A 130125-nucleotide genomic window follows, 5' to 3' on the forward strand; every position below is an offset into this window, starting at 1 on the left:
GTGTTCCAATGCTTATGAAAAAGAACAACATTTTTAAAGAAAAAAATTAAATACAGGACTTAAGAGCAGGTCCATTATCACTTCAAACTCTCTCCTCAACCCTTTATGCAAAGACAAAAAAATATATTTAAAAAGCTGCAGAATGAAGTGTGTAGGGGCACTAGTTCAAGACCCCTAGATACATTTTTAATACTCTAGCAGGGATATAGTTGTACTTTTTAATTCAGTGTCTCTGCTGTCCAATTATCTGAATGCAATTTAATCTTGAGTAGATTATAAGAAGTTCTGCTTGAATGCAGCCAAGATAAAATCATCGTTGTTTGGTAGAAGGCCAACAGTTAAGGAGTGGCAGCTTGCTGAAGTAGAATTCTCAGGGTCATTCTGGATTCTAAGCTTCCTACAGTATGTCCAATCTAAGCATGTAATCTAAGCTTTTACCACTCTAAGAATACTGCCAGGATATAGCAGTCACTGTAGGAATTCTTACCTGCTTGCTTATTTTGAAGTACATCTAAGGCCACAAAAGATGCACAGATGAGAAACTGTTGGTACACCTGCTGCATAGGACCTATAGCTATTCCACATTCACTAGTTCGCCAGTGATCAGAGAATCTTCCAGGCTAGATATGATGGTCTTGTCCCACCAGCTTTCTTGATTTTGTTGTAAATCGTAAAGTGAAGTGCACACAAGTAAGCACAAGTTCTGCTGCCCCCCCCCCCTTTTTTTTTTTTAAACTTTGCCATGTGGAAGATCCTGCCGTAGGCTTTCAGAGCAGGACTCTATTTTAGTGCTTTTTAAACAGCAATGCTAAACGCTACAATTTAACCAGAATGACACACTCTTTATTGTGTGCCTTGGAATATGCGCCTAAGGAGGTGTGAGTTAAATGGGTAGGAACTCACTTTTTACAGGGTATTATACCACGAACTTCTATGTAATTTTCACATATGACTTCCTGTAATACCATCAAGTCTCTATTGTCTTCTCCGGAACAAAGTCTGCTACTTTCCTCATTTTTAAAATATACTTGACATTTAAAATACCATCAAAAGCTTTGAGGTTTTCTGGCAGAAGCTCTAAAAGCCTTGCTTCCTGTTACTTGTACTCTATAGGCAGACACACAACACACACACAGAAATTCACAACATTGCCTCATACTCTCCAGCTAGCCTGGATTTTTAGTGCAAAAAAAGTGACTCTCTTCACTTTCTCTCTCCAAAAATTGCATCAGTTCCCACCCTCTTTTTTAAAAATAATAAGTCTTAAAGACATCCTTATTTTCCCTGTCCAGAGGCCCCTATTGCTAGCTGTCAAATGTTGACATGGTTTATGAACCAAATTCTTTGGTCCACTAAATCTACTCAGACCTATCACACATTCTATTTTGGTCAGTTGTCTCCCATTTTTAGCCACTTTCTAAAGTTCTCCTGCCTAGGAGTCTCCTGAGTTGGAGAGCTGAGGAAAGATGCTAAACTGCACATAGATAGATGCGGCGGGGGGGAGGGGGGTCTCCATTGTTAAAGTCATCATGAGAGTACAGCAAGGAGTTCCCTTGTTCGTGGTTTGCTCTCTCTTGAAATTTCTGAACTGCTTCTCTTCACGAGGCACTAAACAGGGCTGTTATGGTACTAAGTTCATGCATGGGATTGATAACCACTTTCAACGGCTACATCCTCAATGAAGCCCAGGCTTCAAGCCCCCAATTTACAAAGCAACCTGTTGCAGGTGGGAGGATGTTCTAGGCCTTAGTCCTGGCTTCTGTTCTCACAAACATCAAACTTCTCTTGTAGAGTGCCCCAGTAGTTTACAACACAATACTGGGCAGTGAATATTCCATTCACAGGCTCCTAAACTCTTCTGAATGACCCATTATGCCAGAGGCTGATAGTGAAATAACTCCTGGACTACAACCCAGTTTACTGAAGTGCCTCTCCCCAGAGCTCAGAGTATGTTGATCCTGTGAATAATGGAAGAATCTTGGCAATAGCTTCCACCGGATAATATCCATTTCCTCCCCCACAAGAACTCCACTTCCAGCATGAAATATCCTTAGAAGGATATTTTCATGTAAGTAGCTATTCTGCCTTCACAATCAGACCGTCAGATAGGTCCTTAGCCTTCCTCCTTTGTCTCTGAAAGTACTGTGTCCTGGTTCACTCTAATCATGAAGACATTCAAGTGGTCATCCAATATTCATAACAGCATTAACCCCCTTTGCAAAGGCTTTGACTGTAAGACAGCCTATCAACTGCATTAATTCACTAATACTGATCAGCCCCTCTGCCCTGACTGTCTGGCCTATGGCAATGGTTGTGCCTAGCTGAAACGGATCACTGAAATTTTAGATGCCATCTTCCTTACTTCTCTAAACATCTAGCAACATGTTCTGGTCTGCCTCATTTCTTACAACAGACAGCAGCACACTTCAAAACCTTTGCCCTGCCCGGTGCCTCTCATGGCTAGTCTCAGATAAGTGGGCTTGATCTGTGCAATGTCCACCTGCTGCAGGGAGCTAATGGTACTTTACTCCTTCCTCTTCAGAGTTCACAGTCTAAGTCCCAGGGCTGTCAAAAGCAAACATTCTCAACAAATTTTAGTTCCATAAGTTAATGAGTTTATGAGTTTAAAAAAAAGCCACGTAAATGTTAAGTTTTTGCCAAACTTATTTAACCTCATAGCCATCCAGGTGAACAACATTTTGTCAACATTCGAGTTCCAGTTCTCAGAGGAGTAGGGTCCTTTCCAGTGGATTTGCGGGTCAAGCGTTTATGGCTAAAGGCTACATTTTCTACATTCGAAGAGGCAATTCTGTGAGATACGGGAAGTGACACAGATTTAGACTAAGATGTTCTAACAGATTCACAAATGCTTACATTTACAGGAACCATAGTCTGCCATATACAGAGTAGCTACAGTCAGAACATTATTGCTTTTCACAGTTAATAAGGCTGGATCCCCCACATTCTCTTTTCCCCTTTAACTGTGCCTTCATGTATGACCTTCACTAATTCTGAAAAGATAGTTCTTAGAGATATTAAAAACAGAACTGCCTCAATACACTTGGCCAGGTTTTTGGTAATGTATCTTTAATTCTGCACATACTGATAATACATTTATTTATACTGGACATTGTGGATCTTTGTGCATTTGCTATTATACAGAGAAGGCAATGCCTTATAGGGTAGAAACAGAAGTAAAGCAACCTTTCAAATTCTTCCTTGCATCTGCTGGGTCTTGAGCAGCAATGTGAGAATGCCCCAACCTGGTACATTGGAAACAAGCTCTTGGCTTGCTTGAGAAGCTAGCAGCGCTCACTTCAGCCTAACAATATTCCAGCAATAGACCTGCAACTGCAAATACTTTTGAGTTTCTTGACTTACAGTTAAAGACGAAGGGATAGGTTTTATTTACACTAGGGCAATGTTTCTCAAACTGGTGTCCGCGGACCCCTGGGAGTCTGTGAGGGTACTCCAGGGTGTCTGTGGGCCCCGCTGATCAACTCCTCCCGCTCCTTTCCAGCACCTCCTGCACACAAGGGAACAGCTGTTCAGCGGTGTGCAGGAGGCGCTGGGAGGGAGGGGGAAGAGCAGGGACATGGTGCGCTCGGGGGAGGGGGTGGAAAGAGGCAGGGAAGAGGAGGGGCAGGGGTGGAACAGGGGCAGGAAGAGGCGGGGATGGGGCCTTAGGGGAAGGGGTGGAGTGGGGGCGGGGGCTGAGCAGGGAGCTTGGGGGTCCACGAAAAAATTTAAATCAAAATGGGGGTCCTCGGGTTGCTAAAATTTGAGAACCGCTGGACTAGGGAATTTACAGTTTATTTACACTGTCTTACCTGTGAAATGACAACACTCTGCCTCACAATGGAGTTTTATGAGCTGCACAGGCCGATTCCAAGAAGTACCTTTGGGAAGCTATTCAAAAAGCTTCAGAAGCATTGATGTTTTACACTCACTAGCAAGAAACAGCACAACCAGACGGGGATAAGATCTTACCAGTGGTTCTGAGAAGTTTGCCCGTGCTCCTGGTAAAACTGAGATTTTTAAAGAGGACACCTACCAGGAATGGGTTTTTTCTCTATACAAACAACATTCACTCAGGTTACTTACTTCTCAGCTCTCAAGATTCCATCTCAGTAAGAACCTGAAGGAGAACGAGAAAGAGAAGTTAGATAGGCTATTTTACTTGTCTTATTGTGACTCTATGGAAGGAAACACTCACTCTCACTATTGTAAAATAGGGAGAACAATCTGATTGTTTCATCTGGGTTGAAATGCCACAGAGTTGCACCTCAGCATTCTAAAACTAGTCTTAAGGCTATGAAAGTTCCATGGCTGACTAAAGACAAATGTAAGTTTAACCTGTCTCCAAAACACTTTGGGAATAGGATAGTGAAGCAGTAAGAGTCCCAAGGAATGAAGATGTAGTTTTAAAAGTATGAAAAAACAGAAGTACCCTAAAGAGATGACATGATTATTTTCAAACTACCACATGAAATATATATGTGCAATATACCACATAACTCAAAGAACTTGTTTCACCATTAGATAATATAAGAGCAGCTGCCAGCCAAGAATCCAATCCACTAACAAGTGGTTGAGCTGCCACATAAAAGCCACCACAGGCATAGGACACTGTTACTAAGATAAGTTGCTAGGAACAGAAGACTTCTGGCTGCTTTCTGTACCTCCTGGTGACAGAAAATTGTAGCTTGTGATCAGCTGAGCTAAGTCATTACATGATATTTTCAACCAGTTTTTTTCTCTTTCACTGCTCACAGGCATAGGGCAGGCTGAACCCAAAATTCCTGAGTGGCAAACACGCATTACCTTTGTCAATTTAACTTCTGAAAAAAAAAATCTCATCAGTTGGCTGATTGGCTCCTTCAGTTCTCCTGTCTGAAAAACTTGTACCAAACAGACCTACTCTCCATTGTCTTCACAGAGATGAGAGAAAACACATTGGCATTTTAAATAAGAGGGCCTTTGTAATAATAATTTGCACATACATTGTGCCTTTCGTCCAAAAATCTCAAAGCTGCTTACAAATGTCTAACAAACAAATTAATTAAGCTTCCAAACCCTTCTGTGAAGTAGGTATTATAGCCACAGTCTCTGTAGGAAAACACTGCGGATTCTTTAAAAACATATTTCTGTTGGAAATGAATTGGCTAGAAACTAAATAAATGCTAAATTTGATACCTTAAAACTGGAGCGTTAATGGATTTAGCAGCTTGAATTTTTCCAACAAATGCAGTATTATAGCTTAAACTCTCCAAGGCTGTAGCTCCCAGACCCAAGATATCAGGCTTAACCTAAGTACAAAGGTCCCCTCGGCATCTGACATACTTCTCACAGGTGCTGAGTTTTATTGCTCTAACCAGCCAGTTCAAACTGAGGACAGTTTAATAAAACAGAGAAAAATATCCCAACAGTGATCTATTCCAAGTATCACGTGTTGCAGGCACGATCACGTCTTACCACAAAACTATGTTTGAACTGGTCATTAGACGAGAAGCTATAACTTGCTGCACCTGGCCACATACCACTTGACTGTTATGCTGAAGGCTGGTATTCTCTGAAAATGAGACCTACTGCACAGCAGGCATAGTCCGAGTGACAACACTGTTAGAGGTTCGTTAGGGACTAGGGGTGTCAAAGGAAATTAAGATGGGCTAAAAAAAATCAAAAACTCTCACTCTCCTGGAACCCGAGTTTTTAATCAGGAAAAGAGAGAAGTGCCAGAGACTCCAAAAAGTCCAGCAGGGACTCTGTTATTGCTACTGAATTATGTAAGTGTAACGCTGACAGACCTTGCTTGTCACAGGCAGGACCAAATCTGGGATCTCTGGAGCTAAATGCATGTGCCTCTACTGCATGGCTGTTGGCTGACTCTGTAGAGCAGTCTCATTAATCTCTCTCTCTGAGTGGTCTCGGTGGCACTAGATGGGACAGAGCAGGAGGTGTGTGGGTTACATAAGCATGATATGAATTTTCTGAGGGGCTAGTTAGATGTAAAAGCTGAAATCTACCAAATACGATTTGCCAGTTGGATAAGCGTTATCGCCAGTATCTGACTGGAATTTCATTAGGAAATCTCTTTGTATTGAATCCAGGGAGCATTACCTTACTGATTTTACCAGTAGGTTCTTTCCAGGCCCACTTTATCTTGGAGAGTATTTTTCAAGAGGCCGCTTAGTTATTCTTAACCAATCTCCAAATGCATTTATTCACCAAGGATCACATAGGTATATAGTTCATAGTTTTATTGAGCAAGTGTAGATACACCAAACACTCTAGGCATGTACTGAACACAAAAGGCACATGCAGTTTTGTAAGATATTAAATAGATTAGTGTTGGGGCCCAGCAGCTCTACCCAGGAACAATATAAATAACCAAGAACTCTCACTTATAATCATCAGTTCTTTAGTACTTCTAATACAGTTATCACACTTCACATAATTCTCCAAAATTTCTAATGCGCTCTCTCTCTTCACCTCACACAGATAGGGGTTATATTTGTTCTGATCCATTTTTCAAAATACTTCTCTATGTATCACTGGGTCAAACTGCCAACATAACAATTACTCCTCATTAATCTAATAGCCAGAACACTGCCCAAATTCTGCTGCATTTTCGAAACATCCGCTTGTTGAAGTCTGTGACTAAAGCAATTTTTTTTTAAATCTGCATCTTGTCCTACCGTCGTTGGGCATGGATAACAATTGATCCTCTTTATAACAGCCCTTCTCATGTTTGAAAATTATCAGTTCCCCCTCAGTCTTTTTTCCTCAAAACTAAACATGTCCAGTTGTTTTAACCTTTCCTTATAGGTCAGGTTTTCCTTATATCATTTTTATTGCTCTCCTCTGGACTCTTTTCAGTTTGTCCATATCTTTAAAAGGAGGCACTCAAAACCAGACACAATATTCCATCTGACACCTCACCAATGCAGAGTAGAGCTGGACAATTTCCTGCTGTGTCTTACAGACGACATTCTTGTTAATACAGCCCAAACTGATATTAGCCTTTTTTGCAACTGCATCACAGTGTTGGCTCACATTCAATTTGTGGCCCACTATAATCTCCAGATCCTTTTCTGCAGTACTACTGCCTAGCCAGTTATTTCCCATTTTGTATTTGTGCATTTGATTTTTCTTTCCTATGTGTAGTACTTTGCACTTGTCTTCACTGAATGTCATCTTATTGATTTCAGACCAATTTTCCAATTTATCAAGGTCATTTGAATTCTGATCCTGTCCTCCAAAAGGCTTGCAACCTCACCCAGCTTGGTGTCATCTGTGAATTTTATAAGCATACTCTCCACTCCATTATCGAAGGCTTTAGTGAAAATATTGAACAGTACTGGACCCAGGACTGACCACTGCGGGATCCCCCTGGACATGTCCTCTCAGTTTGACAGTGAAACAGTGCTAACTACTCTTTGAGTATGGTTTTACAACCAGTTTTGCACCCACCTTCTCGTAATTTCATCTTTACCACATTTCCCTAATTAGCTTATGAGCATATTATATGGGACACTGTCTACAGACTTACTAAAAATCAAGATATATCACGTCTACTGCTTCCCCCCTCCCCCACTCCAAGTAACCCAATCAAAGAAGGAAATTAGGTTGGCTTGGTATGATTTGTTCTTGACAAATCCATGTTGGCTATTCCTTACCACCCTATTTTCCTTTAGGTGCTTACAAATTGGTTGTTTAATAATGTGTCCTAGCATCTTTCCAGGAATTGAAGTTAAATTGACTGGTCTGTTATTATCCAGGTCTCCTTTGTTCTCCCTTTTTAAAGATAAATCCTATATTTCCCTTTCTGCCGTTTTTTGGGGCTTCGCTCTTCCTGCGTGAGCTCTCAAAGATAATCGCTAAGGGTTCTAAGATTGCTTCAGCTACTTCTTTGAGTAACCAAGGGTGAAATTTGTCTTGAATGCATCTAACATATGACAGTATCCGTTAATCTGTTCTTGCCTGTGTTCCTTCCGCTTTGCAGTTAATACCAATCGTATTAAGCATCCATCCACCGTTAACTTTTTAAGTGAAGACTGAGGTAAAGTAGCCATTAAGCACTTCTGCTTTCTTGGTGTTGTCTATTATTAGCTCTCCTTCCCCCCAAATGGTGAATTTATACTTTCCTTTGTCTTTCTGTTGCCCTTCATATATTTTGATAAAGTATCTGTTGCTTTAATATATTCCTATTCTTATTGCCTTTTATACTCTTGCTAGGTGCAACTAATTTTGTGCCTTCGCCTTTCTGATTTTGTCCTTTCATGCTTGGGTCATTCTTTTGAACTTATCCTTAACAGTTTGTCCACATTTCCACTTTTTGTAAGCTTCCTTTTTGATTTGCAGCTCATTAAAGAGTTCCTGATGCAGCCACATCAAACAGCCAGAAGCAAAAACCTTACTTCATTTCTCATTTTAGCTCAGTTACTGTAGAGATACTGGCATGAATTCTAACCGGAGCATTAACTAAGCATTTTGACACATGATATATAAACCTTGATCCTCAAGCCATGCTTCTGAGAACCTCAAACACCATTTCTACAAAAATTAGGTTTCTCTTAAGGAAGCTGGCTGCCATTTCACTAGTTTTATAAAAAGGAAGCCTGCCCCCAGTAAAGATGGCTGCCATCTCCCACTGGTTCAAATGGCATTAATGCCACCAATTACCCTCAAGGAAGATGACCACTGTTTCTTTAAGGGCTAGATTCACAAAGAGAACTTAGGTGTTGCAACACCCAATGCCTGGATGCCCTGCCACCCAGTGGAATTCACAGTCCTGAGTTAGGCATCCTGGCTTCCCATGCATTGGATGGGGAGAGTTAGACACCTAAGAAAAGGATTCTTAGAAGTCAGCATGCCGAATGGGGAGCCACTTAAGTGAGCCAAGACAGAAATGCAGAGGAACGAGGTGAGACTCAGGGCCCAGATCCACAAAGGTAGTTAGTAGGGCTGTTGATTAATCGCAGTTTTAATTGCACTGTTAAATAATAGAATACCAATTGAAATTTATTAAATATTTTGGATGTTTTTCTACAATTTCATATATATTGTATTCTGTGTTGTAATTGATATCAAGGTGTATATTATTTTTATTACAAATATTTGCACTGTAAAAACGATAAACAAAAGGAATAGTATTTTTCAATTCACCTCATACAAGTATTGTAGTGCAATCTTTGTCATGAAAGTGCAACTTACAAACGTAGATTTTTTTTGTTACACGACTGCACTCAAAAACAAACCAATGTAAAATTTCAGAGCCTACAAGTCCACTCAGTCCTACTTCTTGTTCAGCCAATCGCGAAGTCAAACAAGTTTGTTTACATTTAAGGGAGATAATGCTGCACTCTTCTTATTCACAGTGTCACCAGAATGTGAGAACAGGCATTTGCATGTCACTTTAGTAGCCGGCATTGCAAGGTATTTACGTGCCAGATATACTAAACATCCATATGCCTCTTCATGCTTCCGCCACCCACTCCAGAGGACATGCTTCGAGGCTGATGACGCTCATTAAAAAAATAAGCATTAATTAAATTTCTGACTGAACTTCTTGAGGCAGAATTGTATGTCCCTTGGTCTGTTTTACCTGCGCATTCTGCCATATATTTCCTGTTGTAGCAGTCTCAGATGATGACATGTTGTTCATTTTAAGAATACTTTTACTGCAGATTTGACAAAATGCAAAGACGGTACCAATGTGAGATTTCTAAAGATAGCTACAGCATTCAACTCAAGGTTTAAGAATCTGAAGTGCCTTCCAAAATCTGAGAGGGACAAAGTGTGGAGCTTGCTTTCAGAAGTCTTAAAAGAGCAACACACTGATGGGTAAACTACAGAACCCGAACCACCAAAAAAGAAAATCAACCTTCTGCTGGTGGCATCTGACTCAGATAATGAAAATGAACATGGATCGGTCCGCACTGCTTTGGATTGTTATCATAGAATCATAGACTTTAAGGTCAGAAGGGACCATTATGATCATCTAGTCTGACCTCCTGCACAATGCAGGCCACAGAATCTCACCCACCCACTCCTGTAACAAACCGCAGAATGATGTCTGAGCTCCTGAAGTCCTCAAATCATGTTTTAAAGACTTCAAGGTGCAGAGAATCCTCCAGCAAGTGACCTGTGCCCCATGCTGCAGAGGAAGGCGAAAACCCCCCAGGGCCTTTGCCAATCTGCCCTGGAGGAAAATTCCTTCCCGACCCCAGATATGGTGATCAGCTAAACTCTGAGCACGTGGGCCAGAGCAGAACCTGTCATCAGCATAGACGCATGTCTTCTGGGATGGTGGTTGAAGCATGAAGGGACATGTGAATCTTTAGTGCACCTGGCACATAAATATCTTACGATGCCGGCTACAACAGTGCCACAAGAACGCCTGTTCTCACTTTCAGGTGACATAAACAAGAAGCGGGCAGATTTATCTCCTGCAAATGTAAACAAACTTGTTTGTCTGAGTGATTGGCTGAACAAGTAGTAGGACTGAGTGGACTTTCAGGCTCTAAAATTTTACATTGTTTTATTTTTGAATGCAGGCATAATTCTGCATTTGTAAGTTCAATTTTCATGATAAAGAGATTGCATTACAGTACTTGTATTAGGTGAATTTAAAAATACTATTTATTTTATTTTTTACAGTGCAAATACTTGTAATCAAAACAAATATAAAGTGAGCACTGTGCACTTTGCATTCTGTGTTGTAATTGAAATCAGTATATTTGAAAATGTAGAAAACATCCAAAAATATTTAAATAAATGGTATTCTATTATTGTTTAACAGTGAGATTAATCGCGATTAATTTTTTTAATCATTTGACAGCCCTAGTAGTTAGGTGTCGAATTCCAAGTGATCTCCACTCATGATTCTCAGCCATGAACCTTCTCTTAGAGTTAGTCAGGTTGTCCCTCTCTCATCAAAAACCACAGAAAGAGTTGCTGCCTCATTGCTCTACCTACTTGGCTTTTTGGTATAATCACCTGGGATGTGGAAAACCTGTTTTTTTTTATATATATATAATCTCCTTAGACCAAAGAAAGAGTGATGCTATAGCCCGTCGGCTAGGATACTCCCCAGGAATATGGGACAGCTGAGTTCAAATCCCTGTTCCAAATCAGGAAGACGAGGATTTGAACCGGAGTCTTCAACCTCTTGGATGAGCAGCCTAACTACTAGACTGTGACTCATACATTCCCAATCTGGATCTACTCACCCCAGTCACATTTTGACCATACCTACGGGAGCAGGTACCACAGGTGAGATGGGGGCGGGGGGAGACACAGAGTTTGAGAATCCCGCTGGGGCTTAAGCATGAAGGAGGGCTCAGAGCAGCTTAACAACAGTGAGGTAGCATCAAGATTTGATCAGTTTTCCCCACATCTTCCAGCAGAAACGTAGGCACCTTGGGGGATTTAGGAGCCTACAGGATTAGGCAGCAGCTGAACAGTGGTTTTTGGAATGTCAGTGGCATCTAAATGTTGGACATAGGCACCTAAGAGGCAATTAGATGTCTAAATCCTTTTGTGAATCTAGCCATTCCCATCATATCTCTCAACCTTCAAGCCTGCTTATGAGTAACAACCAGTCACAATGTGTGATGTGACTGAAATGTAAACCGTCTATTTTGTTGTGTGTCACTCATAACTGACCGATTATAATGTTTTAAAACTGTAACACTTGTTTTAAAGGGTATTTTCCCTCTGGGAAAGTCAAATAAATAATTATTTTATAAAGAAAACTGGACAAAATCAGAAATTCCGTCACATGCAACCACACACATGCAACATCAGGAGGTCTGACCACAGACTGCTACCAATTGAACAGAAGGAGGCTGTTAACTATTAGCCTCTTTTTTGTGCAGCCTTTAGAGGTCGATGTGGCACGCACTTTGCTAGTGGGTTATATCATTATTTGTTAGACCAGAGTAACTGTTGCCCCTTACTGTGGGTGGGAGTTATGTTCTTGTGGTTACAGTTAGCAGTGCCAAGCCTGTCAATATGGTACATTCATTCTGAAAGGCCATGTGATGGGCCATGAGAGCCTGTGGTTCTATTCCCATCTCTGCCAGCGATGACTTTGTACAGCCTCTCAGTTAACTTACCTGTAAAAGGTTGAAGAGGGTTGATACTCAACTGCTGCTAAAGTGAGGGTATAGGAGGTTTTGCTCAATAAGAACTAGGAAACGCACAGAAATAGAAATAGCAGCAAATGAAAGATGTTGCATATCCGCTCCTGATTTCCAGCTCAGCATTTGCCTAGACTAAAAGTATATTCAGATGCCTGATGTATCTGAAAGGTGGTACACATGCAAGCTCTGTAAAACTGGGAGGAAACAGATATACCATACCCCCAAACATCAAAAGGGATACACAAACATTGTAGACTGTAAACCCTTTTAGGAAAATATTTTCTATTATGTTTGGAAGTGCCTAGCACAATGAAGACACTCCTAGAAACTAATAATAATAAATAAAATATTTGAGGTTCTAAAACTTGCACACCATCTTTCCAGCTGCCAAAACTCTAACTTTCCACCTACGGCAGTAAAGAAAGATCCATCTAAGGAAAGTACCTTTCACAAGCATATTGCTGTCGGCCTGATAGAGCATGGACTGATGAAATTTAAAAATATATGAAAATCCTTTCTGCATTTTTAACCAAGAGCCAGCACTGATCAGATATCACATCTCAGAGCAGTCGAAATGCCTCACAGAGGAAGCAGCACTGGACAGAGCTCTGAGCAAAGAAAGCCAAGTTTGCAATGTATGTGGGAGTTCATTAGCACCGTATTTTCACCCCAAGTGAGGTTTTGTGGTTTCCTGTGCATAGGCCCGGTGAGCGACCGTGCAGGTTTAGCCCCAGCAGCATTGATAACCGTTCGAGTCCAAGAAGCAGGTCTGATCTTTCTTCAGTAGTTCCTCACACTTTAAATTTCATGACGGGCTAAGGACTGGATAGTGCTCGGGGAGCTGCCACCACAGACATACAATTAACTCCAGAACTTCTCTCACCAGCTACCTGGGCAGTAGCTTGGATCACCTTCTCTCCAAGGCCCCAGTACGTCTGAGACAGGGACTTTAACATCCTGCAAGGTGTCGGAGCCCGTATGCTCTTCACCAGGTTTTTCGATATGTAAAATGTGGAACTCTATCGCCTCACTATACCCATTGTATCCTTGGGTCCAGCTAGTTGATAAAACAAATACTTCCTTTCTCCTACCCTTTGTTTGTCTTGGCTGTTTAGATGTAAGTTTTCGGGGGCAGGAACTGGCTTTTCCTGGGTGTTTTTTCAAAGTGCCTTCTACCACAATGGGATTCTGATCTCAAGTGGTACCTCTAGCAGCAAGTGAAATACAAGAAGAAAGGAGTTCATCACCACAGCCTGTAAATTGGAGAGAAGACTTGAGGCTCTATCATCTTGTCTCAAATGATTTGTGGCAAACGGCTCTGGCTGTGCCCATTCCCCACCCTATAACAAATGAACTAAAGTCGTGCTGCCAATTTGACCAGCTGTATCCACACTCTAGTATCACTAAAAGAAAGACAGGCAGATACTTGAGGATTCGAAAGATGATAGAGCTGTAGCTCTTACTGTGTCCACCCTGGAAACAATTAATCCACATTGGATGCATTTTTACCATCACTGCATAATGGAGGGAGATGTCTGCATTAAACAAACACCTTCTTAATACATTAGTGTGAAAGTTCCTTCAATGCAAGACTGCAAGATTAATAGGGGTGATTTTTTTTTGAGAGAGAGAGAGGGATAGGGAAAGGAGTGTTTGAGAGAGGTCTAATGCCTTCAGTTACTAAACCAGCTGTCTGACTGTGGAACCCTGGGTGGGGTGTTCTGTCCCCTCTAGTGGTACAGAGACCGCTTAGCGATTAATGAGTCTGCTATAGCTTAACTAAGAGGCATGTGGCTTTTAGCTCATGCAGTAGAAACTCATGCATTTAGCTCCAGAGGTTCCCAGGTTTAATCCTGCACGCTGATGACCAGGATCTGTCAGTGTTACACCTGGCTTTAGCATGAGTTGTTGGGTTGTAAGCATGTTTTTGCATAGGTTCTCAAATGAGGACTACTTGATAGCAACCCATACGGAAAGGATCATGGATCAATAGCCCTTCCCACCTCAAAGAGATTCACTTGGAATCAGCATTGGAATGGAATGACTGAGGGATTTCAGGCTTACACCTCTAATGAATTAGAAGCTCACTCAACGGAGAAAATAACCTTTGATTTTGACAGTCCCATTTAAGGTCTTAAAAGAACCTGGCATGCTTTCAACCAGCTGCTGTTGCAGCTCTGTCTAGATTCTTCTTTTCCCAGATCGGACTTTCATTATTAGGAAGCAGAATCCTGTGTATAAATGTAATTAAGGAGGCATGTAGCTGCTCCAAATATTTATCTTTTGTCCAAAGCCCCTCCAATGTGTCACCTTGCTCTACAAAAATGGCAATTTTCCTGCCATCTTATCTGCTCAGCATCTGGGCTTCCTTCTTCATGTCTGTTTTCCCGTGTTCCACAAGAAGTTAGGTGGGTTATCAATTCCTACCCTTAAAAGGGCACAGAAGGCAACCTGACAGGCCATTTCGTGATTCAACTTACCAAGTACAGTAACTTGCCCAACGAGGCCATCTCTGAAAAGGCATCTGAAGCACTCTGTCTGGAACAGGGCAGCAGGAGGTGGTAATTTATTTAGGCACTTAAGCTGAGAATTCAACTCCTGCAGGGTCTAGTACCTCCTCCTGGTAACCATCTTCTGCTGGCAGGCCACCAAAACAATGAACAGCCCCTGTACAGCTTAGGACATTATGCCATAGCAGAAGGCAACTGCCACATGCAACTTTAAAATCTAACAGAAGGGAAGTTCTGCTCCAGCTCAGTTCCGTCTCCCCCAGAAGAGCTAAAGCCCTTTTTGACCCTCAGGCTGTTGCTTGCCTTGATTTCCCAGCCAGCCACAGACCTCCCACAGCATGTTTAGTCCTAAAATGGTGATAACCTTGTTACTGTGCAAAGACATCATTTTGTAATATATTTTCATTTTGCTGTACCCTCCTAAGCTTTCAATACAACTGAAGCTTGTGGAATGATTTCATAAGCAATGTATACATTGCCATGCTACACCTTAGTGGCATCAGAGTTCAGTGAAACTCATCCAGATGCTTTGGGTAGACAGTGCATGCCCTGTCACATAACTCGTTTACTCTTCAGCACAGTAGACATGACTGTTTGGAGGGGACACCTTGTTCTTGGGCTGAAGAGGGTATTATAGATCAGTGTTTGTCAACCTTTTTGATGCCAGGGACCGGCTTGCTGCTTTCCTAAACTGTGTCCGGGAGATCTCGGGGACCGGCACCAGTCCACAGACCGGTTGTTGAGAAACACTGCATAGATGACCATAGAGAAAGGAACTTCAAAAGTTCACAGCCGATTTATGAATGAGCTCTTTGTAAGAACTGAGGTCAGGAGTTGGGGCTGGAACCACACTAGATATTTCTTCACAAAGGAAGGAAAACTAATTTCTTCCTCACGCAGATGGAATTCCTCAGGCAGACAGAGGTTGGAGAGTGTCCAGGCCGCTCTGGAAACAGAGCTAGAATCTCCTTGACCGCTCAGTAGGGAAAGACACAGGAATAAGCCTAAAAGGGACGTGAGGTGCGATCGAAGAAGCAGAGAGATACTGAACCCCCCACTCAGGGAAACAAAGAACCACACAGAGAGACAGAGAGAGAGAGAGAGAGTGTAAAAGACCCAGAGAACCCATCAATGCCAACTGGCAGAGGGCACACCATCTCATAATTCCCATCAGCCCTGACACATTCACAGCCCCAACTCACTGATGTCATCATCTGTACCTAAAAGGTGTCGTGTCAGGTGTCATATGCAAACTGGTAACACACTGGTCATTAACATTATTGTGTGGTGCACATATGGGAGGTGTACAAAGAATTATCGATGTGTGCCTAAGCCCAGTCTGTCCTACACAAAGCAACACTGGTTTGCAGGCTTGACTGTCTCCAGTGTAAATTAGACAAGGTGAGATCAAAGCCAAGGAAAAGTACATTTACATGGAAGGTAAACAAAGCCAGCAGGCAAGCAACTGGGGGATGGCGGCGAGTTAACAATTTTGACCAGTGCTGGAGACTGCACCCCCCAGGAAGCCTTTCTGCCTCTTCAAACAGGGTCAGTGAACTTTAGGAAGATACAAACAGAAGCAAAAAGCCATTTTATTATCCATCCCTAAGGGGACAATAGGGCATAGCACACTGCAAGCCTTATGAAAGTTGGGTCCTCAGGTCTGGAGGATTAAGGATGCTGATAACTTGGTGTCAGTAAGGAAACTGCTTTGGCAAAGATTGTAACTTGCTAGAATTAAGTTTGAGGCACTAGAAAAAGTGTTTTGTTCATAACCATTCTTGTCTCTAACTCACTGCCAAAGTCACTGACAAGCACTCAAACCAAAACTAGTAACAAGAAATTTAACTTTAAAACATGAAAGGACCCCAGGGTCCAAAAATAGGTAAAACAACTGTAATGAAGGGGAAAGGAGGTTCCTCTGGGCCTACTTTTTTTAGGTGTCACTTTGGCACATGGGTCTGAGAGCATGACCCCAGATAAGGTAACACTGTTTTTAATGGTCAGGGAGTGACACATGACTCGAAAAGGAGGGATGCATAAAGGCAATTTTCACTGCAAATTAATTTTCCTTCAGGAGTTATTTCAAAACATGGATTATTTCACCACCAGCTGTAAATGAATTTGCCTTTATTTGTACTTGCAATTAGAATATTTTAATCTAAGGATCTAGCTGGCATTTCTGCAAAATGTATCGTACTGAAATAAAACTGCCTTAGGGTATGTCTACACTACGAAATTAGGTCAATTTTATAGAAGTTGATTTTTAGAAACCGATTTTATACATTCAATTGCATATGTCCACACTAAGCGCATTAAGTCGGCAGAGTGCGTCCTCACTACCGTGGCTAGCATCGACTTACAGAGCGGTGCACTGTGGGTAGATATCCCACAGTTCCCACAGCCTCCGCTGCCCATTGCGATTCTGAGTTAAGCTCCCAATGCCTGATGGGGCAAAAACATTGTCGCGGGTGGTTTTGGGTACATGTCGTCAGGCCCCCCTCCCTCCGTGAAAGCAACAGCAATCGTTTTGCGCCTTTTTTCCTGGGTTACCCGTGCAGACGCCATACCACGGCAAGCGTGGAGCCCGCTCAGCTCACCGTCACCATACGCCTCCTGGGTGCTGCTGGCAGATGCGGTACTGCATTACTACACAGCAGCAGCTCCTTGCCTTCACAGCAGACGGTGCAGAAGGACTGATAGCCATTGTACGTCTCCTGGGTGCTCCTGGCAGACCTTGGTGAGGTCAATCGGGGCGCCTGGACAGACTTGGCTATTCTCCTCTTAGAACACCGAATGGGAGCCAGAGACTCCGGGTCATTCTCTTCTTTAAGTTTCGTCTCAGGGAGATTCAGTCCTGCCTAGAATATCATGCAAGCTGGAGGCTTCTGCCTCAGGCTGCTCTCCCAGCCAGCAGCACCACGTGGTCGCACCTACCCCAGCCTGCCCCTTGCTCCCATGGCTCATGAAGCCTGGACACAGTAGCAAGGAGCAGTTCAACTATAGGCTGAGCAAGTGCAGAATGGTGGTAGAATGTGCCTTTGGATGTTTAAAAGCTCGCTGGTGCTGTCTGCTGACTAGGTCAGACCTCAGTGCAACCAACATTCCCATTGCTATTGCTGCTTGCTGTGTGCTCCACAATATCTGTGAGAGTAAGGGGGAAGACGTTTATGGTGGGGTGGGAGGTTGAGGCAAATCGCCTGGTGTCCGATTTTGAGCAGCCAGACACCAGGGCGATTAGAAGAGCACAGCAAGGCGCGCTGCGCATCAGAGAGGCTTTAAAAACCAGTTTCATGACTGGCCAGGTTTTGGTGTGACAGTTGTGTGGGTTTCTCCTTGATGCAAACCCACCCCCTTTGTTGATTTTAATTCCCTGTAAGCCAACCACCACCCCCCTTTTGAAATAAACTATTATTTTGAAACCATGCATTCATTCTTTATTTAAAAAAAACAACAGACAAGGTAGCCCAGGTGGGGTGGGGGAGGAAGGAAGGACAAGGCCACATTGCTTACTGTAGCCACACTAAAAATCAAACAGTTTGAATGACCATCTTCTATTGCTTGGGCCATCCTCTGGAGTGGAGTGGCTAGGTGCCCGGAGCCTCCCCCCGCCCCTCCGCATTCTTGGGTGTCTGGGTGAGGTGGCTATGGAACATGGGGAGGAGGGTAGATGGTTATACAGTGGATGCAGCTGGGGTCTGTGCTCTTGTTGGCTTTCCTGCAGCTGCAACAGATGCTTCATCATGTCCGTTTGCTCCCCCAACAGATGCTTCTAGATGTCCGTTTGCTTCCGCATTAGCCTCAGCATCGTGTCCTGCCTCCACTCTTCGCACTCAATTCTTTCCTGGCCTCTGCCACTGAATGCCTCCATGCATTAAGCTGTGCCCTATCAGTGCGGGAGGACTGCATGAGCTTGGAAAACATGTCATCGCAAGTGCATTTTTTTCGCCTTCTAATCTGCAATAACCTCAGGGATGGAGATGATAGGAAGAGCGTAGAAACATTCTACACTCTACGATTCTGGGGGGACTGCATGGTCACCTGTGCTGCTGAATACGCCACGCTGACCAAACAGGAAATGAAATTCAAAAGTTCCTAGGGCTTTTCCTGTGTAACTGGCTAGTGCATTGGAGTTCAAAGTGCTGTCCAGAGCAGTCACAATGGAGCACTCTGGGATAGCTCCTGGAGGCCAATACCATCAATTTGTGTCAGCACTACCCCAAATTCGACCCAGCAAGGTCGATTTTAGTGCTACTTCCCTCATCAGGAGGAGTACAGAAGTCGATTTTAAGAGCCCTTTAGGTCAATGGAATGGGGTTGGTTGTGTGGATGCAGTCATTTTTAAATTGACCTAATGCAGCTAAATTCAACCTAACCCTGTAGTGTAGACTAGGCCTTAGACAGTTAGAGTACAGGGATGCTATACAGTAGTTTTCCTTCTCTGGTCAGTCTAGTCCCTGTATTCTGATTGGCCTTGCTGTCACATCTGCATAAGCACTGTGGAGTTATTTCTCAGTGACATAGTTTGTAACTACCTGTCCTCTGCAACTGGCTGACACCCATTACTAGTCAAGAATTCGCATAAACTTCACAGTTCTTTCCAGCACTATTATGAATATGCAAAGCACTTGACTCATTGGTTACTATAATCCTTCTGCTCCAGAACTCAGCATTTCCAAACTGTTAAAATGAGATACTTAAACATCTTTTTTATGTAGCTAAAACTTGGGGGGGACCCCCCCATTTACTTGAAAAGTGCAGGAGGGACACAGGGAAGGCCCAGAAATATGGGACTGCAAAATGTAGGAAAGCGAAAACTAGTCTCTCTCTTCTTCAGGTACAGTCCTGCTCGCTTTAAGGTCAATGGGTATTTTTGCCAGTGACTTGAATGGAAGCTGGATTTAGCCTTCTGTAATCCCTTTCTCTCCCCCTCCCTTTGCAGGGCTCTGAGAAACTTGTTACTTGGTTTGTAGGGGGAAAGAGGCAGTTATTAATTATCTAATAAAACTGGGAGTTAGCCCCTCTCAGTTTTGTTTGGAAACATAACCTAAACAAGAATTAGGGTCAAATCTGGCTCTCTATTCATGGGAGTTGCCCCCTATTGATTATAACAAGACTATTTGCGTAATAAGTCAACCATACAATCTGGCCTATGAATTGCAGCTGTTATGGGAGAAAAAGCATTGCTGTCCTGGGGGGGTGGGGAGAAATGAAAAGATGGAAATGAAGAGGAAGAGGAAGAGGAGGGAGAGAAAAGAGTAGGGAAAAACAGGGTCAATAGATTTTTAAATTCTTCAGCATGGAAATTTGAATAATTAAACATTGAAGCATAGCAGAGACTTGAAGCTGTTTACCTGGAACTATCATGTCCCGGGCTAATAAACTTGAGATCTTTGGCTTCAGAAAATTGCTACAAACACCTCCTCTTCCATTTCAGAATTTATTCAACCACCCGGGTTATTTCTGGATTAAGCACCCTCAGATTATAATAATGTGCTCCATCGTTTTTTAAAAAAGGTTCTGCTGACACCCCACTCGCACCCCCTCCAAAACCTTCCCACATCTAATGATTTTAGGATCTAATCTGTAACGTGTGCTAATTTAAGAGCAATTCCTTCCTGTGGTTTTATTTAAGTTTTTGTTTCACATTTTCTAAATGTATTATATAAAGTTCTAATACATTAATCACCATCTCATGTCATAGCAATTTTATTAAAAGCTTATACTTACAAATATGCATTCTGAAGGGATTTCAGGAATTTTTGCAATTTTCTCTGAACCAGGCTTGTTGAACCAATGGCAACAATGCTTGAGCTGTGTAGAGCAGCTTCCAGCAACAAAGTATATCTACACAATATATCTTGTCAACTCAGGCATGGATTCTTCTTGTGTTTAGTCCCAAAGAGTTATAAACAAGTTAGTTTTATCACAATATGTTGTGATAAAATACTTAACACAGCCCTATTAAGTTACTGTACCTGATACCATTCCAATTCCAGAAGAAATTCCAAGAGATAATTCCCCTTACATGAAGTACTGGAAAATCTGTTAGCTATTTTGCAGTTAGTGTTTGCTTATTAATATGGTATCATCTTGCTGAAATCCAAGACTTGGTACCATGAGGTATTTTTCCACATAAAATTGCTAATGCCAACAAGATTGTCCAAATGGGATCATCATTATTAAAAATATTAGGCAGTAAGGAATGTAATTACTACAGTGTTTGAATATGACAACTGCTAATCACAAGTAGAATCCTGGTATAAATCTCATTTCCAGTATACAAGAAAGGACACAAAACCTTTTTAACATAATTTATATACATTTATGGCTTTATACAACAGTAAAGGATTGTTCTTGTGTCTGTAGGTACATCAGGCACTTCTCTGAAAATATCCAAATATGAACTTTAATTCTGCGATGTTGCTGAATAAGAGCAGTGGAACACAGAAGTGTTGTTACACCACCCACGAGTAAAATTAGCCATATTTACAAGCCATTCTCTGGTGATATTGCTGGTTTGTGGAACAACCCTCAAAAAGGAGGCAAGTTTTAATGCCAAGGTTTTTTGTTTGTTTGCATAAACCACGCTGCATTTTTACGTAATGATTACAAAAAACATAACATCTTATCTAAAATCAGTTATAAATTAAGAATCCTAGCAATTTCATAATGAAAATATGAACTTCAAATCAGTAAAAAAATAAAAAAGTACTAACATACATCCAGTGGTTTAACAAGTGCAAATTTTATACTATTTTATAATTGGTCCAATTTTAAGTTCTCTCCTCTTCTTAGGGATGCTCTGTTGACTTAAGCCAATAATAAGCAGTACAACTTTTGCTTATACATGTAGGCAATTTGTCAGTTTATCAAAGCAGAGCTTTCCAATTAATGCATCTACTATCTAAACATATATCATATAGCTATATTATGGAAACAATACATCTTTATATTTAAAATATCTGAACAGCTCTATAATACAATATACTTTTAATAACAGTACAAACCAGAGAAAAGTCAAAACCAAAGCTGCATAGGTAAGATCATCTGCACAATTCACAAAGCAATCATTTACAATAATTCTGACAAACTAATTTACTCCAACAGTTCGGTACTTTTACTGAAAAGAATTTATTACTAGAGGTCACATAATGTTTGCTTTCATGACAGACAACCTACCCTTCATTAGATTTCACAGTATCCCACAGTTACAAGCAAAAATATTAGAACTTTGACACACAAAACGAAATAAAAAGAAAATGCAGAACCAAAATTCCCACCATCTATAAGTATCTATTCTGATAATGATCAAACAGGACTTCCTGCAGCCTATTTTAATTAAGGAACTGTTGCATTCAAGCTCATCATAGCTATAAAAGAAAGAATATATTTGTAAGTTATACAGTAGCAATAAAATTATAAAGAGGTAAACTGTTAAATGTAGAATTTTCAGCTCCTGCACCAGAGGGTCAAATTTCAAAGGGTCTCTCTTTTGGCACATAGAGGTCAAATAATTATATGACTCAGTACTTCACTTACTCTAGTCAATTGACATTGGAGAGCAAAAATTTTGCACATTCACCAAAAAGGAGGCTCTTTGGAAACTGGTCCCAGAGTCTTCTGCTTGTGCCATGGCCAAGAGCTGTGATCACATTTCAGATATCATTAATTTAATAGGGAAGTTATTAGACAAATTAGGCTGTTTTAGTGATCTGCCAGCACCGAGCACACACTGTAATTAATATCATGGACTTTTTTATGTTGTGTTTGTTAATCTTCACTCTCCTGGCACATCCCACAAATGATCTGGAGAATGACGATGGAGAAGATGGGCGCTAAACTGGGATTATAATCACTTTCCAGTTATGGATCACTTGAAAATAGTACAGCAGAAAAATTCATTTCCATCCCTGGGCCTATTGTAAAAATTGCAAATATTGTAAGTGCAGAATAAAAATCCTCAGTTTTTTAGTTGGTTTTTGTTTTTTTAATAAACAATGTGCAGTAATCAGCGGCAGGCAGGCAGGTTTACCTCCCCATTCATCCCTCAAAACACAATTTAACTATGTAAATACAGCAAATATTTACCAAGTCAAGTCCCAATCCTGTAAACCCTGCAATGGGCCCAATCGCCTAAAAGTAAAGGTTTGCAGGACCAAAGCCTTAGTAACTAAAGCTATCCCTTCTCCCTAAAACTCTTGTGTTTATGTAACTTTGCTATTTCACTAATCTTCCCCACCCCCAGAAATCGAGAACAAATATGTCCTTGCCCTGAAATGGTATATAATGCAAGTTTTATCCCCCATGTAGTTTTATAGTAGCACTTTCAAACCCCCTAAAATAGGGTGTGATAATAAAAATGCTGACAGACCCTAAAACTAATGCTAAATACAAATGGAAATTCTGTCATTAACTTTATTGAAATATGAACATTCTTAAAACAAAGATCCTGCTTTTGAGTCCACAAACATTATGAGACCTCCATGAAATAAATACAAACATGAAGCATTGTACAAGCATCTAACAATGAATACTTAACACTTTGTGGTAGTCAGAGTTAAAATGGTAATAGAAGCTGATGAAGTTTCTAAAAATGCATATATAAAACCGATTAAATATTTCCTAAACATGAAACGGAAAGTGTCTGTCTATACACATCACTCTTCTGCCAAAAAAATATGGGACAGAAATGTTTTGAATGCAAGGTACTCATTAAGCTTTTTTCTTTTTTTAGTAGCACTCTAACGTGCTAAGCAAATATATAAAAATGTTCACTTCATCCAGTTAAAATACTGTATAAATGAAGGTTATGAATGCTGCCAGATTTTAGATTCTGTAAATTTTTTAGGTAGGCTATATAACAAAGTAAACTTTAATTATAAGAACAAAATAGCTTTATAACTATTCCAAATATTCTCTCAAGTCCAACAATACCACTCATTAATCTGGAAATCAGACCCACAAATATTTTTGCGTAAATTTACATAATAAAAAGATTGGTAACATACCAATTGGTATATAATCTATTGTTTGTTTTGAACATTGACTATTCAATGACCTTATCTGGATCTTATTTACCAGGCCTCTGTTTTCTCATATGAAATGTGTATCAATTTTAACAAATACAAGGCAGTTCATACAGCTGCAAAACAATGTCCATAGTTATCTCAATTCATCAGTTCAACAGAACATGGGTAACTTCAATAAAAGTTAAACTTACTCAGGGCATGAGACCACCACAGTATTACAAGAAGTTTATAGGTTTTTTTTGGACCAAACAGATATTTTTTTAAAAAATAATTCTCCATCTACAGCTCATACTGTACAAAAACTGAAAGCACAACATGATGCAAAAGTATTTTCTGTGATTATATGGTGTAGTGAATTTGGCACTTCAGAGTAATGAAATTTCCAATGGCACAGTTCTTATCTACAGCAGCACATAACCTGCAAACACTGGGCAAACATCCTGTACAGGAAAAGTCTGTTTGCTGCCAATTTTGACAAAAGGAAAAAATGAGAACAGTTTTATCAAGAAAACTAAAAGAGGGGCGAAGGACATCTTTGGACTACTTTTCTCGGTTCCTGTTGTCAGACATGTCTGAAGAGCTTTAAACTGTAGCCTAGGGGAAAAAAAACAGAAAAAACACAATGAAACAAAATACAAAATTAATGTTCACAAAGAAGCAAAAGAGATAGAATACGTGCTCCAAATTGCTCTAAGTCAGACAAGAATGAAAACTTCCACTTTGTTATTTTTATATATATATATTTTAATACTACTGGCTAGATGTCCAAAACTACTACTCTACCTGTCCAAATAAATGCTAGAAGTCTGTATTAGGTATCCTCATTGCATATGCGTAAGTGTAAAGTGATTTACAACCCATTAAAAAAGCTAGCAAGTTAGACAACAAAGTGATGATAGATGCAGGCACATGACACTGCAAACCATTAAAGCTTTAAGCAATTCCAAATCTGTTAAAGCCTGTACTTTTCCTTTAAACTCATTTTCAGATTTTTTTTTTTAAATAGTATGAGAATTTACCTTGCACTAACTCCTAGCCCGACACCCAGCTATGTGTGGTGGTCTTCACACTGTGTGGAAAACTTTGGTTAGGCAACACACTGTCAAAGTTAAAATCTAATGTTTCTCCATCCATAAGGTCATTACGAATAATTGACTCCATGTCACAGTCCAACCGTTCAATTAACATGTCATCTAAGTCACTGGGAAGCTTCTCCTGATGGAGAGAAACAATTCCCACTCTTCCATAGCCATTGCAACTGTTAACAGCAGCATAAGGGTTCATTGTATTCATATGCATTGGGTGACTCATAGGCACTTGTAATGAAGTTTTCACCGTGGACAAACGATTTAAACCTGAAGTATGTGACATGGCATTCACTGTGTGTGACAAGGCACGACCATTAACTGCAACTGTTGGCTGATTACGTCCTTGGTGTGGGTGGGCATTGGGAGTCATCATCTTGTTGTGGGATGGTTGATTACCATATGTTGACATCACTGAATCTGAGACCATCAGCACATTTTGGCCCAATACTCTACCACTAGGTTGAGAAACGCCAGTATCTACTGATGCCAAGATATCATTGTGCGGAGGAGAATCAGAAGTTAGTAACTCCTTCAGGAGTCCTGCAGGACAGTTATATTGGCTGATCGTTCCATAGCTTGATTTACTGTCTTGAAGAGTTTGCATAGGCATCTGGGGCAAAGAGTTCATGCCAGCTTGAGCATATGTAAATTTTCGGTAGTCTGGATTTGGTGAACCTATACTTGTGGTTGGTGATGCAAATGAATAACCTGGTGTTTGCTGCATCATTGTCCCTGATGAAGACTGGGTCGATACGGTCAGTGATGTACTAGGTGACAACAGGTTGAGATTATCCAAAAGATTCTCCATATTTTCAGAATTGCTCATCTCTGAAAGGCTGGGTAGAGTAGAAGCCATTTTGGTTGCTGATGAAGGATATACCATAGAGTGCACATCCCCATCTCCAAGGTCATCTTGTTCTGGCAAGATTGGAGAAAGTCTTCCACTAATTGTACTAGCATTAGAGCTAGTTCTAGGTCTAAAGGTACTCCAGTTATCAAAGTCATCATTACTGTGAGAGTTGGGGCTTGCAGGCCACTTTGAAAACTGTGATCCTGGGCTGTCTCCATTTCCTTCTTGGCCTGACTGAAGGGCTGCCTTTTTCTTGGCAGCTCTTCCTCTGCTTTTCGCAAACTTGCTGTTGTTGTCCATGGATGCTGCTCTTCTCCTAGGTGACTTTCCACTCTTTCCTCCTTCAGGGTTGAGCATCCACCAAGAACTTTTTCCTGTTCCCTCATTCTGCACCCTGATAAACTTGCTGTGCAGCGACAGGTTATGACGAATTGAATTCTGAAAGATAAAATATGGGATAAGAAAAGGGCCAGTTCTCTTTATCTCAACATGTAACATTTAAATGAGCAAGCCGTTCTGATGCTACTTGTGTGAAAGATGCTATAAAAATAACGATGACTGAATTACTGTACAAAACACCAAAAACTTAACTGCTGTACCCAGTATCTTTTGTGGAAAAGGAATATTTTGCTTAATACCATTAATGTAACCTATATGTCAAAAAACATTTTGTGCATCAAATCTCCTTATAAACACAACCAGGGGCACTACTAGCAGGTTCTGCTAGACATCCTTATTTACATGATTTTAACTCCTTTGCTGGAGAGACGAAAAAGCCCTTCAATTTTTCATTTGGTTTGAAAACTTAAGTGTAACGGTAAAGCTTGGAAGGGTGCTAATTGAGAAAGATATGTATTAGTTCAAAACTGGCTTGAACAAGTTAGCCGTGCTTTGTCATATAATTTATCATATGGTTTAATTGCATTTGACATGATAAAAAGAAGAAATTGGCATGTGCCAGAGGCATCAATTTGAAACATGATAAGAGGACACCAAAACCAGAAAAATTCACTGAAGAACTGGTTCTCAACTTGATTGTATGAGTCCCTGCTAAAGTGTAGCCTGCATTTAGGCAATTTTATTAAACAAATGGATTTTTTAACCCAGTACATGAGCAACTGTTCCACTTCTATCTCTCTCTCTCTCATCACACATACTACCCTGCAGTAATATCACAGCTTCAGGAGGGTTACTTCTAAACAAAGAAGATTTGAATAATTATACTTTTGTGACAAAATATTTATTAACACAACAAACAGTTTATTCACCGGTTCAAATATTTACCCTTTATAAAAACTCCTAAATGCAGGCCTCATACGAGACTGGATTCATTACAATCAAGTTGTAAAAAACCTATTTTTCTGTAATATTTCTTTTTTATTTTAAATAAAACTCAAAAATTATGCTAAAACATGGGATTGCTGTAAGACAGCAACTACAAGAAAATCCAGAGTTTATTAATATTAATGTTGTTGATAGCACTTTAAAGCTAAAGCATGACCCAGCCTCAAAATACAATCACGTAAGCCCCAACCTGCAAACACACACAAGTAGTCCCCGTTGAACTCTCTGAGCCTATTCACATGCATAAGTAATTTCAGGATCAGGTCCCAAGTTAAACAGATAAAAATTGCAATTGCTAAACAATGAGGAAAGAGCAAAGACAAACAGCAGAGAGGAAACATGACTCATGGAGAGTTAAACTTCATCCTTAAAACCATCTTTTTCTCCTTGAACACTTTAGTATGTGAAATTAACCATTCTAATACCCAAAGGCACAAGAGTTAAAGGATGACTGTACCTCTGCAAAGAGAGGACACCGCTCATATCTTCACCAGAGCCACTGGAGCTTCTAGCCACCTTCTGAGACATGAATGGCTTCAGAAAAGCCACTGACCCCAGGAGATCCAGCCAGCCAGCCAGAGAACACTCTGAAATCTCATGCCATTGATAAGCAATTTTGCACAGCCTAGCCTAAGGCCCCCATTCCTGCTGAAGGCAAGAAAGGGGCAGCATGTCTGCCTAAATGTTCCTGGTGGTATTCCTCAAGTACATGAGCCAAGATCAAAGGGGACCGAACCATCAGGCAGGAACCCAATAACTGAGGATCCCACATGAGGAATAGGGGACAGCATCCCCAAAAGACCATCCTCATGCTAAGGCCATCTGACAGCTGGACACTGGTCGGTGGAGGACAGACAAGTCTCCAGATGCACTTTCTCCAGTCCTGACCAACCCAGGGAGCTTTTTCCCCCTCCATATGCTGCTGCAGGGCCACAGCCCTGTTGTTACAATTGTGGTCTACCCCCAGGTGTGAGTTCAATGGTCAGAAACTGGGTGAAAGCTCAAAATGTTATACTACCTACAATAGTGAGTACTGACAGAAAGGGTATGAAGAGATGCAGAAAGACTGGATTAGTGCAAATTAGAGGGCCTATCAATCAGACCCAAGAACAGTCATGACTTTTAAACAGGAGAATGGAACTGGAAAATGATGGATCAAAATTGGAGTGCTGGAAATTAGGCCTAATTGGTGGGCAAAATAAGATCTGAGAAGATGGCTTATTCCACCCATCACCCCCTTTTGAGGTACTTAAAGAGAGACTTTAGGGATTAAAATGGCAAAATGGACTCCTTGTGGATTCCTCAGGAAAGGCTGGCAGGCCTCTGCTTCACTCCAGAGACTACCCGTCTCTGGTGAGCCGCAAGGGTCATTTTGACACTCAGACCTCAGGACACCAGTTGGAACACCTGACCACTACTGCTGGACCAGCGAGAACTATGGATTGATATATATATATATATAAGATTCTGCTCTGTCCTTCCTTCCCTTGTGTGTTCCTTTCTGTCCTCCTATCCTCTCTCTCCCTCAGCTTTTCAACTGCACCAGCATAATGGAATAAGATGGCCCATCCAGCCCTTCCCAGCCTGAGGAGGACTGGTGAAAGAGGAACCTGACCGGGGCAGCCAGCAGGGAAGCAAGCAAGCAAGCCAGGGTCTAGAGCAAGAGTGGTCATGAGTGGCCTGACAGCTCAAAGCATCTACCCGTGACTGACCAGCCACCTCAAGTCATAAGAACATCAACAAAAAGCCAGTCCTCCACCATTACTATCTCTTCTTTCCCCCTTGTTTCTGGTTTGTCAAACGCAGGAAAAGTAACCACCAGTCACAGGGTCAACTCAACATTTTACAGCAGAACTAATCCTTTCTTCCCCACAAAGGATTATTTCACAAAATAAGAGACTAACCAATATCTTCTCTCTGAAAAAGGAACTTTTAATCACAATGAATCACACTGAGTTATGCCAAACAACTTCATTTCCAAAATGCTTTATGTTTCATTTTTGATTCTCTCTCTGTCTCTCTCATGTATTCTAATCAATATAGTTCTAAATCCTGGTGTGACATTTCTAATGTGTTTGCCACAGGACTAACCAGGCTGAGGTCTCTGCACTCAAAACCCTGAGACATTTAAAAGTGCTTAGTGTTATACACTGACAGGGTCATGTTAACACCTTCGCCTCTTTGGGCCCACTTGTTCGTCTGAAATTAATACAACCACCCTTTCCTCAAAGCTACCATCATTCAACTAATGAGTACATCTCACTGCCTGTACCAACACCCAGATGGAAGAGGTCAGCTTGCTAACTTGGTTGAGACCAGAGAAGGCAACTAGAGTATTGTCTCTCAACCATCTGAAGTCTCTAGCTGCTATGGGACCTGTCAGAGGATTCTCTTTGTGAGGAGGGGCTCTGCCACATGTGGAGATGAGCAAATATTGATGTCCCAGTTCTGCGACACCAATCTCTTTTTAGTCCAGCTCCTGGGGCCACAGAAAACAGTTTAAGGAGGGTGGCCTGTTCTTCTGTTCTGTCTGAAGGAGAAAGACAGAAGTGAGCAAGGGTAGCAATACCTTCCTGACAATGGCTCTAGCAACTTGGGGCATCTCAAGAGGCACACTGTCCCTCTTTTTCCATGCAATGGTGGCAGAGGCAGATCTATACCCAGGTGGAGGTACAAAATGCTGCCAGCAAGTCAGCAGTGGCAGGCTCCTCTCCCACGCTAGTTACTGAAGATGCTTTCAGGGTCAGGTACGCTGAAGATCTTCAAGACTTCAAAAGCAAAGCTAAGAGTATCTGCCAAAGGCTCTGCTGCAAATGTGAGCTGCCTCACTGCTGCAGGGAATCTAGAAGAATTTTAGAAACAAAAAAAGTTTAAAATTGTCTTTTTAAAAGGTAAAAAGTAATACAATTAAAAAAATACATATCAATACTAAGGCCAGAGTTTCCACCCTCCATTGTGAAGGGGATGTTTTTGTTTGTTTGAAACAGGCTCTCTAATATGAAATAGTTAGAATGGGGATATGCCCTTCTTTGGCATACTACATCTTTCATCTCTGATCCGAGGATATGTACTCTAGTTAGAACAGTGGGGATCACCATTTTTTATTCTCATATAAAGGCCTGACCCTGTTAGGTGATAATACTGCCTGTTGATGCTGTGTACCTCTTAACCACCATCATCTTTGCTGGGAGTTTAGGGCTCTCAGTACCTTGCTGTACCCAGATTGAATGCCCTTCTTTTCACCACACCTGGCATCTTAGGTACTGGCTATAAGCCAATGAGGGCCAAAACACAACTCCTGTGGAGGACCAAATGTCACTCTTCGGTCAACCATAAAGTTCACTGTTGCCCCTTCTACAGGCTGAACTCACTCCATCTGAAGCACTCTTGAGTGGCAACAACTCAATGTTAAAAGAAAATTATTCTGCAAGGCTGTTGATTAAAAGCCTCCTGCACTAGTTCATTTTTATTGTATTTTGTAAACATACTCCACCTTGGCACAGATTTAGTGTTTACTATAAAGAAAAGTATCAAACACACAAAACATTAGGCCATACAAATGCAGCAACATTTAACTCCTCCTTCCCTTAAAAAAAAAAAGTGTTAAATATTTAAGAAATTACTGCAATTCCTTAGTCATCAAAAATGTTATAAACGGGTATTAGTGTACTGAGGACATTTGAGGTCACTCTTTGAGTAACAGAGCTGTCTCCTAACTTCGCCAACAATAAAAAAAAATTTTCCTAACAGGAAAAAGTTTGCAGCACAGAGCTTGTTACATAAATTCCTGTTTTTCACACAGCCAGCAGGACATTAAAGAAGCTATGATTTACTAACTTGGAAAAAGTGTAGAAGAGGTAAATCTTGTGAAAATATGCATGGCTGTTAAAGTGATGTTGTGTCTACAGACCTTTGCCAGACACAAACATGACTGATAAAAAGTGTAGTTTCAGCAATGGAACTTGGCAGCAAGATGAGCAAGTGTGGTTGCAAGATTCAGAGGCATTCGTTTCCGAACCACCAGCCAAGCGCCAACGTGTAGCTTTTTTTGCTGCGGATCACTTAAAAACTGTTCTTTAAAATTTAATTTGAAGTCAACCCTTTAAACTGGATTTGAAAGCCATGAAATGCAAATTGTATTTAAACTGATTTTAATGCGCACAAGCAAAGCATGCCAGTTAAATTTCAAAGCATGCAAGCTGGAATTTTATCAAAAGCTAACTATGAATATGGTAGGACTGCTGCCACCTGTGGGGTGGTCCTTGGGATTGATTCTATATCTTTGATCCTAAAAGAAAGTTAATGAAGTCTCCAGTTCTATTTGACCTTTGAAAAAAAAAAACTGGCTCTGCTGTATTTCAGTATAGACTATGGTTTATGACTGCTTGCTATTATTTACTTATCTGAGAGTCAGAATGTACCACTGTAATTAACAAATACAGTACTGACTTTGTAATTAGCAAATATATAATCAAATTTAGGAGGACCCGTGGAAGCTATTTGTTTCTGTCAATGCACAAATTTTTTAGCTATAAATTTTCTTCAACTAATTTTAAAATGAGGTAAAAATCTCTCAATCCCCCCCACCCCTTTTCCCTGTGACACAGTGACTTCAGCTGCTAATATACTGAATTTAAGGCAAGGATATAAATGTATTAAAAAAAACAAGCAATCCAAAATTAATTGGCAGATGCCTGAAAACTATAGCTTTCTTCATTTTCCAGACTTCTCTAAAGGGAGAATACAGTTTTTTTTTTGTTTTTTTTTTTTTTTTGGGGGGGGGGTAGATTTCACATTGTTCACAAAGTAAATTGTTCTCTGAAGTCATATTTTTGGTTAACTGTGTGGAGCAAGGGACATTTGAGAAAACATCTCCACTGCAGTATATCCAGATTAATAAATATGGACAAGAGAAATATGTACAAATAGGTTGGTTTTATTTTCTTCATACCAAAAGATGATACAAACATGGGACTGAAGTAGGAAAGATAGGTAACTTACCCTACAATAACTATGGTTCTTCAAGATGTTGTCAATGTGCACCCCACTATAGCCACGCATGCACCTCGTGCATCAGATCGAAGTCTTTTGAATAGCACTGCCCGTTAGAGCTGTGCATGCACCCTCTGCCTCCTCGTGATACCTTACAAGTCCATAACTGGTAGGGTAGCCACAATCCTTCCTCAGTTCCCTCACAACTGTAAGTGGCCTGGCCTGGCCAGGAATGTCGCTGGGGAGAGTGTTCTCTTCCTGTTCCTAGAGTGTACTGGAGATCGGCTGCTAGAAGAATGTGAAGGGCAAACCCCAGTACATCCTGTAGGGCCCCAGCAACATGCCATAAGGATGTGGCAGACTTGTTAGATATTAGATAGTCAATGCCATTCCTGATGGGGCAGCAGCAGGCCCCTGAGGGAGAGCCCGCTGGCCTTTCAGTGGTGTCACCTATGGATCTCAGATGAGAGGGTTCTTTGCTCAAAAGGATGTGAGTACATATACCCTGGTGATGGAGGGAAAGAGTAGATTTCCTCTTGAGGTGGCACTAAGGTATATGGTGCTCTCAGTACCAGGATCTTCATTGGTACCAGTAAGTGCCTCTGTATCAAAACACAATCCTGGTTCTTGTAGGGGCACATCAAGTAGCTGTGGTTCTGGTATAAGTGTGGATGCTGCGTCCTTGGATCACTGGTGCTAGGGTTGGTGTTGGAGGCATTTTTCCTGTCCTGCAGACCACTATGTATCAGCAGCTCTCCATGCCACCTGGGGCTTAGTGGTTCTCTCTCGTGAGGCCTTAAGAAGATTGACCATGCGTGAAGGCACTGAGCGACACCTGGATTCTTTGCCTCTGTGTTCACAGGTCTTCTTTGCTGGTGGGCTCTGCTTTGGTGCTGGTATCAGTGCTAATGCTGGTCTTCGGTGTCATGTTTGCCAGGCTGGAAGCTGGACAAAGCTGATTTGTCCAGTACCAGGCCTCTGGTGACTCTCTCTTCTCCATGTGAAGAAACCTCACAAATTGTTCCAGGAGATGAAGTTTTTGGTGGCATTGGAACAATTTTTATAGCGATTGTGCTGAGAGCCATTGAACCAAATTGTAAACCCTGCATATGATGGAAACCACTTCAAGTCAGGGGGTGCTGCCGCCATCACCCCTAGTTCCAGCAACCTTGTATCAACCTCACATCTTGCGACTTACACGTTCTCACTGTGAACACCAGGCATACTGAGCATCTACTCATTATATGGGACTCTCCTAGACAAAAAAGGCATCTGCTGAGCTCATTTTGCAGTGGGATTAATCTGTCAAAGGAAGGCAGGGCTTGGAGCCCACATGCTTACGATTTGCCATGTTGAGGTGTCTTACACAGAAAGTCTTATGGAAGAGTGGGGGAGCCTGACAACCTAATTTTTAGTCCAGACAGATCAAATTCATTCGCAGCAATTCTTCACAGATGAAACGGAAGAGTTTTGAAGGAGTTTGGGAAGATGTAGTTGAGGCTACAGACTAGCAAGCTGCACACTCGCTGGCCTCTGTGTCGCTGCCGTGGTTAGTACGAAGGAACTGAGGGTCACAGCTGCCCTGCCCATTAGGCCCTCCTACAGAAGCAAAAGGAGGCAGAGAGCGCATGAACACCCCCAATAGGCATTGCTCTTCAAAAGACTGATCTCGCACGCACATACACCTACAGCGGGATCCACATCGACACTCTACGAAGAGCTTCAGATGTCTAATTCCACATCTGCCACTAACTCACTGGGGGGCATTGGGCAGGTAACATAGAAACCTCTTTATCTCCATTTTCCAATTTGTAAAACTGGGTTGATAACATTTTCCTGTTTGCCTCACAGGGGGTGAGGAAAGGATCAAAGCAAACACTCTAGAACTGTAAAACGTTATATAAGCGTTAAGTATAACAGTAATGATATAGAATGTACACACATGCAAATACAGAGAAAGGAACAGTAATGCACCCATTCCAAACTCATGCTGATATAACCCTGCTATCACGTCACACTTACGTATTTCTATTTCTAATAGGGACAAAGCCACTCGCAATGTATGTAGATCATCTAAATGAGTGCAAATTAAACCTTTATAACTACTCTTTGTATAAAAAGGATTCCCAGCTTCATGCTTGAGTGTAATATGAATATATTGTGCACTATGTACATGAATACTTGCTAATATATCATTTTACTTTTAATGGGAATAAGTTTGTGCTGGAGGAAATGTAACATAGGACAATCAGAATTATTTGCGGTGAAAAGCACAGTAATGATCGCCAGAGACATTTGTGAGATATAGAAAGGCAGTCCCTCAATTAAAAAATTCAGCCTACATTAAGATTTAAAATTAAATTTTGTGCAGCTACCATCAACACAACTACGTGGGGAAAATACCAACAAATACTACAGTGTGGTAACTGTTGAAGATTCAGTTAAAGAAAACTAATCTTTGATTGGATGCAGTATCTGAACTGGATACTTTATATAAACAATAGACTTTGCTTAGAATTGAGAGTCAAAATACTGAACTAGGATATAAATAAAAACAGACTACAAAAGATTCTGAGATTTGCAGACTAGCTGTGAAGGATGACACTATATATTAATAAAGTAACAGAATAATGATCCAGTGCCAGAATCCCTAGAAATCATTTAAAAATATTATTCCACAACTATAATGGGTGTGGCTTTTTTGTTTTGTTTTTCCAGACAGCAGAAATGATTACAATCACTCAGACAAAAATGTTAATCACTAATTTCCTGTTTAACAGACAGCCTATTTCACCTTTGCCACACTCTCCAGTTACACCCAAGTCATCACAAATAGAGAGTGTGGCACTGTTTACAGAAAACTTTTTTTTTTTTTTAAAGGTAGCTTAACTGAAGTGTTTTAGCTCTAATTAACATGCAGAAGTTCTCATGTGAACTAAATATATCAATTCTATTTGACAACAGAGGACTCTTAAAATACTATAAACACCCTCCCACCCAGAAGATGCAAGAGAGTGGGAGTCTAGTCTTAATGTATGCCCATAAAATGAGAAATATATTGACATTTGAAAATAAAATGTAATTACCTTGTCTTTATTATGTTAGGCTAAGTTAACACTGGGAGGGCTTTCAGGGAAGGAAAATCATAGGGATTAAAAAACAGTTCATCACATTAGGGCTTTGGGAATAAACTGCTAGAAAAATACAAGTCTTTGTTTGGGCACCCATATTAGGTGAAAGGTAACTACCCAGGATAAAGATTGATGTAGTAGCTTGTCATCTCTCTCTCTGTAGAGATAAAGCCTGTCCCCAGTTGGAGGTCTTCCTTAGGCTGCTTTGGCTGGAAGTCAAACATTTTGTTTTGAGGTCAATGAAGACTGACCTGAAAATTCTCCTTTATTGGAGAATCTGGCACTCCTGGGCCTTGTACCATCTGCCTCTGTGGAACTCGTTATCCCTTCTGCTGTACTTTGTGGAGAAAGAGCTATGAAAAGACTCTTCAATCTTATAAAGCAGCTGGTGCTCCCTCTTGTGCTGCCTAGAGGGTTGGAGTGTCTTTTTATTCTTGTTGGAGGACTCAATCATTATCTTGTCCATTGACTCACCAAGCAACTTTCTTGTTTTCCTGCATGTGTATTTACCTGCATGTCATAGTTCCATTTATGGAGCCATATACACCTACAAGACACCATGTGGTACCCTACCACTCTAGACAAAAAGCAAGGAGTCTCTATGGATGCATCTGATGTATGAGACACCAAATAATTGCCTGAGTGGGTCTCAGTCGGTGGGTGGTCTTAGCTTGTAGAAACAATCCATCCAGTAGCACCAATCTCTGCCAAGCATGTGGATGCCGATGATGCTCTTGGGGACGCTAACGTGGACTCAGTTTCCTCTTAGGGATAAGTCCCCCCTATCCTGCCCGTGGAGTCCTTCGGAAGGAAATCTCCTTCATTAGGAATTGTTGTTTCCTTTACTAAGGATAAGGTTCCTTAGGTAGGGTGACCAAATGTGAATTACACTGGTGAACACTGCAGATCCTTTTGTAGCATGTCTACTGCAGCATTCAGGTTACTGGTTCCCACTGTGATCAGATGACATCCTCCAGAGCCAAGTGGACAGGACAATAAAAGTCCTAGTTTGATAAAGCATTTCCTCATTTTGTGCCTGCCTTCTCTCCAGAGCCAGGTCTCCAAGTGACCTGGGGTAGAAGAGAACCAGAGGCACAAGAGAAGATGTGCAGGATAAACCGAGTCAGACAGTTAGCCCTCTTCCCACACAGTCTTTCAGTTAAGAGGTTTTGGGGGGGAGGGTGTTATATGTGGGGACTTCAGTGCTTGGAATTGGTGGAATTTGCACATTAGGAAGATGGATTCATTGGGTTTTTTTCTATTTAGCCCAGATTGGGGTGGCCTACAAATCTTCTTTGGAGGCTTATGCGTTTTTCCCCATAGAACATGGCACTTTACTTTCATAGGATCATAGACTCTCTAGGCTGGAAGGGACCTCAGGAGGTCATCTAGTCCAAACCACTGCTCAAAGCAGGACAAATCCCCAATTTTTGCCCCAGATCCCTAAATGGCCCCCTCAAGGATTGAACTCACAACCCTGGGTTTAGCAGGCCAATGCTCAAACCACTGAGCTATCCCTCCCCCACACTTTGGGCCCACTGTGGACCTGTTAAAGAGGAGAAGGGAACAGATCTAAGATGCACCCAATGATCTGTGAGGGGATCCCTCCATGTCTCAGACTTGGCCATTTCTTCCTTTCTGGGGCTTCTTTCAGCACAGTCTCTCTGGACAGTACCTGGTCCTGGGAGAGAATGGGCCGTCTCCCCTGTGGTCAGACATATGGAAGCAGCAGTCCCTGAAAGGATTAGACTCCATATTTAGAAAACTGCCTGATTGGTGGGAAAGCTGAAGTCTGAAAGATAAACGTCCAGGGGAAAAAAACCACAGATGGGCCAAACCAGGGTACGTGTGTTGGGTGCCTCCTGGTCTCATCACAGCTTTGTTAGGGTGGGACTGATGCTAGGATCTGGCAGACCTGCAGTCTACAGCAGTGGCTGGCTGACCATGCCATCTCTGTTGGCTTCACAAGGTCCTTCAATCCTTTGTCCATCTTCAGAGCACTGTCTTCCCTACACCAAGTCAGCCACATTCCGCTGTTGCCTGTGAACTCCCTTGTTGAAAGGGCCTATGTTCACTGTGCCTTGGCCAGAATTGCAGAAGCACAAATATCCACTGTATTACTGGCGAAGTGCAATAAGAGCTAGATTTTTTCCCTGGAGGAAGTTAGCTAAGCATACATACAGGTGAGAAGCCAGATTACACTACCAGTATTCTGGGCAACAGTAAGGTATGCTGATGCAATTGTAGTTTGGATTGTCAGAGTCGTATACTTGTCTTAAGTGGACACAGAACTGATGGTTGATAGCTATGCATCTTAATATTGCTGCCATCATCTTTGAAACTGCCTTTGAGATGTGTTTAGCTTGCAGTTCTCCTGTGTGAGAAACATTAATATCCGTCACTGCTTGTTTTTATGACATCTGTTTGTATAACATTGTGATGCTCTGTAAGGCTTGTGGAAAAAAGTGTTTATATCACTGACTCTAAACAATGTTACTCTAAAGCATGTTTATAAGGGTTCAATGGACCTTATTCACAGGAGGCAGAATATTATTTGTCAAAGCTAGCCTTGGCAAGCAAGCAGAGGGCAGAAAAACTAGAAGATAATGTTTCTTCTCCCTATCCCAATTTTGGAGAAGGTGGAATCTCATGACTCCATTAATGTAGGTTATACAGCACACAGTAAATGGGAAACAAATTTACTGGTTTAATTCAAATTCCACATTAACACATAAGTGCCTCTGCAAGCAGAGATCACTTAACTTTAGTTTTTGCTTTTACTTTCCCTCCTTCCCCTACAACCCTTCACAAAACAAAACAAAAACAAAAACCCCACCTTTTAGTTTAAAAAATTATTACTGTCAGAATTTAAACACAAAATGTCAGGACGCTCAAGGATCTCACAAAGTTAATTAAAATGCAACTTAACTGATAAAAGTATTAATAATTGCAAACGGTAACATAAAATACTATGTGCGCTCAAGCTGGACAAAGCTAATGTGGCCTGGGTTCCTTTCCTTGTGCACTTCTTGAATGTGTGCACACAAGTACAGGAGAACAGTGTACATGCCACACACACAGATGCCATGCCACACACACAGATATCACTTCATCCACCTCCGGAATGAAATGCAACTACAGCAGCTGTTGAACAGCCGATAGCAACACTAGGCCTACCAAAAAAATCTTGACAATGGCGTGCTGTGACCACTGCTTTTCATGCTGACCAGTATTGTCTCGTTATTTCTTTGTGCTCCCCTTGTCCAGTTATTCTATCCATCTATTGTCTTTTATCTTGTACTTAGACTGTCATCTCCTCAGTGCAGGCACTGTGTTTATGTTGCATTTGTACAGTGCCTAGCACAGTGGGGCCCTGGTCTAAGACTGGGTATCCTAGGCACTATTGACCACCACACCACCTCTTCGCTCTAAGTCAGGAAGAGAACACTACTTCATGCAACTGAATCTGCAAGAGGAAACAGACTGAACAGAAACAGGTATATAACCAGGACACGGGCCAACACCCTATTCTTGCAGAAACCACCATAGCATGTTTAATATCCGGAGGTAGTCAGGATATCAGTCTTCAGCTTCATCTAAAAGAAAGCATATCCAACACTGCAGAATCCAACACCCAACTGGAGCAGCGATTCAAAGCAAAGACAACCACCTTACCCAAAACACTGCAACCTGCAGCTTTGTGTATTTCTCCTGAAGGTCTCCCATAAAGTTACTCACTGGGCCTAATCTCAAGGCGGTATGGATACAAACCATGGACAATCTTTAAGACCAAAGTACCCAGCTGTTAAATCTATGCCTTTTTCTGTTTACTTATTTAAAACTTATACATGACAACAGTCTAACTTTTAAAACAAATTGTAAACTTTGCTGTAAGATTCATATTCCAACTGCCATGTTTGAGCCTTGAGCAAAATATTTTTCCCCTTACCATTTAAGCCAGCAAATTATACATTTCTGAAACAGTTTCAATGAAAATACTGACAAACAGTTAAAAGGCATCTGAACAACCCAAAAGACTAGTTGTTTTTTGTTTTGTTTTTTAAATATAAAGGCACACGTGTCAAGACCTTACAACTATTCATCCCCTTCTGGTAGCTATTTCTTTTAAGGATTCCAATTTTGTTTTTCTCTTTTGTATATTTAAACTAGATATTTAATACACAGTTTAAAAGATAGCCAAATGGTGACACAAGATCTCTTCAAAGAGACAATTCATACATTGACTTGTTTGGAATGCCGATACACTCGTTTTTAAAATTTAGAACTTTAGATTATCAGAATGTTATCTATAAGAACTGCCATTTGCAACAGCTTCCAAGATACTGGAGGATATTTTAAGGCCTACTTGAATCTCTTAAAAATAAACTTGAAAGAAAAAAAGGAATGCAAGTTTTCTGTAGCTTTAGTTTTTAATATTACTTATACAATCACATCTAAAGGTAAACTACAGTTTAGAGAGTTACTGTAGCAATTTTCCACTACTGTATCATTAGTTTACCCATGCACAATGTTTACGAACAAGTTCATAACCAAGCATTCATTGAACAGCTGGAAGAAAAAGGGCCATAGATTAAGGTCCATGATTTGCTTATTTTATTATTTTTAATTTAAAAGATTTGGGGAACGTTTCCAAATTTGTCTGGCTTTAAAAATAAAAAATAAGTTCCCCCCAGGAATGCAGAGTGTTTTCAAACATTTTGTTGGTTGATCATTCATACATTCATAAATTATTTGCAGTATTTGGCAGGCCATACCTCTTCTGTTTTAAAATGTTTATTTTTGTTCCTTTAGGTTATTGTTTAGGCCTGGTCATAACATCTCTCAGGTTGTTTTGAACAGCAAAAAAGGAAATAAGCGGTATCTGAATGTTTTTACAGTGGGATATAACCTAGTGGCTAAGCAGCAATACAATGCCTATTCAACAGGAACAAGGGTGAAGATAGTAATATTAACTAGAAAGTGTCAGTTTGTAACACTAAGAAAGCAGAGTTCTAAGAAATATTTGAATACATAGTACACACAGAGAATATATGTATGCATGCACCTACACGTACTGCACATGTACCTTTAACAACGTTCAAGCTGGTGAAATCATTGTCTTAATGCAATGCTGCTTTGCAGACACGTCTCCACTACACTTCCCACTACCTTCTTTTGCAACAACTAAACACCGTTTAAAGCCATTTATTTTTCATTACTTGGCTCCCAAAGATGGTATTATAACAACAGGCACTTTTTATTAACACTGGAGAACAAAATAATTATGTACTCTAGATCTATTTTTAAAAAAATCAAAGTATAAAAAAACAACTGGATATAGCTGAGTAAAGTAAACTGTGCTTTGGTATCACTGGAAATAAATGTCTTCTTATTGGTCAAGTTGGAATTGATAGGTATGCCTACCGGTATACTATCCCTAAAGTTATGGTGTTCACACCCAGTGCTGCTAAATTCTTGTTCATACCACAGAAAATCTGTAGGTCAGTTTTAGGGAAAAAATATCAATTGCATATGGGTTTCATGTGGATTTGCGGAGTAAAGAGCTTTCCCAATTTAGTTACTATTTTCAAGGATAAACACTCAAATCGGGTCGTTTAAAGGAAGGAGACAGAGTTTTCCAGCTTTTTCTGTCGTTTGATTATGAAACAAGAGGAACAAAGATTGGCAAATCACCTATAAAGAGAGGGATAACCTTCTAGTCATCAGAATACAAAATAATGGGAAAGACCCCTCCAACTTCATTAAATGCTTTGCTTTAGTCAGTTTTGAGGGAAGCAAGATTTCTCCAAAACTCTCAGGAATCAGTTCCAAAATAATAATAAAAAATACGTATCACTTAAGAGGCCACACAGCAAGAAGGCAAGACACTAGTTTCATCTAAGGTACACAAACCTGCTTTTGTTGGTTAAGAGAACAGGAGGTGAAGATCCTGATTTAAAAACAAAACAAAAAATACAAACAAACAAACCTTATGTTTGGATCATCTCATTTGAGCCTCAAAAAACACATTTGCTGGGAAGAAACAGATTTTTCTGCTATTTCATTTGACAACCATTTGACTCCCCAAATTGAAGGACTCTATAGACTGCCAAAATGAACTTTTTCTGGAAATCTACTGATTAAATCACAGCAGAGTATGGATATCCAAAAATACCCTTCTTTTGGAACTGGAACACATTCAACTAGCTTGCTCAATTCATCTGCCTAATACTTTTGGCACAGCAGACAGCATAAAAGCTTGTTATAAAGCATGCAAGAAGTTAGCTAGATAAAACAATGGAAAACCTTTGTGAGGGAGCAAGCCCTTGCATGCAGATTAATAAGACGATATAATAAATCTTTTCCATCTCTAAATTTTATGATGTTATATAACCTCTAATAACTAGTGATCAGAGATTTGACTGGGTCAAATTATTAGCAACAGGGGAATAAGTTTTCCTATGGATATTGTCACCTGCATCTATTCGTGAGGGTTTTTGGGGCTATATAGGGTAGTTCTAACATCCATCTTTGCCTCCGCTCCGCCCCAATTTTCTAGGCATATTAAACTGGAGAGAGCAACATTAGAAGAATCTTTGGAATATAGCAATTAACACGCCAGATCATACCAATGTCCAACTACATCAAGTATCCTGTGTCTGACACAGCCAGTACCAGATGCTTTAAAAGGGTACTAAAAACACCACGGTGGATACTCTATGGAGTCATCTTTTGTCCACAGAAGAAGTATTATTCCTAATTTTCATTAGTTAGTGGTTGTCTTATGCTCCGAAGCATGAAACTTTATATCCTTTTTAAAAAAAATACTTAAATCAAGGAAAAACTATGAGAACAACAATCTTGTGAGATGGGTCCTGTAGACGAGCTATTTTTAAAGATTCAGTCTTTTTCAAAAGGCTGTGGGAAGGCTGATTTAAATGAGAATGACGTGGAATCTGCTAGCCAAAGCCTTAGCCATTCTGTACTACAAGTTACCACAAAAGAAGCCATGCTGCCTTTTAATAATGTAAAAATGCCAAAGGATAATGTAACCCACACACCTCCTGGGTGTGGTGTTCTGTCCCATCTAGTGGCACAGAAACCACATAGAGAGATTAATGAGTTTGCTCTACAGCCTTAGCTATCAGCCAGCTGGCTTTTACCTCATGCGGTAGAGGCTCATGCACTAAGCTCCAGAGGTCCTAGGTTCGATCCTGCCCACCGATGACTTGGATCTTTCAGCATTACATACAACACTTGAGTGTTGTGCCAAAGGATACAGCAGCATTCAAATCTAACTCTAAGTTTATTGTTGCACTTGGCTTACATTGCTTCTTGTGTTTGGCTTACATTTTTACACAGTAGATTCACTGTGCACAGATACCTTCAGGGTAGGGGAGACTAAATTTACACCTCTGTCTTGCCTTCTTCTTTGCCAGCCTCCCCATCCTCTGCCTCAAATGAGGCACTTAGAATGCAGGAGCTTAGCTCCCCAGCACGCTTCTCTCCAATTATTGCTCCTGTACCATCAAATCCAGAATCCCACGTATCCATATTGCCAACCCCAAGCATTCAAAAATCATATTTTAAAAAACAGAATGGGGGGGGTACTTGCATTCTGTTTTTTGAGCTTTTATGAATTGTTTACACAAACTTTTCTCTGCAACCACCAGGTCTAGAAATTTACTTTATTACAATGGAAGCAAGATTCTCATGTAGTCAAATGATTTCAGGAGCTGGGGCTTTAGGAAAAACACCTAACAAAACATTGTTAGGCTCACACTAACATCATTGAAGCTGGCAACATTGCTTAGGGCTTCCCCAGGAATGCAGACGACAGTGAGAGGAGGGCATGAAGGGCCCCTGTATAGCTGGTTTGAGGGAGGGGAAAGGCAGCATTAAACTTAATGCCAGTACATCATATAAGGAGGTCTTGAGATATCAGGGTCAAAGTTTCTTAAAAACCTTGTTCCAGAAGGACAGCTGAATGATTTTCTAAGAAGAATTTTAGCATCCCTACATTTACTCTGCTGACTAAGACTACAGAAGGCTGATCTATCAGTAGCAATCCCTAGGGCTTATTTTGAAAAGACATAAGGTAATCTCTTTTATTGGACCAGCTTCCAATGGTGAGCTTCACTCAGGTGTCTTCTTCAGGTCTGTGAAACTCAAAAGCATGTCTCTTTCACTAGGAGCAGCTGGTCCAATAAGAGATTACTTCACCCACTTTGTCTCTCTCATATCCTGGGACACACATGGCTACAACAACGCTGCAAACAGTGGAAGATATCTTATTTCAAAAACATATTTTAAATTAAAAGCTAGAAACATCAGCATCTCACCCATTTTAGTCACTTTTGCTAACTTCTTTGAATTGGAGAATCCTTCAAGGAGCATTTAAAAGAAAGCACATGATTAAAAAAAACTTTTAAGGCTACACATTCAGTCTTTGGGAGAGTTTTGGAGAAACGTTTAATCTCAGTTTCAATATTGTTCCAGTTAAATCAATTTCTGTATGGTTTGGCTGACTAATGTGGACAATGCGAAGCCATGTTTAAACCACATTTAGATTCCTTTCACCTTATAAACAAACTTCTCAGAGACCCAGTTACAATATGCCCATCTCCCAGCATGATTAAAGGTATAATTCAACCTCGTAATGCAGCTGAATTTTGAGACCTAATTTTTAAATGGCCCCTCAACCTGTGTTACTGCCTAGGTTTATCCAACTTTGAGACAATTTGGGGATATCATTAGGTACTATGAAAAAAGGATTTTAAACATGCACGTGAACTATCACGTTTTAATTAGGCCCCCGACAATGGTTTTTAAATCAGTACAGACATCCCTTTAGCATCTCTCTAGCTTACAGGCTACAGAAAAATGGTTAAAACCATTTGACTTCATCCACATTTTTTCTTCTTTACACTAGAAGCCAGTACAGTAAGAACCATGTTTACACTATGTTTGAACACTGTTCCCAAACTTTGCTAAAGGGTCAGTGTGGGAAAACAAGCTTAAACCAGATTTATTTCAGTGAGCATTGCTGCGTTAAGACGTCAATGTAGTGGTGAGTCACCTATCAATAGATACTTGAAAACTGTTACGGAGTATGTCAAAAAATAAAGCAAAAAAGTTAAGAGTCTAGCACTACAGAAGGTGCACCAGAAGCATGCAAATGTGCATTTGAGAACTGTGCTTTTGAGGACTTTTGACTTTCAGTAAAAGCTGTACGTTTGTCATGAGTTTCACAAAAAAATGTGAAAGGGACCGTTTGCAATGAAAAACAGAATAGTTTTACTAAAAATTTGAACACAAACTTTCCAGCTTCTGAATTTTTGTCTGTTTACTGCACACGCACAGAGGAAAGTGTGGGAGATGCAGTGACTGAGCTTGCTGAGGAATGGACGAGAGTTCTGGAGATAGGTGGGAAATGGAGCACTGGCTGCGACCCGCAGACTTGGCTTAAGAGAAAAGGAACCCAACTCTCCTCATATAAAAACATTATTTTCTTAGATCGGAAGAAAGCAAAAACCTGTTCCCTTTCTCCCAAATTCTTGTAGTTTCTTGTTCCTCTCTTCCTAGTGCTGTTCTCTGTGATCTAGTCTGCAGGACAGGGTCCTTGTTACAGCTGCCTCAAAAGGATGAAACCATTCAAAAAGTGAGAAGTAAACATTTAAATTTAGAAAGGGACAGCTTAGAGAACATAGTAACAACTAGCAAACAATACTGCTTTTGCAGGGTCAAGGCACATAAAGGGCACAGACCCATTCTCCTAAACGCCTCTCCCTCTTCTCACTTCTGATAGGCTTCATTCCCACTCAGGGCAGGCAAATCTATGACTAGAGCTGTTTCTGTAGAGACGCTTGATAGACTTTAAAGTCTGAGATACTGTAAAGCAGTGGTTTCAGAGTAGCAGCTGTGTTAGTCTGTATTCGCAAAAAGAAAAGGAGTACTTGTGGCACCTTAGAGACTAACAAATGCATCTGATGAAGTGAGCTGTAGCTCACGAAAGCTTATGCTCAAATAAATTTGTTAGTCTCTAAGGTGCCACAAGTACTCCTTTTCTTTTTGTAAAGCAGTGGTCACCTCCCAGTCAATCGCGATCTCCGGAGGCGTAGCGTGGCTGCCACTAAGAGAGGCTCCCTGCCTGCCCTGACCCCACGCTGCTCCCAGAAGCAGCCAGCACAGCCCCAGGGTATGGGGGGTAGGGGTCTCCCTCCGCACACTAATCTTACCTGCAAATACCACCACTGCAGCTCCCATTGGCCAGGAACGGGGAGCTGTGGCCAATGGGAGCTGCCGGGGTGGTACTTACAGAGAGGGGCAGCACGCAGAGCCACATGCCACCTGCCCCCCCAGGGGTGCATTGGCCCCTTCCAGGAGAGGCGTGGAGCCGGCGTAGGCACGGAGCCTGCCTTAGCGGCAGCCATGCTGCACCACCAACCGGGAGCCGTCGGAGGTAAGTGCTGCCTCATGGGAGGCCACACCCCAACACCCAGCCCTGAGCCCCTTCCTGGAGCCAGCACTCCAAAACCCCTCCTGCATCCCAACCTCCAACCCCAGCCCTGACCCCCTCCTACACCCCAACACTCTGCCCCAGGCTCAGCCCAGAGCCCCCTCCCACACTGCGAACCCCTCAGCCCCAGCCCAGAGCCCGCACCCCCTCCCGAACCCCAACCCTCTGCCCCAGCCAGTGAAAATGAGTGAGGGTCGGGGACAACAAGCAATAGAGGGAGGGGGGAATGGAGTGAGTGGAGCAGGGCTTTTGGGAAGGGACAGGGTAGATCCTGGGTTGCCCTTAAATTGAAAAAGGGATCTTGAGCATAGAAAAGGTTGGAGACCGCTGCTGTAAAGTGTCACAGCAGACAAAGGAAGATTCTAAATTAGGAAGTATTCCTGACAAATTTTAATGTCTCACACTACCAAACATTCCAATTATTTATTAGGGAAAGATGCATGTGATAGCCATTCCGATGCCTCGCTCCCTCGTAGAGAGGAAAAGCTCATTTCCGCTACAACCTGCTCCATTGAAAAGACAGGCAACTGTGAAGGAGGTGCTTGATATAAAAGCAATGTAACAAAGCAACAAGAAGAAGGCCTTTTAATTTGTATTAACATCTGAGAACATGCCACTCAGTGCTACAGTGTGTATAAACGACTTCAGTATTCCTCCTTTGAAGCAATCTTAAAATTCACTTTCGCTACAGCCGTAGTTTTAAATAATTTTTGACTATTGATATATGTTGAATTTTTGACCATGTATAAGTAGTTATCTTTTGAGTCCAGGAATTTTTCAACATAAAGCCCAGCAACTTAACAAATGTGGGTAAATATATTTTTCAGCTCCGTACTGAAATATTTCTAGCATCTTATAAATCATTGTTTGGTTCACATATGCATTAACATTGATATTTATGAAATTTAATGTTGCCCCATTAAATACGTCAATATGCCCTATGAAAAAAAGGCACTTTTATCCAAGGGAAAAAAAAATATAGCTTTAATTACATGTCCAATTGTCAATACCTTTGACTTTGCTCCTGAACATATATAGGTATTTTCAAATACAAGGCCTTCACTGTCAAAGACTAGATTGTCCAAAGGTAAATTTGACCTTTTAACATGCTGGCAAACTTAGCGTAAGTAATTCCAGTCAGAACAGTCTAAAGTATATAATCCTATAATATTTATATCTAACTAAAATTCAAAATGTATTCTAACAGCACTATACACTAAAGAACCTTTCATACGCTAACAGTTTAAAATTATTCAGATAATGCAGGCAGTAATGCAACTAGAGTATGCTGCACGATACTCAATACAGTGTTACAGAAGTGGTATTATGGCTTCAGTCACACAATGCTTTCGTATTTGTGTGGTGTTTTTAATAAAAAAGGTATTACCAATAAAATATAGAAAAACAGTGATAAATTTAAAAAGAAGTAAAAATGAGGAATGGAAAAACATGCTGAACAAATCCTTTCAACCACAGATAGCATTAACTCAAAACTATTCAAAACATATATCAACAACTTACGGTATACTGTAGTTTGAAAGACGCTATTGAATAAAAGTACTTTCCAACCATTAAAAATGCATCATCACAAGATTTAACTGCACAAAGCAGTGCTTAACAATTTAGGACAGGAAGCGAAGATTAGCGTATCCAATTAAATCTACAGAGAGTGTTCCAGGTAGGCTGAATTATAATAACCCACCTTCAAATTTGGCCAAGACCAGAATTAACACTTCTATTCTTTCAAGTAGTCTCACAGAATTGGAACAGATGTGTTCTAGATCAGTGTTTCTCAACGACCAGTCCATGGACCGGCGCTGGTCCCGGATATCAAAAAGGTTGAGAAACACTGTTCTAGACTGTTTTAAATCGTATCAGAAGCACATTGCACACTTATGCCTTACTGTGGCATTAGTTCCATAATGACGGAAGAGAAAGAGTGCTGTCTTCTCAATCAAATACCACTTCCTAGGACATATGGAGCTTTTCCTTGACTTACCATTCAGTTACTGACCGGGCAATAATGCTGCTTAACTTGTGAGGCACTAAGAAGCCAGACCATTGTTCTTAAAACAAACAAACTTGTTCTACAAAAGAGCAGTAAACTAGGAATTTACACCCACTTTAGTGACTTTGACACTGAAGGGCAATTTCTTCTTGACAAAAGACGTTTGGGTTTCTCTCTATTAGGAACTTCACTGATTTGGAAATTAAGATTGGAATATTTTTAGTTATTAATTATGTTTACTGCAGTAGAGTCTAAGGGCCACCAAAGTATTGGGCTAGGCACTGTACGAACATTGAGTAGCAGAGAGTCTCTGGCCAGAAGATCTTACAATCTAAACTGAAAAGACAGGCACGGGGTTGGGGAAGGGATATAACACAAGCAGAGTAAACAATGTTCTATGATTTTTTTTTTTTTTTTGGAGGGGTGGATTTTGGTAGGAGGAGATAAGTTAAATGGAAAGAAAAGAGAAGGGAAAGAGGGTGAAGTGACAAGGCAGGGGAGAAGAGGGTAAAGGGAGCAGATATGGAATTACAGGTGAAAAGACTGAAGGGACAAAGTTGGAGCAAATAGTCAATCAGTACAGGGCACAGAAATTCAAGTTTTTGCCCATATTATCATCTCTCTGTAGGAAAACATACTTTCCCTACACCTGCAGTTGCAACTAACCAATTAAGTTTTCTAGCTCATTCCCCTTTTATAATGTCTCAAACCAATGTCTGATGAAATGTTATCCCAATTTACATATTTGCCAAGTTTACTTAAATGTTACTGTAATGACTGTCAATTCTACATCAACACTGAAAAGCAAACACTTTCCAGGGTAAGTAGCAGCATAAATGAAAGCTCACACAGACTGCTTGGCTAGTGACAGCAGATGACAAAATAATTCTTATATAATTTTATTCTAGATTCTGGGCAAAATATTGGTCACATTGAAGTCCATGGGAGTTTTATCATTTACTTGCTTATCTACGAGGTCTCAATGCACGTATGAGACAATGATGTAGGGAGGAGGGATTTAGGTTTATTATGAACTGGGGAACCTTTTGGGAAAGGAGCAGCCAATAAAGGAAGGATTGGCTCCACCTAAACCAAAACAGAACCAGGTTGCTAGCACGTAAAATTAAAAAGGTTGTAGAGGAGTTTTTAAACTAGAGGCTGGGGGAAAGCTGACAGGTGCAGAGGAGCACATGGTTCAGACAGACATACCCTATGGGGGGATTTATTAAAGGGGTTCCTCTTTCATAGGATATAGAGTAGAAGATAGACAATAAGTACAGGTAGGAACTGAAGAGGCTAACTAAAAAGAAGGAGGCTAACTAAATTGAAATTAAAAAACAGTCACAAGAATGAAATACCTGCTGCATGGAAACATTTAAAAAATACCATAATACTACCATTGCTCAAACTATATGTATACCTGAATTAAAAAGGAACAGTCAGAGGACCCCACAAAAAATGCTACCATGTCTAAACAAAGAGTAAAAGAGGTGGTTAGAGACAAAGACATCCTTTAAAAATTGGAAGTCAAATCCTACTGAGGAAAACTGAAAAGGAACATAAAGACTCTGACAAGTCAAGGGCACAAGTATAATTAGGAAAGCCAAAAAAATTTGAAGAGCAACTAGTAAAAGACACAAACTAACAGAAAAAAAGTTAAATACATCAGAAGCAGGAAGCCCATGAAACAAACAAACAGTCTGTGGGTCCACTAGACCAGTTGTGCTCAAAGCCGGTCCGCTGCTTGTTCAGGGAAAGCCCCTGACGTGCCGGACCGGTTTGTTTACCTGCCGCGTCCGCAGGTTCGGCCAATAGCCGCTCCCACTGGCCATGGTTCGCCGCTCCAGGCCAATGGGGGCTGCGGGAAGCGGCGTGGGCCAAGGGACGTGCTGGCCGCCCTTCCCGCAGCCCCCATTGGCCTGGAGCGGCGAACCGCAGCCAGTGGGAGCGGCGATCGGCCGAACCTGCGGACGCGGCAGGTAAACAAACCGGTCTGGCCCGCCAGGGGCTTTCCCTGAACAAGCAGTGGACCGGCTTTGAGAACCGCTGCACTAGACAATCAAGATGCTAAAGCAGTGGTCACGAACTGGTCGATCACAATCAACTGGTCGATCCCAGAGGATCTTCCAGTCGATCGCTATCTCCATTGGCACAGCAGGGCTGCTGCTAAGACAGGCTCCCTGCCTGCTCCGGTCCCACACTGCTCCCAGAATCAGCCAGTGTGGTCCTGGGGGTGGGGGGAGAGGGGTCTCCCTCTGCACGCTGCTGCTCCTGCCTGCAAGCACCACCCTCGCAGCTCCCGTTGGCCAGGAAGGAGCTGTGCCCAATGGGAGCTGCAGGGGCGGTGCTTGCAGAGAGGGGCAGCGCGCACAGCCGCGTGCCGCCCATTACCCCCAGGGGCCGCAGTGGCACGTTGGCCCCTTCCAGGAGAGGTGTGGGGGCTGGGGTAGGCAGGAAGCCTGCCTTAGTGGCAGCCATGCTGCACAGCGAACCAGGAGCCACTGGAGGTAAGTGCTGCCCAGTGGGAGACTGCACCCCAACCGCCAGCCCTGAGCCCCCTCTCAGAGCCAGCACCCTGAACCCCCTCCTGCACTCCAAGCCCTGAGCCCCCTCCCAACCCAGCTTTTGTAAGAAGCAGTCATGCCTGACCATTCTATTAGAATTCTTTGATGGTGTCAACAAATATGTGAATAAGGGTGATCCAATCAATAGAGTGTACTTGGACTTTCAGAAAGCCTCTGACAAGGTCCCTCACCAAAGGCTCTTAAGCAAAATATGCAGTCATGGGGATAAGAGGGAAGGTCCTCTCATGGATTGGTAACTGGTTAAAAGATAGGAAACAAAAGTTAGGAATAAATGGTTGGTTTTCCACAACGGAAAGAGAGGTAAATAAAACCCAGGGTTGTGAGTTCAATCCTTGAGGGGGCCATTGAGGGATCTTGGGCAAAAACTGGGGATTGGTCCTGCTTTGAGCAGGGGGTTGGACTAGATGACCTCCTGAGGTCCCTTCCAACCCTGATATTCTATGATTCTATTATTCTAAATAGCAGGGTCCCCCAAGGATCTGTACTGAGAGCAGTGCTGTTCTGTATATTCATAAATTATCAGGAAAAGAGGATAAACAGTGAGGTGGCAGTTTACAGAAGATAATAAATTACTCAATATAATTAAATCCAAACCTGACTGCAAAGAGGTTACAAAGAGATCTCACTAAACTGGCTGGCTGGGCAACATAATGGCAGACGATATTCAGGGTTGATAAATGCAATGTAATGCACATTGGAAAACAAAGCCAACTATACATACAAAAATCAGGAGGTCTTAATTAGCAGTTACTACTCAAGAAAGATCTTGGTGTCATCATGGATAGTTCTCCGAAAACATCTGTTCAAGGTGCAGCACTAGTAAAAAAACCTAAAATGTTAGGATCCACTAGGAAAGGGATAGATAAACAGAAAAATCTCATAATGCGATTATATAAATTCAAACCTGGAACACTGCATGCAGTTTTGGTCAACCCGTTTCAAAAAAGGTATATTTGAACTGGGAAAAGTTCTGAGAAGGGCAACAAAAATGATTAGAAGTATGGAATAGTTTCCATGTGAGTAGAGATTAAAAAGACTGGGACCGTTCAGCATAGAAAGACGACGAAGGGGGAATATGACAGATGTCGATAAAAGCATGAATGGTTTGGAGAAAGTGAAGAAGGAAGTGTTACTTACCACTTCATATAACACAAGAACCAGGGGTCACCCAATGAAATTAATAGACAGCAGGTTTAAAACAAACGTAAGGAAGTACTTCACACAACACACAGTCAACCTGTGGAACTGGTTGGCCAGGGGATGTTATCAAGGCCAAAAGTATACATGGGTTAAAAAAAGAATTAGGCAAGTTGCTGGAGGATCGATGGTTATCAGCCAAGATGGTCAGGAACAGAACGCCACGTTCTGGGTATCCCTAAACTTCTGACTGCTAGAAGCTGGGAGTGAACAACAGGGGATGGATCACTTGGTAAATGCTCAGTTCTGTTCATTCCATCTGAAGCATTTGGTGCCGGTTACTGTTGGCAGAAAGCATACTGAGCTAGATGGACCACTGGTCTGATACAGTATCGCCATTCTTATGTTCTCTATGTTTAGGACACAGGATTAACACTAACAAACATATTATATGTACATGGTAAGGGCTAAGGCATTGAGTGACTATTTTTCTTTGCCAGTACCTCAATAAAACAAGCTAATAAGCTAGCATTTCTCATTTAAGAAGAATTCATTTTTATGTTAACTGTACTATGAGCATTCCTGGTGATAGAAAGGAGTACAAAACCATGCTTACATACACTCAGGTTAGAGAGCAAGAAAATACCTGGTGACCATGAAGTCAATTATGATTAAGGCTGTGAGTCTGTCACGGAGGTCACGGATTCTGTGACTTACTGGGACCTCCATGACTTCTGCAGCAGCTGGTGCAGCTGACCCGGGAGCCGCCTGAGGAGCTCGGGCAGCCCCTGGGCCAGGCACACTGGCTGCTGCTGGGGAAGTCTCAAGCCACCGCTCCCCTCAACCCCCCCAGCAGCAACAGGCATTTGGGTGCATGTGGGAGGGGGGCTTAGGGCTGTGATGCGGGAGGCGGTGAGGGCTGTGGGCGGTGCTTACCTTGGGAGGCTCCCCGGAAGAGGCGACCTGTCCCTCCCTCTCAGCTCCTACCTCCACACCCTGCCTCCGCCCACAGGCACTGCCCCCACAACTCCCACTGGACGCAGTTCCCGGCCAATGGGAGCTGCGGAGCCAGCGCTTGGGGTGGGGGCAGTGCACAGAGCTAGGAACTGAGAGAGTGGGACATGCCGCTGCTTCTGGGGAGCCGAGAGGAGCCAGGTAGGGAGTCTGCCAGCCCCGCCAACTCCACTCCCACCCCCTGAGCACCCACGGGCCGCCCCTCCCAAGATTTAGCCATACAGGTCATGGACAGGTCACAGGTCGTGAATTTTTGTTTACTGCCTGTGACCTGTCCGTGACTTTTACTAAAAATACCTGTGAATAAAACTTAGCCTTAATTATGATGCATCATGCATAGAGGAGAGTGGACACTTAGCTGGCAAGTTAGGCAAATTCTGCATAGCGACGAAAGAATCAGAGAAATGGAGCTTGCATCTCACTGCTAGAAGCATCTCTCCCATATCACTGCATTAAGAAATGTTGGAGGGTAGCACAGAGAAGCTTGATCTCATCTACCGCTCATTGCTAAGCACTGCTGTCTGAACTGTACCTGCTCTGTGACGTAGGGAGAAAGAGGAATAGTCTGGCATCTTTGTCAAACACTAAAAATGCACCTTATTCAATTATCGGGGGATGGGGGGGTTGTTTCAGGATTTGCAAGCAACTTCCTCCAGCTTTAAGAAAACAATGAAATGTAGGGAGCTCTGCCCTTATAGAAAATGCACAAAAATAGGTTTAAATTAGGAAAGCAGCTGTTTCAAGCTCAGTCACCCTTTCATCAGCAACAGGACTTTAATTAGTACCCATCTGCTTCCTGTTTTATACTACAAATCTAACTTTCTCCTGTTCAGCAAAACATAAACAGCCCCCCTTACACTTTGTAAAAATAAGATTAAATTGATTAATTGTAAGACATTACGTTCTAGACACTGGACTTCCATGTTCTTAAGTATTAAATACTGTACAGTTTTTTAAACTAAAAGGGACAAAACCAAAATTATGGAGCTTTAATTTTTACTAACAGGCATTAATATATGTTTATAGTTATTATACCACATGATTAGTAAGTATTAATGAAGCAGCACCTGCGGACCTCAAACAAGGATTAGCGCACTATTTTAGCAGGCACTACACTAAGACAGACAGACCCTGCCCAAGAATGCTCACAATCTAGGCATATAAAGTGTATTTGTTACTAACAGAAACGTATACCAAATGCAAGCAAAGGATATGTGAATAAAACAATAGTAAGTCTAATAGCTATGGGGATCAAACTCACCCCACTGTTTGAAGAGAAGAAACAACACACAAAAATATTAGCTGAGGAGGAAGTAGCTTCATTTTTTAATCTCCTAGCATTTTTCCTCCCTGCTTTTCCCCTTCAACGTGTCAATTTTAAAAAAAATACAGATCAGTGAAAGTTAAGACTAGCAAAACTATGCACTGTAAATCCTTCAGAACTCTCCTGGCATTGGAGTTAAACAGGGCTTGACAATTTGCCAGACATGATATCCAGAGACCAAAACCAAGAGACTGACTGGAGGGGCACCGGTTAGGACCCTAGGCAATACCTGGTGAGAAGCTCAGCTGCCGGAAGAGAGGAGGGGAGGGGGTTCCTATAGAGGTTCTCTCAATGGAACTTACACAAGGGCTCCATATTTCATATTAATTTCTGGATAATAAATGTGAATAGAACATTTGAAGTCCTCCCTGCCACACCTGAACACCCTCTGGCTTCTGGAAGGGGCTCTCTATACATCCCTTTGTTCTTAAGTGTTGATGATATTTTACTCAGGTTCCATGTTTTTTTTCCCCAGTTCTCTCTTCTCCATTAATAACTTCAGTAGCTTTCTACTGCTGCTGTTCATAGCTTTTTCCGACACGTTAAACTGACCAAAGGCTTCTTAATTTCAAGCTGCTGCTGGAGAAAGCTGTAAGCAGTGACAGATATTGGAGCTGTCTGCAGATTCAGGGAGATGTCACTGCATAAGCTAACAGCTGGAACATTACCTTGCAGGGTTATGAATGTTTCACTTATCTGAAAGCTTAAATTCTGCACATATTGACGGCTTCACCCTCCCTCTGCCCTCTAACTTGGGAGTGGATTTTTCAGACCCTGTCAGTTAAATAGAAGAACCAAAAGAACAGGTAAACTCCTATACTAACCAAGGAGTTTATGTTTATTTTCACCAATAGCAAACAGTTTTCCTGTCATCACTTCTGTTAGAGGGCTATCCTATTTCATGCTGTTCAGTTGGAGACACACAAAAACTTAGTTTATTTTTATGCCTGCACTTTGGATTTTTATATTTTATATATCTAATAATTGTAAAAACATCTCAAATGATGGAGATGCACTTTCAATCCATCAAAATATGCATAAATATAAACTTTGTTTTTAAAATAAAGTATTTCTACCTTCACCATAAACTAGGGTGGGATGCCTGGGTTACACTAAGAGGCTTTGGCAGAACCAAAAACTTTCAAGAAAGAAATGACTCCTCAAAACAGTCCAGTGGAACTTCAGCAGTAATCAATGAACAACATAATACTGGTGGGATTACTACAAGCAAGTACTGCCTACACCATCCACTTCATGAATGAGACAACCACAGAGTTGCTAACATAAAACTGGAGGTGAATGACAAACTGTATGTAGCAAAGCTTGAGTGTACACAAGTTTAGATCTCCGATTAGAGCAGTAGTTCTCAAACTTTTGTACTGGTGACCCCTTTCACATAGCAAGCCTCTGAGTGCGACCACCCTTAAAAATTAAAAACACTTTTTTATGTATTTAACACCATTATAAATGCTGGATGCAAAGTGAGGTTTGAGGTGAAGGCGGACAGCTCGCGACCTCCCCCATGTAATAACCTCGCGACCCTGAGGGGTCCCGACCCCCAGTTTGAGAACCCCTGGAGCAATTCATCCAATGTTCTCAAAGCAATTTACAGTTAAGCTGTAAAACCACCAACTGGACATACGTATTGTCTCTATTTTATATAGGGAAACTGAAGCAAAGACTTGTTCAATATCACACAAGTCAGTTCCAGAACTAGGTTTACAACCCATGAGTTAAGACTCAATATGCTTCTTTAAATGTAAAGGGTTATACACAAGGCAACTATATCAAGCTATATATTACAACATCATTGCCTGATAGATGCTAGACTTTTGTCACTTTTGTCCATTCTCTGAGAGGATGAAGGAGAATAAAGTCTGCCGATGGAAAAAGGCTTTCTGATCACAATGCTAACAAGAACAGAAAGCAACAAGAAAGGGTGGAGTAACTGAACACCAAATGTTTGAGTCCTGGATTACTCCCTAGAAAAAACAGAGAGAACAACCTATAACTAAGTATTCAAATTGGTGCAGCACAGTGGGTACTACAGAAATAAACTGCTTAGATTGTTTACCGCGAAGGTTAAAGACAGTGTACTTAGCGATTTTAACTGAAGATATTTCTATGACATCTCAAGCAGCATTTCAGAAAACTTCATCCAGGACTGAAATTCCAGATTGTCTCAAGAGCATATGACAAAATATTTGTACCAGAAATTCTGGCAACATATCATACAGATGGATTTCTGAAAAATAAGCATCCAAGAATAACCCACTCTCAGTTCCAAATATAAATATTTAATCCAAACTGAATGTTCATTTAACTTTGTGCTACAATCTCCCCTCGAATTCCCCCTGCACACACACAGGGCTCTTGCTAACCACAAGCCTCTGAGCTCTTAATTAAAGCTAAATTCAAGACACACAGGAAAGCAATCTAATCCAGCCACCCACCAGAAACAAAATCACAAAACAAAAGAACAAAAAGAAAGTCGACACTAAATATCATGTAGCTATTTTATCCCCACTGTAATCTGTCAGACACCATGAGAGCCCCCCAAACTGGTCATTCCTGATCTTGACATTTCATTCAGTGGGACCAGGGACCACCTTCACATGGACTATGCCACCAAATGAATTCTCAGAGTGATTTCACATACAAACTGAACAAAGGTGACAAAAATTGGCCACGACAGGCACCACACAGGATGTCTCCTGAGCATGTGGGTGGACAGGCTGAGCAACAGAAAGTGACAGTTTGTGCTTGTACCCATTGCACCTCTCACTTCAGGATGTCCATGCATGCGAAGTTCTGTGCTAGCACACAACTACTCTGCAGACAAGCAGCCAAAGGGTATGCATGTGCTAAGTCTAAATTTTCATAACCATAAAAGTCTTAACTTTCCCAATTTCCTCAATCCTGCATGTTCATATGTATAATCTTTAAGTTCCATTAATGAACAGTTTTGCATCAACAGTGCATTATATGAGCTGAGGCATGAAAACTGTCACAGTTCTAGGGCTGGTCACCAGAGCATGACTGAAGACTAAACACAGATGTTTAAGCAAGTTCTTGTATACCGTTTTCAGGGGACCAAGGCTAGCAAAATTATATAGAGAAGCTCGTAAAGTCTTATTTAGCAATTATAGTGGAAAGTCTTTGTATAATTCATCTAGAATTTTGCTACTTGGCTCATAGATTGGATCTGTTTTGTTTTGGTAGTTTGTTTTTTTAAAACGACTAAATTTTACATATGCAATAAGCCAACCATACCTAATCCCAATTTTTGTTTGCAAAGCTACTGAACCAACGGGGATTCCAAGATATATTGAAACAATTAGCAAGAGAGCAGAAGATTGGCATGTATTTAATATGTTTTTGTTTTAAAATACAGACACTCGATATATATGAATTCTTACCTTAAGTACATCTTATGCCAGTAATAGCTGTGCTTGACAGCAGCCAACTTTTGTATACATTATTATTTGCAAAAAATAGCAACACAACACTAGAAAATATACTGTAGGAAACAGACATGGATTGATCAAGGAATGGTCTACGTAACTTACAGGAGTTTTTCCATTCTAGGATTCTATGAAAAAGCTATAACCAAAATTTTCAAGCTTGGCACTTAAACCAAAATTTTCATATTCACGTCTAAATAACGGTTATGTTACATTTTGCATACAGACTTTTTAAAACGAAATATGGATAAGATGGAAGGAGAAGTGAAACAAGAACTGCAGAATGAGATTTCTTGATAGGAAGAGCATTACAGTCTGAGGCACAGATGTTAACTATGTGCCATTTTTTCCTTGTAGGTTTTGTCTCGATATTGACCTGGTCAAACTTTATTTAGCCTATGAGATGACCACAGGCAGTATGCTTACAGGCTAAAGATTTGGTTGCATTCAACAGAGCCCAAGGGAAAGAAATAACAGGAACAAAAACCAAACCTGTAATACATCTACGGGTGTAACACTTCATATATTTTACCCTTACTTGGGGACTTAAAATTTGTCAAAATTAAGTCTTAGGTTTATATAAAAATTACTGATATCCATTCCTACCACAGATGCAACAACCCAAAACACCAAGGAGTCTCCAAATTTGAAACCTGCACCTGTGGAACTCGTTGCCAGGTGATGTTGTGAAGGCCAAAACTATAGCAGTGTTCAAAAAAGAACTAGTAAGTTCATGGAAGATAGATCCAACAAAGGCTATTAGCCAAGATGGTCAAGGATACAACCCTATGCTTTGAGCGTCCCTAGCCTTTGACTGCCAGAAGCTAGGAGCGGACGAAAGGGGATGGTTCACTTGATTGCCTGTTCTGTTCATTCCCTCTGAAGCACCTGGAATTGGCCACTGTCGGAAGACAGGATAGTGGGTTAGATGGACCATTGGTCTGGCACAGTAAGGCCATTCTTACGTTCTAAATGTATGTTGAGGACATATCTGTTTAGTAGTGCTGTGTTAATCATATGTACGTGATAAGAGCTGAGGCATAGAGTCACTATTTTTCTTTGCCAGTACTTCAATAAAACAAGCTAATAAGCTAGCATTTCTCATTTAAGAAGAATTCATTTTTATGTTAACTGTGCTATGAGCATTCTGGGTGGTTGAAAGGAGTACAAAAGCATGCTTACATACACTGTGGTTAGAGAGCAGGAAAATACCTGGTGACCATGAAGTCAATTATGATTAAGGCTGCGAGTTTGTCATGGAGGTCACGGAAGTCACCGATTCCATGACTTTCTGGGACCTCCTTGACTTCTGCAGTGACCAGAGCGGCTGGCCCAGGAGCACCGGCTGCTGCTGCGGCAATCTTGGGCCATTCTTAACTGTTTAAACTTTGTTCTGTAAAATAAACAGAGTACGAGGTCACTTCTATTTATTTAATGTCAATTTTGCCCTTGTAAAGTACACTTAAAAAATACCACAACTAAATTTTTCTTTGTAATTCTCAACCTATTAAGAATACTTAAGAACATTAAAACAGGCATTTCTGAGCCTTCAGTGTATCAGTAGCCATGATGATGAAGAGCCATTAGTAATCTAGGAGGCCAATGACACAGATAAATCAGAACTGTATTATAACATAACATGGCGGAAAACGGTTAGTCAGAAATAACTCACCTTCAAAAGCAATATTTAAAATATTAAAGGAAAACGGTGTCTATCTGATCACTAAAGTAACATGGAATTTGGGTTATCACTAATGAAAGTCCTACGTGCGGTGGTAATGGTGACTCTTTTTGCTTTCAAATGCAAAACGTGCTTTCAAAAACAATTAAAAATATATATTTGTTTGCCAACACCATTAATCTTTTGGACACTTCAATCCTCACAAGAACATTAGAAAATTTGTGCATTTCTGCTTTAAGCTTGTGACAGGAAGCTAACAAGGTGATGGGTGCATTGTAAGAACATCATCTGTTAGTATTTTCAGTTTGGCTTGTAATTAGAGAGAGTAATCACTATCATATACACACACGTTTGTAGATACGGAGAGAGTGATGTTGCACATGCTGAAATTAATACACAGGAAAAAAGCTACTATAACCTTTACTATTGCTAGATCTAGTGTTAGACTGGCAGCAGCTAGGAGCTTTGTTTTCATTTTATAAATTTAATCAGATTAACAGAAGGCCTGAATACACAACAGAATTATTCCAATATATATCAAATAATCATACTATTTTCTCTCCTGTTGGCCTCAATATTGTTTGATGCCCCATTGAATGCTGCACACAATAAAAATAATAATTTGATCAGCCATATTGAAATCAGGCCACCCTAGCCTCTGTTCCCTTCTCAAATCAGACACCAGTTGTAGCAATTTGCAGGGATTCTGACCACATCCTCTGGGTGAGAAAGATTGCTAAAGAGGGTTACTAGACCAAGTTCCTCCAGGCCCTTTAACACCAGCATTTGCACTCTGAAATTCAGGACCTTCTGGACAAGGAAGCCATTTGCTCAGTTTCCCACTCCCCAGGTGAGAGGGCTCAAGGATTTACTATTAATTATTATTATCTGTACTACTATAGTGCCTACTAGCCCTAGCCATAGACCAGAGCCCTAGTACTTGGTGCCGTACAAACACAGAACCAACAGACCATCCTTGCCTCACCCACAGATCCTCAGATTGCAAACTAAGGCAAGAGATGGATACAAACTGTGACAAGATGGCTGATGTTAGTATGGAGAGTCCTATGCTTTTCTTGGTGGGGGGCTAAGCTGCCACTCCTTGCCCCTGCTCTTGGGGCCCCACCAGTGGCCCGGGAAGGTGGTAGAGGAGGGAAGTGGGGGAGGGGTCTGGGTTTGCTCCTCACTCTGAGCCCCAGCCCCTCTCAGCCCCTGAGGGTTCTTACCCTCTTACCCCTTGGGTGGAGTACCTTTGGTCCTTAGACGCTGGGGAAGGAAGTCTCCCTCCCCTGCTGGGGCAGGGTCTCCCTGGTTTTTCTGGTTCTCTGGTTTTTCAAAACACACCTCCAAGCTCCAGTCCTCTCTCCTTCCTCCTCTTTGACTGCCTGAAGCAGGGGGGTTTATTAGGTTCCCGACAGGGCTTTAATTGACAACGGGTGCTCCACTTAACCTGTAGCCACCCTCCCTAGTCTACAGGGAACCATGCCTTAATTAGCCTAGGGCTTATATATTTCCCCTCTACCACTGCTCCCTGGCCCTCCTTATGAGGAATACAAGGAAACCATGAGACAAGACTGGTCAGCATGATAGACAGTGGTCTCAGCACACTAACAACTTACCTGTTATCCATTTTTTTTTTTGTAGGCATCATGGAAGAGGAGAGTTTTAAGGAAGGTTCTGCAGAAGTTTACAGAGAGCTCCACTCAAGCATGAGCAGCACCACGGGAGAAAGCACAAATGTGCCTGGTTGAAAAATTAGTAAGTGGGTGATGGCGGCTGGCATTATGGGCTGATCTGAGGTGGGAGTCAGTATCTCAATAGTGAATGAGAGGTGTTAGGTAGAATGGGGGCAGGAATTAAAGAGCTCTGGAAGTGAAGAGAAGTAGCTTATGTTTGAGGTGACAGAGGGAGAGCCAGTGGAGAAAGGCAAAGAGAGGGGTGATAGGGTCAAAGCGAAAGGCTAGCGAAATGATTTTGGCAACAACATTCTGCATCAATATGAGAGGGGCAAAGTTGCACTTATCAAGGCTAGAGAGAAGGATGAAAATGCATGGAGTCTTGTGTCCTCTGATTTTTGCTAATGCAAATTTCAAATGGAAACACCTCTAAGTCTAGTCTCATGTCCTTTTCTCAGAGTGATTTTCATTTCTTAACTGAACTATGGGACATCTACCTTCATGTCCCCATCCACCTGGGCCACTGGCACTTTCCCTTCTTCCCCTTAGATGATCGGCATTACCAGTTTGTCTTCTCTCCTTCAGTTTGTCGTCTGCCCCTTGGTCTCCATGAAGATCCTGATAATTCTGATAGACAGAGTTCATCAGGAAGGAATACACTTATAACCCTGTCTTAAATGACAACCTGATCTGAGCATCCTCTGTACCCCTGCTAGAATGGTCCTGGGACAGGATACTGTAGAAACTGGATTTCCTAATCACTTGGAACAAGGCTTCCAATTACTACAATAGAAATAGGACCAGGCTCCAAGATATGGCCTCTGAGCAATTCCTCAAATATTGATTCACGATGGCCTTGAAAGGCTCAGGCAAAGTAATTTAGGTTCTTATGTATGCGAGGTCTGAAACTGAGCAAACAACAGATAGTTGTTGCTAGTACTGTTCTAGTACAGTTTCCAGTATTTCAACTATTGTGTGGATAAGACTTAAGTTACCTTAGAAGACCCAAACAGCTATGAACATGTATCTGAGATCCTCTCTCTCTCAGTGCCCACAGAAACTTCCACCATCTGAAAGTCTTTTGAAAGAGATTAGAGGTATGTTAATAATCAGAACATCTAGTACTTCAGTCTCCAACCTGAAAGGAATGTGCTAAGAAGAGACTGCCTGCTGAGTAATACTATTCCTATTAACCTGTGGCTGCAGGATAACTTTATGGTCCCAGGTTCTTACTCTTTGGCAAAAAAAAAAACAAAAACTAAAACAAAACACACACACACGACTGCAACAGAAAAACATTTATATGACAGAAAAATATTGAAGTAATAGACAAATCTATTGATTTTTCAGATATGAGAGAAGGTGCTATAAAACTGTACAGGAAGGATGCAAATATCAACATTGTTCACAAGACAGTTATTCTTGCAAACTAAAAAGCCATATGAAAACTGATAAAAATATTTCCAAAGTATTCTGACAGAAAGTAAAAGCATAACAGAAATGACCACCACTGGCTAAAGACAGACATGACAATCTGATGCAAATTCTTAAAATAGCATAATCCATTCTAATGACATCTCTGCCTAACAAAGAATAATTCAATATTTGATACTAAAAGGTAATAAGAAAGGTCTATTTTTCTCTTTTTTTTCCTTGATGTGTTCACATTTATTTGCTGATGCTGCTAGACAGAGGAAGTAGTACTTCCATCCCCTTCTTGAGTTCATCATTAAAAAATAGTTTGGGACAAATTCTACCCTTAGAAAAATATGGAGCAATTCCCACTAGCTAGAATGGTCTTTGAGGACAGAATATAGCCCACAATGAAGAAAAGGCAAGTAGCAATTATAAAAGCATCTTCCATGAACTCATTTTCTAGCAAGGAGACCTTCGAGGAAGAAAATCCATTCAACACTGAAAACAAGCAAGAACTCTCACTATATTTTCACTTGAGCACACAATAGTCAACTGTACCCACTAAAGTTTAGAAACAAGTTGTACCATTTTGATTAGCTTCATTCTTCATCTTTGAGGAACGTAAGTGTAGAAACTACTACTCTACATTTGAGAGAGAAAATTGTATCAGTTTTTAGAACTGCTGACACTTCGTAGCCTTTCCCCATACTTATTATGCTTTCACTTCAAATTATTATGTATAGACACTAGAATACAATCTGTGATTACAAAAAAAAATAAGAAAATAAATGTATTCAATAGACATTTTAGTTAATTATATGACTGATAATATTCCACTCAAACTGTGGATTATTCAAGTGTCATTAGTGGAAATAGGTAAGAGCAGCTCTGTGTAAACACAAAAGCTTTTCTCTCTCTCACCAACAGAAGGTGGTCCAATAATAAATATTACCTCACCTACCTTGTCTCTGATTTTTTTATTTTATTTTTTATATGGAAGAGTGCAAGGAGTTAAGTAGTATCCTTTTGTATACCTCTTGTGTATAACTTTAGAGGTTGCTAGAAACTCAATCCACTGCTTTCATTACAAGTTTTCATTGCTTGGTAATGGATGGTATTAGTGCTCATATAGACCAAGAATTAATATGGAACAATAAACAAACTGGGCTGGAAAAGGTGGAGTAAGGAGTAAAAAAGTTTGGCTGGAAGAACACCTGGATTTTCCTAGATATTTACCAAGAAGAAGTGGCAAATACTGAACAATAAAAAGTAATAGAGATTAAAAAAAAGTCAAGTATAGCTGAAGGCTTTTCTTCTAATTCCTCTGAAAGAAAATGTATTAAACCTCAATTAATTCCCTCATTGCCAATAGTGATTTTTAAAATAATGTTTAACACAAATGCATAGTTAATTCTAAATCTCCTGCAAATCTATGTTTTACATCTTAGATATAAAATAATCAAATTCCTGCTGTCTCAAGCTTATCAAGTCCACAAATTTTCAAACTGCTATTAAATAAAATCACTTCATGTACATTTTGTTCATAAGAAAAGCCAGGCAGTACCTACGTACTACTAGATGGTAAACATGACCACCTGGTTCTTTCATAGAAGTCTTTACATTTTGTGTAACAGCCAGTTTGAACATTTGTTAATCTAAAATACTTGGCATGTGGCTGAACTAACAATTAAACAAGGTCCTGATAAGATGGTTATGATTTTTTTACTATAAAATATTTATATTGCAGTAGCACCCATAGGCACTGATCAAAAGGGGGCCTTGTTATACCAGGTATTTAAGAGGCACTGAAATACACAGGGTCACTGGTGAAAAAAACAAAAAAACCCCACAACTCTAATGAGACAAGCAATGCATGAAGAATGGGCGGATTCTATGAAATATATAGTTTTCATATATGTATACGTTAACAAACATGAAGTTTTCCCCCAACTGCTCCTTAGCCCAGCCATTAAACAGAGAGAGATTTCTTGCAAGAGATTACATCAGAAGTGAGTCTTGAGAAAGGATTTCCACACCACCTTTCTGTGCTGCCTAAGAGAACACAATTATGTTTATGGAAAGAGTTCACCAGTTTATCTTCTGTATTTCATAATTTCACGCATAAAGACACGCAGGTATAGAAAGTTATACTCTGATGGCAAGAATTTTGCCAGTGGAAATTGGCCTTTTGGGAATAAGCAGCTAAAGGAGATTATTAACTACAGTACCCATATCAGTTCTGTTTCCTGCAAAAATTCTTCAAAAGCACAGCAAGCCATTTTCACATGCATGCCATGCAGCTGAATTTTAAACTACCATTCATAATATTTCAGACTGTTTTGCATGGAAGCTTACAGCTGAACATTATTTAGGGTGAAGCACCCAATGAGATTTTTTTTTTGGCCTTATACAAACCATTTTGTTCCCAGAATACCTCGGGTACCCTTAAATGCAGAGTGAAAAGTGAATACAAGCACTAGAATTTAATGTAGCAGAAATGGCTATAGGACTGAGCACAAGATTAGGAGTGAAGTGCTCCATGACCTATTTCAACTTTTTTAAACCACATGGGTGCCTATTTTACATCATAGGACCGTTGACAATTAAAGTTCAATTAATAAAAGAGCAAGCAGCAACCCCACAAATTATAATACAAGAACATAAAATGTACACTGCAGATGATTAGATGAGAATGGGATGATCTTTTTTTATCATCCATCAAACAGCATTTCCCACCCTGAAAACTCTCCTACAATGGCTGGCCTTGACAAGGTTGGCCTACAGAGAGGCTGACCTGGGCTATTTCAGACAGGGAAGAGGAAACTAGCAGAGAAAACTAATCCAACAGTCTCTAGTCATATAGCATGAAAGAACCTCTGCAGATCTCAGGTGTAGTATAATGAAAAAGGAGGGGTGGTCTCTCAGATAGTGGCCCACCTGGCCTTGGACCTACCTGATTTACTATCTAGTCTAGGGAAAATTAGAGAAACCCTTTGCCTCAGTGTATCCATCTGTAAAATAGGACTAATTGCTTAGCTACCTCAAAGTGGTGTTTAATTTTAGCAGATGCTGCCTCACATCCTTCTTTATTCAGAGCCTTCTATTCCATTCACCTCATCATATGGGATGGATATATCCTCCTGCTTCATTCTAAATACAGAACAAATATCTATTGAACATTCCCACTTTTCTGCATCACTATTTGATGTTACCATATGCATCAGACAATGGATCTCTGCCTGACTTAGGGTTCTTTTTGTTCTTAATGTTTTTAAAATGCCTTTTCATTATCTTTAACCTTATTTGCTACTGATATTTCATTGATTCCTTTAGCTTCCCCATCAGACACTTACTTTTTTTTTTTTTTATAAATTGTAACATATTCATTGCCATTAACTTCTTTTTTCCATTCTTTATACAGTGATTTTTGTTTTTATGTTTTATTTCTGCTTTCACGTCATCTTTTATCCAGGATGGTTTTTTGACCAGTGTAACTTTCTCCAAAAGCCACGATTCCACAAACATGAATGTCCTTGAACAAGTCCCAGATTTTTTTAATACGTTTCACTTTAAGTTTGTTCCCAGTTAGTTATGCCAAAAATTGATTTAAGCTTGGGGAAATTGGCCCTTTTAAAGTTTTAAGTACACATGTTACTAGCAGGTGCCATATTCTGTTTGGACAAAGAAAGTGTAATAAGACCAGAACCACAGGTACTTAAGCAACTGCTAATTTTTAGTTCAGTGATTAACTCGTTGTCCGTCAGAATTAGATCCAATATTGAGTTACCCTGTGTTGTGTATAGGACTTTGTGTTAAGAAAAATCAATTATTTTTAGAAATTCTAAGGAAGTTTTGCTATTGGCCACATGAGATATCACTTGGCCACATGCTGATATCCAGCAAGTGTTCCCTAGGTTGAAATTCCCCAGGTCTGAACATTTTCAAATCAACAGGCCCAGATCAAATACACCTAAAAATCTTAAAGGAAGCAGCTGAGGAGCTCTCTGAACCACTAATGTTAATTTTTACCTAATCTTGGAAAACTGAGGTAACTCTAAAGGATATTACAACTACCAACCTAATTTCAGTATTTTGAAAGGGGTAAAGGGATGACTCAGGACTATGTACTGGTTAGCCTGATGTCAATCCTGGGCAAAATAAGCCAACAGTTAATTCACTCTATCAACAAAAAATTAAGAAGCTAAAAATATAATTAATACCAGTCAGCATGGTTTCATAGAATGTAGGTACTGCCAAGCAAACTTGTTATCTTTTTTCAAAAAACAAGATTATGGGCAGTTGATAAAGAAACTGTACTGATATGCTAGACTTGGATTTCTCCAAGGTGTTTGACTTAGTATCATATGACATCTTGACTCAAAACTTCCATTATATGGAATTAACTGGGCACATACTAGATGGGTTAAAAACTGCCTCACTGACATATCTCTAAATGTAGTTAAGCTATCAATGGGTGGAGCTGTTACAGGAGTCCCACAGGGATCGATTCTTGGTACAATACTGTTTGATATTTTTTATCGATGATCTAGATAAGTCTGCAGATGACAAAGGTTGGTGGGGTAGTAAATAATGAGGAATGAGTTACTATTAGAGTGATCTGAATTGCCTGTGTAAATGGTCATAGTCCAACAAAATGCACTTTGATACAGCCAAACGCAAGGTAATACATCTGGAAACAAAGAATGCAGACTATACCAACAAGATGTAAGACTGTCTTGGAAAGCAGTGACTAAGAAAAGGACCTAGAGGTCATTGTAGATAATTGCCTCCACATGAATTCTCAATGGAATGCTGGCACATTTACAGGGCTAATGCTATCCCTGGACATATACAAAAGTAAATAAGTAAACATAGGGAAGGGGCATTGCCTCTGTACACAGCACTGGTAAGACTACTAGAATACTGTGTCCAGTTCTGGTCTGCACACTTCGAGGAGGATGGGGGAATGCCGGAGAGAGTTCAAAGTAGGGCTACAAAAATTATCCAGGGCTAGAAAACAAGTCTGATGATGTGAGGCTTAAGGAGTTCAATCTATTCATCTTATCAAAGTGAAGATTGAGATGTGACTCAATCACTGTGTATAGTTACTTATACATAGAAAAAATATCTGATAGTGGCGGGGGGAGGGGGGTTTTCAACCTTGTTGACAAAAGGCATAACAAGATCCAATGGCTGGAAGTTGAAGTTAGACGAATTCAACCTTGAATTCGGTAACCTTACTGCAGTTGCCTAGCGGTAAAGGTAATTAAATATTGGAACAACTAACCAGGGGAGGTAGTCTTTAAATATGTATTTTAAAGAGAAGAAATTAGATATCTTTTTAAAAAACATGTTTTAATTCAACTTCTGCACACACAAAAATGGCCTGTGTATACAGGAGGTAAGACAAGATGATCAGAGTGGACCCTTCGGAAAGCCTCTGAATCTCTGAACGAATCCATGAAAAAGGAGCGTTACTAGGAGTTGCATAACACTCTGAAGATGTTAAATGCCTTAAAAGCACTACACATGGTTAACATTTCTTCCTTTGTAGTAACATCAAGATTCTATAGCAAACTAACTTCTCGGCATAATAATGAGTGGCTACTTTTATATTTCTCCAAGGACTTCATTTTAGCATGGTTTCAGATCACACTTTGCAAGGCCTTAAGAAACTTACTCATACAGCAGCTAGTAATCTCTAATTGGGGTTGGGATTTTTGTTTGTTTGTTTTTTAAAGAGGGTAAAGGAGGAGGTGAGGATGGTGAAATCCAGTCAAGTGACTTTCATCAATCTAAATTATTCAAACTAATTAATTCAAATTAAAACAAAATTAAAAATAGAGTCCTCAAATATAATGTTTTAAGCTGCTTTTTGCATGTCATGCCTGCCATAACCTAAACATGAAGCTTTAAGTATACAGTAATCCTATGCATTTTACAATTTGTGCTCAAAAGCCAGTTTGCTGATTACTTGTGAACTTTGTCCTGTTTGTGGTGTGTGTGTGTGTACTATATATTTGCACAAGCCAGCCTGTCTTCTTACACTTTTTTGATTTTAGGATTTGAGATAATGTATTCAAAAAGATCATTGTTACATCACTTTAACTTGCTCAGAAATGCAAGTCATCTAACATGCCACAAATCCTCATCACCAAATGTACTGTGCTTCAGTGCACCCTGCAGAATGTGCACAAGAGCACCTCTTATTTCATCATTCTTCTGTTTTGAAACTTCACAAACAGAGCATCAGTCCAGATCATCCCCTACATATTTTTTGCCCCTTTCTCCCACTCATGGAGTTCCTGTCAGTTCCCTCTAGGGGATATGGGATTTCTCCCTCCCCTTCCACCCATGAAACTCATGGATTTTTGGCACATCCACTGGGGGGCCAGGGCTGTGACTCAATACTACATCCTGTCCCAACATCTATCCCAGTATCTCTATGGCAACAACTCCATAGCCAAGCTGTCACAGGCCTCTTCACCGTGACTGCTGTCACCAAATCTTCCCTTGAGATCATAGGTGCTGGAACTAGAGGTGCGGGGGATGCTACTGCACCCCCTGGCTTGAAGTGGTTTCCATTATATACAAGGTTTACAGTTTGGTTCAATGGATCTCAGCACCCCCCTACTATACAAATTGTTCCAGCGCCCCTTCTTGAGGTTGTTTTAGAGCACCCGGGTGGCAGTGAGGAAAAAGGAGCAAACTAATACTGACCCTAGCATCACAATCTTGTATTTCCTGCAGGTTTATCTGGGAGAGGTTGTGTCAGAGTAGCTCTGCCTCATTAGATTCCTGGGAGGGATTGGCATGTGGAAAGGGAAGGATGATGCAGCAGAGGTTGCACCCCTGCATCAGTTTCACCAAATCTGAAACCTGCTGCTCATGGAGGCAGAACAAATTTGGCCCATGGCTCTAGGAGACATTAGCTATGACTTACAGCTACTCACAGTTATACAGCTGAAATTGTTCAGTAACGAGTGCAGTAAACACGATCTTTTGAAAAAGGGTTGGTTTAGATGAATCAGACCATTCAGTGGTATACTTTTAGAAAATCCTGGTTTAGAGTTCTTGCAGACTATACAGAGGCAACTTTTCCTTTCTCTCTCCTCATTTTTTTGGAGGAGTGAAAGGTAACATGGTATAGTACTGGTTGGGTGGGGAAGGAACTAGATATTCACAAATATACAGCATTCATCTGCCTACTCTGTTTTCTGTGTTTGTAACTTCACATTCTATGTGTATTTATAACTTCTGAATATGCTAATGGAAAAAAAAAATCAGTAAAAAAACTCCACGAAAACTGATCCCTCTGATGGTGATGGAGTTTAAAATTCGTTTAAGTACCTACACAAACTAGAATAATCAAATACAAGTTGCACTCTCATAAGTTTCTCTACAGTATTTCAGTCACTGCCCTCTTTCCCCCCACCCCCTTTCTCTGAGTGTAATATCATGACTCTAGAAGAGTATATTCTCATACATTTTGATAGTTATTTTTCGATGTTTTATGGCTGACTCAGTGGGTTACTCCAACCAGTGACAGGGAGGGTGGTTTTCAATCCATCCTAGCAAAACAAATCCCTCTTTCAGAAGTTCTGGTTTGGTACCACCTTCCTGTTGACATATGTGATACAGGCCAAAGTCTCAAAGCCATAAAACCTAGCAAGATCAATTACCTGAAGTAACAGAACCCACATTTCTATATAATTTATGCAGAAGATTGCTCCTTTTTCACATTAGCAGTCTGATATCAACCACTGTTAAACCAATGTTGGCAGGCTGTAGGAATGCTGTAACAGCAGTGATCTCAACTCACCTAGGCAGGGGTAGAGAAAGAGAAGAAATAAGTTACACAGACTAATAGTGGACTCTATAGCTAATTAAAGAATAGTGTTACACAAGCGCACACAAAAAAAAAATCTGCTTAGTCCTCTAATGAAGTAGACAGTCATTGTGCAGTGGCCATGAAGAAGGTGGATGGCAAGGAAATAGCTATTATATGCATAGAAAGTTTTACTGAATTTAAATCTAATTTTTTAAATCTAATATTTCCCATTTAAGAGCAGAATGACAACCTGCAAGGTCACCAGATCTAGTTTATACTATTCAATATTCAGAGAAAGAAACTGTATTTGGGTTTTTCCCTTGCACAAATCTGAGAACAAATTTAATTCTCATGAAAGTGAGAACCTGGCCCTGTGCAATCTTCCTCACACAGACACTCCTGGATCTTGCAAATACAAACTCTATCATGAAATTAAAGTGTCTATAGCAGGGGTGGCCGACCTGTGGCTCCGGAGCCACATGCAGCTCTTCAGAAGTTAATATGTGGCTCCCTGTATAGACACCAACTCCGGGGCTAGAGCTACAGGCGCCAACTTTCCAATGTGCCGGGGTGCTCACTGCTCAACCCCTGGCTCTGACACAGGCCCTGCCCCCACTCCACCCCTTCCCGCCCCCTCCCTTGAGCCTGCCAGGCCCTGGCTACTTCCCCTCTCCCCCCGAGAGCCTCTTGCATGACACGAAACAGTTGGTGGGGAGGGAAGGGGAGGCACTGACTGGCGGGGCTGCTGGTGGGTGGGAGGCCGGGGGAGCTAATAGGGGGCTGCTGACGTATTAGTGTGGCTCTTTGGCAATGTACATTGGTAAATTCTGGCTCCTTCTCGGGTCAGGTTGGCCACCCCTGGTCTACAGTCTTCAGAAGTGTCAATCAATTCTTCCATCTTCAGTCTGTTTCCTGTAAATAACTTTAATCTTTTGTTTTAAAAGTACACAGCTACATATGAATCAAACTCCATTTGTCATCCATTAACAAAATCACGTCAAGGAAAAAAAAAAAATCTACTCAACACAATAGCCCTTCAGTAGTGGAAGCCTGGGGACAAATTAGATTGGGTGGCAAGTTAAAAGAGATCACCTGGACCAAGCAATTTCTGGACTAGTTAGTCACATCCTCTCAGAAAAATCCGAGAATTGGAATTGCACTGTTGTTGAAGGAAGGAATAAGGAAATACTGGCAGATCTGCTCTACCTGCGAAAGCTGGTACTGCATCTTTATGCACTGCATTTGGATGTAGTCAGTACGATCACGGCTTTTATTTAATGACACATGAAGGGCCCCCCAACAGAGAAAGCAACTACATTTCTTTCCGAGCGTGCCCAGAGCCACACTCAGTCGCCTTGGAGGCTCTCTCATGAGGGATACTACCACGTTCTGTCTAGCTACTTCTCCTGTTCAACATGTTGGAGTCCATTAGGAGGCATAGACTCGAGCATGCTGGGGGCTCTGAGTAATATATCTCCATCTCTAGGCGATATCAAAATAGTAGATCAGCAGTGGTGTTTTAGCCAACAGCGACCTGGGAAGAGTGTTCCGTGACATCCTCCAATGTGGAACTCAGTCCCTTTCTCACTTCCCACACCTTGTTTCCAACAGAACCTACGTTTGCTGAACCTTGCAGATGGCCTGAAAGTCATCAATAGCCTCAGATGGTTACTAAGAAGGTGGAAGACGAATATATGGAGTAATTAGGCGAGAGATTGCACACTGATGCACCTTTTACATTTATCAGGCCATGGGGGGGAAGGGGGGGGCACGAGGGAAGTGGTTTGGCCTGTCAAGTATTCATGTTCTAGGCATTTTTATCCTCAGTATGTATATTTTAAACGTACTTATATAAATACCTAAACCAACAGGACAGACACTTAAATCTGAAGAAATAAATAGAGCACCTATTACCCAGAAAGTTCCCGAAGTTCTTTACAGACTATACTTAAAAAGGGATCCAATTACTTGCCCCCCACTGAAATACAGCTCTCTCCAAGATCTAAGGTAGTAGTCATTCTGCACTAATACTACATAAAGAAAAGGAGGACTTGTGGCACCTTAGAGACTAACCAATTTATTTGAGCATAAGCTTTCATGAGCTACAGCAGCATCGTGAGTTGCATCCGATGAAGTGAGCTGTAGCTCACGAAAGCTTATGCTCAAATAAATTGGTTAGTCTCTAAGGTGCCACAAGTACTCCTTTTCTTTTTGCGAATACAGACTAACACAGCTGCTACTCTGAAACCTAATACTACATAACCGTTTATAAGAATGGAAATGAAGCTTAATTTCTCCTGTTGAAGCTACAGGGGGAATTCAAGGCAAGAAGAATGTAATTATGTAATTGGAATTAGGCCAGGATACCGGGGTTAACGCCGCTGTTCTTACAAAATGTGCCAAGGGATCTTGCAGTGACTACTGGGTGCCATCTACTGAGTCATCAGTACCTCTTCCTGTAGAATCTGGGTTTTCCTTGGAGATCTCCCATTTACATACTGATCAGGCCCAACCCAGATTAGTTTAAGAACACAGCAAAAGACAATATAGCTGGAAGTATACCTACTGGCGTCACTTTCAAGAACAGTAAAATATGTTTGGATTAAAAGGATGAAATCTTTCCATATAATAAAAAAAGAACTGTAATGAAGGCAACTTTCTATCTACAGTAAAACCTGCAAGCAGTAATTGTACAACAAGGTGGTGGTGTTTAGGACATTCTGGCAGAAAATCTAAAGCATCCAGGTTGTAAAACGCTGTAATAAGTAGGTAATCCTAGCCTGGCGTCCAAGTTGCTGCCCTAACCTGTTCCTTATGATTCTGATTTTAAAATGTCTCAGTGTCAGCAGGTTCACTGTGAGTCAGAGCTGAAATAATAAGTGGCTTATTTTCCATCCTGATGGAGGAAATACATCACGGCTCATTGTGGCTCACTTACAGAGCCTGTTTTTTTTACAGGAAAATGTAAAAATAACTAAGTCATTCTGCCTTACTGCTCTTATTTTTGATTAACAAAGCCCTTACTACAATCAAATTAGAATAGAAAAAGCACGTTTTCAATATGGTGCACAAAAACAATACCCAAGAAAAACTGTAGAAGAGCAAATAGCATAAACAGTCAAGAATATTAAGTCTGTGATAAACACCCTCTTCTGCCAAAATGACTGAACTACTCAACCAATGTAAACAACTGACTACTTCATTTGAAGTGAAAACATAAGACCTGATCCTGCAACCCCTTACTCCAAGGAGTTGCTCTCTCTTTTTTTTCTTTCCTAGGCCTTGATGGGATAAATACATGCTAAAAAGTTACTCAATTAAATGTTTGCAGAATCAGGGCCCATGACTGCGAGTTCCTCAGGGCAAGGAATGCCTGTTGCTAGGTGTTCATGCAGTGTACAGCATAAAGTGACTCTACTCCTGACTGGGACCTTTGGGTTCTACCTGCAATGTAAATGTTCAGTAACAACTCTTTGTGCAGGAATTCCCAGAGAAATTTATAGAGTTTCTCACATATAGACGGGAAACTGGACCAGGCACCAAAAGTTGGTCTCCAATTTACTACAGAAGCATATATAGCTAACATATATATTAGCGGTAGTAGTACAATTATACCTATAGACTCCAATTAAAATAGAAAGGATTGTGCAAGGATCTGCATAGAGACCCGACAGTTCCTGCCCCAAAGAGTTTACAGTCTAAATAGACAAGACAGACAAAGGACAGGAGAAAGTAAGCATCATCATTTTACAGGCCAGGAACTAAGGCACAGAGATGAGTTGATTTGCTTAAGGTCACATAGGAAATCAGCGACTGAGCCGTGAGCTGAATTCAGATTTCTGAGGTTCTATCCTATGCTTTAATGACAAAAGCAAGAAGACGGTTGTTGGGTTTTTTAGAACAAATTGATAAATTTAACAGTAATAAGTCACCAGGACCAGATGGGATTCACCCTAGAGTTCTGAAGGAACTCAAATATGAAACTGTAGAACAACTTAACTGTAGTATTTAACCTATCACTGCAACAAGCCTCTGTACCAGATGACAGGACTGTAGGTAATGTAATACCAAATTTTAAAAAGGGCTCCAGAGGCAATCCAGGCAATTACAGGCCAGTGAGCCTAACATCAGTACCAGGCAAACTGCTAGAAATTATAGTAAACAACAAAATTATCAGATACATACATAAACATGATTTGTTGGGGAAGAGCCAACATGGCTTTTGTAAAGGGAAATCATACCTCACCAATCTATTATAATTATTTGAGGGGGTAAACAAGCCTGTGAATAAGGGTGATCCAGCTGATACAGTGTACTTAGATTTTCAGAAAGCTTTTGACACCAAAAGGTCTTAAGCAAAGTAAGTAGTCATGGGATAAGATCAGTAATTCATTGATCAATAACTGGTTAAAAGATAGGAAACTGAAGAGTAGAAATAAATGGCCAGTTTTTACAATGGAGAGTGGTAAACAGTTGGGTCACCGAAAGATCTGTACGGAGACTTGTGCTGTTCAACATATTTGTCTGCAAAAGGAAGTAAGCAGTGAAGTGGCAAAGTTTACAGATGAGAAAATTATTCAAGATAGTGATGTCCAAAGCTGACCACGAAGAGCTACAGGGGGAATCTAACAAAACTGGGTGACTGGGAAACAAAATGGCAGATGAAATTCAACTTTGAAAAGTGCAAAGCAATATACATTGGAAAAAATAATTCCAACTACACATATATAACGATGGGTTCTAAATTAGCTACCACTCAATTAGTTACCACTCAAGATAGATCTTGGAGTCACTGTGGATATTTCTCTATAAACTTCAGCTCAATGCATAGCAGCAGTCAAAAAGGCTAACAGAATGTTAGGAAAGGGATAGAAAATAAGATGGAAAATATAATGTCACTATATAACTATTTTGCACCCAAACATTGAATACTGTGTCCAGTGCTGGTCACCCCATCTCAAAAACAATATAGGGGAACTGGACAAGGTTCAGAGAAGGACAACAATGATGACCAAGGGTATGGAACAGCTTCCCATATGAGGAGAAACTAAAAAGATTAGAGCTGTTTAGCTTAGAAAAGAGACCCACTAAGGGAGGATACGCAGAGTTCTATAAAATCATGAATAGTGCGGAAACAGTGAATAGAAGTGTTATTTACCCTTTCGCACAATATAACCACCAGGGGTTACCTGACGAAACTGACAGACAGCATGTTTAATACAAACATGAGGAAGTACTTTTTCACACAACACAAAGTTAACTTATGAAACTCATTGCCATGGGATGTTGTGATGCCCAAAAGCATAACTGAATTCTAAAAAGAAATAGATATGTTCATGGAGGACAGGTCCACCAATAGCTATTAGCCAAAGATGGGCAGGGATGCAACCCTTTGTTCAGGGCAACCCTAAACCTCTGATTGCCAGAGGCTGGAAGGGGAAGAGTGGGGTATATCGTTCCAGCTGCCCTGTTTTGTACACTCCCACTGAAGCTCTGGTACAAGTCACTGTGAGAGACAAGATACTGAGCTAAATGGACCATTGGTCTGATCCAGTATGGTTGTTCTTAGGTTCTTAACCACCCTCCCCTCCATATCACGATTTTAAATAGACAATCTATACTTTTTCTATGGTACAACTACCTGCAATCTAAAACTGTTTGTTTTGTTTTTTTACCTACAATACACATACTAAAGTTGCTTTTATTCCATTGTGAAAATACAGCATTCATGAGAAGATACAAATATGTGCTGGCTTTATCTCATACTGTATTTAAAATTTTTTTGGATAATAATCTGTGTGTGGAGATAAATAAAAAGGATCATGTAATATTTTATTTCAATAGCTAATGGAGTAGACAGTTGCTTCTCCTCAGCTCTCCCAACCCCAATCATTGAACATAAATTGCACATTGCACATAAAAAGTATTAGCTTTAGAGAAATTAAATAATGATGAGTTTTTAAAATCTAGTAAATGAAGTCTGATGAGGGGATTTTTTTTTTGAGGAAATAAGATTTTTTTGTTTAAATTGGATTTTATTTTATTTTTTCTCTTTTTAAAAATAAACCTGCTTAAAATGAAATCTGAATTTAATACAAAATATTTTGTGGCCTAAACTATTATAATCTCTTAAAACATTTAAACAAGAAATAATTACGCTGAATCCATGAGCTATCAAAAACCAAGTTAAAGTCTGCTTTTCTGTATAATGAAAGATGTTTTCCCCCAGATACTAACTTTTCAGATCAAGCTTTATAAATGTGGCACAATAGGTCACATACTGTATTAGGGGTTTGTTTTATTTAATAAACAAAAAATGTATATGCTGTTTTGTATGTTTAATTAAATTAAATGCAGCTTGACAAATCCTGAGCAAAAAATTAAATATATTATATAAGCAATATATCATTCACCATTTTTAACATAGTAAAAATGTACACTTAAAAATCTGAAAATATTAAGCTACATACTTGCTTCAATGAAAGTATATAGTTGTAGTGTACCCTCCTAGCCAGCAAAAATACACCAAATCTAGTGTGAAGGCTCTATTTAGTTGTAAATCAATGTGTTTTAATGGTTATAACAGTTAATGAAAATGCAGCTTTCTGTAGAAAATTACCAAAGTGCAAATCGAAAAGGTGACTAAATCAATTATTTAAAATTTGAGACTTTCCACTTGATTATTTAAATCATTATTTAAATTTTTCAACCCTGGAGGATGGATTACAATTCACTAGTATGGAAGGCAGTAGGAGAATCCTAAAAGAGGCTTGTCTCTATTGAGTGGACAGAATTTTGCAAGTTGGTTGGTAAACTGGAAGTTCTCAAAGGAGAGGCAGAGGCATTTAGTAGTGTACAGTAAGCATCTGTTAAGTCCGGTTTCCATTAGTGACAGAATAAATAGCCCACTAATGAAACATACAGAGGATGCTTAACTGGGAGGAGTTCTGAGAAAGTCAGATATACCACCACCATGAGACAGAGATTAGAAATGTGGGCAGAAAATGAAGAGACATTCATCTTTGGGGAAAAATGAGTGGGGGGAAAAAAAATCTGTTTGAGGTGGGGAAGGTGGAGAGGGAAACAGAGAGCAACAATGCCAAGTGCAATGTGATAAGCAAATATATCAGTTTGCAATAGGATGTGGCCCTACAAAAGAAGGGCCAATGGAATTTTAGGCTACATATTTTGGGGCATCACATCCTAGAGGAATTCATCCCACTTCACGCTGCCCTAGTGTGACTGCAGCTGGAATACCAAATTTAGTCCTGGACACTCTCTCACCAAGACAAGTTTGAGGAAGTTCAGAGAAAAGCAAGCAAGCAAGGGGCTGAAGGGACTGATATGAATAAAGATTAAATAGAGAGTAAGTAAAACACAACTCTCTGAAGTGACAGCTCAGGGTTGGGGCCAGTGTCTACAAAGAACAGTCCCGGAGGTTATATGAAAGCATCAATATTTTCAACAACCTCATCTTATTTCTACAGCCCTCAATTCCCCTACATGTCTGTCCATACATCACTCATGTACCTTGTCTCAAAATCTGAATGTAAGTTCCATGCTTGAGGTGGGGACATCTTTTATTTGTCAGACTTAATGCACTTCTACGGTGCATACCGAACATTTTAAGTTGAAATGTATATGAAGCGTGCATATACCAAGGAGGGAGTGAAAATATTTAGCATAGTGAAAAGAGGTACTGCATAAATACCAGCAATAATATGAAAGGTCAAAGGAAAGTAAACTCCAGGCTGAATGTAAACTCCATAACTCTGCATACTTTAAATACACTGTCCTAAACGTAAGTGTACAATAGCCAACAATCCAGCACCAAATTGCCATCTCTAATATCTTTGACTTGTATAAATGTCACATCACATGACATTACATTTATAATCCTCACTGAGAAATCACTTAGGGCTTGTCTACGCTACTGAGTCTTTGCTAGTGTAACTATGTCAGCAAAGCACCCTACTGGAGATGCAGCAAGTGTAACGTTACAAACTGCTACCATTACAATTTTCTACCAGTAGTAATTACTAACATCTGAAACCTAACATCTAGGTGTTTTTGCTGCTCTGTCATAATTAGCTGCCTCTGCCTTTCCCAATCCCCTCTGGTCCAGGGGTAGCAAATTGTGATTAACAGGGGTATGCCTGTCACGATTTGATAGCTCTCACCTTTCCCCACCTCCTGATGCAGGTGGTAATAAGTTCTGGTGGTTGGGGGGTACTCCCATCACCATTTACTACCAGAATGTCCTGAACACCACCTATAGTAAAACCTGGTTCACTGACAAACTGGGAGGGTATTTCTAGTGGGGTCCTGCACAGCTCAATCCTGGGTCCAGTACTAGTCAATATTTTCATTAATGACTTGGATAACAGAGTAGAGAGTGTGCTTATAAAAATCTGCAGACCACACCAAGCTGGGAGGGATTACAAGCACTTTGGAGGGCAGGACTAGAATTCAAATGACCTTGACAAATTGGAGGATTGGTCTGAATTCAACGAGATGAAATTCAATAGAGACAAGTGCCAAGGATTTCCTTTCCTCTGCATAACTACAAAATGGGAATAACTGTCTAGGCAGTAGTAATGAAGTAGATCTGGGGGTTATAGTGGATCACAGCTTGGAATAAGAATTAACAACATGATCCAACTGTGAAAAAAGCTAATACCACTCTGGGGTGCATTAACAGGAGTCCAGAGGAGAGCAACAAAAAATGATTAACAGTTTAGAAAACTTGACCTATGAGGAAAGATTAAAAAAACTGGCTGTTTAGTCTTGAGAAAAGATGGTTAACAGGTCTCCCCTGAGCTATCTTCCAACATGTTAAGGGCTGTTATGAAAAGGACAGTGATCAGTTGTTCTCCATTTTCACAGAAGGTAGGACAAGAAGTAATGGGCTTAATCTGCAGTAAGGAATATTTAGGTTAGAGATCAGGAAAAAAAAACCTAACTATAAGAGTAGTTAGTCTTTGGAATATGCTTCCAACGGAGGTTGTGGAATCCCCATCATTGGAGGTTTTTAAGAACAGGTTAAATAAATACATGTCAGGGATAGTCTAGGGGGTTAGTTGGTCCCGCCTCAGCCCGGGGGACTGGACTTGATGACTTCTCAAAGTGCCTTCCAGCCATACACTGTGCATGTTCTTGTGATGATCAGCCACTGATGTCACAGGGCTGTCTACAGCAGATATATTTATACCATTTCCCCCTCTTGAGCTTTGATTAGGTGAGGAAACAGAGACCTGCCAAGTGCTGGCCTACAGTGGAAATATCCTATGCAGCTTCAGAAACAAAGACCGATCATGTCTAGTAACTAACACACCATATTTATGGATGTTTCTGGGTCAGGTGAGGTGTCTGAGACACAACACCACAATGTTTCAAGTAAGTTGAAAATATTTTTTGTTGCAGCCTATCATACTGTGTCATCACACCTTTACGGATATTGCAATAATAGACTCATTAATATTACCCTCATAATGTAAGAAAGGAACACACACAACAAATGCTGTGTTTATAAGTTAAATTTTCCGGGGAGCACATACTTAGTACAAGATAAAGTTTATATCAAGTGTGGTTAGCAAACAGGTAGATGCTGTGATCAAAGAGGTATCTTTACAGTTTAAGCATCAAAAACATGGCTCAATTGATTAATTCTAATGGGACAAAAGTGCCATCACTTTATATGCATTAGCCCTGTAAAAACACAAAGGAGACAAGGCAATTTAGCATCTCCAAAAGGCAACCAATGCAAAGGAGTAACAGGATAATTCTTCTTTAAAAAAAAAAAACTTGATTTTGGTAGTACAGAACAGTAAGCTTGTCAGAATGAAGAACATAACTGAAAACTGTCATTAACAAAATACATAGCATATATAAAAGGCTATTAAATTAAAATATTCAAATAGAAATATAAACAATTCTGTAGGAAAACACATTTATGTATGCAACAACTGAAGCAACAGAAGAATAAACTCTGCACTTCAGTATTTGTAGGATGGAGAATTACTTGTAGAAATAAGGATTGTTAATAAATTTTCAATTACAAAGATATGGGGAAATAATGTTACTAGAAGTCCAAAATAGAACTGAATGGTAAAGGAATGTACAACTGTTTCAGGTCTATGGATTCTTTGGGAGAAGTAACAAAAAGTATGAAGTTAGTGTGCCCTAAAGACTCAAAAACAAAATGGTAAATTAAAAGAAATGTATTTATTTGTTTGTTTTAATTTCATTACTTTTAGGTTCATAGCTCACAATCTTTGAATATTTGTGGTTGTCAATCTTTATCTTTGAGAAAGATTTTATACAAGATACTATAGTACCCTAAGGGCCAGATTTTTAAAAGGAATGTAGGTGACTAGGGGGATTTTTCAAAAGCATCTTGATGCTTTCAGCCTTTAAAAATCTGGCCTGTAGTGACTATTTGGGAGCCAAGTTCTACACACAAGTGGTGACGTGAAAAAGGATGAGGGTGCCAGATAGAGAGGCAAAACAACAGTTGACAGAGGCAATCCCCGCTGGTGGATTATAGGAAACTGAGGTATTTTTGTCATCAACCCAGGAAAGTCAATCAGTCTTGATGTCATATGATCCCAAAGAATAAACTTGTGCATTAAAACAAAAATGAAAAAGCAAAAATTGAAAATTAAATACTAATGTCAGTACATTAGAAAGGCTGAAATGTGATTGCTGACGCTACCAGCGACCATGAATATTTTCAGTGATTATTGCTACAAAAAATATCAACAGCATAATGACATCAACCTCCACATTGTTAACGAAGATAAATGAAGTGCTAAGAGTATTAAAAATAACATTTTAAAAAGTAAATCATTTAAAGGAGTGACACTCCATTTACAGTGGCTTGCAAGAAAAAGTACCCTTCAGGAAATCAGAACAGCAGATAAGACAAATCTGTGAAGTGCAATGAGGCTTTATACAGACACAAACTAATAATGGTTTGTTGACTTGTCCAAATACTGGGATGAATTGTGCCTTTAAGATCACAGCCCTGGGAAGCACATGATGAGATGAACCATCCCTCAAGGGGGGAAAAGTCTCTCTGCCCCCCAACACCCCATTTTTGCAGGGACTAAAGATGGTGCATCCCATCTGGGGTAACTGTTACCCCCTCTGCTCCTCCCCATCCCGGGGATTTCCCCTCTGCTGCTATCTGGCAGAGCTTCAACCTCATTCTCAATCCCAGCTCCTACCCCACCCATCCCTGATTTGGCCCCTTCCTCCTCTTTCCCCTGTCTCCACTCTTTGAGCCTCCTGTGCATTCAGTTTGACCCCTGCAACTCCTGTGAGCAGCAGGGAGCATATTGCTATCCCCGTGAAGAACCGAATCAGGGCAGCAGCTTCAACAGATGTTACTGAGCATGCTCAGTATCAGCAAAGTGAAAATTCTGACAGTCAGCAGTTTGTAACATTACACAACACCCACCTACATCAGTTAGGGACGTGACTTTTTTCACACCTCTAGCCAACAAAGCTATATCAGCAAAAGTTGGTAGTATAGAACAAGCCTTCCATTCAGACTACGATCAATTTTGCATGCAGGAGAGAGGCATGTACTCACTCCATAACCATTAAAGGTATTTAAGAACAATGTACAATACTGTATTCAAAATATAGATGCAAGTCTAAGATATATTCTCCTGCTTTTCTTTTGAAGTTCTGCAGCTCCTCTTGGCAAACAGCAGCTTGTAAACTGACATTTATAAAACTAGAGAAAGGCATTATTTTCAATTACTTGAATAAAGTTTCTTCAGTTCTTTAAGCATTGTTTAATAAGAGCTCAAATTTATCATGACTGTCGAAACCACAAGATCTTTTGGGTCACAGTGATCAAGACATAGAGCCACAACTGCTGTAGGGCTGTTTTTCTCTCTCTCTCTCACACACACACACACACAAAACCAATCCACCCACCCACCTACTTGTGCCACAGCTTGCTGACAAATCACTATGTTTTGGTTTCTATCCCCTGCTGTCTTTTAGCTGAAAAAAATGAACAGTTCTTGTGTTCTCTATCTACCCCTGTTAAACTATGGCAACCTATTAACTCTAAAGCATCCATTCAGAAGGAAAGATGATCTTGTAGTAAAGACACAGGATTTTTTTTGAGTTCTAGTCCTGGCTCTACCACAAACTCCTTATGACCTTGGGAGACTTACTTAACCTCCATGCCTCAGTTTCCCTATCTGTAAAATGGGAATAGGAGTACTTCTAACTCAGAGGGGTGTTCAGGATAAACTAATTTTTGTAAAGCACACAGAGGTCGTTTGAGACATCCAAAGTATCACCTATTCATACACTAAGTCACTATTCATACACTACATACAAGCCAAAATAAGTGACAATATTAAAGTATGACACTGATATAGAAAAACTATCCAAATACAAAAAATTCTCATTCTGTTGAAACTTATCAATACACAAATTCTGTAGAACATTAGAATGACTATGTAAAAATGGTACCTCACTCAGATCTGCTCCTTTTGTTTATTCTTCATCATAGAAACGTACTGCTCCAACAAAACAAATAAGTTCTCACTACTTGTTATTCCTGTAAGCTATAGCATTACTACATTGCTATGGGAAAGCGAGCTGCATTCATTTCTGGCTTCTGGTTCATGAAGAGATTATTTTATTTCTAAAATGAGTAAAATTTTATGTGGAAGGCGTAGACTGTAATCAAGGAATTCCAGTGCCACTTTAAAAACACCTGTCACACTAGAACCACACTTTAAAGGAGTGATAAAAATCAAAGAAAGATCAACAGAAAGTGAAGGAAAAATAGCCAGTGTTCATAATGGAGAGAAATTTTGAGTATGAGAATTTGCAAGCTCAGTACAGATACATGCCAATTCATTTTTTAGCCAAACATTTAGCATTTTCTGCTCCATCCTTCAAATCTCCCGTACTACACTATATCTCAGAGTCAAGACGTTTATTTATGTTTTAGTCTGTCCCCCATTTTACAGATTTTTAATGCTGGATGGCACAAATATAAGTGGACATATTTCAACACTACAGATGGCAAGTCTTATTTAAACTTTTAAAACAAAAGCTTGCTGCTCTCCAGTTGGTTTTGAGTTCTAAATCTATTTTTGCCCCAGACCAGAGGCGAAAGTAAGAAAGTGGCTGCTGGTACACAGCTGACCAACCCATTGTGTGTGGGGGGCGGGGGGTGCAAAAGGGGCAGCTGCCTTGGAGCCCAGCGATTTAAAAGGGCCCGGGGATCCTGGCAGCGGCTGGAGCCCTTGGCCCTTTAAATTGCCACTGGAGCCCCTGGCCGTTGCTGCTACCCCAGGGCTCTGGCAGCGATTTAAAGGGCCCGGGGCTCCAGCTGCTGCCATGGTAGCTGCAGAGGTGGCTGGAGCCCCAAGCCCTTTAAATCGCCACCAGAGCCCCGGGCGGGGTAGGTCAGACTGTGCTGAAGGGCTAGCTGGAGAAGTCTGGCCCCAGCTGCACCCCTTCCGCCCAAGGGCCTGCCCCTTCTAGGGGCCCAGAGCCGCCCCCTTCCCCGCACCACACATACACCTTGCCCAGGATCCTGACTCCCCTGCGTACCGGTAAGTCTGTTAAGTTACTTTCATCCCTGGCCCAGACGGAATACAAAATGGTAGTATGTATATTTATTTTAAAATAATTAGTACTGGAACACTTACAGCACAGACATGTGCTTAACAAAAATTGTGTAATATTAGATTTTTTTAATTTGGAAGTTTAATACTCACACTGTTTGACACTTGGTTCTTTCAATCTCAAATGCATTTAAAACATACTATTGAAGCTTTTATGGTTGTAGGTAAAGGCTGTCTTCTTTAAAAAATAGTGGGGAATCCTATAGGTTGTACTCTAACAGTTTCTTTTCCAAAACTATCTTCCATTATGTAACAAATTAGATGTTTTCAAAATGTTCCTCCTGACACACACTGTTCTTCTTTACAAGAAAATTTTACTTTCTTGCTTACAATGACACAGCGTAGGGTTTTACTTAGCCAAAAGTGACCAAAAAGCCAACATCATATACCTTATGTTCTGCTTGTCTATATATGCTACAACATGCCAGTCACTGTTTAGCTCAACAGATTTCAAAATCATTTCTCAGTTCCTCCACTTCATTTGCCAAGAAAAAAAAAAAAAAAATGTAAGCTTTCATTTTTAAAAGCCACACCTCCAAGTGGGGGGGGGGGAGGGATTTTCGCCAGTGAAATATTTTCAGATTACCAGAAGGCTGCACTCTTAGTTCCTTTGTTCTAATACTTAAAATATTCAGCCTTTTAGGCTTCCTAACTAGCACCAAATAATTTACAGTTAAGTACATTCCTCACATCTGTTCTGAGAGCAGGAAAAGTTGCAACTGACAGCTGTCATGACAATCTCTGGATTCAGACAAATGCCTGGTGGTTAATGTCCATACAAAGCATGCACATGTGACGACATAAGCATTTTGCAATTCTGGGACAGAGCATAAATTTTAGTGGTTTGGGTTTTTTTGCTCCATTAGTCTGGTAATGGAGAGACGAAATTAATCTGAGAATTGTATCAGTTTTGAGGTTATGATCATTTTATAGTATGAATTGCTTAATCTAAAAGTTATCAGATTGTGCACACAGTCCTCCAGGAGTTGTATAGACATAACTGTTAGTCCTGCAAGCTCTGGACTACAGACCTGAAAGTGGCACTGTTATTTTGTACAGAAGTTTGATTGTTCTTCACTATTTCCTGAATCGCTGTAAGTTTAATTTATAAAACACCCAGGACTTCATGTCTATTTTCATTCCCATCCCCTCTTAACCAAGAGCCTCTCTCACCAAAGCAAGAAGCATGTTGAACAGGTTGAATGATTTTCAAATACGAAAGTTAGTGAAGTAAAAGAAACTGCTCTGCTAGTTGAATCAGCAGAAGAAAAACATTATAGCAGGTCTTACACATTCTGTGTGGAAGAGGACAGTGGCTCACACACTAGCTCACTGTACAGTGACAAACAAGACTGCCTGTTTTCCTCCTTTTGTGGCTTTCCAAGGTCAAAGAAGATTTTCAAAATCTAGCTGTACTCATGCACAAATGAATTCCATCAGCTTTATAGTGATGCTCTTTAACTGGGCTAATAATACAAGGGGGAATCCTAAGTGGCCAAGAAGTTGTCTACTTCCCTTAGCGCTACTATCCTAGTTGAACAACACTAATGCAAACTTTGTACGTGTTGGAAAAGGAGTTCCCAATCATTGAACAGTAGGAAAATGTATTCCTGCTTATGTGAAAGCTTCCGTTCTTTGAGTAATAAAGTTCCATTATTTGAGTAATAAAGTTCACAATGGGTACTACAGCCTGTTTGCAGGATGAAAGGAGAATCAGATCAGTCAGGCACCAGCAGCAGTGGAATGAATGCCCCACATCCTGAAGTTCCATCCAGCTGAGAACTTCCACAGCCAGGATAACTCAAATCTACTATGAGGGGGAAACTGCAACCTGCCAGCTGAGCCTCCCCACCCCCACCCCAAAAAATGAGTCATGGGGTGGAGAGCAGAATACACAGACCCTTCTTTTTGCCTCTGGCCCTTCTCAGCCTAGCTTGCTCACTCCCAGAAGAATGCAGGGGCACCAGCCCCTACAAATGCCTCAGAAGGAGAAGTGGAGCTGAGGAGATGATGTCCCTGGCTGGGAATCAGTCATATTATTGAACGAAACTCTTAATCTAAAAACGTGAAGTGAAGTTTGGAATTTCCCTCAAAACTACTCTGAGCAAGGAGGTCTGGCTAAGTTGCCTACCACTGCGGGGATAAGGGGGGGGGAAAAAATATGGAGGGACCTTCAGCTGGTGGGACAAGACAGGTCTGCTTCTGCCCCCAGCTACAAACAGGCTGAAGTACCCATTGTAACAGATCTGTGGACACTAATATGAAGAATGTAGTTATCTGTCCATAATTTGGGATAAATTTAACATTAAACAAAAAATGCTGAGCCCCACAAATTATTTAAATATATTTTTCTAAAATTCCTTACCTATATTTCAGTTTAGATTACAAATGAAAATTTAAAGAACTTTCACTCTGTCTTTATTTTTAAAAAACATGCATTTCACTGAGAAGGTTTCAAAAGTCATTCACAGGTTGTTTCACTTACAGGTCGTTACACCACCACCACATTGCTGCTAAGACCGTGAAATGTTTTTCAGTTTCAAGATTTATTCATAACAAATTTTGAAAAAAAAAAAGCAACAGTTTCACAAAATATGCTTAATTTCACTTCCATGATAAATCCACACCCGTATCCCTACAGTCATTTTCTTGAAGGAGCACAAATTAATTTTAATGGTCTAATTAAATTTGAGTTGTCTGACTCCTCTGTTCGAAGGGCTGAAACAGAACAGCTAGTCATTTGCTCCCATTTACCTAAATCCATCATGCAAGGCACTCAAAACTAAAATATCACGTATACAAAACAAAAAATGTAATGTTTTACAGAATATGAAATTAACCTGTGGAACCCAGGGCTGCAGGATAGTTTGAGGCAAATTGTTTGTAATTAAAGAGCAATTTGATATTTTTATGAACAGCAGCATCTGCTGTTACACTAGTTAAAATAAAATTACAAGTGTTAATAATCCATTTGCTTCAGGGCATAAATTCATCATCAGCTACGGGAAGTAGAACTTTCCCCATGTGTCAGTTTTATCTGTAGCACAACTTTTACAAATGGACAAAATCTTAGCTTTTCATTCTTGGTAATTAAAATAGTCCTGTTTGATTGGGAGAAGAAAACACAGCTGGCAGAGTTTTATAAGCTTTGACAGAATTAATTTTTTGGGGTTTTCCAGCCCAAGTATGCACTCTGTATATGGCTGTACACTCCACTAGTATGTGCTGGTGTTTAGAGTGAGGTATTAAACGATAGTTTTTAAATATGGTTTTGAGGTACAACAAACAGTGTGTAGCTAAAATCTCTATTAAAAGTTCAAAATGTCAATAAAACATTAAGTGACCTTTATTAGTATTTTCACATATGTATAAAGAAAGGCATTCAGTTAAGTCTATTTATAAGGAAATTAGAGCTTTGAGAAAATGAAAGTGAGGGGAAAAAGTTTAAAATATTACATAAAAATGCGCTTAGCCAGTAATTTTAAAAAGTATTTAAAGGACTGATATTATATGCAGTTTTCGCTGAGAAAACTGCTAGTGTTGTCACAAAGAACAATTACTAGAACATCCAGAGAGAAGGAAAATCCCTTCCGACTCCTCCAGGTTATGAATCCATACTTTCCAAGACATTCAGCAACTTCAACTTGCAATTTTGGTTCCAAAGACTGTGTCAAACTTAGCTCTTCCAGCCATGAATAGCATCTGCAGCACTGCTAGACTGGCTGTTTATTAAAACATTCTGTGCCTGGATGTCTACCTCCTCCAAACAGCATAAAAGGTATGAGGTAACATGTCGTGATACGATGTGTAGCTGTGAGAAAGAATGAACTGGCAATTAAAATTGAAAAGTCGTAAGTACTTTGCATAAGAGAGAGGCATTCTGAAGAAAATGTGCAATTTACTGGCTTTGGGGAAAGGTACGGCAGATAAAATGATAATCAATATTTAAATAACTGCATGTATTAGCATATTAGAATAAATATACAGAACTCACTTCAGAGGTGGTTTTCCCAAACAGGTTAAAAAAAGTTCTAAGTTAGAACAAACCTACACAGACTTCTGTTTATCCTTTTGGCATACTAAACTGAATGCAACAACCAAAAGGGTTAAGGAAATTTAAAATCCCAGTTTAGAAGAATCAACACTGAAAAATACTTGTTTTAAAATATAAGGTATGTTTCATTTTAACGTGCTAGCAGAAGAGATAACGTAGGCCCAATTACAGGTGAATCTCAATAGAACAATCTCAGTCTTAAATTTATCATCAAAAAAGCAATTAACCCTTAAAATTACCCCAATATCTAACATTCTGTTAAAACTCTAAATGGAGAATGTTTCTCCAAGACAGAAATATTTAAAATACTGAGGTTTTTTGAAGGGCTTTATTTGATTGATTGAAGTCTTAGCTTTACTTCACATAATTTTCAGTACAGCTCTGTGTATTCGTAATATCCAGAAGAAAATTAAGCAAAAATTGGGATGGATGCACAAGAGTAACTATAGTCAAAAAATGTAATGTGTTAACCAGAACTTTCATAAATTACAATGTAGTCATTACTCATTGCCTATGAGAAATACTACCCAGATGGCATTACCTTCTTCTGTAACAGTCACTGCTTAGTACTCTGTCACCAGGACTGGCCCCCAGCTAAGTCTCTTCTAAGGAGAACCAGCCAATCCAGATCCACCTGTGCACAGTTAACCGGCTACATGGCTGAGCAGCAGTTAGTTAAGGAACACCCAGGGCCCTAAAGGGTTCTGAGGACTCAGGCAGGACCCCAGAACACAGAGGAAGCTCCCAGGGAGAGAGCTTCTCAGGCAAACTGGGTAGAAAACTACACCCAGGGGCATCTACCTAGAGAGCAGAGGCTTCCAGAGAGAGGAATAGCCTCAGAACTCAGAGAGAGAAAGCTCAAGAGGAGACAGCCTACACAACTCCCCAGGAAGGGAGGCCTGGGAAACACCATGAGTCAGCATGAGAGAGACAGCAAAGATCCAGGCAGCTGAGAAGCCTGGGGACTTACAGCAGAAGGAGAAGGCTTGTTTACATATGTTTGGCAGTTGATTAAATAAACTAGACCCCATGAAGGGGTATTGTTCACTGTATACAAGCCTCACTGAGCTTTCTGAAAGCCAACTAGGGGAAACTGAGGCACAGACCCAATTGTGTTTCTACACCAGGGGACTCCAGGGTGAATTCTCACCATAACATACCCACATAGCAAAGTGTTTAAAAGCAGTAGTCACCAACTGGCAGATCGCGATCGACTGGTTGATCCCGGAGCCTCTGCCTTTCGATCATGATCTCCTGGTTGGTGACCACGGCTTTAAACACTCTGCTATATGGGTATGTTATGATGGGCATTCACCCCTGCACCGCTAAAAGTCTGGTGGCGCAGCAAGGCTAAGGCAGGCTCCCTGCCTGCCCTGGTCCCATGCCCCTCCCGGAAGAGGCCAGCATGCCCAAGGGAAGAGAGGCAGGGGTCTCTGCGCACTGCTCCTGCCTGCAAGCACCGCCCCCGCAGCTCCCATTGGCCAGGAATGGAGAACTGTGGCCAATGGGAACTGTGGGGGCGGTGCCCGCAGACAGGGGCAGTGCACAGAGCCATGTGTGTGTCCCCCCCTGCCAGGGGCCATAGAGGTGCGATGGCCGCTTCTGAGAGCGGCGTGGGGACGGAGCAGGCAGGGAGCCTGCCTTAGCCCTGCTGTGCCGCAGACCGGGAGCCACCCAGTGGGAGCCCGCACCCTTCTTGTGCCCCAACCTCCAGCCCCCTCCTGGAGCCAGCACTCGGTACTCCCTCCTGCACCTTAAACCCCTGCCCCAGCCCTGAACCCCCTCCCAGAGCCAGTACCGCGAGGCTCCTCCTGCTCCCTGAACCAGCCCTGAACCCCCTTGTGGAGCCAGCACCCCATACCCACTCCTGCATCCCAACACTTTGCCCCAGCGCAGAGCCCCCTCCTGCACCCAAACTCTCTCCCAGAGCTTGCACCACCTCCTGCACCCAACCCCCTGCCCTAGGCTCAGCCTGGATCCCCCTCCCACACTCCAAACCCCTTGGCCTCAGCCCAGAGCCCACACCCCCTCCCAAACCCCAACCCAGTGAAAGTGAGTGAGGAGTGAACGAAAGAGGGAGTGGGAATGGAGTGAGCGGGGCAGGGCCTCGGGGAAGAGGCAAGGCAGATCCTGGGTTGCACTTAAATTCAAAAAGTGATCTTGTGCACAAAAAGGTTGAAGACCACTGGTTTGAAGACTACTAGGCTAAATTCTGCACTCAGTTATACTTTTGTAACCCCACTAGTTTTAATGGGGTTGGATAGATGTAGCCAAGGACCAGACCAGACCCACAAAATGTAAGTTAATTTACTTCTTTAGACACTTTAATATGAAGGGCCTTGAAGTTGGGAGCATACCATTTTGGAGTTCCTGTTAAAAAGATGATCACAGTGCAGTCTGCTGGTCACATTCAGCCATAATGTGGCCGGGAAACAATATTTTGCACTGTAGAAGATGTTTTCATATGTGCTGCCTTCTGAAAAGCAGTTCAGTTGTTCTTTTAATCTCAAACACCCAGCAAATATGAAGACACCAGCTTTCATTTACTCCTATTGCCAGGATTAATACTGACAGGAGCAAAGAACAGGGACAACCAAAATATTGCACAGTGTTGCACCAAAAATTAGTAAATACTACAAGTTAGGCAAAAAGTCAAAGTGCAACACCAACTAAGACCCAGCCAATTTTGGATGGTTACAGCTAAGCCTCAGTTTCTAATGACTATGTGGTGCATGGGCAAGAACAGCCTTCAGTCTTTTTACAGCTTCAGTTGCTAACTATAAACCTCCAAAAGTAAAAACATGAAAAAAAGCATTTGAGATACTGTACAGCTACATTATACAGGTCATCTCTAAACTGCAAGAGAAGATTAAGAAGTTGCCTTACTGCTGTTTTACTAAAGGATACAAGAGCCACCCCCCCATACCCTTAGCTATTATTCCTATTCTGTAATTCACCATGAGGCATGAAAGGGATGGAAGGCATGTCCCAGCTCACTATTAGTGGCACTGATGCTAGTATTTACAAGTCAGAATTCAGTTAGGGATTTTATTCTCTTAAATCCTCAGGATTGACCATTGACCAGTTACCCACAGAAAAAGATCTAGCTTGAACATCCTTAACAGATTTCTGTTCAGATACCCAAGTAGTATTCTCCATTGCTTGACAATAAAATATCGATATTCTGGAGATACAATATTTCCAACCAGCAATATCTCCATTGCTGGTGTCATAAATATAAAGGGAAGGCTAACCACCTTTAAATCCCTCCTGACCAGAGGAAAAACCCTTTCACCTGTAAAGGGTTAAGAAGCTAAAGATAACCTCGCTGGCACCTGACCAAAATGACCAATGAGGAGACAAGATACTTTCAAAGCTGGGAGGGGGGAGGGGACGACAACGACGACAAAGGGTTCTCTCTCTTTCTGTGTGTTGCTTTTGCCGGGACCAGAGCAGGAATGCAGGTCAGAACTCCTGTAAAAAGTCAGTAAGCAATCTAGTTAGATATGCGTTAGATTCTGTTTTGTTTAAATGGCTGATAAAATAAGTTGTGCTGAATGGAATGTATATTCCTGTTTTTGTGTCTTTTTGTAACTTAAGGTTTTGCCTAGAGGGATTCGCTATGTTTTGAATCTGATTACCCTGTAAGGTATTTACCATCCTGATTTTACAGAGGTGATTCTTTTACTTTTTCTTCAATTAAAATTCTTCTTTTAAGAACCTGATTGCTTTTTCATTGTTCTTAAGATCCAAGGGTTTGGGTCTGTGTTCACCTACGCAAATTGGTGAGGATTTTTAATCAAGCCTTCCCCAGGAAAGGGGGTGTACGGCTTGGGGGGATTTTGTGGGGGGAAAGACGTTTCTAAGTGGGCTCTTTCCCTGTTATATTTGTTCGACGCTTGGTGGTGGCAGCAGTAAAGTCCAGGGACAAAAGGTAAAATAGTTTGTACCTTGGGGAAGTTTTAACCTAAGCTGGTAAAAATAAGCTTAGGGGGGTTTTCATGCAGATCCCCTCATCTGCACCCTAGAGTTCAGAGTGGGGAAGGAACCTTGACAGCTGGTATGTCAAAGTGAAGTTTCGAAGTTAGAAGAAGTGAAAAAGTTGACTGTCTGCATCGTGTAACTTTAATAAACACCTTCCCCATCAAACCTACTTACTTGCCCAAATGAAAGCAGCAATAAAGTTGTGTTTTCCTGACCACAAAGGGGAAGAGTCAGTGGCTGTGGGATGTCTTCCAGAGAAATACAATACAATGTAGGAAGTTACAAATTAAGTTACAAGTTGAGTGGAATGTTGAACATTCACATACTGATCTGATGGGCTAACGCACAGTGCATTCAACTGAAACGATATCTATATGCAATACTTTTTTCTTTGTTTTATTCTCATAGTAGTAATTGCCACACCTCAGGACATTTTCTCTAGACAGATGACTAAACTGCCTAGACACTTTGCCTCAGACTAAAAACTCCTCCCAGAGGGTCAGTTTATGAATACCCTTAATTTTGGAAGAGAACTGTTCAGTTCTTGTAGCACAGATTCCCTGGTGGTAGAAATTTGAGGACAAGTCTATTGTAGCGTTAAATGTGGATATACGTGTTCAAGGAAAAAGGAGTGGTGGGGATGAGGGGGGGAGATGGGTGAATGTTTAGGTTTTTAATTTCAAACTAGGGCTCAAAAGCTGTTCATTTTAGCATGCAAGTGATAAAGGAGGACATGCAGTTTTTGCAGAGTCAGATGTCTATTTGAAAAGTAGTAATTTATTATAACGCTGGCTATGGCTACGCTACAACTTAAGTCAACATAAGTTATGTCCTCAGGGGTGTGAATTAGCCACCCCGAGTGACATAACTTTTGCCAACTTAAGTGCTGGTGTGGACAGCGCTATGCTCATGGGAGAGCTTCTCGCGATGACATAGCTACTGCCGCTTGCAGGGGCTGGAGTATTTAAGCCGAGGGGACAGCTCGCTCCCACCTGTTTAGAGCAGCTACACTAGAGAGCTTACAGCGGTGCAGCCATGGCCATGCCCTCTGAAATAACATTTATACATCTATGACCTCGATTAGGATGGCTTCACAAAGCCATCCTAATGAACTGAAAGAAAGCAAATGGCCTCTAATTAGGCATCTAATTACATTTTGGGTCCCCCATCCCCCTTCAGAAAAAGGGGGGGGGTTTCCCCCTTCCCTGTGAACTCCTAAGATCTAGGTTCAAATCAAGTTTGAATCAAAAGATCAAGTTCAATACGATTAGGTTAAAACTAATTTGTGCTCTCACCCTAAACTTTCCTGGACACTGGTCTAGCCCAGAGGTGGGCAAACTATGGCCCACGGTACCATCCGGGGAGGCTGCCCCCCAGCCTCTCCCCTGCCGTCCCTCCTCCCCCGCAGCCTCAGCTCGCCATGCCGCCAGCGCTCTGGGCAGCAGGGCTGCGCGCTCCTGCCGGGCAGCGCGACTGCCAGTCCTGCTGCTCTGAACGGCATGGTAAGGAGGCAGGGAATGGGGAGGGTTGGATAAGGGGCAGGGGGTCCCGGGGGACAGCCAGGGGACAGGGAGCAGTTGGATGGGGCAAAGGTTCTAGGGGGGCAGTCAGGGGATGGGGAACGGGGGGTTGGATAGGCATGGGAGTCCCGGGGGGCCTGTCAGAGAGTTAGATGGGGGTGGAGTCCTGGGGGGGCGGTTAGGGGCAGGGGGTCCTGGGAGGTGGTGGTCAGGGGACAAGGAACAGGGGAGTTCTGAGGGGGGCAGTCAGATGACAGGACATAGAAGGGGGCAGATGGGGGGAGGGGCCAGGCTGTTTGGGGAGACACAGCCTTCCCTACCTGGCCCTCCATACAGTTTCAGAACCCCAATGTGGCCCTCAGGCCAAAAAGTTTGCCCATCCCTGGTCTACCTAAAGCCTCCATTTTGGCACAAGGCAATCTTGGTTCAAAAGGCCCAGGTCTAGATTAACAGAGATGAGGCAATTTGAAATAGAGACTGAGCTGTGCAGAGAACCCAGTACCTGCACCATACCTGTCTCTAGCAGATTAATCCTTCATGTTCATTAGCATAAAATGCATGCACCAACACCAAGCCAGATTTATTTATTTTTTAAAAAAGAATTCTGTTATCAGGACTGCCAACCAACCAGAGATTTCACCTTAAGGAACCTAACCAAGAATTCTCTTTCTGAATTGCTTCTTTATCATGACTCTTCCATTTTACTGCAACTATTTACTTTCCTTGCTGGTTCAATCATAAAAAGCCAAAATGCTTTCCTGGAAGAACATAAACAGGGATCAACCAAAAGCACAATATTTTTAAGACTAGCCACCATAAATATTCTACTTTAATTACTCTTAACTGGTGTATATTTATCACTAGATGATTAACATACTCCCTGTAATACATAACAGGAAGTCTTATTCCTTCCTGTTACCTACGGTATATCAGTGCCAGATACACGAACTGCCAGAGTATGAAAAATTTGCAAGCTAGTCTAAGAACTAAAAGTAAGTCTTTAAGAAGACTCCAGCCAGCTTGAAATCCTGATGTAGAAGGGCTATTAGCTCATAATTCAAACTCTTAATGAAAAGGAATTGGTGAACTGGCCTGTTACTATTCAATTAACTAATATTTTGATGGCCAATCTCAAGTCTCCTTAGAGTGAAAAGATTTAGGTTCACCCTCCCACAAGCATCTCCCAACTGTTTTTCCTTCTTCCAAGGTTTGAATTTGACAATGATTCAAGGGGGAACTATTGATGGTTGTTCCGGACTACATTCAACAAATCAGAGTGAGTAATGTTAGACCTGTAGCAGTCAAGCTCTGTTGATACTTCAGAAAAGAAAGAAAAAGTTCCTTCTTGCAGCTATTGATTTTAAAAAAAGAATTAAAAGTTCCTCTTAACCCAAAAATCAGATACCTCTGACTGGAAATTAAAAGCACTAATTTAATAGAGACCTAGAACTACAGTAATTCCATAACACAATGATCCTCTAAGAGTAGTGAAACTGGGTTCCAAGCACTAGAGAAATTTTAATATATTCATTAATTGAGTTTGCAAAGAACACACTTTATTTAAGGGATTGATTTAATCTGGCATATACAAATTGCACCCACTGTAGACAAACTAGGAATCTTCAGCCCTGATTCATTACTGCTTTACTCCAGTTTTACTCTGAAGTAGCACCATTCAAATCAATGGAGTAACGCTGGTGCAAATCATAGCTGAATCAGGTCCCTTGATAGTACGTTTTCAGATTGTAAGTGTTCTCTTTCTCCCTTCAGCTGTTTAAAATAGGCCAAAATTTGCCTTCTGGACTAGCAGAGAAGTGATGTCTGATTCGAAAGATCAGGGCTTTGGAGCGGAGCCTGGAGGTGGAGCGCGGAGCTGCAGTTTTTTGCCTGGAGCAGGAGCAGAGCCGGAGCACAGCCGGAGCACAGCTCAAAAGCCATGCTAAACATACTCCAGGAGCAGCAACACTTTGCCAACTTGCAACTGAAATTTGGGGTGGCTTTAGCTCAATCACCACTTGCAGTTATCTTATTCACTTTATGAGCATAGAAAGACAGCCTTCTATAGCGTAGTGGGTAACAAATCCAATACCTTAATCTCATTACTGATAGGTATGCAACTCATAGTAATTAAAGTCACCTAATTTAATCCACTTCCCTTTAAGTAAACCTTAAACGTTTCTGCTGATCTTGCAGGATGTAAGCTCATTTGCACAATAAATGCAGTCTAACAAGTCACCACATTTAGAACAAGTTGCTTCAGTCTTATCTAACTGCCTAGTTTAAATGGTGATAGGTAAGTGAAACTCCACCCGCATGATAATTTCTGGAGTCAAACCTGAAAGAATTAAAGAATTTCCTAACTTTTGTTGTAATACCGAATCACAAATTAGCACTGTCAGTGGTAAACCCAAAATCTGATTGGACCTATGTAGTTCTATTACTTATTTGAAAAGTCGATGTAATCTGTATTTTAACTACTCCTTTAAATAACCAATGCTTGTACCTCAGCACTCCTAAGACACTCACAAAACCCAGCATGTACGACCACGGGAAGTTACTTTACAAGATGTTAAATAAGGACTGTCACAAGTGGCCTAGCAGTAAGGCAGTCTAAATAATAAAATCCTGCTGAATTAACTATAAAGTGAAAAGAAAAAAAAAAAGACACGTTCTATGTAGTTTATAAAATCTATATGAATGCAATGTTAAAACGGAGACTAGGCCAGATCCAGCAGTCCAGCTGATCAGTAGCATACTAGGTGGGAAGGATGAAAAGGTTGCTTAAAGATTATGTCGCTCTTCCCTGATCCAGCTGCCGCTCTCTAAAAGAGCCTGTGTGCTGGTTAGTGCAACATAAGGACTGAAGAACTGATAAAATTTAGACCAGCTGCATGGGGCAGAAAACACGCCTGGGAAATAACAGGGTATAACTGCTTTTCAGGCATACCAGCTTCCCCCATCCATGCTTCTATATTAGAGAAAACGGGGCAACAGGGAGAGGGAGTGCCATCAGAGCCGAACATTGCCTATGTCAGCAGAGGATCAGCTTTACGTTGGAGTGATCCTCCCCACACCAGTTACTTTAGGCTATGTGAAGCAAAGTAGTTGCACTGCGCCATCTGGCCCCCTTAAATAAAAGTTCTAACTTTGAGCAAAGTTATAGTTTCCATGGAGAATAAAATGGCTGCTTGCACATATAAATATTTCATTACTTTATATCTGATTTCCCCAATGCTTTCTACATCCATTATGACAGAGCTCTGGTTGTTGTGGGAACAACAGCTTTCAATTCCCTCCCCCGCCTTTTTTTTTTGGTGGGCAATTAAAATCTCAGTTTTTGCACTGCATTAACAGAGTTTTTTTTACCTTTTAATATCTTTCAAAAGAGAAAAAAAAGGGAAGTGACAGTGGGATTTACACAGTCCTTTTACATTTCAGTGCCAGGATTGGGAAGGTCTAATACCGGAGGACTTCTGAATAATATACAGTCTTCATGTATTTCAATATCTAATCACTTAAGCAAATGCTTCTATGTACTGAAGTGCACAGATATAATTTAGTTTCAATACTCTGCAGGAAAGGGGCCAACTTTAGCTCGTAAGGCAGATTTTGGGGTGCCCAAAATATAAGTCTGGATAAGTACTCTTGTAAGGAAAATGTACTGCACATGCACAATATACTATATTCAGTACATGCATGTGAAATTTGGAGTTTAAACTGCTTGAATTATGTGAACACAAGACAGCCACAATAAGCACTGAGAACATTACTCTGTGCTGTTGCAAACCAAACAGTTGAATGGATTTTCTAGCTTGCCCAAAAATTAATTTCTAGGCCAAGAACAACTATTTCAGAGATGTTTCAGTTCTAAATATGACCAGCCTTGGGCTTAGAATAAGGAGACCTTCTCAATAGGAAGCAGCAGCAGCACAGATAGGATACCCCAACCACCACTTAGCTATTCTCTTTGTAAGCTGCAAGTCCAGAACCAGCACAAGTTTAAGGAGTACTGAAACATAGCCAGGTCTTCTCATTACCTCTGTTTAATCTCAGTTTTTCATCCTACATTATTCAGCAATAAGCCTTAATTGTTTTCCTCTGCACATCAAAATTCTAGGACTACTCCACTCCACCCAGCGATGCACATAGTTCCAGTAGATTTTCAGCAAACACTTTTCAAACTGAGCCTCGTCACCTGATGTATCTACAAATGGTAAAGTACCTCAAAATCTTTAGCAACTATTGCAACAGTGTTTCAAATGGAGCAAATAAACCCACCCCTTAAGCATCTCTCCGAACTTAAGCGACTTCATGACATGTAGTTTCTTCAATATTCATATACAGATCTAAAATAGACGCCAAGACTAGTGAAATCAAAAATCTGAAGCAGTCTCCAGTGCAATCATAACATTTGATTTCATTCACTATATCCTCATTTGTGACCTAATTGAAAGCTAGTGCTAGAGCAGTCAGTTACACTGCACCAGAGCTAACATATGATAGTTGCACATTACAAGTCTAAAAGACAGCTACATAGCAACTCTGCTGGATGAAAACACATGAATAAGCTCAGCAAATATATTCTTTGCAGTAGGTAAAGTGCAGTAAACAATATTTAAATACAGTCCAAACTAGTGAAATTCTATATGCAGAAGCACAAATGCAGTTCTCCAATACATACATGATTGTTCCCTTGTGCATTTTAGATTTAATAAGTTGGAGCTAGTGTGGTAAAGGGCAGAATTCTTACAATACCACATCAAATTCAACTGCCTTGCATTTTAATTCACAAATAAAAATTCTACACAACTCATCAATACTCTAGTGTAAACTAGCAAATGCTAAGAAAGTCACAGTTAACTGCTGCATGTATAACTTAACCTGAGGTTTCCTCCTGACTTCAAACAGATGCCTATCATCAGCTCAGAGTCTCTATTATATATAATTTCTTTTTAAAAAATGGAAAAGTGTATTTACCAGAAATATTTGGTAGGTCTTTGCATGAGTTAGCTGGCAGGGTCAGTACCTGCTATACTCAGAGTTACAAAATCACTTCCATTAGAACTCCCTGTTTCCATATTTTTTCCAAAACAAAAAGGTGGCTGAAGACTGAAGCTCAGCATGGTCATAACCAGTGTTCTGTGTATTTTGCAATTCCATTGCCATGGAATTTGTCAGCAATTATGCTCTCAAAGCATTCATTTTAAAAAGGGTGTCTAGCATTCATGGTCCGTAAAATAACGAGGCAGTGTCATCTTGAATCTGCAGCAGCCTGAAACAATAGTTCATAGAGGCGTGAACTGCCCAATTTATCTCAATAGTGTTAACTCAAATCTAGAAAACACTGCCAATTATTTTACTGTGGATTATTTTATCAGAAACATCCAAATAGAAGTTTTATCCCAGTGTCTCAGATTGCCTCTTACGCCATCCCGTGTGCCAAAAGCCACAGCTACCAAAATCTCCAGCTCCACTGACAACTTCTACAATGCAGTTAATACAAAAATCTGGAGCACATAAAAAAAAATATATCAGAAAAGGACATAAGCAAACTGAATGTACTATAACAGCAACCACCACAATAGCTAACATAGAGATTGCCTAATTTTATTTCACCATGAGAGGGTGACAGAATCCAGGGCTTTTACCACAAAACCTAGGTCCATCTTACCACAGAGTACTTGGGCTTGGGGATGGGGAGGAGACAACAAGTAAACTAGGAAATAAATAAAAATGTCAAAGAGCTTTTTTTAAAAAAAAAAATCACTTAAGAGCATGCTCAATATGCATCTCTGATTTTTAATAGATTCTAACGAAAGTATGTTCCTCTTTAGGATATGAAATGCATGTTCAAACTTCCCAGCCTTAGGAAGGGACTTGCACAGAGACATGGGTGGCTGCTGCTGCATTAACAGTTTGTATAAGGAAGATTATAAGCATTAATGAAACACACACTGGAAAATCCACACCAAAAACCACCTGCTTTATCAAGAAGAGAAATTGTAATCTTACTGTGGAATGCAACAAAATTGCATACAGTGTATTCTGCACATTTTAGGTTCTCATTCAAAATTTAATCGGAAACATTAACTCATACTACCTTGGACATAAATACTATGTTCCAGTCTTGGTTTGTTTTTTGATCAATCATATACCTTAATATTACATTCTTATTTATGGCATAAGGGTATAATTTAAATATATAGAATTTGTAGTATGATCAAATTAACATTACTGTCTGAATTTTTAATTTTCACATTTCCTGACTTCCTGCTACTTTAATTGTGCAACCTACAGGGGCCCGATAATTTTTTTTTTTTTTTAAATCATACAGAAGTGAGGGTTTTTTAAATCTACTATTGTTACAACAGGTGTAACTAAAAGATGGAAAAGATCTTTTATGTGCATTTGACAGCATTTTCTGTCCATTAATGTCACTGTTGCCAACATAGTCAGTTTCGTGCCCATTTGTGTGGGCCTTTAAAAATACCGTTGTCTTCTGTTATCTGAAACAGAATAGGAAAATGAGTTTATAAAGCCACAGAAGTTGGCAAGGAGACCCCAGACGTGAAGTCACTTAATTCTTTTTTTTTTTTTAAACCAAACTAGCTAGCTTTCAAGTTGCCAGAATCGCTTTAATATTACATTAAACTAACCTGTGCATCTGAGATACATACACATCCCTTTAAAACAAGTATGCTATTTGCCACAAGTACTAATTCCCAAAACTGGCTTTATTTTCCTGATCATAGTATCTCAGCATATAAATAAGAATGCAGGCACTCTTCTATACAGAGCCTCTCACTGGAGTCACTGGTTTGAATCTTGCCTATTAAAGACAGCGACTGAAAGTTACTACTGAGAGTTATTTAGTGGCTTATATGAAATGAGGTGGCAGTGGACAGACATTTACGGCTCTGAAAGATTTATTTTGACATCAGAACAAATATGTTTTAAGTTGGCAGAGTCCCTCTAACTGAAAGTTAAAGACATATAGCAATGTATGATGTTATCAGTCCATGAATCAGTTAGGAAAGTATCAACTTCTATTGCAAAGGCACAAAGGTAGATACCTACACTTCTTGTTTCATGACTGATTGAGCATATAGCAATTCTGCAGAGTAAATTCAGTGTCTATCAACTAGTATCCTAACACCTTCCATATTAAAAAAACCCCTACATGTTCGATAAAACCTATTTTAAATACTTCAGCATGGAATGTATTTTTGTTATGTCAGTTATTCAGATACCAAAGTAAGGTTTTTCAAATTTTTGTAAAGTGCTCTGTATTCTATTTGCAAAAGGCTTCTGAATTATTTAAGATTGTGTTATGTGGCTTTTGAATCAATACCACACCCTAGAATCATCTTTGTACAGACCCTTATTCAATTATGAGTTAGTCATGACCACTACAACAATTCTTATGGACAAAGACATTCAACTCAGCATATGCTTTGGGCTCACCCTATCAGGCATACTTCCACTCATACTTCTGCAACTTGCTAACATCCAGTCTCATTCCTATAGCCAGGACAACAGGTAAATCTAGGTGATCAAGCCTTCACTAAGCCAGAAGTCAAGAAGGTGTAACCAGTGATGCAATCTTAATCTCCACAAGACTTAAAGAATATACCCAATTTACAGCAAAAGCCAATAAAAGTTAGTAGTATTTTCTGTTTCAACAGAGCATTCTGTCTAAAGAATTACTCTGAGGATATCAGAATGTTGGTAGGGTCAACTTCTGGCTTTATTCCATTTTCAAAGGCTGAATAAAAGACAAAGAGCAGCAAGTGCTGAAAGAGGGGATGTGATAGATGTTCTTTATAATTAATCTCACAACTTTTCTGAAGTAAAACAAAGGAAAAAAGAAAAAAGTTACCCATAGTTATTTCCCTCAGAGGTAAGTCTACTGCCACCACAATAGACTCCATTTTTTAACCACATTCTACCCTTATCCGCATAACTTGAGTAAGAGATTGTTTTGACTGGAATAGTGAAGAAGCACGAAGATTTATGGTACAACACACTCAGTAACTTTCTTGTTATCACTACAACAGATCTTGGTCTTTCTGCAATTCTTTTTAAGCAAATATGGTTATCAACAGTGCTTGTTAGCATTCAATAGTACAAAAGGGTTTGGTAAAGAATGTTTAGGCTCTCCCTTTGTTGCATGATTCATTCAGAAGAGTTGATGAGCATGTGGGCATTGGTTTTTTGAGGGGGGTTGGCAGAGTTTACATTTCAGACTAGAAATTCTCAGGAACTCTAGAGCAGACTACGCACATGTATAACGGAGATCAATTTTACCTACTTTAGTAAACATTACTTAAGTATGTACTTAAGGACAATTTCTGTGTAATGTAAAATTATATTGTCTTTGACTTTCACATTCCTTTTATTCACAGTATGGAGATGAAGTTTTAACAATCAAGAAATATACCTGATAAAGTTGACGTAGATAAATTCTTTTAGTGAAAAATGCAGTTTAACAATTGAAATTACAATTTGGTAGTTATAGAATCACAGACACTTGAAACTGAGGAGACATATTCAGTCACATAAATAATCTGTTACCAATGCAGAATATCATAACTAAGGTTGAAGGCACTGGAAATTAGATCTTGTTTAAACATTTCATTCTGAATTTCTCCTCAAAACAAGGTGTGTAATCTGACAGCTCACTTCATTAGGTTTATAATTGTAAAAGCACCTAAACTCTAATTACAACAATATGGAAAGTTTTTTCCAAGACATTTTACCCAAATAAGACATGCAATCCAAGTGAGAAAGAGGCAGCTATACCACTGTGTATTGCAGGCCATAAATAAATTGACCCAAGACCCATTACAAATTCTGTCAGTAAAAGTTTACCCTCTCTAATCTACATTCAACCTTCCAAGTAACAGTCCTTTTTCAGGGCTCATAACTGACTGAAATTTAGAATGTTTTAATTACACCTAAAGAAGTCCACTGATTACAATACAGTACTAAAACAACAGATCCTGAGCCAAACAGACCCTTATTCAAGCAGAGCCATTGATTCATCATGTTAAATGAGGCAAGTGACTTGAACTCCTTGTGCCTCAGTCAACTCAGCCATAAAACTGGTTAAAAGCAGAATTTCTTAGAACATATTATGGTGGAGCAGTAGTAAGACAATAGTTAAGATTGCATCAGGGTTTTCATTTCAACTGGAGGTAGATAACTAACCCTGAAGTGGAGTGGGGGATGTAAAAAAAAAAAACTTCCACCTACTACCTAAGCAAGAAATTAGGAATGACTGGGTGTATAGGTGTTTAACAACTTTCCTACCACCCTGTCAAAAATATGCACAAGGAGGAGAAAAAAGGAATCACGGTGACTTATGCCCAAGGAGACAGTACAATAAACATTTAAAAAGCCATACTTAAAGAGTTAACTGTGTTAAATGATAAATTTGTATGCAAAATTGAAGTTGATAAATTAGGGTACTATGACAGCCCAAAAACACCCAAACATTCCACATCCAACAAAAGTAACAGTAGCAATTTTTTGGTCTATAAACAAATGTTGGGAATAGGAAAGTCTTGAATCTGAGAGCTGAAACTATGTTTGGCTTGTTAAAACAATGCACCACCAAAAGATAAGTAATAGAATACAACGTAATTAGTCAGTGACATTCTTCTTAGACTTCCTAGTTTTTGAAATACTCCTTTACTCAAACTGAAAATGCACTTGACATAATCTCAATCTGTACCAACAGACAACAAAGCCACCTGAAAGATCTCATTTTTAAATGCTGGTCTCTCTCATTTACAGCTTTGCCAGATCTAATATTAAAGTTTAACAAAAGTGAAATGGTTATCATTCAAATTTCTTCACATACATCATCCTTTAGGTTTCTTAGCTAAATTTACTGGTAGGAGCTAAGTGTTGTCCTTTTGTTTTTGTAACTTTATACTAGAAGAACACTGTAGGATGTTATCCATCTATAAAAACAAAACAAAAATGTACCTTTCGTAATACCATATCCCGAGGTAGAGGGGAAAAAAATTAAAAGACACTGTTTGGATGGACAACTACCCCAATATTTTAAAAGCCTTAATTATTATCTAATCTAGAAACCCAAGTAAAATGTATTTGGAAAAACTGATAAATCTACAACTTTGCAAAGTTTAACTAATATCGACTGAAACTATATTATGAACCAGTCAGTAGAAAACACTAAAACTTGTAAAATACCTATGATGTAATTGACTGTGTGGGGAATTTTTCTCCCTTTACCGAGGCAAAAAAACAGAAGACCTCTTCTAAAAATAATCTGGTAGGTAGTGACAAATCCCTATATACCTCTGTTATGAAAATAAATATACAAACCATACTTTATACAGCATCAAACCAAAGGTTCATTTACCTCAAAGACGTTAACTGTTTAAATATTGTCCCCAATAAAGACTATAGGAAAAGGTGGTGCATTAATAATCAGTGTATTCAGACAAGTGGCACTTTGTAATCCAATTCAAATAGCCAGTTTTAGAAAAGCAGTAACTGATTAAAAGTCAGCCATTAGCTCTAACGATGGCTAGACAACCTGCTATATTAGAGAGGTCAAGCCACTTGCTAAAGAGAACATGTCTACTGTTGAACAGCCTTAGAAGTCTCAAAGACCAGAACTCTTGCCTACTTGTTATTATTGTCACCCCCACCCTGAAGCTGGAATCAGGGCTTGATGCAGGGCTAGTGTGTGCTTGCTACCCCATTCCAGTCTGTACAAAAGCAGAGTAGCAAATCCTATGATCAACAGGTCACCTAGCAGTTTGCTACTTCTAGACAGGCAGACTTCATTCTGAGGGAAACAGAGTCCCCTTAAATTTAGTTTACAGGTTTTTTTAATTAACAAAGCCATTACAATGAACACACAGCTCACTGGGTAAACATGCAGTATTACTATAACCCTTGTCATGCCTATGCTCCTTCCCCCATTTTAGTTTATGACCCCCTCCCCCATTCACTGGGTCATGTCTGAATTTAGATTGTAAATTCCTTGGGGCAAGGACTGGTCTATTTGCTTCTGTGAAGCATATATCAAATGCCTGAGCACATAATGAACAATGGGATGAAAAGGTGATTTTATATCTTAGACCTGAAATGGCACTCGCGCACTACTAGCTCTAGCTAAGCTACCTTTAAAAAAAAATGGCAAATTCCCTCAATAAGATTAACTGTAATTAAAGTTTGTGTTGGAAAGGACTCTGTACTGCCCTACTTACTGACAGGGAAAGGTCTCACACAGTGGGTGAAAGGCGCTGCCATGTGTCTTCGGACTAGATCTGAAGCAGGAGGCACCGGCCCTTTAAATGCATTGCACACATTGACAGGCTTGAACTTTAGCTCCACACCGGGCACAGTACAGGCAAAATGAGCTAGCGTCTGCTGCCCTGTCGCCCCCAGCACGTTGCACCCTAACACTGCACTTCTCTAGCTCTCGGCTAGCCCTTGAATCTCTGTCACTTTAAGTTCGTCCCAACTCTGCAAAGGGAAATGACACAGCGAGTCTCCATAGCCGGCTGGCTGCTAAGTTACAAACCCGGCACAAGCAACTTCGGCTGCCCTTTTAGGCACCGGGGAAAGTGCCAGGAACCCCCTCGCCCCCGGGGACAGCCGCATGCACATGCAACCTGTTACAGTGTAAACCTTGCATCTCCCCCTTAAGCCACGTCCTCCTGCCTCTTACCTCAACTCTCTTGGGGGGAGAGAGGAGGACACACTTTTTAGAAGTATTCAGCCACACTGCAAACCAAGCCAACCTGCGTAAGCTCCGGCCACCCCAGCGTCAGTGAACAGCCAGCGAGGGCAGGGGGCAGCCTGCAAATCACTACGTCAGCCTCTAACTTCGTGCACTTCACTCACGGGGGCGAGGGAGCAGAATTTGCAGCGCTCTGCAACTGCCCTGCTTCCCCTCCAGCTCCCCGATCACTAGGGGGTTGCAATGCTGAGTCCGCAGTTCCCGGTGCACCCTCAGCCCGGGGCGCAGCCCGCTAGCGAGGGGCCGGGTGTGCGCCCTGGAAGGAGCTTCCTGCCTCCCCTGAAAGAAGCGAGGTGGGAAGAGGCAAGTCTCCCCGCTCCTGCCGGGGTCCCGGGCCGGCCAGCTCTCCCCACGCCCCACCGCCTCACCTTCCAGCCGGCCGAGCTGTTGCTGTCGCCCTTATCCTTGAAGTAGGGGACGCTCTTGACCATCCACTCGTAGATCTGGGACAAGGTGAGCCGCTTCTCCGGGGCGCTCTCGATGGCCTTGGTGATCAGGTCGGCGTAGGACAGGTTGCCCCAGGCGTTGCGGCGGGCCGAGCTGCTCTTGCGGGGCTGGCCGGGGATGGGACCCGCGGACAGGGCAGACACCGGCGGGTGCTGCTGCTGCGGCTGGAGCGGCGGCCCGGGCTGTTGCTGCTGGTGGAGGCAGCCGGCCTCCTGGCACTGGAAGTCCCCGCAGAGGCAGCCGCCCCCGGGAGCGGCCCCTTCTGCTGCACCCGCGGCGGCCGGGGGCAGCGGCGGCGGCTCGAAGTCCTCGCTCTCCTCCAGCAGGCTCAGGTTGCCGATGAAATCGACGCTGACCGCCGAGGCAGAGGCGGCCCCGTCGGGCTGCCCCCCGCAGGACGGCGCCGGGCTGGAGGTGGCCGAGCTGGACGGGTTGAACTCCGGTCTGGGCAGGGGCCAGGTGCAGGAGCGGGGCCGGGGCAGCGGCTCGAAATCGGGGTCGATGTCCACGAGCTGGGGCGCTTCAGCCATGGTGGTGGCGGGGAGGGGACGGGCTCCGGGGAAGGGCCGGCTCGGGGGAAGTCAGGGGAGCCCGCTGGGCAGCCGGGCAGGCTGCCGGCAGAAAGCCCGCAGGAAGGAGCGGAGCGGGGCTGGAGGGAGCGCAGCGCTCCCGGGGAGAGCGGAGGGGGGGCGGGAGCCCCGGGGCAGGAGCCCGGAGACGGGGGAGGGAGAAGGACACTTAGCTCCGCCACTTCATCAAGGCTCCCAGGGAGGGACGGCGCTGCCCGGCCGGAGCACCCGCCAGCGCGCCCGTGGGGTCCGCAGGGCTTAGGGCGGCTGCAGCCTGGCTCGCTCCCCGTGGTCGCGCAGCTGCCTGTTGAGTGTTCGGGACGCGGCCGTGGCAGCAGCGACTCAGCGGCGGCCCGGCGCTGACTTACTGGAACTCCCGCCCGCCCCGCAGCCGCGGAGGGGCCCGCCTCCTCCCCCGTCCTGCGCCGTGTGATTGACAGGCCCGCCCGAGCCAATGGGCGGCCCACGCCGCTTAGGAAACGATTTGCCTGTCGCATTATGCAGAGGCCAATTTTCCATGAGGGGTTTCGTGTGTGTGGCTGCTGGTAAGTCACTGAGGGGAGAGTGTTTGCGTGAGCCTGGCTCGGTGGTACGGTGCCTCCAGCCGGAGCAGGCAGCAGGTTTTGTTTACTACAAAATGAGCAGAGAAGCAGCTTTGGAGTTTGCTCCAGGGTTTTGCGGCAACGGGACTCGCCTGGCTGCAGGAGTTTGTTTTCAGCTCTGTGTGCATGCACATTGCACTGATTCCTAGGCGGGCTTCCCTTGGACTGCTGCCCTATAGTCATTTGGCAATTATCACTGCAAGGCATTCAATTTATTGCGTGCAATCGGTTCTCTGGGTGTTACCCACTATCACTCAGGTAATAAAACTAAATGACAGGAAGGATGGTCTAGGTTAGGGGCTCGCCAGACCTGGATTTGATTCCCTGCCCTGTCACAAACCTAGAGCTGCTGCAAATCACTTATCTGGCTGTGTCTGGGTTCCCCCCACATGTGCTGCACCCCCTGGCTTGAAGAAGTTTCCATCATATACAGGGTTTACAGTTTGGTTCAGTGGCTGTTACACCCCCACTATACAAATTGTTCAAGCACCCCTGCTTTCCTCTGTATAAAATGGATATAGCAGTGCTTCCCTGCCTCAGAGGTGTGTTGTGAGGATTACAGTAATACATTAAGGACTGTGATATGCCGTGGTGGGGGAGCTGTGTTAGTCCCAGGATATTAGAGAGACAAGGCGAGTGAAAAACTGAAGAACCATTTACTGCACCTTATGTACTCCAGAATGGGCCATCTCAGACAAGAAATCATCACATGCACCTGCCCACTGGAAGAAAAAAATCAGGAAGCTTACCTAGAAATCATGTAGGAAACACAAAACAACTATCAACAGAAATTGGTCTAATAAAAAATACCCACCTTGTCTCTGTAAGCATTGTGAGGTATTCAAAGACTATGGTAATGGGAGCTATACAAGTACCTAAGGTAGATAGAGAAAGACATGCAAACGCAAGCACGCACATCCTCTATCAGTGGCATTTATTTTCTATGAAAATCATCAGTCTGCTATGGTAGCTCCTGCTTTCTCTTAACATGTGAGGGACTCTGTTGTCTGGCTTTATTTTGAAAGGGAAAGCTTTCCCTGAGAGCTCCTTAACGGACAATTGGTTTTAGGGTTGGTAAGAGCCAGCATCCAACCCCCTCAGAAAGAGAATTTCTGCCAGCAGTGCTGGACTATGCAACGTCTGATCTGATGCACACAGATAGCTTCTGTAGCTACCACTGTCTATCCTGGCTTTGGATTTCTCCCTGACCACATGGAGATCCAGACTACTTGCTGTTGCTGACTGACAGCTGTAAGCAGCAACAAGGCCATTGAACTACTCCACCCACCCACCTGACATACACAGAACAGTCAACATCAGCATAACAGACTCTTTGCAGTCTTCTCAGTCTGAGCCAGCTCTTGATTTAGAACATACAAAAGCATGATTTAATGTCCTTTCCTCATGCACACAAAATCTATGGGATAAATTAAAAGACAGTTCTTCCAACACAGGCAGACATTCTGTTCTTCCTGACAACCAGTTGTTGCTCAGTAGTAAAAGGAGCCTGGGAGGAGTGAGGACCAAAGTGATTGCTGGTGTAACTTCACCATCTTCCCTTTTGGCCAATATACATTGCCAGGAGATGTGAACATTGACTTAAGTTGCTTCTGTTTTTGCAGAATATATATTTTATATTGTGTGCCAGTACATGACCTTGAGATAATTACATTTTTAAATTAACACATTTAATACTGCTTTTCTCAGCAAACCCCAAGGCCACATAACTTAATAGGGCTTTACTTTCCCCTCCCAATAAGACATCGGTTCCAGGATGTACATACAAAGGGCAGTATGTTCCAAGGAACACAGAAGTTTAAGTTCTATTTAAAATTAAAATAAAGATGTTTTCTTATAGAGAAAAGATCACAAAGGATAATGCATGACTGCATTTCAACACTGCCTACAAATTGGCAACTCCAAATTTTAGAAGATCCCGTTTGTTCTTACTAGCAGCAGTACATTTAATAATGTACTTTTGACATGGAATAATAAATCACAAAATTCACCAGTAGCAGCTGACAGTTCATCCTTAATTCTCATAATTTTATGTTTATATATTTAAAGAGTGTGAGCTTAGTGGTCCTTACATTGTAATTTCTTGGTTTTGCTAGCAAAAAATAGGTTTCAAATCCTACATTCTTGGATCCCAGCTACTAAAAAGTTACCTTGCCAGCATTGCTGCCCTTCACCCACCCCTCAGACAGTGAATACTATAGTAAGGGAGGTATATAAGTACCTAAATAGGTAGTTGGGCATTGTGGCTTCTTGTTTCTTTCCAACTGTTTTTTTTTTTAATAAATGATTAGATGTAATACAGTACAAAGCTAGACACTTAAAACATTACTAACCCCACCACTGTGTTGAATTTCAAGGAGCCCACTGAGGCAGGGTTGCTTTCACCTTGCAGCCAGTAGATCTGTTGCTGTTGCCCTTATCTTTAAATCAAGATGGGCAATGTTAATGTTTTTTAAATGTAGCTCATTGCTCCTATAAAAACAGCTTTTGATCAGGAAAAACAATAATGAAGTCAGTAGAGTTAAGCTGGGTGCAATGGGATGTGTCTACCTAGCACTGACCCAGCTGGGGTCAACCTCACACTGTGGGCTGAAGAGGCCTTGCCCCTGCTAGGCATGCTCGACCTGGAGACAGGCTATAAAAGGGTGTGGCCCAGCTCAGTTTGTGCTGGCTGAGGAGGAGAGTGGATATATGTTGCTAGCTCCTGCCAGGGCGTGGCTGGAGCTACAGACTATGGAGGTCGAGCCAGTGGGATCGACCACAGAACCCCTGCTGACCCTGTAGGACAAGAGTGAGCCAGAAGGCCGACACCCCCGGGAGAACTGACAAAGCAGGAACCCTTGATAGGAAGCGACCCAGGGAAAGTAACTGTTAAAATAGAAAATTGAGCCAAATTATGGATCACTGGTTTCACAGGGCCCTGGGTCAGGAGCCATTGCAGATGGTTGGGCCCAGGTCCCCCCATCATGCCCCACACATACTGCAAGGTATGGGCACTGTGCAAGGATTTTGGCTATTAGGCCACTCTCCTCTGAGAGCAAGGATAGCCCCAAGGACTCTGGCTACTGGGCAGCACTGACCCGCTTTGTAGGCTAGGATAGCAATACCTACTCTCGCCATTTGAGCCAGAACCCCTTATTTGTCACACATGACTGAAAACTCCATGATGGGGTGTATCTACCCTGCAACAGTGGGGTAAAACCAGTATGAGACTAAATTTAGGCCCAGCATGTATAATTTGTATGATATACCATACATTCACATATAAATGTTGTCTGTAGTTTAAAAACTCTTTTCAAAATGTATGGTGAGAAATGAGAAATCCAATCCAATGTGTAACAGTATGTGTCATGTTTATTTTCCAGGATGACAAAGGTGATTAAACCTTATTATAGGCTGGCTGCCTGTCAAATTTCAGGGTTTATTTGTTTTTAAGTTGTCATTTCTGAGTTATATTTACATAAAACCAGTATATTTTAAAATATTTTTTTTAATTCTGTAAAAATAAAAATATTCCCAACTCAGCCTAAGACCTTCCATGCCACGTTTCAGTTTGGAGAGGAGTTATTTAGCAGTGTTACACAACATTACAGTGGTTTCCTGTAGTGAGAGAGAGCACCCAGATTTAAAGAAGCAAAGATTACATAATGAAAAGCGAGGAAAACTACAGTGCTGTGTGAAAGAAACAGCAACTGAACTGGATATGTTTAGGGGGGAGTCAAAAAAAGTGTGGTTGAGAACATTTTCCCTTTCCTTCCACAGGTGTTCGGAAAGAGGTTTAAGAACTGAGATAGCACTCATCCTATTAAAGCAAATGGTTTTATAAATCAGAGTTTCATTTAAGAATTCTAAAATCCTACACTAATTGATATTAAAAATATATATATATATTCCCTAACCCATATAGAAAGTGATTACTAGAATTTTACAGTAATAATTTATCAGTAGTCTTCGAAGAACTAGATTTTCATAAATAAATGTTGGTAAGTGTCAGTTGCACCATACACACACAAACCAATGAGAAAATATTTCCATTGATGATAATTGAAATTTACAAATAGGCAAAGCAGGGGGGAAATGCTGCTTAAGAACTTATTAGAGTGTAATTTAAGAATATTTACTTCATGTATTTTGAGATGTGATGTTGACAATTTGTGTTTTAACAGTTATAAATCTTTAACTTTTTGAATCTCAACATCTGTCTGTCTGACTCCCTCATCATTTTATGCAAATATGAAAATATAAATCAATAAAAATATTAAAAAGCTTTAAAGTAAAAAATTATCCATCAAAATTATAAAAAAAATTGAATTCTGCCAAGCTTACTTATGTGTTGATCTTTCTACCTTGACCATTTTACAGGATTAACATTGCATTTTCCTATCAGGAAAGCAGTTACATTGTTGATATTGTTTACCTCCTCTTTTGTCAGATTCTTTGTCATGTTTGTGCCAGTTGTCATTGACACACTCACTTTTTGGTCAGATCCTATCAGTGAACATAAATATCAAATAGTTTGCGCTGCCTGTTAGTGGGATTGTTGAAGTATGGCCAAAGCAGATACCAAGAAACAATACTTCCAAATTTCCAAAATGCTGCATTTTATTGACAATTCAAGGACTAGACACAAGGAACACATAGGATTGAATACTGCATCATTAAAACCAATGGGTGTTGGACATATTGCATACCGTAAATTCCGCTCCATCCCCACAGATCTTTATTAAGAGAATAAAGATGGGCCAATCCTGTACACTTTGCTAAAATGACTAATCCTTACTTATGCAAGTAGTCTTACTGGCTTCAACAGCGTGAGCTGTCTAAATAAGAATTACTTATGAGAGGCCCCAGTTCAGAAAAGCATTTAAGCAGGTGCACAAGTGCTTTCCTGAATAGGAGTGCTTTCCAAGTCACAACCTAAACAAAATTGGAGGGTCTGGCCCCTTCGCATCCACCAATTTAAGAATCCAAGTACCACTGTGACACAAAACAATAAATAATGTTAACTTCGAACCCCAGTTTTTCAACATTACTGAATACTTTCAGGGAAACTCTCCCACCATCTAAACAGCCTCTTTTGGTTCTACTAAAGGTGCAGCATTGTTCTTTGTCCCAATATAGTTTAACACAGAGACTGCACAGCACGAGACATTACAGACCAGGTTCATCCCATCTCCCACAATGCCCTAAATGGTGATAGGTGCACCACAATTCATTTTCTACTCCTACACATTCCATTCCCAACCATTCTCCTTTATCATCCACAGCATCGGCTCATATTTTTCCCAGAATAAATGGCTGAAGATTGCTTTGTATTGTCCTTTTGGGGGCTCACACTGGCATAAAGCATAGTATTCTATTCACATGCTGAACATTGAATTATGCAGTAACACCTGTTTGAGGCAACCAAAATTAAGGGTCGAAGCTGCTTTCTTTTTAATACTTTACATGTAATTTAGTTTCTGAAGTTTTCATCAGATAAGTAAGGATTATATGCAATGGAAAGCACTGTATTCAGTGCATATCTCCTTTTTTGTATATGTATTTTTAAAAGCGTTATTTTAATAAAAGACCGAAAATAGAGACAATGCCAGGTACCATAAGTGCTGTGGTGCTACAGAAGGGATTCATTTCTGGAGGATGGCCAGGTGTATTTTGCATTGCTCGCCCCCTTTCGCCCCCTCAAGTTTCTGTCAGAGGAGAGTAGCTTCAGTTTGTGATCAAGGATCTATGGGAGCCTGGGCAGCAGAGATGTGGATTCAATGCTTACCTGGCTGTTTAAATGCCCCAGCCAATGCCATCCACTTTGGCTTCTCCCCTGGCTGACTGAAGACCTCTTAACAGTGCAAGGTTTGTGGATGTCCTCTGTCACTACAACTCCCATTCAGATTACCTTTTCACAGGTGGGGGCCCTGGGTTTTAGTTATACTAGCAGGAGCCAGTGTAATCCAGGGCTGAAAGCAGCCCTTTATGTACCACACATGAGCAGAACATCAAAACAAAGCATTTTATATCACTTAGGAAATGTGTAATACATTATTCCCTTCTCCCATCCCCAAGATTGTGAGGTGGCTAGGAGTAAACTATGCAATGGTGTCAGTCTGAGCCAGAGGTGCTGGAACAATTTTCATAGTGGGGGGTGCTGAGAGCCATTGAACAAAACTGTAACACTGTATATAATGGAAACTACTTTGAGCCAGGGGGTGGTGCAGCACCCCCCACACCCTTAGTTCCAGCACCTATGGTCTCTGAGCCATCAGTGTTGAAGTGGTCTGAACACTGAAGTTTGACTTAAATGGGAGTATTGTGGAAGTAAAACAAGCAGAGTTTGGCCCATTAAGACTAATATTTGGTTTAATTTTTAAAAATTTATTTATTATTTACAGCAGCATCTAGAAGTCCCAGCTGAGATCAGGTCACTGCATTAGACACTGTACAAATACATAGGAAACAACAGTCCCTGCACCAAAAACATAGAACTTAAACAGACATGATGGACAAAAAATTCTGCACTCTGTTACACTGGTGTAAATCCAGAATGAATCTGTTAAAGACAGTGACACCACCTTGAATTTACAGAAGTATAACTGCAATCCAAATTACCTGGTCCACTGACATGTCCTGAATACTAAATTAGTTCTAGCTGCAGAGCATGCTTGAAATGTTTGGAGACAGGTGTCACTATAACCTAGAGCTAGGGAAATAATGCAAAAAGTTTGGCAAATATTTGTTGACGAATTCACCTTAGCAGTGTTCATAACTCATTTGTATTCCATTTCTGCAAACAATTCAAACAAATAAGTTTTATGGGCAAAAAAATTTTGTGGGAAGAAAATTTCAAAGTTGCACCTTTGAATACTCACAAGAGCCAAATGTTAAGTTCACACATATAGGTATTCATACCAGTCAAGGATGAGAAACAATAACATGACCGACTGTGACTAACACAACTCAAATTTCCACTATACATAAACAATTTTTGAGTAAAAAAACTAAAAGGATATTCATTGAATGAACTCATATGATGAATACATTTGGGGAAATCACAATCTGCTCATATGCATGTCATGAGCAGAAAAAGAAGCTAAATCAACCAAATAAATTGCCATAAATTATTCTCTCAGCTCTACTATAAACCATTGCAATCTGAACTCCATATCAAACATTTTTAAAGTATATGAAAAAATGCTAAAAATACATAGCAATTACATATGTTGTTTACTATGGACCAATAAAATAACAAAAGTAATGCCTGCGTAGTTATATCCCTTTTTAATGTGTCATGTGCAATCACTGACTCAGTGTAAAAGCAGGAGGTAAGAGTTTATCAGGTTTCAGTTTTGACAGAATCGTACGGTCCACCCATATGCAAAGGCCAATCTGCCTGGGAGTAAACATACTATGAATAGTGTGTGCATTTTCCAGGGTCTCATGTTTCTGTTTTGTCGTATATATGAGCCATTATAATATTCTCTCACATATTACATTCAACATTTTAAGTGAATTCATCATTTGTTTTTTCCCTGATATATTGCTGGAGGAAAAATTGACTTGCATCACATGATAGCATTTGTATATTAAATAATTGTATGTTTAAACAATAAACTAAAAACAGGACATTTGACAGTTACACTATAATCCAGTGGTTCTTGTTGCTTTCATCCTGAGGAGGCCTCAAGATTTAATCCAATGCAGTGATTGATAATTAGTTTTTACTTTTTCTCTTTACTTCATTGAAAAAATGTTTTCTACATGTCTGTTTCAAGAAGAATAATTTTATACCCAAAGTCAGCATAGAGACCTGTGATGTAATACAGGTTCTCTTTTCAAAAATTGACCAGTGTTAGGTTGCCTTAATTACGTCACTCAAAGATGTGGATATTTATAGCCCTAAGTGATGTAGCTGGGTCAACCTAACTGTTAGTGTGGACAAGTCTTAGTTTTAGCAGTACTCACTCTGCTAGTAGTCCCACTGAATTTAGCCCTTAGGCTTAATTGCTTTCTAGAGCAAGGTCTTAGTTTTCATTCATATGAATTACCTCTGGGGATTTTTCTTCATATAATATTGAAATAATGAAATTAATATTAAAAAGAACCCACTGACATGCACAGTAGTATCTGTTTATGATGCCCCTTTTGAAGGAGTCTGTAAGGCAGGAGCAACAGATTCTGCCTAAAAGTGGGGGGGGGGGCACAAGGCCCTGCACCCTTTGTGGCCCTACCCCTATCCCTCTCTCCTCTCTGAGGCCGCGCCCCCTGCCAAGCTGCAAGACAGATCCTGGCTGGGGAGCTCAGGTCCCTCCACCTCCCCAGGGTGGGGGGCCCAAGAGCAGCCCCCAACCCATGTCCCTGCCCCTGGGCTCCCCGCCCAGGATAGTGGAGTATCTGCAGCCCCCACAGCTACCCGCATGGCTCTTACTTTGACCTGGCTCCAGCTTCCAGCCTGGCCTGGGGGTGGGCCCTCAGGGGCCAAAGAGCCACCTGGGCCCTCCACCTACCCTGGGTGAGGGGCTGGACATGGGCTGGGGCTGCTCTCAGGGCCCCCCCTGCCCGGGCAGGTGCGGGGTCCATGCCGCCCCACAGCTCCCTGGGCCACTCTTACCCGGTCCAAACTCCAGCTTCCGGCCTGGTCGGGAGGCAGGGCCTTGGGGAGGAAGAGAAGGGGCAGAGAGCCGGGCTCGGTCAAAGAGTGGACAGGTCAGGCCCGTCCACTTTCAAGAAGTGGGAGGGCCATTGTCTCTTGGTCCCCCCTTCCCCTCCCGCTGTTTCGGCGCCCCTGCTGTGAGGTGAGATTCACAAGGGAGATCTAGACATTACAACACTGAGCATTGCAGTGCCTAACTTTTATGTGTCCTGCTGCCAAGTGACATTCATAACCCCAAGTTAGGCATCAGGCTCCCTATACAATGCATGGAGAGAGTTAGGCACTTAAGACGGGGATTCACAAAAAGCATCATGCTGAGCTGCCTAAGCTAGCCAGTAACAAATGCTGAGGAGACAGGTGTGACCTAAGCCTTGCCCTTCAAAGGGAATTAAGCACCTAACTCTGGACCAGAGGGAGGTGCCTCCCTCCACTTGGAATTCACAGCCATGAATCCTATCCTGAAGTTAGGCGCCTAACACAGTTCATCCGTTTCTTAAGGAAAACCAAGGAGGAGGCATGGACCAGCCTCAACAGGAGACCTTAAGAGAAACCTGTCCCAGAATAGGCTATAGCCCAGTCGGAGGGAGGACACGTGGGTTTAAGTCCTTGCTCCACATCAGGCAGAATGGGGATTTGACATCAGGTCTCCCACATCCTGGGTGAGTGCTCTTATCACTGAGCTATTGGGCATAAAGGGGGCATATAGACTACTCCCTTCCTCGGCTGTGTTTTGTGTGAGGTCTGAACTGGTGGGCAGGCTCATAAGCAGCCTGCAGGTGGGACAGGCAGGAAGACACCTAGTTTGTGCATTCCTCCAGGGCTTAGGCATGAGTTAGGCACAAACCTATTCAGTTATGTCAAGATGTAGGCAGATGCGTGCATGCCCAGCAGCAGATATTTAGAGAACTTTATCAGTAGAATCTTAGGCACCTGCAGAGTTAGGTGGCAGCTGAGCAGTGGTTTTGTGAATGCCAGTGGCACCTAAATGTTGGCCGTAGGTGCCTAAAGAGATAGTTAGGCACCTACGTTTCACTTGTGAATCTAGCTCTGAGTGCCTTTCCACTGACTTGTCCTGACCTTAGGATTGCATCACGGTTTTCCACTAACTTGCGTTAGGAACATATCCCATATAAGGGCCTGTCTACATGTAAACTTAGTGCATGGCAAGCTGAGGGGTAAATTACAGCACACTAGCTGGCTGTTTGGACCCTGCTACTGTGCACTAAAATTTCCAGCAGCAGTATATCAGAGCGTGCTACAAAACATTTAGTGCATAGTAGCACTGTCCACAGACCCAGTTAGTGCATGGCAAGCTAGTGTGCTGTAGATTTATATCCAAGCGTGCCACTCACTAAATCTCCATGTAGACAAGCCCTAAGTCCGTGAAAAAAGGGTAAATGGTTTAAATTTATCAGGAGATTATTATTGGACTTTATCTTTTAAAATTAATTAAAGGAAAATTAACAGCATCTCTATAAAGAAAATACTGACATAAGGTTTTGGGTCTCTCGTGGGATGAAGTAAAAGCAAAAGTGTTGTGGTGTTTCCCAGCCTGGGGGAGTGAGGTGGGACACACCAAACTGGCTTGGGGAGACCTTGGGCAAAGGAAGGGGATCAGTGTTGATGGAGAAAGTTGCAGAACCATTCAGATCCATTCAGCCACGCATACTGCAAAAGTGCTGCTGGATCTGAGATAAAGCAGCTGGTGGCTCCTTGAAAATCATAGAATATCAGGGTTGGAAGGGACCTCAGGAGGCCATCTAGTCCAACCCCCTGCTCAAAGCAGGACCAATCCCCAATTAAATCATCCCAGCCACCAACCTTCCCTCTCTGCCCCCAGGGTGGCCACTAATGTAGCTGTCTGCAAAAGCGGTGTACATATTCAAGAGTGAAGGCTCAGGCAGCAGCCAGCCTACTCAAGCCTTCTGTTCTCCAACGGCCCTCAATTCAGCTGTGGGTTGCACTAATGGTCTCCCTTCATCTGTAGTGTTCTGTGGAGTGGCAGAATGGGAAGGATCAGAGCTAGCACAGAAGGGGAAACAGGAAGAGGGATAGGAAGGAGAAAAGTGAGCAAAAAGATAAAGAGGTGGCAAACAAAAGAAGTCACAGAAAGGAAAAGATGCCAAGAAGGAGGGGAAAAGGAGCAGGCAGAAAAGGGAGAGAGAAAATGGATGGAAAAAAGATGGGTGTAACTATGCCAGAATGTGGGGAGTGCCCATTTGTCAACCCATACACATTCCAGACCCATGGCAGCTTTTCCAGCTTACCTGGGACCTTGGCATAGGCGGCACATGACTCCTTCATTTGGGGAAACTGGACATGCCTGGATTGCGGCCCCACCCTGAGGCCCGCCCCCGCTCAGCCTCCTTCCCCTGAATCCCCTCCCATGCTCCACCACCGGCATGCTTGGCCTCCTCCCTGAGGCCCCTGCTACCACATGTACTTCTTTGCCCCTCCCCCAGACTCCCCTGCCTGCCAGCTGGCCCCTCACCACTTGCATGCGCCTCTTCACCCTCTTCCACAAGGCCGTCGTGTGGGCAGAGTGGGGAAAGGGAAGAGGTGGAGCCTTGTGGGGGAAGAGAAGGAACGGAAGCAAGGCCTCGGGGCAGAGCATAGGTAGGGCCACGGCCGGGGCACCCACCCTTTCGGCAGCAGCAGGCTCCAAAGGTGGTGGGCCAGCTGTTTGGGGAGGCTTAACCTGCCCTGGCCTCTTATACCCACTGCCTATGGACTTTGGGGAAACTCCTATGCTGGAGCAATGTGGACAGTGGCAGATTAACGTATGCGCCCATGGGGCCTGTGCCAAGGGGCTCTAGTCAATTTGGGGGGCCCCGCAGGAATGCCAGAACCTGGGTAGAAGTGGAGGAGCCACCGGTATTGGTACTGTGGCCCCACCTCCTGGTCCTCCTCTTCCCCCAGAGCCCCACCCCTGGCCAGGACAGAAGCCGGAGCCGGGCCCTGGTAGGAGCCGCCCAGGGAGCTCAGGCCGCTATGGGGAGCCCCAGACCCTCCACCTGCCCTAGGTGGGGGCCAGGGTGCCTGAGAGCAGCCCCCAGCCATGTCTCCAGCCCCCGGGGCACGCCGCTGCCGGTGGGACCCAGGGGCAGGGGCTCCGGTCTGGCCTCATGCCCCCTTCCCGGGACCTGCAGACATGCTCTGCAGGCAGAGGAGGCCCTGCCCTGGCCTGGGAGGCAGTGGGGAACCCCAGGAAGGTCACAGGCAGTGAGGAGCCAGGCAGGGAGGGCTCCTCTGGTGCAGCTCCAACTGCTACTGGCCCGGCCTCAGCTGCCGCTGTACTCCACCTGGGCTCGCTCTGTGCCTGAGCCGGGTTCCCGCTGCCAGGCTGCCCCTGCCAGGTCCCTCCTGCTCCCAGTGACAGGCTCCCCCCGCTGGCGCCTGAGCTTTGTGCCCAAGGCAGCACCCACATGCAGCAACGCTCCTCCTGTCGCCTCTGGCCGGAGGCTTGCAGTTTGGGGGGCAATGCCCCCCCCAAACTACACCCATGCTGCTGCCACTCAGTGTCTGCCCAAGGCTACTATGCCCATGTTAAAAAGTGGGCGGGCATGGCCGTCCCAGTTCTGGCACCTCTGGGCCCCGAGGGTGTGCAGGGCCCAAATGGTCTTTGTGCCCAGGGCCCCAGTAAATCTTAATCCGCCTCTGAATGTGGAGGCAGTGTACTGCAGGGTTGTGGAGTCGGGGCAAGATTGGGTAGGGCAGTGGACGACCTGCTGTTGCCAGTATTGTCTTCTACTGGCTCCATGGATTTCTCTGTGGAAATCCAACTAGGAGTTGATGCTGCTTTGAGTTGGGCTGCTGCAAAGGGGACCCAGCTAATTGCAGTGCTTTTGCAGGAGGAGCCATGCTACAGAGGGTGGGTGGAGCCAGCAAAGCTGCACAGATTACTCATCCTGTGTTTCCTTTCCTCTCAAATCCCCAATACCTAAGACTCTTTCCACCTCAGGAGATAATTGCCCTGAAACTGCACCAGTGTAATTTCACAGAGTTTCCTGGCCACTTGCCCCATCCTTCTACTGATTTCTCTGAGGGGGGGACAAAGTAGCCTATAGCCTATAAGAATTTGGTATATCTGACAACGATGCTGGTGCCAAATGAAGGAGCCCAGTGGGTGGTAAACCCAATTACACTGTGGATTAAAGATTTAAGATGAGCAGCCCTGAAAGAAGCCGTTTACAACAAAAAGAAAAATATTAAAAAATATCATGTAGTCTGGGTCTAATTCATAAAAAGAGATCTTGGGACCTGATCCAAAGTCCACTAAACTCAATGGGAATCTTTTCATCAACTTTAAAGGGCTTTGGATCAGGTATGTAACACTAAAGCAATATGCTTCAACTGATAAAGCACATGCAGTGTCTATTTCATGGGCCAAAATCATAGCTGGTGTAACTAGATGCAGTTCCCCTTACTGCAGTGGAGTAGCCAGCCCTAGGTATTCATTTGATCCCTATTCTAATGGCTCAAATTCATATTCTTCCCATCAGCTGTGACAGCCTCTCTAACACACCTGAGCAGATTAATAAATTATCCGTTCTGGGGCATCCTTCAGTAGTTGTTATGCTTCCCTGGAAAGTTTCATTTTGTTTCTGGTTCCTTACTTACCAGTGATGCAAAAATCCTAACATTCCAGCCAAAACGGCCTCTGATAATGATACAATTAATGGCTTTGTTTTTATACTTACAAATAAAGAATCTGATGCAAAACTACAGATAGAGGAATAATTAAATCACAGTGCTCTAGAAAAAATAACAATTCTTAATGCTTTCCACTTTAGCAGCACTTTTCATCCAAGGATCTACAAACACATTGTAAACACCAAAGCAAAACCATCCTTGTGAGGTACAAAAAGAAGATTATATACATTTTATATAAAATCTCCTTTTCATACCTCACAGGGTGTGGGAAGGGGGGTAGTGTATGAAATGCAGTAACTGTTCAACAGTGCATAGCTATAATACTACCCAACGGTTAGTACAGGAAGTAAAGAAGAATACCACAGACATTTGAAAATGTAAGAGGTAAGTTAGGTAGCTAGGATGTAGTTTTATCTGAGTTGGAATTTGACCCAGACACTAGGGTTAACATTCTCTTTTGAAAAGTGCCATAGGATCTACAGAGTAGTTTTTAAGTCTACTGCTATTGTGTTCTCACTTCATAGTTGAAAGTCCCATTGACATCTATGGCAGTTTCACCCAGGAAGTGAGAGCTAACTATCAGAGCACAAACCCATTGTGCTGACATCAGAGAAGAAATCTGTACTTGGTTCACAGCTCCAAATTTTTACTTTTTTGGTGGAACTGAAATGAGAATTGTAACATCCTTTTAATGCAATTCCTTTAGGGAATGTTGTCAGCCCTTTAATGATTCAGATTTGTTTTGATTAGAATTAATAATTTACTATATTTTTTCATAGTCTGTCTTAGCTTAAGTATACATCTGCCTTGACTGTTTCTGGATAATTCCGGTATCAATGAAATTTTTTAAAAATCAAATTAAATAAAAAGCAAAATCTGTCTGCTTCAAAATATTGTAAAGATAATTTTTGTAGTATTTTTCTTTAAACCAAATCGATTTTTTAAACAGGTCATCAAATTTGAGTGGTAACTGTTATCACTCAATTGCTGAATAACTCTGACCCATTTTTAAGCGCCTACTGCAACAATAAAATTGCTACATAAGCTTTAAAAGAATAAACCTCGACCAGCTTGTCATCACATAACTTTCATAACACCTTTAAGGAGCAAAAACAAACGGTTAAAAGGAAAGTTAGCTGACTCATTTCATGAGTAGCTGGTGTTAGTACTAGCAGCTTGAAAGTTAACAGATAAAAATGTTATCTAGTAAACTGTAAGATACTTTTAACAATTAGTATACATAGTTATGTACAAATTAAGTTCAGTTAACTCTGTCCTAAATTTGTATGCAATTTGTATTAGATAATACTATTCTGATAGCCTAATTCAAGTAAATTAATACCTAGAAAAAAGAGTAAGAGAGCCTTTTATTTTCATATCTTTTACAGAACAATTTTAGTGAATTCAGAACTCAGTTACTCTTGACTTCATCAGTGGAGTTACTCCGTATTTACACTGCCATAACACAGAGCAGAATTTCTCCTAGAGAGTTTGGATTCATTTCTTTATTTCTATTCCTGATAAAATCCGGGGCCGTGCCATTTTATTTTACACGTACAATTCAGTTTCACAGTTAAAAAGGATTCAGGTCTCTTCATAAAGATTTCGGTTTGCTCTAACCAGGCAATTCATGTGTCACCTGAAGTATCAGATACCAGAGTTTATCCCTCGATTTGTTATTCTTGATTCTAGTAAAATCACTTCAGCATTTGTGGGGTTGAAGAATTCTGTCAAATGCCACAAAGGGGAGCCATGTCGTTCCACAGCCAAATTAAAATAAGCAATAAGTCTAGTCACTATGCTACAAAGTCTCTCTGAGGAGAGCCACAGAAACAATTTAAATTAGTCACTGCTCTATACTGCCTAATTAGGAGTATCAAAGTGAGAAGTGTGTTAAGACTTAGTGTGCTAGGTTTTTTTGTTGCCCCCCACAACTTCTGTAATCATGATCCCCAGTGCAGAATGGGTATCAGATGATACAAAAAAAGAAAGCATTTTACCGACATTATTCCTGTGTAAAGCACTACCAAGGTGCGGGACAACAGCAAATCAGGCTCTCTATGTTCAAAATGTGAATTAGAGACAAATGAAAGGTGTGTGGGGAAGTGCACCTATACCCCTTTGGTCTTACTTTTGGTGTACCTGGAAATAAAAAAGTCCAGAGAAAAGCCATCGTGTGAATTTAATTTTTGTATATAGGCCTACCCTTTAAGTTTGATTCTGCCTGCAGTTGCCCCAGCGTACACCAGAAATAACTCCATCGAATTAAAGGCATTACACCAGTGTAAAACTGGTGTAAGGAAGGAAATAATCAGGCCCTATGATGTCAGTGAAGAATAACCCCAATCACTATTCTGGCTTTTGCAAAAGCCAGATCTTCTTGTGACCTTACCTCCACATCTGGGCACTTGTCCCTCATTCCGCACTGTAAGAAACAATGCAATGCAGTCAAAGATTTGTTTCTCATAACTTAGCATATTATTGTAGAAGCTAATGCAAAGGCGCTATCTAGGGTTGCCAAGTCTCTAACTGCACAAATTGCTCTGCCCCTGCTCACTCCATCCTCCCTCCCTCTGTTGCTCACTCTCCCCCCACCCTCACTCGCTCATTTTCACCAGGCTGTGGCTAGGCTGCAGGAGGGGGTGAGGGTGTCAGCTGGGGGTGCAGCCTCTGGGGTGGGGCCAGAGATGAGAGGTTTCGGGTGCAGGCGGGGGCTCGGGGGTGGGGCCGAGGGGTTTGGAGTGTGGGAGGGGGCTCCATGCTGAGGCAGGAGGTTGGGGTGTGGGAGGCAGTACGGGCTCTGGGATAGGGGTGCAGGCTCTGGGATGGGGTCAGAAATGAGGGGTTCAGGGTGTGGGAGGGGGATCCAGGCTGTGGTAGGGAGTTGGGGTGCAGGGGGGTGAGGGCTCCGGCTGGGGGTGCAGCCTCTGGAGTGGGGTTGGGGAAGAGGGGTTCAGCGTGCAGGAGGGGGTTCTGAACTGGGGCAGGGGATTGGGACGCAGAAGGGGGTTCAGGGTGCAGGGTCTAGGAGGGTGTTTGGGTCCGGGAGGGGGCTTGAGGGAGCGGATTGGGGCATGGGAGAGAGTTCGGGGTGCAGGCTCTGGGAGGGCGTTTGGATGTGGGAAGGGGCTCGGAGCTGGGACAGGGGGTTGGGGCGCGGGAGGAGTTTAAGGGTGCGGGCTCCAGGCAGTGCTTACCTCGGACAGCTCCCCACAAGCAGCGACATGTCCCTAAGCTCCTAGGTGGAGGTGCGGCCAGGTAGCTCTGCATGCTGCCTCCCTCTGCAGGCGCTGCCCCCGCAGCTCCCATTGCTCACGGTTCCTGGCCAATGGGAGCTGTGGAGCAGTCACTCAGGGCAGGGCTGGGGCAGCGCACGGAGCCCCCATGGCCATCCTTCCACCTAGGAGCCAATGGACATGTTGCCGCTTCTGGGGAGCCACGCAGAACCAGGTAGGGAGCCTGCCGCCCCCACACCAATTGGACTTTTAATGGCCCAATCAGCTGTGCTGACCGGAGCTGCCAAGGTCCGTTTTCGACCGGGTGTTCCAGTCAAAAACTGGACACCTGGCAACCCTAGCGCTATCTGAATGTGCAAAACTGTCATTGTTGCTCCTAGTAGCCAACCAGCGCCTCATGATGAGCAGACTGTCATGAATCACATGATGGATGTCTGACAAAACAGAAGTGGGAGTTTGTACGTAGAACCTATATAATGCTTTTCATCTTCCGAGGCCTGTCTGATTAATTGTCACATTACACCTGTGGGGTAGAAGTCACCATTCTTATTCTCATTTTAACAGGGGGGAAGTTGAGGCAGGGGAGTTGTGACCTTCCCAAAGCCATGGCAGGAGTCAGTGTTGGAACTCAGAAGTTCCCAGCTCCCACTCATGTGCTCAGAGCAGTAGACCACACCTTTCTCTCACTACAGACACAGACTGATGCTGAGTGGTAAATGAAAGAGCATTAGCAGTCAGTGATTCATTTGAAAGCATGCGGTTAATAGAATTTTACAATTAATAGAGATGTGATCAGTGTGGCCAGTCTAATGGCCTATTGTTAGTGCTCTGCTCATGCTCAGTTATTTATAAGCATAACTCCTTGCCCCTGGGTCAGTTGTCAGCAGCAGCTATTGAAGCTGAAATTTCTGAGTCTATGAGCCTCTCCCGCCTGAGTCAAAAGATCCCTCTCTGTTAGCTGAGGCTGTCACAGGCTCATCAGCCTCTCTAGGTGCTCCAGCCCCCACTAGAGGGGAACAGAGCATTACACCACATGGGTGCAGGTTACATACGTTAAAAAAATATAGGCCGCTTGACCCCACAAAGTGTTTGCTAGCTGCAGTGAATGTAGAGTTTTGGAACATTGAAACACGTCAAATGTAATGCTAACATCTGAGACAGAGCAGAAAGGATCAGTTCCAAGCAGTAAGCTCCATGCTTTTCAGTATTTAGAGCCTAGGGTTGTCAACCCTCCAGGATTAGCCTGGGGTCTCCAAAAATTAAAGATTAATCTTTAATTAAAGATTATGGCATGCGAAGAAACCTCCAGGAATATGTCCAACCAAAATTGGCAACCCTATCAGAGCCCCCTAGAGAGGCCAGGTACTTTGTCTACCCAAAGTACCTTGCACTAATGGCTATTGCCCTCTTATTTAGTAAAAAGAAAAGGAGTACTTGTGGCACCTTAGAGACTAACAAATTTATTTGAGCATAAGCTTTTGTGAGCTACAGCTCACTTCACCGATGAGGTGAGCTGTAGCTCACGAAAGCTTATGCTCAAATAAATTGGTTAGTCTCTAAGGTGCCACAAGTCCTCCTTTTCTTTTTGTGAATACAGACTAATACGGCTGCTACTCTGAAACCTCTTATTTAGTGTCATTCCTGAAAGTGTTGCTGCCATAAGGGGCACATCTGGAATTAACATGACAGTGCTGGAGCCAATTAGCCATTGCAATTGTGAGGCTGTGCCCGAAGGAATGTCACTTTCCCATGGCAGCGCGTCTCTGACAGATATCCTAAAGTCCTCCTTCCTCACCCCAAAGATTCTGTGTTTAGAGAGTGTAACTGTAGGATGGATACATGCACATGAAACTGATGCAGACTAGTCAAATTAAAAAACCAAGTCCTTTGTCCCACTCACACCCCAGCTCAGTCAAATTCATCAGTCTAGGGTTGGTTCTCTTGTCAGTATATTCTCCTTTTTTGTACACTCAGTAAATATGACCCATGTGTCATCAAGTATTATTAGTTTTAGACCTTCAGCTGGAAGTATTCTTCTCCATTACCCATGTGTCCCAGAATCTGACACCAGCTCTGGGTAGAAGAGACTTTCTTTTCCCAGAAGACACTTGCCACTAAAAATAAATAGCCATGAAAAATCAATGTGTGAACTCCCCTTGTTGGTGTGGTTTCCGTTAGATAGCTAGCTAATATTCACTGTTCCAAGATTTGCCCTCTGGCATCATAGTTCGTATTAGCTGCTATTGACATTGATTTGGGAGTATAATTTTTTCCTCCTACCAGTTTTGACATTCTCCATTTGGCATACATTAACCCCTCCCCTATCCCCCGGTGTTTGTAATGGAGTGGAAGCCAATATGGCTGTCTTTGGCTCCATTGAAAACAGGGTTGGGAGGGAATAGCAATGTTTGCTAAATGGAGAAGGCCAAAATTGGTAAGGAAAAAAACCTCCAGTTTCCAAGATGGATTTAGCCTTCTTTACTTACTGGGAGCTTTGCCTGTGTAATGAGTGAGGATGGTATATTGAATATGGCTCTAGCAGGAACAATAGAAGTAATAATAAAATAATAATAATATAAATCACATTTGATAATGTCCTTTTATAACAACCAATGGGCCACATTTCTCAGTTGCACCTGGGTAAACCCATTTAATTCAGTTTAGCCCTGTATATTTGCTGTATAACCAAGTAAACACTATCCTTACTTACAAACATAAGTACCATCCTGCAAGCAGCCAATGCCTGGGCTGGTTTTATGGTTTCAGTAGACCCCAACATAATTATTCATGGGGACCCCATCTCCTCAACTTCTCCTTTCTTCTCTCCCCACATCCTCTTTGCTCTTCTGATTTTGGTTGTGAAAAACTGGAAAGTAAAGTGTGGTTCTTTCCACCATGGCTGGAAAAGGAGAGTAGCAGATTTTCCCTTCCCCTTTCTCTCAGGGTAGAGAAGGCTTGGTTAACAGGTCTCACTGTTTTCCCAGAGTAGGACAGTAGAGACAACACTGGTCTTCACTCTGCTAGCTCTGCCAACTGCACCTAAAATGAGGCACAGTGAGCTGGGTGTCAAGGCTCTCAAACCCGATTCAGCCAAGTACCTAAGTATGTACCTAAGTAAACCCATGAATAACCCCATTGACTACTTACCTGCTTAAAGTTAGGCGCATGCTTATGTGCCTTGCTGAATCAGGGCCTCAGGCAAAAGCAGATTCCAAAGTCCTATGGTACATTTGGGCTTGTCCCATAATCACTTCAATATGCTTCCTGGGTTTTGTGGATCACAAAAGCTGGCTTTGCAGCTATTTCATGGAAAACGTAGAATTGTTTCTAAATGGGCAGCTCTGAGTTGATATAAATCATTTTTATTCCTATAAACACTAAACTTTTGTTTCTTTAGAGTTTATCTGCTTCTGGTGTTTATTTCTCACTTGGTGTCATAAATCTCTGTCATCTAATCATTTCCACAGCAACCAACTGGGATGTCACACTGGGGTGGGACTCTCAGAGGAGGACTGAGGAGTAGGAACAAATACAGTTAATAAAGAAAGAAGAGAACTGGAATGGAGAACACCAGATTGAAATAGGGCCCAATCCTGCTCCTATTAAAGTGGTGGGACTACTGTAATTAACTTTAATGGGAGCAGGAGAAGGCACACGGATTGCTGAAAGAATGTTTGGTGTTTTTTTCCTTAAGGAAATAATTTTAAAATACCAAAGAAGTGGTAATGCAGGTCAAAGCTCTGTGCCCACTCCCTTTGAACTGAATAATTGAATAAACATATCTGTTTTGGGGACATATTCAGGGGGAGAGGAAGGAGAAAATGAATTGTTACTAAAATAAACTAATTGAGACATGAGAATGAGCACATTTTAAACCCCAAAATAATGTTACGGTCTAAATTTAAACTTGAAAAAAAAATCTTTATTTTGTTAAAATTCAGGGTCAGGAATTTAGAAGCCGCAGCAGCTTGAGGAGACTGATGTAACAGTGGAGGCGGACTGAAGCTCTCTGTTTATTCACAGTGCTGGGAAGCAGGACAGAAAAGCTCAAGGCAAGCTTCCTTACGACATTCCAAAAGCAAACTGCACGCCTGACCTGAAGTGATCAGCCCCGGGGGAACAGGCGGGTAACTAAGACTTAGTGCTCAGTCATTCATGAGCTTCTTTCTGTAAAGCTGCCAGGGGAGCCCAAATTGTATATGTGTCAATATGTGCGAGTGTGGTTTAATGATGCAGGCTACTGTTAACTGTGGGCTAAGCTTCAACCATCAAACCCCATTTCGTTTGCTCCCCTGTGCCAAATTTAAACATGCCATTCCAGCAGTGAAAGGTCTGCTCACTACACCACAGCACTAGCTAGTCATCCTGCTGGAAAATATTTCGAAGTCTAGCAAGGAATTCAAATTTGTCTTGAACTACTTCTCTGTTCATTTAACAGACAAAAGTTTTTGCGGCTGTCAGTCCCACAGAACCTATGCTATAGATAAACACATTTGCTTTTGCAACAAAGCTAAACTCATTGGGTTTGGCATTTGAATTTCATTTGTCCTGAAGATTTCATTTGTGCTTTCCCTCCTGCCTTCTTACCTTTAATCTTTTGTGTAGGAAATGAAAAATCAGTCTAGGCATGTACTTAAAAATGCCCAAAACCTTAGAACTTCTCATTTCATGCTGCCAAAATGTTAATCTAGGTATTTGAGCTTCAGTTTTAATAAGTGCTATTATCAGTCACACTGCAGAAAAACTGGCTTAACTGACAGTTATGCTGAAACTGAACCTGCATATTATAATTGCAGAGAAAACTAGTTGCAGTTTGGAAACCAGTATTTCCCTCTTCAACATATTTTCTTGTCAGATCTACAACTGCATGTTTGTCATAGACAAGCAGGCCAAAGCAGATACTGTGAGGGTGAGCTCCTTAAAAGATGCCATTATTATTATTTTGCTTTTTTTATTGCCAAGGATGAGCTTCACGTTGTACAAGACATGAAAGACGACAGGGTCCCCTGCATCAAGAATTTTACAGCCTAAAGGCCCAATCCTGCAGTCCTTTACCCATGTGATTAGTCCTTACTCAAAACGGGGTTTCATCCTGGGGCTAATTGACATCAGTGGGCGGTCCCACTGATTTCAATAATGCATAAGAACATAAGCCCTTCAGTAGGATCACTCACCTGAGTGAGAGGTTGCAGTACGAGTTCCAAGATGCACAGGCCACACAAATCGGAGACCCCAGGAAACCAAGAGAGTGCTTTTGGTGTGGATTTCTTTTGGGAAAAAAAATGGGGTGAGTGAAAGCATTTTGATTGCTTCTCTTTTACATCTAATAAGATACGGCCCTTTAAAAATCTCAGTACACACAAGACACACGTTGTTCAGGCAGGGTTTCTCCTAAGTAGGGACAAGTCACCAAAGGGTCTCGCAGTGTAACCCTCAAAGTAGAACATAATATATGGAAACTGCTTTAAAACACCCACCAAAGTTGCTTATTAAAAAGCAGGGCAGGGTTTCAGGGATGGAAGACATGGAAGTATAAAATTAAACTTGAGTAGGATCACTGCCTTTTATGGAGCTGCAGGAAACCCTTCTCATCTCTGTTACATCCTGGTAAAGTTAACAACTTTTACTGGATTCAGGATAGCCCAATTGCATCATACCATAGAACTCGCACCTCCAATATTCCATCAACCAGCAAAACACATGCAATTAGTTTGTTTTGAATTTTGTTGATCATTCTTTATCTCCTAAAACTATTTGGGTAGTAAATCATGTGTACTGTAATGACAGAAGAATTGATTAAACTGGAGCCCCTGTGCTGCTTAATCCAAACCACCCATTCATGAGTCTGGCAGCTCTTTCTGCTTTTGGAGCAATAGGAAGTTCTAACCTAGTTTACACCGGTAGGAGCAGATAGTACCGCAATCAGGATCTGGATACTTACTGATCCCACATCATTGCAAATCTGGTTTAACAATGCCAGACTTAGGTCTCTAGGTCTTGTGACTATCCCAAAGCAACCCTTCCCCCCATCTTTTTTTTTTTTTTTTTAAACTCATGATACCATTTAACAATGTGGTATCTTCTAATACCCTATCTAGAGAGTGGTCAGATATTTAAATACCTCTTTTCACTCTTAATAAATGCCTAAAATGTTCATCTTCCTACTTGGAAGAGAACAGGGAAATATCCGCTTTAACAGGTGGTTACTTCGGGCTAGTTGTTACTCATGATTGACGAGCAGTTACATGCATTGTCCCACTGACTTCACTGAGTAATTGAACATAGTCCTTATGTGGTGAGCATTGCAATCTAGCCCTTAAACATAGGATTGTTTTCTCGTTTTTACAAGAAAAACACCCACACCCTATTTACTCAGTGGCTAAAGGAAAGCATTAACATAACATTTTACAGTACAGTACCCGTATAGGATGTCCCTCTGTCCAAGGGATCCCAAAGTACTTTACAAATGTTGTACTGAGTGAGAGACAAGCACATGGATCCAAGAGCAGAATTTGGCCCTTTATATAAAAGAGTCGCTTTGCAAAATGATGATGATGAAGCATAACTACCAGTGGAGTGGAACAAGACAGCTCTATAACAATGCAAAGCAATACTGCATGACAGTTTCAGCAAGCAGCAAAGAATACCATCTCCTAGTATTTCAAGCTGTGGTCTGCCAAGCACTTGTCCCAGAGAGCTCTTCTTGGTTGCCCACAGAATGCACTGATATAAGGAGAAGGACTGGGAGGAGATATAGTCCACGTAAGAGGTTCCCTCTCTTACAAAGTGACCTGTAGGTTTAAAAAAAGGGGGGAGGGTTGGGGGGAAGAAGGTTAGAAAACTACATGGAGAATGTAAGTAAGCAGAATGGAATTATCCACGTTAGAACCATCAAGGAAAATGGGGCATTTTACTATGACTGTCCTAAAATAAGTGCAAGAGCGGCGGTGGCATCAGAAATGTATAAGAATATTAATCTCCTCCCCCCCTCCCGGTCTAAAACACCACTATATCTGATACTACTGACAAAAAATACATGATTTCCTCCCATCCCCCTTTTGGTGACACACTGGTCTAGAATGCTAACTACATTAAATGAATCATCTTTCTTTGGCTCTTGTTCCTACTGCTTTCGAACACCAAGGTCAGTTACGGACTGCAGCACTGAACATCTCAGTCCACCCACACACTGTAA

The 130125-nt window shown here is 41.6% G+C and overlaps 1 protein-coding gene and 1 long non-coding RNA gene across 2 annotated transcripts; one reads left to right on the top strand and one right to left on the bottom strand.

Moving 5' to 3' along the window:
- Window positions 1-20270: 20270 nt before the first annotated feature.
- FOXO1 (forkhead box O1) lies at window positions 20271-120997 on the bottom strand. The gene is made up of 3 exons (XM_037892839.2): window positions 105130-120997; window positions 24711-26067; window positions 20271-24285 (listed from the first exon to the last, which is right to left on the bottom strand). The coding sequence occupies exons 1-2, from the start codon at window positions 105736-105738 to the stop codon at window positions 24724-24726; spliced, it is 1953 nt and encodes a 650-aa protein (XP_037748767.1). The 5' UTR covers window positions 105739-120997; the 3' UTR covers window positions 20271-24285; window positions 24711-24723.
- LOC122463343 lies at window positions 83126-103048 on the top strand. Its single transcript, XR_006286607.1, has 3 exons — window positions 83126-83346; window positions 94184-94252; window positions 98811-103048. It is a non-coding gene; the product is annotated as an uncharacterized LOC122463343 (long non-coding RNA).
- Window positions 120998-130125: the final 9128 nt, after the last annotated feature.

This window comes from Chelonia mydas, chromosome 1, assembly GCF_015237465.2.
Source record: "Chelonia mydas isolate rCheMyd1 chromosome 1, rCheMyd1.pri.v2, whole genome shotgun sequence".
NCBI classification, from domain to species: domain Eukaryota; kingdom Metazoa; phylum Chordata; order Testudines; family Cheloniidae; genus Chelonia; species Chelonia mydas.

Coding starts and splice junctions, on each gene's coding strand:
- FOXO1 (XM_037892839.2), bottom strand. CDS start 105,738: ATGGCTGAAGCGCCCCAGCTCGTGGACATCGACCCCGATTTCGAGCCG. Junction 26,068..105,129: donor ACAGCTCGGCCGGCTGGAAG/GTGAGGCGGTGG, acceptor TTTATCTTTCAG/AATTCAATTCGTCATAACCT.